Source organism: Pseudopodoces humilis, chromosome 7 (genome assembly GCF_049639895.1).
Source record: "Pseudopodoces humilis isolate 2021_Gansu_Grassland_sample_001 chromosome 7, ASM4963989v1, whole genome shotgun sequence".
NCBI classification, from domain to species: domain Eukaryota; kingdom Metazoa; phylum Chordata; class Aves; order Passeriformes; family Paridae; genus Pseudopodoces; species Pseudopodoces humilis.
This window is the reverse complement of record NC_142206.1, coordinates 2,119,557-2,228,702: the sequence shown is the minus strand read 5'-3', so window position 1 is coordinate 2,228,702 and position 109,146 is coordinate 2,119,557. Positions and strand designations below refer to the sequence as shown.

At 40.3% G+C, this 109,146-nt stretch overlaps 1 protein-coding gene across 5 annotated transcripts; it reads left to right on the top strand.

Moving 5' to 3' along the window:
- The first annotated feature begins 30,301 nt into the window (after positions 1-30,301).
- HIPK3 (homeodomain interacting protein kinase 3) lies at positions 30,302-98,380 on the top strand. Of its 5 annotated transcripts, none has more exons than XM_014259012.2 (16): positions 30,302-31,033; positions 47,139-48,234; positions 77,527-77,650; positions 80,762-80,881; positions 82,551-82,637; positions 83,509-83,693; positions 84,466-84,625; positions 85,007-85,130; positions 87,367-87,488; positions 87,641-87,765; positions 87,876-88,037; positions 88,925-89,218; positions 90,475-90,615; positions 92,039-92,274; positions 92,552-92,679; positions 94,323-98,380. In XM_014259012.2, the coding sequence occupies exons 2-16, from the start codon at positions 47,141-47,143 to the stop codon at positions 94,764-94,766; spliced, it is 3,546 nt and encodes a 1,181-aa protein (XP_014114487.2). In that variant the 5' UTR covers positions 30,302-31,033; positions 47,139-47,140; the 3' UTR covers positions 94,767-98,380. The 5 variants fall into 5 exon arrangements, with proteins under 5 accessions (XP_014114487.2, XP_014114486.2, XP_014114485.2 ...); XM_014259011.2 differs by lacking the exon at positions 30,302-31,033 and adding an exon at positions 32,065-32,155; XM_014259010.2 differs by lacking the exon at positions 30,302-31,033 and adding an exon at positions 32,599-32,766.
- Positions 98,381-109,146: the final 10,766 nt, after the last annotated feature.

The following is a 109,146-nucleotide window of genomic DNA, read 5'->3' as shown; positions in this document are numbered from 1 at the left end:
CTCCCCTTCAAGCGACTTAATTTTGTTTACAAAATGCTCACCAGGCTGTTGATGAGAAAAGGGCCCTGAGTCAGCCGCTGAAGGGAAACTGCTATATGGAAAAAAAATAAAAATAATAAAAATAAAAAATTGGATGAAGCTTGGCAGATACCAAGGTGATTTTGCTGCCTTCACAACAGCAGTGTGTTTTTAAAATTGTGTAATACAGAAATACATGAAGTAACTTGCCTTAAGTCCTGGCGTTTCCTTTCTGCCTCATCAGAAGTCTCTATCTAAAATCACAGAAATGTGTGGAAAGAGAACATAAGGAAAACAGAATATACAACCTTCTGAAGCTTCACCTGGGAAGAATAAAGGGAGCAGAGAGTGAAGAGTTACTGGGCTAATTGTGCAATAACATTTCTCAGAATTTTGATTCTTCAAAAGTGAAATACAAACATGTCTTGGCGGCTAAGCTGTCCTGTCCCTGGAGAACAGGGACTTGGTGATACGAGCCTAATTTATTTAAAATATTTGAGAAATAAATACAATTTCTTTTCAAAAACCCTGTGTGAAAAACAAGTTTCACTCTAGAATTTTTAAAAGTTTAATAGGAAGATAAAAAGGGACAATGTCCAGCACTGGGGTGTTTCTGACTATTGGCCAAAGAACACACCGGTAGATTTAGACAATATTATCTATATATTGTTATATTACTGAGGTACATGCATATTCACGTGTTTCATACATTAATCAAGCATTCTTGCAAGCGTTTTGATGTTTCAGGAACTCTTTTCTTTGGTTTTTACGCTCTGACTTATCTGCATGACGGCCCTGTGAGTTGGGTCAATACATTTTATTTCTTCTGGTGTTTCCATCCTGTTGTTTCACGCTCCTTGATAACGAGGTAACAAATTCTCTGGAGCTCTGGTTTGTGTCACTGTTACCACTTGGAGAGGTCGGTCAGCAGATGTGGGGGAAACAACATAATTGCCTTTCGCCGTCCCCTTAGTGACATAGGAGCACTTTAACATTTCATGTTTTGCTAAGGCCTATGATATAATGCATTCATCACACCACTATTTCTATAAGCTGTGTGGTGTAAAACTAATAGATTGTGTTACACAGATAAGCAGCCAAAAGGAGTTACAAATTGTACCATATCCAAATGCTTATGATCAATAAGAACGTGTAAAAGCTAATACATAAATGCAAAAGCAGATATTATATGGTCATTTTTAACACCCTGCAATTTTCCAATTCGTTCTTGTAATTTTTTCCATTTCCTACACAGGAACTAATTCCTTCAAAGTAATTGCTTGAAGCAATGCTGGTGAAACCTCTAATTAGAAAATACTTTGTTATTCCAGGGTTACAGAGTGTCAGCTGCCTCCCTGGCCTGGCTGAATTATTTTTTCTTTCTGGTTCTTCAAGTTTACATTTTGTTGTGAATGCCAGGGCTCCCAGCCTGAGGTAACTGGGGCAGCGAGGACAGGATGACAGGCCTGGCTGCTTGGAAGGGCTTCAATTTTCAAATGGTTTGTGATATCAAAGCAAGAGGACATTGTTAATACCTGCTGTGCTGTGGTGATTCATGTTTAGTTCAGTCATTGATGTGGAACTTCATGGCAAGCCTTGAATTAACGAGAAAACTATGGATTACACTGCTCTGGGAGGGAATGTGGTAGAAATAAAAAATCTGGAGCTGCTCAGGAATTGAAGACTACTGTACCTACAGATACTTGTGACTGGAAGAAAATGAGAACCTAAACAGATGTTGAACTTCAAAGGCTGCCAGGCCAAGATCTTGGCAAACTGTAAGCAAAGCTAATTTGAAAGGAAGCTACTTTCACAGAGTTGGGGCAGTGGTTATCAAACAGACCCGACATACCTGTCTTCCAAGGCATTTTGGCATCTTTTCTTTAAGGCTAGTTATGAAATCACAGCTTTTGTGCAACTATAACCACAAAAAACATTGTTTGCAACCTTATTCTCAGAAGGCTTCAGTCACAGATAAAACAATGTTAATTATGTCTGCTCAGTGCTGGAGAGAAAGTTTAAGGCCCTAAGATTTGAACTGCCCTGTTAATTTCTCTGTCAGTGCTGAATCTCAAGCTACCAGAGTGCAGAGGGTGCTGAAGATTGTCCTCCCCGCTGCGTCACCAGTGTCACCACACTGTTGGAGGGTGTGGGGCTGTCACCCCTCCTCTGAGATGGATTTCATACACAGGGTAAAGGTAAGGACCTGAAAACTGAGAGACCCCGTCTTGCTCTTGGTGTGGTGGGTCCTGGTGTTTCCTCAGCTGAGACTTCTGCAGTGCCTGGGTCTCTCAGAGAATCCATAATCATCACCCCTTTTGCATTTCTAAATTGACAACACCGTGGGGATTCTGTGAGCTAAAGAAGAGAAGGCAGTCTAAATTTATATTCCCATAGGTCATAATTAAGAATGAAACATCCTTCTGCCAAACTGGTGTTGCTCCCCATCTGACACCCTGTGAGCTGTGTCTCACTAATTGGGTGCATCGATGTCAAACAAGAGGGAGGAAGCAAAACTCAAAAAGACTTTGCTGAGTTTGTTTTCCTGGGCTCTGCACTGGTACTGCTGGGGTTTGTAGTCAAGAGGGAAGGAAGCATTTGGGGGGATTTGGGTGGAGAGGAGGAGAAGGCAGATTGAAATGAGTTTAGAAATTTAGTGTATAAGCAGAAAACAAAGGTGAATGGACCAGTGAATAGCTAGGGTGATGAGTAGAAAATACAGCAGACTACACAGTTGGAGAAATGTATTTCAATACTGTAATAAGATGTTAAAATTCTGGATTGAATTCTAGCCTCAACAGCAATTAATTTGCTTGAATTGCCTATCATTTAATGCTATTTATTACAGTGTTGCATAATTTATTTTTTGGAAGCAGCTCTTCAGTTTTCTAAGAAAAGTGTAAATAATCCTCATGTCAACTAAACAAGTTTGTTCCAAATCTTGTTCTGTTTTCAGTGCAGAATTCTTTCTACAGTGCAAGTAGTTGTTGCGTTTCTATAACTTGCTGTTGTGGATCATTATTGGTATTCATCAATGTTTATTTATATTGCCTTGTGGATTCTTTGGAAAATTTATCATAATGAAATCTAAATCTGAAGCTGATTTTTTCTCTCTGGTCAAAGCTGTATTTTAAGGATGAAACACTAAGCAGTGAATATAGTGCAGTAAATTGTTTAAGTCAACAACTGGGCACCCTCAGAGGCAAAGTTACACTTGTTTTGGTTTTTTTTTTTTCCCTTAAGATTTGTGGTCAGATATTTATAGATGTACCATTTATAGTGTACATACAGTGGGTCTAACATGTCCCAAATGCCTTGGGTGAATATCCTATGTGCAGTTCCCCAGTGTGGGCACAGTCAGTCCCACATGTCCAGCAGCCATTCCTCTGGCATTCCTGCCAGGCTGCAGCAGTGTCTGAAAATCACAGAGAGACTGATACCCACCAGCTCTGCCTGGGCAAAATTTCTAGGCAGAAAAAGAGTAGAAACCTAAAAAACCTCAAATTACACAGCGAAGTTTAAAAAAAACAACACACAAACAAAAAACCCCAAACCAGTAGCAACAAAAGAAAACCAACTGAAAAATGCTTTTCTGGATTAAAGTGGAGTCCAAACGAAGCCTTGCAGCTGGAGGGAGAAGGATGAGATAATGTATACAAATAACAGCACAGTTCACCGATTGCCATGTTCTCTTTTTTTTTTTTTTTGAGTGTTTGTAACCTAGGTATTTTTGAAGTCGTTGAGATGCGCCTGATGAGCACGTCCACATGAGTTCTTGTGGCTTGTCGCTGTCAGGCTGTGGCCACTCGGTGTCCCCAGCTCTGGGACTCACCCGGGAGGTGGCAGACAAACACCGCTGGGAGCGGAGTAGGGGACGAGCTGCACTGGCAGCAACCCAGCCGGGAAAATGGCACAGCACCAACACAGGGGGGTTTATGTCTGCACTTTTTCCTGCCACATTGCTGTTGGACATCACAAGTGTCTTTCTCAAGTGTCGAGTCACGGCTTGTAATGATGAATCATTTATAAAGTATTTTGCCTTATTTTAAGAAAAGGTCACGCACGTTTTGGGTGTAAGGGTTTTAATAGTTAATAAGGAGGGCAGAAAGTAGGAGCATATGGAAGGAAAATAGAGTCATCAAAGGATGACTGGAAATCAAAGAGGGAACTTGCCAGTAGGCAGCATAGAGATCATCTAACAAATAAAAGGGAGAACAAAATGAGGTGGGGCAGAACGTACTTACTTGTAATTGGTTTTATGCTTTTGCATACCAGTATTTAGCCTCAGGTGTTTTCTAGTGTATGCTTGCTTACTCTGGCTGCAAATACACAGACAAAGCCTTGTGAAAAACATAGTGGTGATTGCAATTATTTCTCACTTAAAGCCAATGATACAAAATTTATTGTTCATTGTGATTAGAGGATATAATACCGTAGTGCTTCCAAAAAATACTAGTGATTAACAATAAATAATTGACTATCTAAGCATAATGTTGCTTGCACTCAAATGCTTTCTACTTAGCTGAATAATCCAATCATCATAAGATGATGAGTAAGAGTGAGTTTAGAAGACATTAAATGCTGTTCATTTTCATAATATACTGGAGAATATGAACACAGAGCATCACAGGTTTCCACTGCAGGGTGTTTTGGGCAGAACTCTTGTTTTCTTAAACACGAGGTGTCTGCAGCTAGGAAGCTCACCCTACCGACATCAATCCTACCTATGCAAGAGCTGTGTTTGTGCAGCCTGGAGAAACAGGAAAGGTGGAACTGGCCACCCGGTCCACCTGTAGTGGGGGTGGGGAGGTTGCTATGCAACTTTAGTATTTGATGTTTTGCTTGAAAGCTCAGCTCCAGGAAACAAGGGTTTACATAAGAATCAATCAATCTTTCTTTCTTCTAAGTTAGTTTCCTTCTATTATGAAACAAAGCTTGTTTGTGTGATTCGAGTACATCACAAATTCACAGAAACCTAGAAACAATATAAAAGAAACCAATCTTCGGGATTGTTTCAATATCCCTATTTTAGGCAAACTTGATTTACAAATCCTGGAAATGCCGGTATAATGGAATAGTAACCACCCCCTCCTCTCATTCATGGTGTACAGGTTGATCCACGAAGTACCCCTTTCTTCAGCTCACCTTCAAAACCTATGGTGACTGTGCTGTGTGTCCCACCTTAAGCTACATTCCTGTCTCTACCGAGGCAATTTTTGTTATCAAAGCTAATTTTGAAGAAATGACTGATGTTCCTGACCTCTGTGTGAATCTCCTGTACTGCTGATGTCGTCTCGTCCAGACCTGCACGCTGCATGTGAAATCCCAGCCCCCTCCGATTTTACCCCTGTGTAAATTTACCTTGACAGATTGCATGTGCTTTGAATTAAGGGCTGTGTTTTCATATTTATCTCTAAAGCATCTGAGTACCATGGTGATCATACCAGACAAGCAGACAGATACACTTGTGCCTAATGGTGACTGCAGTGCTGGGGTCCTTTTCTGTAAGAAGATGAGATTTGTGTTAACAGAGCTGTCTTCTGTAGTTAAACCAGTGATTCCGAGTTTCCTTGTGTGCCATTTTTTAGTAAATTAATCAGGACACAAAGCTAAGGAGATGCTTTTATGTCCTCTTTATTAGCTAAGCTTATACTGCATTTGAACCTGTAATGATACCTCAGCCCAATTGCCACGGGCTATAGTAGAATTTGCTTTGTTGTTGTATTTCTGAAATAGTGTAACACTCCATGTTGAAATCTCATTTAAGAGAAATGTCTCAGCCTAAATATAAGAAAAAGCACCCTTCAGGTCAACTGTCTGAAAAGTATTGCCTCTTTCAGGCAACTCTAATTATATATTGATCATACTTAAATCTTGCATTACAGTTCATTTCATGTTACATTCGTGCATTTGTTATTTTTTTTTTCCTTGTGTTGTTTTGACAGTTTTTAAACAATAATACATGGGTGAGTGTTTACTCTGGAATGGCCATTTCATTTTATTAGCATACAGAGGGCAATGAGGCAGAAAAGGGAATGTCATGCTTATATATTAGTACTTGTTCCAAGTAGCATCTTTCCAAAGACTGGGGACAATTCTGGGGGAAATTACTCAAAATGTAGTGATCCTGCAGTGATTTAACATGAAAGAAATGAGGTGCCTTGGATTTTTATTATATTTGTTTGCTCCTTGACCAGAAATTATGTATCTTTTATTTCTCATCATTCAGGCTTTCTGTTGTCACTCTTGTTGCAGTCGTTTGTCTTGGTTTCGTTCCTTGGAGCAAAGAAGCTGCTGTGTATCAGAAGTATGCACACATTATATGAAAAACAGATTTTCAATGCAAATTTGCTTGGAAATGAATGAATCCCACAACTTTCCCTCTTTTTTTCCCCCTGTGATTCGTTAGAAATCATGAGCACAGAAGGATGTGTATATCCCAGCACAGTTTGGAAGTGCCATCCACTCAGACGCGACAGTAGGTTTGGGAACATTGTCAACACTAATTACCTTGTAAATCCAGGCGCTCATTGCAAGAACTGCAGCTTTCCCAGTTACAAGCATATTGGCAGGAGATTTGGAACAATTAAGCAGTAATTGTTCTCACAGAATGGAAGAAACGAGCCTCTGGGCTGTAGTTTGGATGCTGAAAGGACCAGGGCGCTTTCTCACAAAGCCTTACGCGGTATGGGAAGCTCTGGTCCCACCGTGGCTCCAACTCCCAAATTCTTCCAACTCCAAAATGCCTTCTACAGAGTCCGCTCCCGTTCCAGGGAAGAATCTGCCAGGACAGAGCCAGGGCGGTCCATGGGCTGTGTCAGTGCACTCTGACAAAGTTGCTGCTGATGTTTTTGTGCAGCTTCTGGAGCTCCCGTTGCTGTCTCCTCGCAGAAATGCTGCGTGTCTAAAGCTCAACAGGTCCCTAATTAGGGAGAACATTATCAATTTCTATGTGATAACTTTGCTACTATTAAGAAATTATTTTCAGGAGCCTCCTTTATGTCGTGATCCTCGAGATAAATAGATAAGTTATTCCTATTAATTCCTATTAATCCTATTAATTCCTATTCCTATCCTTAAGGATGCAGTGAAGGAATAACCGTGTGCTGCAGTGAGCAGGAATTCTCGGGATACAGAGCCGGGCTGGTGTCCGGTGAGATCAAACCAGCATCAGTGGTGTGCTATCATCGAGGGATGTCCGAGCGGCGGTGAAAAGCAATTTACTCCTTGGTTCAGCTAATGAAGACAATGTTTAGGAGGTATGATAAGCGAACTGATGACTGTGCTTGTGTGATAGACTGAAGGATGGCACCGCGATAGTACTTGGGAGTTATTTGCCCATCAAAGGATGTAATTGTTCAGAAGCAGAAAGACGGCAGGTTGGGCTGGTTGTGTGCAGTACTTCCAGGACCGAGGGCATTGTGTGTGTTATCTAGCTCGCTGTGCTTTTCTCCAGCCCTATCTCTGTCCTCACACTGCCTTTTGTTTCAGCCTTTGCTGTGTGACTCATCTTTAGAATACGCATTTGCTACAATTATCTGCTGGCTTTCGTAATGAATCCCACTCCTTCCTTTTGCCGCTCTTCCTTTCAGGCTTGCTTTGAGAATTCATGTTCGTAAATTCACGAGGTCTTTTTTTTTATTATTATTTTTTCTCACAGAAGGTACTAGTTACCAGCGTTAAAGAACCACGCCAAAACTATGTGCTAAATCATGACATATCTTTTATTTTCTGAACAAATTCAAGTCTGTAAGGAAAAGCACTGCTGTGTGCACCAGAAGAGGGAGAACACTGTGAGAAATGTTAATACCAAGCAATAATGAAGAAAAATGCCACTGTTTTAAATACAGTGGTAAATGACCCTTACAACTATGATAAATTTCAAACCCATATCTGCTCACATTTTCAAAGGCTTCAGAAGAATACTGTGGATTAAAAACTGTTAATGATTACTTTATCCCTCTCTTTTGTACTTAAAAGCAGGAGCAGCTGTCACCAGCACTCACAAAGAACCACTGCTATATGAAAAGAATTAACTGCTTAGATTAAATACATTTAAAGTGTCTCTACGGCTTTTTAAAATGCCTACATCTACGTGCACATATTAAATCGAGTAAACAGTTTCTCTTTCCCAGTAGAATTTCATTTGTTCTGAGTTTTGCCTTAAACTCCTCTTAAAAAGGAGGACACCCAGCACACGATGGTTACAACATAGACAAAGGCATTTATAAACACCAGACATAAGGTGTCTGGGTGAGAAGATAATTTCAGTCCTGCATCTGGAAGTTTTTCTTCTAAATCAATTTTAAATATTTCCTATTATTAAAATATATTTTAGCTAAGACTGGCCTTAGGAGCTATTTATATTTATATTTTATATATATCTTTATATTATATATCTTGCTTCTGTGTACGAAGAGCATTGGTTATACATTTTTCTCGTATCTTGTGTGCTTGACATGGGGTTATAGAACACAAACTGAATTGTTACCAAATGTAGGCTAAAAGCTACATTTAGGGTGACAGAGTGTGTTGTCTGAGAGCCATCTGACAGAGCTTGCTGGTAGCATTGCCATCTATTTCAGTAAAACATCCCAGTGACACAGAACAACAAATGACTGAGAAATTCCAGCAGTGTAAGAAAGAGGAATGAGAAACAGGCAAATATCTTGAGAGAAACTATTTTATCTTTATGTTATTCCTAATGATTACCTGAATATATAGGATTCAATTCAATTAATTTGTTTCATATTTTAGAAAGATTCTGAATAAACACAGTTTCCTGCTGTAAGCTGAGAATAAAAGGGTAAGTTAATACTTTAGGCACTTGTAAAATGACAAAATTCAGAGAAATATTTGTGTTCCTATTTTGTGATCATGTTTGAAACAATATTTAGAATGCAGTGTCAAAATGTATAAGAATTTAATCTGCCACAGACTAAAACAGATACCCAGATCTTGAGGGGGATAGAGTAAGAGAAGTGTAGTAGCCCTTTGTTTTCTCTTCTGACAGTTTTGTAAATAAAAAAATGTAAGATACAAAGCTAAAACCTTCAGTGTGTCAAATTTTAGACTTTAAATTTGTCTCCTTCAAATCCTAGGCGCCTTTGAATCAGCACTGAAATTCATTGTCATGTTTATCTCCTAGGAGTAATGAATGTTTAATTTGGAATGCCTTTTGAAAAATACTATAAAGATAAACAAAAACCAGACCTGGCTTCACCATTAGTAAAGGAAGAATAAGTCCAAACATGCCATCCAAAGAGTTTGTACTTTCCACGTTGCTATCTTGGATCTTTATTTCTTCTCTTCAGATTGTCCTTGTCTTTGGATTAAATTCTGATCCTAGAGAAGTTAGTTGTAAAGCTCACAAAGATCTTACTGTCTTACTCTAAAGAATCATCACTTGCTGGAATTTGCAAAGCTTCAGCTCCAAATGGGTTTACAGTATATTTGAGGTGGCCATCTCATTTCCAAGTGCAATGCTGTTTTCTGCACATCAGCTGTGTCAGATCCTGTAGACTGTTGCATTTGTCTCCTAATTGCAAGAATAATGTCTTGTCCCTAACAATTACTATAAAAATGTGAAGAGGTGCTGTAGTTCCAGAGCAAATTGCTTCCTTGACACCTATTGACCCTTCAAATCCTTTTAGGAACTGGCTATCTTTGAAAAAAAAAAAAAGAAAATCACAAAATCCTTATTGAATTTGCTCTCTGGCCTCCATCTTTCCTCTCTGCCTGTTTCCTGACCAGAAAAACAAAAAGGTATTAAAAAAAAAAAGCATTAAAAAGAGGGGAGTTCAGTCCAGACTGGTCTGGCAGCTCTAGGCTGTTTGAGTAGGGGAAAAGTAAACAGCTTTTATAAGAAAGATTACAATTGCTAAGAGTAAAAAGGTAAACCCAGAAGAAGACATATTAGCTTGTTTATTTGCTCACCTCTTAAACTTTCCCTACCAGCTTTTGAGAATCCTGTCACATCCAGCTCTGCTATTCATAAAGCATCTGTGCTGCTTTTTTCTGCTGTTTCTGCTACCAATGCTGTGCTCGCAGCTCATCAGTTCTCCTTTACTATAGGCTGGTTCCCCTACAAAGGCAGCATGTGAAACCCAGAGCAGGGTTTGTTACTGTAAAACATCACTGATCCAGTGGGTACTGAGCTGGAATGTTTTTCTTACAGGATCCAGGATCTTTCCTATAACATCTCAAGGAAATTATTTCTTTTTTTTCCTTTCGTTAAATTTTTTGTCTCTTTTTTCTTACAAAATATTTGATTTAATAAATTGAATTCAGACAGGATTTAAAAAAAAAAAAAAAAGAAAAAAGCAGAAGACATCTAATAAAAGATTCCAAACCAAATATTTTGGTCATTTCTCTGGAATAATTTGTGCCACTAACTGTGTCACATCACTGCACATCACTGGGATTTGTAGGTGTGTCATGGGTGACACAGTCTATTTCATATTCTCTTTGAAAATGGGAGGGTAGGGAGTAAACAGGCTCCTCCCAGACACTGCTGAAGTAGCTTTAGGACTGCAGAGTACGTGCCATGGTACTCATTAAGTTGTGCCCTGGTTTCCTCAAGTGTCCCAGTGTAGGAGTTGTTACTGAGGCAACACAGGGACTACTGTGCAACTCCCATAAAAACAAGTCACTGGGGTGGGTCAGGCTGCTACATGTACACACACAGGGCAGCATTAACATTTGCTTTTTTTTTTATTAAGTTAAGCAACTGAGAAAAGCAAATGGGGATGGAAATAGTAATTTAAACAATACTTGAAGGATTGTTCAATATCTTGATTTTATGTTGCTTTTCTGTGTTCAGCTTTGGGTAGGAGAGAGCAGAAATGCTGCTTGTTAGCTGACCTCAATCTTCACGAGACAGATGGGTGGTGGCTTTACCAAATGGCAGTCGTCTTCTCTGTCGAGTGTGATACTGAAGGTTGGGCAGAATCATTCCAGGTTGGACTGGGAAGAGTAATTTCTCCATTTGATACAGAGAACTTTCTCCATGGAGCCCCCAGTGTTTTGCCCATCGTAGCCACACGAATGTATGGAGTGACCCAGTGGAGGATCCAACCGTGCTGTTCCAAACAAGCGTGGTTGTGGTGGTCAGAGTGCTGTGCTGGAGTCACAGCTTCTCTGCTTGGCTGGAAATAGAAGGGAAGTAGGAACCTGTCCACTTAGCCCCAAATGGAAGAACAGACCCTAGAGCCAGGCAGTAAACACAGTTCTCTCATATTAAGTCACAAGTTGCATATAGTTGTTTGTCTAAACTTTTTGGCCTTTTGTGTCTATAGAGCAGATGTTAATGCACCTGAAAATAGCAAGTCTGAAATGTATTTATTCATCCTTGTTCCATATTTTAAAGCTCATATGTATATTTATATAAGTATGTATAAAAATATGTCTACAAATATGTCTGACAGGAGCCTTTCATGGTAATCCCTGACCCTCTCATTTGCATCATGCATAGCTGACTCCACGTATCTGCTGTGTTCTCCAGAGCCCATTCTGCACATAACATCCACCCTGCTTTTGCTGCTAGGGTGAGCACAGGCTCTTACTGGAATTACAAGGCACTGACAGGCTTCCTGCATATGCCATCTCCTGGAATAAAAGCCCTGGAATAAATATTCCCATCCTCCCCTGAAGCAGAATACGTGTAGATACTGTTCTATGGTGGCTCTTTGAAAGTCCTCTTGAAAATATTTGTCAAACTATAAAAGGCAGGCAAGCCTTACAAGCTGTTACCTAATATATGTGTACCTCCAGATGAGTTTTCTGTTCAAATCCTTCATTCTAGGACATCTTTAATTGTATTATCTAAATGTCCTGATAAGGGGAATCTCAGACAGGTAATGTGAGATCTTCTTGTAGTGGTGCTTGTTGGGTTAGTTAATTTCAAAATTGCTTGTTTTGGCAAGCTGCTCTATGTTGCCTAACTCTTGTTCTACGGGTGCCACAAACAGATCCCAGAAATGAAAGATTCCTTTGAAATGCACCCAGGGATTTGTTAGGAAGATTTAGAGGAGTTTTGGAATAGCTCAATTTGCTGTGGTGATGAAGTATTGGGGCATCTGTGAATTTAAGGCTGGCTTGACAGACCTGGGAGGAAACATGTTTTAGTGAGTTCTTTGACTGGTGTAAATACCTGTGGGGAAAAGTCTATCTTTTCCACCTGCTGCTGGGTTTCCTTGCCAGTTTAGTCAGGTAATTCATTTCAGACTGTAGCCAGATGATAAGATGACATAGAGGCACTGTGACTGCAAACCCATGTTTAATTATTTTTTTTTAAAAGGGGCTGAAGTGCTAGAAAGTGCTAGAAAGAGGAGAAATCACTCTGAACTACTGATGGTCTCAAGATTAATTAGGCTGAAAATTACTTTCATGATCCTAAGCACATGCTTAAAATACTGACACCAGAAGAGTGTCAGGATACTGACATGTGTTGGCAGCATCCATGTGTTTGAAAAGGTTAGGCAGAAACAAAATGTGCTGTACTCAAGAGAAAAAGAGTACAAATTAGGGCCTCATCTTAGTGGGGTGTCCAAGACAAGTCTCTGCATCTCCTGATTTTTTTCTGCATGGGTGGGTTGCCACATCCATTGATGTCTATGCACAGGTTTTATTGTACCAGCACGGAGGTACTGGGGAAAGATTAGCTCTGAAAAGCCAGTTTTTAAAATAATTGCTTTAGAGCAATTTTGAAAGATGTTTTTTCCTTTATTCAACCATGAAATGGAAGTGTCCTGCTGATGGCTCCAGCATATTTTTTAATTGAATAATTAGCATGGATAATAGTCATTCAACAGCATTTTTGTTGATAATCACTGGATTTACTAATCTCCCAGAAGGTGGGATGATTCAGAATATTTTAATGCCCCAAAAATAGAAGATAATTAAAACTCTACACACACAACTTGAAATAGAAATGAGTACAAATGGTGAAGAGAAATTAGAAAATGAGCTTGAGGGAAAAGGATGGTGGTGGTGGGGATAATAGTCCTAAGAACAGTCAGGACATTCATGAATTGGCATGTTTAGTATTTGGAGTTTTCCTTGCTGTGCCACCCTTTGCTCTCAGCAGTTCTGTGTATGGTGGGGCTCAGTGGGGACTCAGAGGTCACACATGTTCATAGGAGTGGGTGTTGCACCAGTCAGCTGCCAAAAATTGTACGTGCAGTAATCTCTGGTGAGCTGGTGAGGGTGATCTCTGGCCACGGTGAGGGTTTTGTGGGAAGGGTCAGCTCAAGCAGTCACTTACCATTCCCAAAGAAAATCCAGGGAAGGAAATGCCCACCCTGGCTGTGCTGCATCGTGCCTCTGTGGCATGGTGGGGACAGGATCTGGAGCCCCAGAGTGAACGTGCAGAGTGGCACAGTTTAGGTTAAGCTTTGGTGTAACAGGTTTCCGTGTGCTAACACCGCTGTGGGTGTAGCCCACTGCTCCTGCTCCGTGTATCGCTTACCCCATATCGCTTACAGTCACTTGACAGCAGAGGGGCTGCTGCGTGCTCTTGGAATTAATTCTCACAGGAATGAAGAGCTGACACAAAGCAGACCAGTTTTTCTCTTGCACGTGGAAGAGGTATTATTTTAACATTAGCTTTTCCTCCTCTGGGAGAGGTGGAGAAAACCCTGCAGTCACAAATCTGCCATTTACTTCACTAGATGGACACAGTCATGCTGAGGTGACTGGGCATGGGATGGAACCCAGATGGAAAAAGGAGTTACTAATCTTATTTCCAGTGTCCATAAAACAAAGCTATTAATTAACCTGTTTAATAAGTACTGTTTTTACAGAGGTACAGTGGATACTTGAGACTTCACTATTCACTTTAAAGAACGAGTGATCAAGTTCGTATTGGCACAAGCAGGGCAGGGCTGGATTTCTCTCCATTGTGCTTCTCTGCCAAATTCTGTCTATTAAAATGCATGAGTGTGTGTTTGAAACATCATTTTCCAGCTTTGAAAAAAAGATGCCGTCCAAAGGCAAACATTATTTCCTAACTTGGAGACGCCCTTTGGTTTGTGGCAAACATCTGTCATGAAATTGGGAATCTCTGGAGAGGCCTGGCCTGCTCCAACAGAAATTTTTACAGTCCCAAATACTGACACATGGGTGGAAGAGAGAAAGAACGTAGCAGTGGGCAGGGCATCCCAGTGTAACCTTGAATTGCTCTGACTCTTCCCAGGCTGTGATGCCTTCTGAGTGAAGACTCAACACAGACAATTGCTGCTCAAGGAACAGTGAAGACCAAAGCATCCTCCTGCCCCTAACCAGTTCCAGATTAGATAAGACAATGGATTTCATGGAGTAACCCTGATACAATAGAAGGATACTTACATTATTGGGCAGTGTGGCAAAGCAGCCTGCATGGGAGCTGTTTTGGTCATAAACCCACATCACTGTACCAGGACAGCTTGGCAGCCTCTCTGTGAGTCAGTTATGCTGTGCTCTGGAAGAACTTGGAGGAAAAATCAGGCTGTGGCTTTGGAATTGTGCTTGCCTCTAGCAAATAGCATTGTTTTCTGTTGTGTACCAGGACGCTGCTGCAGACAAATGAACACCAAAATAAAGCAGATTTGGAGCGTCCAAATTTTGGAGCTGCCAAGAGCATCGTGTACTCTGCACACAGCAAGTAAGCAAGGAAAGAATGTATTAATTTCTCCAGCTAGGTATGTTCACTTGGGCACAAATGTTGCCAGGAAGAGAACAGCCAAGAGGACCAAGATGATTTTAGTCCCCATTAAATCTCTACAAGACACAGAAAGGAGGAGCTGCAATGCCTTCTATTCAAGTGGCAGCTCTTAGGAGTCTCTCCTCATTTCGCTGTAGCTGGTTTGGTTTTGGTTTTTCTTTAAAATCCTGCTGTTCTTGAAAAATAAGTTCAGTTAACTGAGATTTTCTTGAGCAACTGTTTTAGAAAAGAAAACAAAGTAGTGAGCTTTAAAAACACAAAGACTGGAATTTAAACTAACCCAGTATTTATTATTATTTTGAGGTCTTTCAGATGTCTAGCTCTAGTTTATAGGTCTATATCATGCTTTCACACACATTATTGTACCAACTATCTCTGGGAGTGCAGGTCTTTGTCAAAGCACTACTTTTGCCCCAAAAACTCCATGTAGTACAGTATTTTACCACTGCAATACCGAGGAGGTTTGGGTTGGGGTTTCTCTGTGCATAATATTCATTAAATACTTAAGAAAGGTCTGATACTGCAAGATCAGAAGATTATGTGGGGAATTATTAGGCAGTGATTATTCACATAGCTAAAAATTGTTAATGTAAAAACATTTTTACAGTAATAAAATCGTATAGCCTAAATATTGTAAGTTATTTGATATATAGGGAGTTCTGAATTAAAACTGGGCTTTGTTAATAGAATACAGTTATTATCACTGTTGAGCCTTCCTACAATGTCTTCTGTAGATTTTCCCCCCTCCTGTCTTTTCCTTCTTTCAAAAGCCATAACCCCAGAATGGTTTTGAAACTGAATTTTAAATTTCAGGCTTGTATAAACTGAGTGCTAGAGCCATTTCAGAAACTTTGAATTCACTCTGGGCTGTTCTGTGCTCCAAAATTCCATTCATTTACTGCTTTGAAGTACAACTGGGATCAGAAAGCACATTGTCAATGTTAATAAAATCACGTTACCTCAACATTATCCATCCAGTTTGAAACAGAAGAGGGATGGTGCCTGTACTACTTCACATAATCAAAAGAATAGTTGTTGATTAGTAATTAAAATTTCCATTCCATAGATACAAAACAGTGGAAATTTCAAACATTTCCAAGATGCTTTTAATATACTTAGGGGTATTGTTTTTCCCTGTGCTGGTAGAATTGTTGGGAATTCAAATCTGTGCTGGTGTACCAGAGTTCACTTTTTGTTGGACTTACAAGACATCATTTTTTATGGATGACAATCTTACAATCTTTTCATCTTTTTTAGCTGGGTGTTACTGTTTTGGGCAGCTTGGGATTTAAGAAAACATTTTGTTTAAAGTGCATTGAATCTGTTTTCATTTTCAGAAGGCTGCTTGCCCCTCGTGTGGTTTATTTTAGTCTTGATTGGCTGAATGGTGTTGAATTGTCATCCACTTTCTGAACTGGCCTTACTACTCCAATGGCTCACCACTTGAGCACCCTGAAATTCTGAGTGAAGGTTTCATTAAAAGGTGATGCTGTCCTCTCATTTGCATATGCCAAACATTCTGCTTAATTGCTTGGGAGACAAAACTCTCCGTGTGCATCCCAAGAGTGAGCGTGGCCCAGTCTGCAAGGAAGGGAAAGGAAGTTGTGCCTTGGATTGTCTCATCTTCCAGCTCCGTCAGCACAGTGAGAGAGTAAGGTGGTGGGGATTTTCCTCTTCTCTTGTCCTCTGCTTGGAGAAAAATGTAGATTAACCTTTACATTTCTCTGGGAAATATGATACTAATCAGCATTTCCCTGTGGTTTGTTAAAGAGTCCATGATTTGAAAGAGAAGGAGGGTAGTGGGGACCCTCCCTGTTACTGTTGATGGGAACTTTGTGGTGATGCTGCTTTTTTTTTCTCAGTCTTTTTAATTTTTTTTTTTTCCTAGTGAATTATAACTTTGGTCAATATGCATTATTTCGTGCCACTAGCAAATCATTAGCATAGAAGAATGATAAATAGTTTATGCACATCAGGTACAACTTAAATTGCCTGGATTATCAAAAGAAAAGAGTGAGTACAAGTGGTGATGTGGCATCGGAGACTTTGCTTGCCAATAAATTTAGGTATCTCCTTCCACTTTCAAATATTAAAATTCAGACTAAGAAAAACAGTATTAAATGTTTTCTTTTATTTAGTTACCCTGGTTAACTTAGTGTTTTTCTCTAAGTTTATATATAAAGAAAAAAATCTATTTTAAAAGCTTTTTGAGAAGTCTTTGTCTTCCATCTGGCATGAAGAGCATTTCTGGAGGCGAGGGGAAAGAAACAGAGTACTGTCCGAGGTAAATTTGATAGTAGGAGATGGGATAAAACAAGAGGCACTTAGACTAATTTAATTAATGCCATGGTGGATTTAAGAATATGCTGTCCTCTACAAGCATAAACATAGATCAGTAGCTGAATTAAGGAAGCAGTATTAGACTGCACCTGTTGGGTTTCAAACTGAATTCAGACCTTGTTTCAGTATTGCAGTTGGGACTGGCAGTTGCTGAAGGGATTAAATTATTTAAAGCCTTCAGCTGGCTAGTGTAGGCTAGCAGTAGCTTATAAAACACTTAATCTATTTTTTTAATCTCTTCATATGTTTGCTTTACTTAGACAGTAAAACTATACATGATACACACCTGCCACATTCTGAAGCGTCTTTGTCAGATATTTTACATTTATCAATTAGAGCAGCCTTTAAACTGTAGCCATTTGGGCTTCCCTGACAATACACTTCTTGTTAGCCTGCACATTTTCTTCGGTGAACTCAAACCCAAACATGAAGTCTGCAGACATAAAGTCCTTTCCCCACAATTTATTCTAAAAAAGATGTTCCCTTCTAAAGGCAAATGCTGCTCTCCAAATAATTAATGCTTACTCTTACCTTTTGGGTTGTCATTTTTTTAAAAAAATAAACTAATTCCGAACAGTTTGGAGCTCTGGAGCTATTTTTTGCAGTGCATTAGTTAACTGCTTACAGGATAGTAGAGTAAAGCAGTTCAAAAATAGGCAATACTGTTTAGCTTGTTACGTGATATGTCTCTTGTTTCTAGAAAGCCAAGAGTAAGTAATGAGTAGGAACAGTATGGATTGGATGGAAAAGCCATTTGGATAGCTGTGCAACACAGGATTGATTAGGCAAATCCTCTTAGGTTTGATAAGCCATTGCTTAGACCTACAGTTTATTTTGTCATTGGTTGCTCCTATTAATGTCTTCTTTCTGTCAGAGTTTGTTACTCTGATTTCAGTTTTGCATTATACCTTTTTCTGTCAAAGTGACGTTCCACTTCCAACCTCGTAAGTGCAACTAACAACCTTCCAAACAATAAGCAGAGAAATGCCTGGAGTCAATTCAAATCAATGCTGGCATCCTCTTAAGAGTCTTTTAGATAATGAACTTTTTATATTGTTAATTTCTGTTAAGCAACTGGTGTATGACATCTTTTTAATTTGGCCTTCCATGTTAAGTTACAGGACAAGCAGGCATATGTGTCTGCTAATAAGGATGAGCAAATGCTAATTCATGGAGATGACATGGTTTCTGCAGTATGCTCTTCATAAAAAGCATATGCTTTTGATATTTCTGGGTAACCTTTAATTTTTTTTTCTTCTTTCTGACATTGCAAAACCATAATTTTATTTCTGTCAAAGGGGTTTTTCTAGTACCATCAGTACAGAATAATTTTGCTCCTAGATCTCTGCTAGGTTGGGATTTTTTTTGGATAATGTGTAGAATATACTTGAAAACTGTATGTTGAATTAATTTTGCTAATTAGTGTTCACACTCTGTCTCAAACTTTTTTTAAACTAGAGAATGTGCCATTCTTCAGAAATAAGAAAAGAAAAAAACAGAGGAGAAATAAAAATCCTTATTGGAAATAAAAAGTCTTAACCCCACCTCTGCCCAAGAGACAGTTCAGGACTACAGCAGGATGGCTCAGCCAGCTGGGTGGGGGGGAGATGTGCAAAAAGGCATGGGAAGAATTGGGTATTTCAGTGGGTGGTAATCAGAGTTTCATCAGCACTGGGATTTCACACTGTTAGACAATGCTTTGTACCTGTCAGGGCTCGTGGCTGCTGTGTGCATGGAGCACAAAATGTGGGAGAACTCTGTTTCCAGTACTCCTTGTTAGTCAGAATTTATTGCAAGTCTTTGTTCAGCTGTCACCTGAATATTGTTTCTTCTGTAAGAGGGTATTACATGTGAAATTCTGTTTCACCTTGAGTGACCTGGGAAACTTTTCACATATGATTCATCTGATGTGATCTATGAATTGGGTTAACCTCTGTCATGTCCCCAGACCAAACCAAAATAAATCTGAATTATAGCAGAAATTTAACTGTGAGAATACAATGCCCTTTAATAAAAAATGAATTGAGTATCACAGCTGCTTGTAAAACCTGCAGGAAAAGACAAACCAGAGCTCTGGCTGAAACAGAAAATCGGGGAATGCTGATATCTGAGCGGTACCTTTGCGTTGGCGTCTGTGAAAGATGAGAACTATTCCAGTTTGCTCCTGTCTGACAAAGCCCTCGAGGACATTCCAGCAGGGAATGGAATACAGTGTGTGCCCTGACACACCTCTGTGCTGGAGGCTCTGGTGGCACAGGCACAAAACCTCCGTTCCCAGAGTTGGAATTATGGTGCGGAACTTTTGCGTGTGTGGGAGGGAAGGCTCTGGAAGTGGACAAATAATCACACAGCCCAGGAGAGGCACGTCCTTAATATATGAGAAAAAATTAGTGACTTTTAAATTTAATATTGAATTTAATGTGAAATTTAATAATGTTAAATTTATGTAAAGTTTATAAAGTTTAATAGCATCTCATTCAAAGAAAACCAAAATTTTGCTGACGTTCCAGCTGATTTTGTGCTTTTTTACAGACCACTACAGAGCACTACAATTTCCCTTAGATGGAAGGTGAATTTCCTGGAAAGCTTTGTGATGGCAGGAAGAATAATCTGATTTTACCACCATTTCTCTGTGATTCTTTGACTGGTTTTCAGGCCTGCCGTGTTGCTGGGACCATTGGAGGCATGGAGTGACACCACAGCTACTGTGGACACATCCATGGGTGGTTTAGCTCTGCTCTGAAACAGCATCAGGGAGAGGAAATTCTGCAGGGGTGTCCCTGTGGGCCTCAGGTGACAAACTCTCAAGAGCTTTAAAAATAAGGGAGTGATTATCAGTGGAAGAGGAAACAGCTTAGCAACTTTTTAAAATAAATATTTTGATTTTGTTTTTTAAATCAAACCAGACAATTTTCAATAATTGCATATTTCCAGAGCCAGGATGGGATTACATTTGTAAGGTTTTCTTAAAGTATAGAATATTCAGTGGATTTTATTTTGATTAATGTCTAGATTAAGTTCAGCAGTTTTGCAGTATTAACTATTTATTTCTGGGAGATACTGATTATACCTGGCTCTCTACTAACACTGATTCAACCCAATTGGAAGAATTCATGAAATTGTAATAATTTTGTAGGTATCTGTAACAAGCAATGTCAACATGGTGCAATGTAATCAAAATGTGGCCTTTAAATAATGATTTTCTTTCAATGTACTTCAGCTCAATTCCTTCTGTGGGCTTTTCTACCTTTCTACACATGTCAAGGCAAACATTTTAGGTGATTTCACTTTGTTATTCACCTGTTATTCACCTTGTTTTACACACTCATTAGCACCAATTAAGCAAGAACAGTATATAGAGAAGGATTAAAATTATTTTAAGGTGTCTGGGCAAAAAAAACCCCCATAGATTTCTCATTCTGCTTGGTAGAAATGAATTATTTTTAGGCAGCATTAGTGATATTCCCTGCAAAAGGTTACTTTTAATGGTATAATACATGTTTTCTGGCACAGATAGAATAATTTTCTGAGCTAATATTGATTTAGGATTAGAGTGAAAAATAGATCTCACTTTCTCATGTTAAACTAATTCCAAATTAAGATTTAAATTAAAAGGTTAGAAGGAGGTCTCAAAAATAAATCACTCTGGAGACCTCACAACTTCATTATTGTTTGTCTAATAAACATCAAGCTTTAAAAATGATACTCTGGATAGAAACTAAATGAAAATTATGATTCAGAAAGGAGCTTTGCCAAAGATGTTTTAATGAGGAAGTTTGATTCCACAGTCACTTAGTGAGTGTAATAAGATACAAAAGGCAATGTAAAGTTGTTGTAAATAATGTAAATGCAGATGATATTAGAAATGACAGAACTGAGTCTCCTGGACCAGAGAGCATTTCTGAGGTTACTGTGGAAAATATGAGATTTCCTCACTGAAATGGAAGGGGGATAGCATAAATGCCCAGGTTGTTGCCATCAAGATACTCCACTGCTTATCAGAAATAAAGCCAGGAGATGCACATTTTTTTTTTTTAGGTACAAAGCTTAACTTAAGGGACATGAGATAACCAGCTCATTTTTAGGTGTGACTTAGTGCAAAAGCTACAGTGGTTAAATTAGTTTTAAGTGCCTTACACTAAGAAGTGCATTGTTAAAGAACTAGATAACTAGGCAATTTCCTATTGTGTTTTTAATTAAAGTTAATATTTTGTGCTTGGAAATGAAACACAAGGAAGTTAATTATTGAATTAAACTAGAGCTTTTCAGTATCATCTGCTGAGTGGAATGCTATTCTGCCTTAAAAGCCTCATATAAATGGCTAAAGCAATCTTTCACACATGTAACAGATACAACTATTTAATAAAATATGAATGAGAAGCTACTCATACCCTGCTGTGAAATAGTTATTAGTTTCTACTATAATACATGAATTTGCTTCTCCTGAAGAAATGCATTTAAATGGTAAAGAATGGTTGATGTCTGATCGTTACATTTCGTGTGTTAAACCAAAAATATTTATACTGCTTTTAAGTTCAGGAGATAAATAGCTGTCATCATGCCAGGCTATAAAAAGCTGATTCCCATGTCTTTATGATAGTATGTGATGATGGAACCACACTAACAATCCAGGTTTGTTTGGGATTTTTTTAAATACTTTTCTCATTAAATTGTCATCTCCAAGGTCTCACTTTTGAGGGGGACGAATATGTGTTTAAACAGTACTTGAAGAAATGGAAAATGAATAAAATCTTGATCCCACTCTTGCTACTGATGTGCTTTTTGATTATCTCAGTGGGACTTGCATTGTATTTATTGGGCTTTACACTACACACTCGTTTTTGTCTTTCAGGAGAACAAAAGTGTTGGCAGTCCTACAATAATGAATAAAACTGGCACTGGCAAGATTTCTTCCTGCAGGAAATGAGGACTCCTGAGGCAGGTGGGCAGCTGGTGCACTGATCTGAGGCTCCCTACAGTGCTGGCCAAGGTTGTCTCCTCTTTCCTTGTACGCTTCTCTTTTTCTCCCTGAATCCATCTGTTGTCTCTTGTCTGATACTGAGATAGCAAGCTCTGGAAGATTTCATTCAGAAGCCACCTTTGTGGTTTATAGTTATTATATTATGGACTCCTGACCATGAAATTATGGTCCATAATTTGTGTTACTTTGTTAATACTGCAGTGTCTATAGCTAATAAAATTAATCCTGATATTCTGTCTACTTTTCCTAAATGTTTATTAGTAGTTTAATATAAGGATTGTGAGATTTTGATTGATTTTGATGGAGTAGTTAAAACACACAAAGCATCAGGAGATATTTGGAACTTCAATTATTCCAGCATTGATCTTAAGAGCTGTATACATATGAAAATAAATAAAATAGTCAGTGTGCAAATTTTCTTCTTGGGTATTCAGTAATTTCTTCTTGGGTTTCTTCAAGAAATGACACGACTTCCAAGGTCTGGGATGCTCCTTCCCAAGACCTGTGCATGCCCTTTTCCTGTTCTGTAATCTCTGCTTAAACACAAGTCATAAACAAGTGAATAAAAAGAGATATAAAACTGGCTACAAAAAGTACTGCTCAAAAATAAACACCTTAAAACACAATCAATTAAATAAATGGTGTAGCTTCTCCTCTGCACAAAGGCTGCTTGAAAGGTCCATGCCTTTATGATGAAATAGTATTTAATAGGAGATTAAATAATGCTTTTTCCTCCTCTTTTTCATGCCTTAATTTTGAGATGTTTCAGTCTGTGCCCTAACATTTGCCCTTTTAGCCATTAACTTCAGCTGCTTCTTGGTTTTTTTGTGAAACATGAATGACAGGTTAATCATTTCCTCACAGGATGCACTTTTATCTCATTTTGAGAATTATCCAGAGTAAGAACTATCCTTTACAGTGCCCCACATTTATGTAATTAAATAATAAATTAAATTGATTAATAACGTGTATTTTGAATGAAAATATGTCTACTCTCAGATTCGTATTTTCTATTTTAAAATTATTTTATTACATTAATTTATACTTATTTATTTCTATTAATTATTATATTAAATGATACAATTAGATAATATTATATTATGTATTATGCATTATGTATTATGTATTATGTATTATGTATTATGCATTATGTATTATGTATTATACATTGAATATTGTATATTATATATTATATATCAATTATTGTAATATTATAATATATTATGTATATTATTATATTATTAAATAAAAAATTGAAATTATTTTATTACATTTATTACATATAGAAAAACAATGAAGCCTATACAGGTGCTTTTTGTCACTGAGGTAGAAACAGGATAAACTAATTTGCACATATTAAATTGTTTTTGTCAGGAAAACTGTACATAATTTCCTTTGTAAGACGTGGCACAAGAATGGAAGTACTTCAATCCCTGACAAATGTACTATTTATGTAACATGCAGCAGTTCATTATCTTTCTCTGAGCTATGCAGTTTGCATTTAAAAAAGAAAAATAAATCTGAAAATGATCTGGAGGTCCAGTGCATATATTAGAACTGTGGAAACTGTGGTTTTTAAATCACAAATATAGCATTGACAAAAACAACTTATTTATAGAAGTATCTCTGGTTTTCCTGAGATCTTCAGCTGAAGTAGCATCTGAGCCTGGAGCCGTGGGCCTTTTCTCCTGCCTTGTCCTGATGGCAATTCATCCATTCCTTGTGATCCCCTGCAAGAGAAAATCCAGAAAATCATTGCAGTGCTGCTGCCAAACTCTGAGGATGCCATGAGAATTTTTGCATGTATACATTGAACTAAATCTCACCAGGCTGAGTCTTTTTGGGGTACTGGTAGTGTTTTGAGCTCTGCAGTTTCTGTCTTTTCATTTTCTCACCTGCTGTGTCTCACTGCTGTTGATTCTGCTGTTGAGCATGACATGATGTTTATGACCATGGTTTTATTTATAGATACCTGTTTGCCATTTTGCTTTCCACTTCTGTCTCATGTTCTTTTCAACATCAGATCATAAACATGTCAGGCTGTGCTCCCTGTTTTTGTAGCAGAGAGTGGTAATTTTATCAAAATATGAGAAAGCCATAAAACCCAACTGATTTCCTACCTTCACACAAAATCTAATTAAAATGTCACATGGGTAAACACGATATTTTTGTGTATTTCACACCAAAACATTTCAAAATTGAATGTGTTTAATCAAGTGTCCAAGTCAGAAAACAACATGAGCTTTACGTCTAACTAAGAGGTGTTTTTAAAAAAAAAAAGTAAATAAAAATATTTATAAAGCTTTTACTATCATCAAAATGCTCATAAACTGAAAATGCTACAGATCAAAGCACCGGCAGCAGCACCAAGTGCACCTGCAGTTAGCTCAGTAGAAATGTTACCTGATCTTGTTCTGCATTGTCTGGGGAGAGATTGCTCAGAGGGTTTTTTTTGTTCCTGCCATGTGATACTTTCTGCCAAGTGTCTCCTTGCTAGCAGGGACACACTGGATTTCACTGGGTCAAAACAATCCAAAACTACTGCCCAACATCACCTTTTCCTTTGGAACCCACTTGGGTCGTTGCTGGTTTGGAACAGAAAAATAAAATAAAAAAAGTACAAGTTTTGTAACCTTTCTAAAAATTGTGTTAAACGTTTGCACCTCCGAATAAATGCATTTATATGAAAATACTTACTAAATAAAGGGGTTTTTTCTTTAAAATTGATCTGTTTTCATAACTTGTGTAATTAATGTGCCTTTTCTGTTCATTCTAGGAGGAGATCTAATCTGGTAATTTAAACGTTCAAAATATATTTTTAATTTTTCATTAAGGATATCACATGGGGAGGGGAGAAATAAGGAAATCTTCATTTAAAAGGGAGGAAAACGCATGGATGAGTTGCTGGTGTATGAAACTGTTCAGGGAGGGTGTATGTGGACATTTGCAAGCCACGTGCATGTGGACTTGGGTAAAACTGCTTCTCAGGAGGGATTTGTGCTGCAGACAGATTAGTGACAGGGCCTCACACCAGAGCAACAAAAAGGGTTTTTTGTGCAGTTTGGCTTTTGTTTTAGCTGCTGATAGCAAAACCCTGGCTCAGTCCTCAAGTGCTTTCACAGTGAGGTTGGAGAGACCCAGGTAACGAGGTCATCTTCCATTTAATTCTAAAATAGGCTTGGATGTGATTCAGTGCCTGCCAGAGTTGGAGCAGGCTCCTCTCCTGTGTGCTGCGGCTTGTGGGGGAGCCTGAGACACCCTGCTCTGCAATAAAACTTCTCTTTGGTGATGGGAAAATGATGATGAGCAGCAGTCAATTAATCAAATTATTCATTTTGGAATATGCTGCAAAAGCACAGCCCCAGAAACCTTTATGGATGGCAATAGTTTCCCTCCTAGTAAGCACCGAGTCACTGGAGTGATGCAGGATTATGTTTTAATTCTGTAATTCCACTGCCTGCTTGTGTTTAATGACATTTATTTGAAGGAATGATGCATTTTGAGAAGTGAGGTCAGCTGGAACATTTGTTGTGCTCAGAGAGAAGTCATTAGTCACCTGTAAAAATGAAATTATTGTAGTATTATGGACAGTACCCTATGGATATTCTTAAATGTAGGGTGCTTATTGATGCTTATTTCAAAACAACAGGAAAATATGGCAATATTTGCTATTAAAGATTTTTAAAATTAGCACATTATCTTTGGAATTTTAGTTTTAAATGTGCTCTTTATTTTAAAAAGTAATTTCTCTCCTCCATAGAAAAAGTGTTTCAAATTTTTTTTTAATGTAAATATTTTTCCAATGTTTGGACAGCATTAAATTGGGAGGGATTTATCTTATTTTTTGTTGTTTGTTTTGAATATTATCATTCTCAGTATATATCAGATTCTCTCTATTTTATGTTGTAGCAGTCAAATATTGTAAAATATTTTTGCCCTTGCCAAACACCTCAAAAATAGAAACATACTGTATCTTTGTACACATTTAACATTTGTTAACCCACACTTCCAATTCTTTTCCTGCTTGAGAGAGTGAGCATAAAAATGTAATTATTAAATACCCTTATGTGGAAGATACTCAAAGGCTGATGATTACATGAAAATAGCTGATTAGCAAGAAAATTTACACTGTCAAACTAGAAATGTACATTATTGGGATGCATTTCCTGCAGACAGGCCCTTTCCTTGTGGATCTCCTAAGGTACATGAGGGAGGAATAATCTACTTCTGTGGCTCTAAAAAAGGTGAAAAACCAGACTTAAAATGGAAATACAGTGTGAAAACTACAATACCACGATACCTTAGCATTTACATGACCCAGTAAAGATATTTCAACCACCCCACAAAATATTGCATTTAACTCTTTGTTAAAGAAATATGTTAATATGAAAAAGATCTTAGCAAAATTCAAAAGACAGCAATGAAGCATCTGTCAAATCTACACCTATTGTTGTAATATGAACACAGGCAGAGAAATAAGTAACTCACAGTGTCCCTGAGCAAAATCATCTGTGACAATTAGCAGGGTGCCATATTTTTAAATTACAGTTGTCCCAGTTAGCTGTTTCAACAATTATGGCACCGAAAAGGACAATAAGGTTGAACAGAAGCAGTTTGAAAAAATAAAAAGAGAGAGAGAGAGAAAAGTTCTCTAAAACCTAAATTGAACTAGTAGGTGTTTGTGTAATTTTAAGATAAATTCATTACATCTTTTTACTTTTGTTTTTTTTTCCTTTTACCTTGTACAGAAACATCACTTTTCCATTAAAGGTTGGACTCGATGATCTTGGAGGTCTTTTCCAATCTTAATGATTCTATAATGTAGTTATTCTTCCTTTCTGTGACGTGAAAAATTAGGTGATTAGTGTTTTAGTTTGGATGAGGAGTGCATTTCATCTCAGGTCAGACAGCTTTTATCCACATGACAACCAAAAAAGATTTTAGATTCCTTCTCACATTTTCCAAGAGTTACCATTTTAGTCACCCTGTCATTATCTTTAGATCCCAGACGAGTTTATTTCCTAAGAGCCACTGTTACCTGGCAGAATTTGAAACAGCAATGTCAGGATGGTGCAGGAGGTTTCTTGCAAGAAGAATGAATTGAAGAAGAATGCTTTAATCTGATTTTCTTCTTTGGAAGAGCCACAGTGGATGGCTCCTCATGCATCCCTTGGGAGATGCACAGGGACCTGTGGTGTTTTCATAAAATGAACACTGAACATTGAATTTGTAAATTAAACACCAAACAATAAACAAATTTCCCCCACCTCTGCTCCACTTTTTATTTTTTTTAAATCCTGCATTAAATCTGCAAAAAATAAGGTGGAAATAAAAGGTGAAATTTGTACAAATGACTCAGTGTAAAATGCATAGAGAAACCTGTGTGTTTTTTAATTGAGGAAACACAGTGCTTCTCAACTGACCTTCCAGTTGTTGCAAAAGGAGCAAAGTGTATGTTTGCTTTAAATTTGAAAGTAATTTTCCATTTACACCCAGCAACAGAAGGCTGGATTTGGGGTATATCTAGCAAATATATCTATGGGGAGGGGAGATGGGGAACTTTGAACTATGCTTATCTGAATATGATGGTAATCAATGGGAACTGTAAATTTAATTTTTTTTTATTTTAAAAGAGCACTTTTTATCAGTTTTACTCTGACCCCTTTACAGGAATTTGGATCTTGAAAAATTTTGATCCAAATGCAGAATATCAAATTACTTTTTTCTCATCATACAAGTCATATTTAAGTGACAGTAACATCGGTTTAAAAAATGCTTTAGATAAGGAATTGTGAGGAAAAGATAACACTAATTTTGTCCAATCTTATGTCTGTTTGGGAAGGATAAATACTGTAAGGATAAAATATTTCAGCCAACATGAAAAACAGTAAATATATAATTTCAAATATGTAAATGTAATTTCAAATCCTATCATTTGAATCCATTAATTAATTCCCTGCTTAACAAATTATTAAATATAGTGGGAAAAATCAAAGACTGTGGTCTGCAAGTTTAAAAAAAAGAAAAAAAAGAAAAATTTAAGTGGAACTTTTGCTTGTTCCACCTGTGAAGGCCTGGACACCTGCAGTGGTCACAACAACACATTGCCAACCAGCTTTTGGGTTGTTTGGATTTCATAATTTCTACCCAGGAAACTCAGCTGAAACTGCACAGCTTTCCCACCCAGGTGAAAAGGAAAAACCCTGCCTTCCTCTTTGTGCCAGCTCTGACGGTCCCTGAGTGTTTTCCTGACCCAAGAGAAGCCTTTTCTGCAGGCTGAGCTGAATCTGCTAAATGGGATTTTCAGTGGCAGCAGTGGAGAGCTATCAGAGGGAAATTGAAGAGGCCAGGGAAATTGGGAGAGGCCAGCTCTGTCGCTTTGCGCAGCGATGGACTGGGAGCGTGCCTCGCTCTTTCATGTGATTGCACCTGTTATTAGGGACTGAACACGAGGCCTCCTGGATGGAATTACAGCCCTGTGGTCTTGCCTTCTCCTCTCCTTATCTTTGTGGCTTTGCTCTAATGGCAGAGCCTCAATCAGGACTCAAGCTTGTTCAAAAATTAAGAGTCTAGCTGATACAAGCAACTCATAAGCTGATATGAACGACTCATACTGACCGTAAAAAGTGTTTTGCTGATACAGCTTATAGCAGTCTGATGAGTAAAACAAATTGTTCTAGCCAAAGCATTTTCAGTCTGCATCTACACTTGGGATTTTTGATAACAAAAATAGCACAAAGTGTCATTGGTAAGTGTTCTGCCAAAAGCTTCTAGCCTGTGTTTGTCCTCAGATCATTTCTTTGTGCTGCATAATAGATTACATCTGTTGGAAGTATCTTCTTCTAACTTCTGGGTTGTTTTTTTTCCCCCTCAGAGCACTCACAACTAACTAGCATTTATCCCCTGCAAAGGCTTCGAGACAAGGAGGAACAGGAGCCCATGGAGGTGTGTGTTTCAATGCTGAACTTCATAAATGAATCTAAATGACACTGGGCCTCCTTCCACTGAGTTACTTAAGTACTTTGAAACAAAACACTCCCCTCCAAACGGTATCAGGAGTCCACAGGACTTACAGGTGTAACAGGAGTTTCCACGTTAACCCCTCTGTTGCCTACCAGCACAAAGGTACCTGCCAAGAGAAAAATAGGACAGGGAAGAGTTTGCTGTTTTCCAGGTGACCAAAAAAAATAAATCATGTGAGGGTTTCTCAGACACACATAGAAGCTCTGATAGAAGAGGTCATCAGAGTGTTTAAAGCTGGCTGATACATCTAATGGATGATACATCTAATGTTGTTTTACTGTGCTTTGTGGACACTTAAAAACTATTTTGTGGCCAAAATAATTCTTAGGAGTCACTGACAGAGGAGGTTCATCATTTCAGCTCAGGCCAGTCCTCAATCCCAGGGCTAAGGAAACCTTCAATTGAAACAGCTCCCAAAGTAAGGAGCTTCTTGAGAGATCTTGTGAGGAAATAAGGACAAAGAATGGATCTGCAGAGGGGTGCTGCACTCCACAAAAGCAACTGAAGGAGTTTCAAAGAGATTTGAGAGTTTGATTACACGCTGGTGATACTCCCGTTGCAAGGTGAGTGGAAGTTTAGCTTGATCTAATTAGCAAAAGCTGGAACATGAGGACAGTGCTGGGATGTTTCAGGAGGTGCTGTCATTTAGCAAACGTGACCAACTCAAAACTCCAGTGAGAGAACAGTATGATAAGAGAGGTTAATGAGCCCAAAGACACCCTTTTTTTTCTAAATCTTAATTAAAATCTGTTTCTGAAAGCTGGCTAAAATTGTGCATGTGTATCCGTGGAACACTGGATTCATAAATTTGCCTGTTAGTAGAGGATTAGTATCATTCAAATGTACTTTGTACATTTGTACAAATGTATTTGGATTGTTTTGGTTATCAAACTGTAAGAAAGTGCATGAGGAACCACAAGAAATTCCCTGGAAATAGATCCTAAGAAACAGCTGGAAAAATTATGTTGAGACTCGTCAGTGGATGACAACTCGGGGCAATATACATCAATTTAAGTTTGCAGATGAAGCATATATTTAATGTACTTTTTTTTTTTTTTTGTGAAGCCATTTTAGAGTTTGTATGGTTAAGTAATCAACAATAATGTTTATCAACATTTACAGTCTATTTATATGTTAATAAAATGTGTAGAAATAACTCTGTAGGATGTTTTTTTTTTTTTAGGAGCTTGATTAATATTTCTAAAATTAGTAAGCAATAGATGTGATGAGCAGCTCTTGAGTGCTATAATTTACTACCATTGACACCCACCTATTTCTTCCCCAGCCCTAAATTAAATGGCTCATTACTTACAAGACTGAGAATTGGTGGCGTTGTGGTAGTAAATCCAATGTTAGGTTTTAGCACTTCTGTACAAGAAGTCTGGCTTCTCCAATTAATTAATTCAAATTCTGACTTCACTTCCTAACAATCTTTATTACAAGGATCAGTCCTAAATAAAGGTTAAAATCAAGCAGACACGTGTTGAAAATACTGGAACAAGTAGTGAGAAAAAATAGCAGAGTACGTGTAGTTGTGCAAGTAAATAAAGAAATTCTTTGTTATTTTTGGCAAGAGGTGGAGAAGCATGTGATGTCCAATTGTAGCTGTAGCCAAGGATTTATCTTGGGGCTAAATACTTTATAGGCAAACAGTAATTCCTTTTTCGCCCCACATCAGCTGAACACTATTTCGGGTCAAGAATGCTGCTTGCAGAAGTTGCCCAGTCCTACAACCAACCACGAATATTTAAGTGATGTATAATATTAGGGACGTGTTGTTACCGGGGGTGTATCCTGTTATTTTGTGAGGAGCTGAGCAAGGAAAAATGCTCAAGTGTAAGGCAGGATGCAAAGTTGTCAATACCTTTGCTCCGTCCTGTTATTTCTGTAGCTAGTGGTGTGTCCGATGGGCTCGGGCTAGCGTGGCAAGGACTGCTCGCCAGGGAAGGATGTCACACCGCATCTGGAAGGTTGGTGCTTCACAGCTGTTTTCAGGGCTGGCTGGGGAAGTCTCTTGTCCTTTAAGGCCAGAGCACTCATTTAAATGAATTGGGAGTTCACATGTTCATTGTCACCTTGTCATCCCCTAAGCTCCAGGTCAGGCCTCTCTCCCGGCACCAGTTTGCCCATCGTTATGTAGGTGATGTGTCTGTGAATGTTGCGGGAGTTGGCACTAACGAGGTGGGAAGCGCTCAGCGTTTGGGGTGTGGTGATCGGGATGCCCAGCACCGGGGGTTTATTTGGAGTTTTACAGGTGCTCCTCACTGAGCCCCCACAGTGCACGAGGTTGCCTTCCTCCAGGTAGCCGTGATGCTGGCAGAGAGGAGAGTTCGCGGTAAGAGCATCTCAAGTTCTCCTCCCGGGGGACCCTCAGCAGACCCTGAGGAGGCTCGGCCGCCGTGTCGCTGCCAGGGGCGGTGCTGCCCATCATCCGCCGGGGCCGGTGGGCGCGGGGCGAGCGGGAGCGGCGGAACGGGGCCGGGCGGGAGCGCGCTCGGAGCTGCGGAGCGCGGCGGGGCCGGGCGGGAGCGCGCTCGGAGCTGCGGAGCGCGGCGGGGCCGGGCGGGAGCGCGCTCGGAGCTGCGGAGCGCGGCGGGGCCGGGCGGGGGCGCTGCCGCCGGGCCGGGCGGAGCGGGCGGGAGCGCCCCGCAGGCTGCGCCCCGCGGGCTGGGCGGGGGCCGGGGAGCGCCGGAGCGGGGCTCGGCCGGCGCCCCCTCCGCAGCGCTCGGCGGGGCCGCGGCCGCCGCTCCGGGGCGATGGGCGGCGGCGGGCGCCGCTAGGCCGCCGCGGGCAGGGCGGAGGCGGGAGGAGGCGGAGGCGGAGGAGGCGGCGGGCGGGGGCGGGGTGGGGCCCTCCCCGGGGAGATGAGGCGGAGGCCCGGTCTGTCGGGCGGGCTGAGCCGGGGCTCTTCCCTCGCAGCCGCCAGGACAAGATGGCAGCGGCCGAGGCGGCGGCGGCAGCAGCAGCAGCGACAGCGGCGGGGCGGAGCGGCGGCGCCCGGCCGGAGCGCCCCCCCCCGGACCGCCCCCGGCCATCCCCGGGGCGGCGGCGGCAGCTCCAGCGCGGACGCCAGCGCGGCCCGACCCGTGAAGGTGAGCGGCCGGCAGCGAGCGGGGCCGGCCCCGGCGGGCGGAGAGCGGCGCTGGCTCCGCTCTGCGGCGTTCGCGCCCTGCCCGCGGGGGGCTCCGGGCCAGCCCCGACCCCCCTGCCCGGGGCAGCGCAGCAGGCCTGGCCGAGCGCGGCGGCGGAGGGCGGGCAGCGCCGCTTCCCCTTCCCGCCGCCCGCCCCGCCGCGTCCCCGAAGTTTCGCGTCCCCCGGCGCGGCCGTGCGCCCGCCCCGAGCCCCGCCGGCTGCCTGCTGCCGGGCGAGGCCGCCGCCGGCCGGCGGGGGAGGCGTGGCCGCCCCTCGGCCGCTGCCGGCGCTGCCCCGCCCCCCTCCGGGCGCGCCGCCTCCTCCTGCGCCTCGTATGGAGCGCCGGGGGGTCCCGGGGTGGCGCCCGGGCGCGGCCGCGGCTCCTCCCGCTCCGGCTCCTGCTCGGCCGCCGCCGCCGCGGTGGCTCCTGGCAGTCCCGGCGGGACGCGACCCTCGGCCCCGGAGCCCCGAGGAGAGACCCGCGCTGGGGGGGAAAGCTGGGGCGGCAAATGGTGCCCAGGGCCGGTATCACTAGCAGCAACTGGAAAGGAAGTGGACGCTTTAAAATTTGGTCAGTTCCCAGGAGCGAGCTCTGTGAAAGCAGAGGGGTTTGTTTGCCGGAGGCTTTCCCGTAATGGTTGCGGCAGGGATCGTGCGAGGTTTGTTCTGGATTCGTCGTGGTATCGGTTGTAAAGCTGGCAGGTGCGTTTACATGTGTTTAACGCTGTAGCAAATAGTGATGGGGTTATAAAAATTATTTTTATTTAAATCTAGCCCTCAATCGTCAGTGCTAGGTGCTTACACATATATAATAAAGAGCGTTCTTTTGAGGCTATACTTTGTTACTAACTGTTGCATCTGACTTAAAATGCCAGAAACTGCGATTGTTTCCTTTTTTGTTAACTTAGTTTTTCGGACTCCAGGGCTTGACTTGCTAGAAATTATGTGGCGCTGTGATGGTTTTGCGTCTTCCTGCTTGTGTATTTTGCTTTTTCCTGCTTGCGTATCGCCTTGTTTATTTCATTTATCTCAGTGACTTTAAATTGTGGGAAAATATGTTACTCTGAGAGACGATTACATTAGGTGAAGCTGCACTTGTTGATAACAATGCACGTTTCTGTGATCACTTATTTTCTACCCACTATACCTCCCATGACATCGTTCGCAAAAAGTTTAGGCTCTGATGTCACACCAAATGAGAAAGCTCGGATGGACTTCCTTTCTGCCATAATAATTCCATTGCTAGACTTTTCTACAAACTAAATTTAAAATCACGCACGGCGACCGCCTAACAAGCGCGGCAGCCAGCAGAGAGCTTAATTAAGCACCTGGAAAATAGGTCAATACTGTATTACGAATCGCCACGGTGAGATGGCAAATAAATAGAGCAAAGTGTTAAGGCGGACTTATCTGGGGAAAACTGATGCCGATGGAGCTCTGCCGGCTTTATCTGCGCTGCCGAGGACCTTTTATGGTAGCGGTGAAGGGGGTGTTTGTAACCCTACAAAACGGGGCTTGGACTTTTCACTCCCTCCCCTTCTTCCTGGGGGCTTCTCTTCTAGTTCCTCGCTCAGGGTGTGGCACCGCTCGTGCTTGTAAATTAATATTTTATTTATTTTTTTAAAAATTTTTTTTATCGGAGATAAATTGGGCTGGCCGTTCTAATTCCGGTTAGCGGTGGCGGTGGTGCGGCTCCCCGGGCTTGGGCATGGTTTGTAATTGGACGGATTCCATGAGCTGGAATAAAGTTTCATTGAAAAATTGCTCGGAAAGCTGCCCCTGCCCTGGGGTCTCTGCGGTACTTGTGATTTTTCTTTGTTTCGGGTTTTTTTTTTTTTTTTTTTTTTTTTTTTTTTTTTTGTGTTGGCGTGTTTCCTCCCTCCTCTCTTTCAAAACAACTACCTACAGAAACAGGGAAATGAGACCGGCTCCTGCTTAACAAGATAGCAGAGACAAAGACAGGGTGTGGGGAGGAAGGTTACAACTCATCTTTCACAACTTAACTGATAGAAATACTCGAATTTGCATGTGCTGCTTTTCTCCTCGCGTCCTCCAGTTTGTTGCAGTTGCTTCAAAAAAAAAAAATGCTGCTTTGGAGGTGATTTATTTTAGAAAGAGTCTGTCGGATTATTCTTCTGTTGAAGGGGATGCGAGGCTGAGCAGCACTTTCAGAGGCAGAGGGTTGCTTAGCTCACCAGCCCCTGGGTGGAACAGAATTAACTGTGCTTAATTCTTGTGAAAACCCCAATCCAAAGGTGTAGGAATGTCAGGCTGTGTTTTTTCCAAGCTCCTGTGTTTAGGTGTATATACCCCTCTTTGTACTATTTCAAGGGATTGCACACTTTCTGTTTTTAGAATGGTTTTCTTTTTACCTCTGTAGGTTCTCTTTCTTGTATTTTCCCTTTTGCCAGTGTGCTGATCATGGCAACAAAAGGCCCTTTTGACAAAGCGCGGTGCATTTTGAAACGGGAATTTTGTAGTTGGCTTTCTTGCATGTGATGGGGGGAGAAGAGCAGCGTTGGTAACGGGAACAGCACTGTCATTTGAGGCTGAACATGTATTTTGGAGGAATGTTAAATACAGAAGGAGAAGCTGCTTTTAGCGGAGCTAAATTTCGCTGTTGCAGTGTGGGGTGTCGTGGCATGCGAGTATACAGAATAGTTCCTGCAGGCAGTGTCGCTTTCTGCTCAGAACTTTGGGGAATAAAGCAGAGGTGACAGAGGCCTTCTTATATTTTTTTATTAAATGCCTTGGCTTTTCTGAATATATAAAATGGTTTTATCTGATCTGCAGAAGCATTACAGTTGAATTAGACTGCTCTGAGTAACAGAAGTACGAGTTGGGTAGAGCAAGCCTGATAATCACCTGGTGATCCTTGGTCTAGGGAAGAAGACATGTGGAAGCAGCGTGGTGGTGCTACCAACATTCCTCTGTCACCAGTTTCCTGCTGAATTTTGTGCAATAGTATCCACCTTTCAGACTTCAAAAGACCTTGCTTGTACCATGTTGTGTTTTCCAAGTTCCCAAGTCACTGAAATACTTCGTTTCTTGAGATTCCCTTCACTGACAATCAGAGGTTGAAAATAATGTATTACTTTTAATAGCTCTTGAAAGAAAAGCTCATTATTTTGAGTAAGTATAGGATGGGACTTCAGGTATTTGAAACTTTATTTCAGAGCCCTGGCTGGGCTAAGCACAACACGAAACACTGGGAAAGGACCCAGGAGCAGCACTGAGAACAGCAGAACTGAACGTGTTCCAGATGTGTGCAGTGCACCTGGAATGACCACGTAACTGTATTTAAATCAACCTAAAATAACTGATGCTATGATATGGGTTAGTAATGGGTTACCTTTTCTGACTTCTACAGGCAGTGAACACCCTCTGTTTAACCTGAAATAACCTATAATGAAGGATAAAACCTAGAAAATCCTGTTACCTGGTCTTGGCTTCCCCCGCTCCCCTTTTAGACACTGTTTTAATTTAGAGCCTCTATCCCTTCTACAGAATTTTAGAGAAGTTGTAGCTTTGTTTTACTTCACAGCTTTGAGTGACAGGTGAGCAGGGGAACAACATGTAACTGTGAAAGTGGATTTTAGTTGGTGACTTTGATAATGTAGTATTTCCTACAGGCTAGGTTCTTTCCCCCCAGTTCTTCAAATGTTTTATTTCAATATAGTGAATGTTGAAAAAGTTGGTGTGAGTCTTGGTTTTAGATGCAGTTTAGGGATAATATTTTAAAAGTTTTGTAGTATTTTTTTCATGGTATATCACTTTTTTTTTCCATATAGCATCTCAATACTCCATTTTTGAGCGTGGGTAGCATTCTGACAAAAGGGAGTTAATAGCAGTTGGGCTTGGAAAAAGAAGAGCCAAATAACTCAACAGTTTTTTAAGCAACTCAAGTAGTTTAGTTCTGTTTTTTTTTTTCTTATGCTGAGACTTGGAGTCAGTGTAATTTCAAAATACCTCTCCCAGTATTATTAACGTTACATATTTATTAGTTCCAGCATTATGTAAACTTTTTGTACAGTCTTCGTTATGTTTTTGGAAAATATTAGGAAATTATTCCTTTTTGTAAGTAAGGAATATAATAATTTTCCCCCCCTTTTATCCAGCTCTCTTATGTTCTGCAGTATTTAGGTGTAACAGGAGATTGCTGGGTTCAAGTTCCAAACCAGAACAATAAAATAAGACACAGTCAAACATCCAAAGACAAAACAGACATAAGAAATGTTTTCCTATCTTTTAAGGATGATCAAAGCTACAGCAACTCCCAATATTAAGAAAGTAATTGGATTCTTATGTACAGAAAACTCTGTTTGCATTGTTAGGAGGGGCACTCCCTTCATAAAAAGCTATCTTTAAAATCAGTAATCTTAAACTCATGCTTTCCACTCTTGCTGAAATAATGTAACAGTTCTAAAAATCTTTGGTGCTTTTTAAAGCATGTTATGAATTAAGTACAAATAACATTTTTTATATAAAAAGTTGGTTATTGTCAAATGCAAGTCTGCTTTTATCTCTGTGAGCATCACTTGCTGGATACATGTGGCACTGCAGCCACCACCCATTTCAAATAAGTGCTGGAAAATTTCTGGGCAAGAAAGCTCAGGTCCTGATACCTGTGCTGAGTCCCATGAATATCCTTAAAGGAGGAGGTTTTGGAGATGATTGGAGATGCCCATGGCCTCTTTCCCAGGCCTGTTGGATTTCATAATCCACTGGTTTGCTTGTCTTGTGCTCTCCTCTGTTCTGGAGGCTGAGCTGCTCTGGGTCACCATGCTCTGCTGTCCTGCAGCTGTTCCTTGTGTGACCAGGACACTGAACTTCCAAGGAACTTCAGTTGCTGGGTGAGGCAAGATTTTTATCACAAAGCTTGGCTTGGCTGTTTCTTGCCTCGGGGCAAGCAGCCACCACTACCTGAGAAAACCTGCTTTGGGTTATTTTAGGAGTTTTGCTTCAGTTTTGCTTGAGTCGGGATTGTAAATTGTGAGATGGGAGTGGATCCCCTCGCCTTGTGCTGACCTCATCTTGCAGTGGTGAGGTGAGATGGCAAAACTGGTCCCTGGGCAGCAAAAAGTGCCAGGAGAGCAACTTGAGCTGGGATTGCAATAACTGGTGCAGCTGTGCTTTGTGTGGGGCTGGAGTGTCCTCATTGCAGAGATGTTTGCTGCTTTTATTAGCCTGACCAGATCCCTCCAGGCCTGATCCCAGGGGTCTCTGGGTGTCAGCTGACATCTGAACCTCTCCCTGTTCCTGCAGGAATAGACTGAAACTCTGCCTGCAGAGAGGACCCAGGGCAGGCTCAGAGGTTGGATGAGGAACCTCACCTATATAGGCAAAAATGCAGAGAGAAAACTGCCTCAATACCAATAACAGAAACTTTAAAAGGGAGGAAAAGAAGTTTTTCATACTGATGATCTAAGCTCCCTTTGGAACACAAGAATAATCACTAGTATCAGGCATCCATAAAAAATATTTAGATGCACTTTTTTTTTTCCTAAAGCTTTATTAATTTACTTTTGCTAAAATAATTTACTTTTTCATATGTAAATAGAATAAACAATTCTTGTGTTTCCGCAGTCTCAACATTTTTACTACTTCTTGGTCCTTTGTCAGCATTTTAAAAGAAATGCTATGTTAACTTTTACCAAATTCCACAAGTTTAAGTAAAATGTATTAATTTTTTTTCCTCTTTCAGTTTTTTCCCTGTGCAGTTTTTTTCCCTGTGTTGGCCCAGTTGGTGGAACTTACCCAATTTCCAGGAGGAATTTTAGTTGTTTCTTGTAAGATGCCTTTCTGCCTTTTTGGCTGAAGGTGTTGATGTGCATTGTTGTCTTGTCAACATCTTCCTTCTTGTGTTTTTCCTAGAAACTTGGGTCATCTGCAACTTCTTACCCCTTTCCTTTTAATTCTTCCCCTTTTTTTTCTTTGTTTTTGACTATTGGACTTGGTTGCTTGTCTACAGTCTGTGTTCCAGTTGAGAAGTTTCTTCCACAACTTCTTTTTTGAAGATTTATGGAGATTGTATGTGGGTAGAAGAGGTACTCAGATAATCTTTTATTTTTCAGCATTTGAGTCTGTTAAACATGGGAATTTTGGTGTTTGAGATCTTGTAAAGCCCTTCAGAAGGAACCGGATTTGTTCCAAAGAGGAGAAAAAAACCTCTTTGTCTCCTCTTTCCTTTTAATACCAACTTATTTTGTGATTCATGAATTTAGTCAGGAGTCAGCCTAAGTGGAGTGGATTGCTTTCATGAGATACTACAGAGTGATTTCAGGAACTTTATGGCTTTTGTAGTGATGCTGTGGGCTGGCAGCTCTGAGCCCAGCAAGAGGACATGGTGGGAAGTTTTCCCAAGAAATACTTTGGGAGCTCTTTGTGACAAATGCTGTTTGAGACTAAATATGTTTTTAAAACTCTTGTCACAGAAGTGTCTAAATATTATTTTAAAAATTAAAATGAGAGCAGCTGTTAAAAGTTTATTTATGCTACAAGTGGAAGGATAATTAAAGATAGAAGGGAATACAACAGAGAGAAAATGTATGCACATTTATCAGTATTATTATATATGGTAGTGGGTCATATGCTGCATATAATCTTGCCTTTCTTTTCACATGTTTTCTGTGTAGTTAAATCAATAAGTTTCTTTGCATAGGGGAGGGGGAGAAATTTCTTGCCCTGGTAGCTTTGGGAAACATTATAATTATTACAGTTATTGATCATTAGGAGGCAGAAGACTGATCCCTCTGTGAGAGAGAATGGATTTCTAATACACTGATATTTACCTGCAGGAAATACTGCTTCCTCCACATCCTTAGAAAGCTGAAAGAAGTGGTAAACACCTTTTCCCTCTATTTTTTGTTCACTGTTCTACATATGCCAAGTCCAATTTATACAGCTATTTTCATGATGATGTTGCTTACAAGGAAGGAAAAACAGCTGTTATATAAAAGCAGAATATTCAAACCACTTTTAAATAGCAAATTTTTATTATGGGAAAAATACTGGGACTTCACTGAGGTTTTTTTTCTGTCTGTGAATGTATAAACACCTTCCAAACATTTGCTTACTGTGTGTATTTGTATTTACCTCAGTCTGTGTATGTTTGAAAGTTGCTACTGGATCTAGCTGGGGCAACTGACCTGAAAACTGCAGCAGAAAAAGATCAATCAAGATAAGTGTGTTGGATTAGATGCCTTAATTATTTTACAGTTAAGTCAGTTTTAAAACAAATAAAGGCTTAAGCTCTTATTTACCCTGACATTTTTGTTGCAGAGGAAGCTGAGTATGCTCTAGGTGTGCTGTCTTGACAACTCAGTAGCAACTTGATAATGACATTATTGTTTGGCTTCTTGGAAGAGAGACTGGTTTTTCCATGTATTTAGGCAAAGTTCTAACTCAAATATTACCACCAGATAGTTCTCAATGTGTAGGAAACAGTTTTATTCACCTCCTTGGTACAGGAGAGCCTGATTTGAAGATTTTTACATTGAATGTCAGACTCAATGAGCTCGACAGGTTTTTTGTGCTGCTGCAGACTGAATGTGCAGGTCCTGTGGGGAGAACAGGAATTTTGTGGTGTTGTTGGGTGTTTGTTTGTTTTATTTTACTTTTTTCTTGCTTGTTTGTTTTTTGTTGGGGGGTGCTTTGTTTGTTTTTGTCCAGGTGAAAATATTTTTAGGGAGAGGCAGAAAGATAATTTTGGGTGAGTTTCCTCCTCATTGAGCTCTATGTAAGTAGGACCCCTTTATGTGCATGCAGATGTGCTGCCAGATATTCTGTGAAGTGGCAACAAACATCTAGATGTGTTTTTTTACAGGAGCTGTGTTTGATATTGTCTAGTGCTATTTTAAAATGAAACTTCTTAATAAATTGCTTAGCTGGCTTGGTCCACTTCTACTCTAACAAAAGCCCAGCATTCTAAAAAACGCAAAAATGAGGAATTGCATAAAAATAAAATGACAGGAAATAAAAAAGGACTAAGAAGGATTTTTTTTTTTTTTTTAAATACAGTAGCATTTGAACACGTGGTAATCCAACGTGCAGTTTGAGCTAATTCTCTCTATCAAATTTTATTCCTGCTTTAGGGAAGGTGGCAAAATCTTTTGGAAATACTTAGGGCAATGGAAAAAGTGTCCTGCCTCTCTGCTTGTCTTGGTTCCTCCTGCCTGCATTGAAGGGTGACAGTGGCAGTAGTTTGAACAGATCCTTCAGTGCTACTATTGTGCAGAAGGTGTGAGCTCTCCTAAACCCCACTGTTAGGGACTTTTATTTGAGTGTGCCTGCTGTTTCCAGGTTCAAAAAGAATTAGTCTTCTAAAAGAAGAGATTAGGCTGGTGGAGCCCTGGCTGGCTGCAGTGTGCTGTTTATGTTGATGGTGGCACATTCTGATTTGGAGGGCATGTTCTCACTGGGGGCTGGTGGCCAATACTGCACTGCTTGTGCTTGCTGCTTCCCAGCTGCACAACAGCAGCATGCCCATAAGAAAAAGAAATGCTTCGAGTACTGTTTCATTTATCTTTTTAGCTATGATTGCAGTCATATTGGTATCACAAGATTTAGCTTTTGATATTCGTGGAAAATATGAATAAAGCAATTGTATTTTTGAGTACTGCTACTGGTGCTATGGCAGCGTTGAGTCATAGCAGTTCACTCTGATATTTTATGTAAAATATGTTTGTGCTCAGTGTATGGCGTCAGTTCTGTTTCCAAGGATCGAGACAATGGTGCAATTGAGACTGGTTTGTATCACGCTTAAAGCAACTGGTATTTTCAATTTCTGCTAGCAGTGCAGCATTTGTGGTGTCTGATTGAAATCCCCGCTGTAGCACAGACCTAAACCATCCTTGTAACATTTTTTTTTTTGGGGTGGTTAGTAACTAAGTTCTACAAGGGCAGAATTGGATCATTGTATCTTTTGCTTTCCACTGAAACTCTCTCAAGCTTGGAACCAACCTTTGGCCTTTCAGCCTCCACCAGGGCTGAGGTTTCACATTGGGCAAAGGCTGCGTTGGCTCAGCTGAATTCTCTTGGTGTATGATGGGCTAAAATCCCCGACCTTTGAAATGCATCTTTTAATCGAGAATGGCAATTTCTTTTGTCATTAAACTGCATCTCTGGTTGTTACCCCAGAATTGGTGTCGCTTTCTTTGGTGAGATATCATCAGCTGCATCTCCTGGTTCTCTGCAGGGCAGTGGGTGTGTGCCTGTGCAGTTTGTGTCCAGAATTGCCTCTGTTGTTGTGTGAGGAAATGATTTATGTAAGTTTTATAAATATAAATTATATTTGTTATATATCTATAATAAAAATATATAATATACAAGATATGTGTAATAGATACAATATATAACATACACGTTTATAATTTAAATATAAATTATATAAATATAATTACAAGTTATATAAATATATATATTATTAGTAATTTATATAAATATATATTTATTATATATTAACAAACAAATATAAATATTTCTAAGTTATCTGGAACACCTCAGTGCTTTCTCCTCTGTTGTGCTGTCTCCTTCCTGTGGGTCACAGATCTGCTCACAGCTCTGGTTTTGAGGTGGCCACAGGGTGGGACTCCCTGGGCTTGTATTTCTGAACGCTTCCCACTCTCTGTGGATATTGTTTTCCTTTATAAATTGCATGAAACCTCAATTGCCAGTGCTTTGTTATTAATTGTACAGCTGGAGTGAGGGAATTCCTTAGGGTGAACAAGTCATGGGGGTATCAAAGTACTTGCATCAGTACAGCTTGTTCAGCTACATATCCAAAATAATAACATAGAGGTGCTGCTACTACTGCTAATAAACTTTGATCTGTGCAGAAAGAGAGGGCAACTAATTCTGCTTTGTGTTTACTAAATAACTTGGGAAGTTGAGTGACACCTAATGTAAAAAGAACAATTGTTTTACCTGGAAAAAATGTCATTTAGGATCCTTAGAGCATTTCCAAAGCGATGTATAATGTAAACAAAACGTTTTGTGAGTGCCACTGCTCAAATTGTGCATTTTCTGGAAGTTACTGAGCGTTTAGAAATCTTCCCTCGATGCTCAGCTGCGCTGTGAGAGAAGGATGTGAGAGTTCTGGGACTGGTTTTTGCCCGTGGAGGCTTGAAAGAAGTTGGAAAACAAGTTTTCTTAGGTTACAATTTAACTCTGTTATTATTAGGTGGCTGCTGCTGGTTGGGCTTTGCCTACTGGGAATTTCCTACCCAGGAACAGACAGCATGGATTGCACTGCTGGGGACAGGTGGAAGGAGCTGTGCATTTTAATTTATTGAATTAAAATGACAAATTAAGGGAGCAGTGTAGCAATTTCTCCTGAGCTCCCCTGCAGTGGCTTTATTAACTAGTTCCTTTGCCACGCAGCCCCCTGACTCAGGCATGTGGAAATGTCACTGTATAGTTAATTATTGATGGTGGTCAGGCCTGGAACAGCCTGTGCTGCTCAGGGTTGTCGGAGTCTGCCAAATCCATCGTGTTCCAGAGTTTGCCTAGAACTGCCTGGGAAGGCTGGAGTTGTAATTTTGACAAGGAAAAGGCATTGTTGCACTTAGGTGAACATCAGTAAGATATCAGCCAGAGGTGCCTCATTTTGCTGAGACACATCTGTGTGTGGAAGTTTCTGTAGAGAGAAGCTTGGCTGGAGGGGACAAACTGAAGTGCCTCCTGTTCACTGGCAGCACTTTGTGAAAATATATTTGTTCATTTATTTAAAGGAATAAACAATGAATTTACTTGATTGAAATATGTTTGCTTCATTACTCTGTTCATACTTTTTTCAGAAGCACAGAATTCAGAGTCTTACTGAAGGTCAGGTGGGGAGTTAAGTATCCAGAGGCTGCCTGTGGTACTGGCACCTGGAAATTGCACTTTTCAGTTCTTCTCATGCTTCTGCTTACTCAGCTTTGGTTTGCATCCTGGAGGGGTCTTGTAGTGCACACATTTGTTTTTTATTTTAAATTAAATTTAGCTAGAAGATGTGCACCAGCTGGTTATGTGTGTTCAGGCTCAAGTAACCTCCCTGAAATGAGCACAGATGATTTTTCTTTCCTTTAGTTTAGCACTGGTTGTTTGGCTCTACACATCCCTCTCTTATTCTGCTGCTGGGCTTGCTAATGAAGGTGTGGTCTGAGCAGCTTCAGTTTGCATGAGGAAAGAGGAACAGTCTGATTAAGAAGTATACAGAAAGATGTGTGAACTCAGAGAAATGTTTTGTGTTGGGGGGAAAAGAAAGATCCACTCTTTGCTAGGTGAAAAAGTGCTGTGTATTACTTTCTTTTGCTGGGAGTCCTGGTTTAAAAAAAGGGCAACAAAAACCCTACAACACAATAACTCTTTATTCTTTCAGGTGTAGCTATCCATAGGATTGTATTGTAATCCAAGTACCTCAAAATAGTTAAAAAAAAAAAAGCTTCTGAACCCCACAAACAAATCAACCCAGCAAGAAAAACAGAACCAAAAAACCAAACCATTCCCAACCACAACAAAACCCACAACCCCCAAACAACAAAAAACCTTTTACAACACAGCAGTGCTTTTACAGTAGAGGGTGTTGTGGTATTTTCCCTTTCTCTTCAAGGTTTGTTGTGCAGCTCTGCTGCCTGTGGGGGGTTTATTTTCATCTGGGTTGGGGGGGAAATCAGTTCTGTTTATCAGCTTAGCTTCTCAAAGCAAAGGCCTCCAGCAGCTGGTTGTATTGGATAGTCTCATGCTGTTTTTGATGAATTTCATTGCATGTGTGTTGGGTAGAGTGTGCTTCTGTCTGAAATGCCTTCTGAGCACTGGGAGTGTGTGGCAGAGGTCTTTAGGAGTCTCAGGTGTGGGATGCTGCAGGGTTTTACATACCTGGGTCACAGGAACGCTTTATTCACTGGTTACGTGAAGATATTGCAGCTTCTCCAAATGACATTGGCATCTAGAAGTGGCAGGTTAGAGAAAGGCAAGCAAAATTGTGGCAGTGATGAAGAAGTGTTTAGGGGAAGGTAAGAAATGAGGTGATTGTACAAGTCCATTTTTATTTGTGTGGGGTAAAATTTTATTTTATTAGTTCAGTCTGTCATGATTGTATCCAAGGTTGTTCTTCCAGGGTGTGTTATCTCTTCTATTTAGTGCTTAATTTTCTTTTTTTTTTTTCCATTTTTTTTTGAGTTGCTAAAAATGTTCTTGTAATAACTCAGTAAACACTTCTTATCTGCAAACAGAGCTGTTACTGTGGTCGAGGTCCAGGGTCATGGAATTAGGCCTGTAAGAAACACACTGACCCCAAAATGTGATAGTTTTTCTTATCCAACCGAAATGAATGTTGGGACTGCATTCCTCCAGACCTTCTGGACTGGTTTGAACAGCATGACCTAAAATAGAATATTCTATTCTAATAGAATAGAAATATTCTATAGTAATATAGATTATTATTATATTTGTTATACAATAAAATAGATTATGATTATAAATCTAGAATTTACATTATATATATAATATAAATTATTATTGTATATTTATATATAATAATTTATTATATAATAATAAGATAATATTATTCTGTAATAGAAAGTTTACATGGTTTTAAATGGCAGTGGTCCTCACAGGCTCAGGTGAGGATTTGAGTGAGCTCTGGTTCTCTCTCATACTGGACTGTTGTCCTGTCTTCCATAAACATCATTAATTTCAGTGTAGCTTTTTCAAAGTAGTTATCATCATCTTCTAGTGCCCTCCACTTTGGTGACATGTTTACACAGGTAAATACATTCTCCAGAAGTTAAATGGGGCAGGATTTTTGCTGTCAGATCACGGCAGATCCAGGACAAATGGACCTGCTGGGGCTGCTGCAGCTCAGCCAGATTGTCACCTGTGGGCCAGCTGTCCCCATTCCCTCCTGCTTGGAAGTGCCCAGGACCTGTTCCTGCCCAGGGGCTTCGTGGTGTGGCTGTGCCTCAGGGCCATGCCCAGCATTTAGATTTGTCTGTGAGTCAGGAAAGTGATTCTGAAGCCCTCTGTCAGCAAACTGGGATAACACACTGCTGTGTCCTTCAGAAGTTTCTTTCCTTTTGAAGCGTAAATGTTTTTTGAGTTGGAAAATTTTACTTGTTTCATGCACATGTGTGTCAAAAAGTAAGGGGATTGTAATAAAAAAGCAAGCAGAGTATTTCTTAATGGGGACCTTGAAAAGGTTTTAAGAATAAAACCCCCAAGCAAAATATTATTTTGATATATTAGTCTCTTTGGCAGATGGGGTATTTGAGTCATCCCAGAACTGGAGGAATGGTAAGGTGCTGATAGAAGGTTTGGCTTGGCCTAAACTGCGGGTGCCACTGGAAGCTCCAGAGGGGCTTGGACATACATATTCACTGGGGCAGTCAGTGGGGGCTGATTTTTGGATATCTAAATAATATTATCAGGGTAAGTGATTTATTTAAATATAATAATGATAGAAAAGGTGGTAAGATCTCATAGTCAATAATAATGCTTATGCACCTTGTTATGAGGCACATTATTTAGGGGAGAAGTCAAGAGCTTGGGGAATTTTTTCTTGTGTTTTTAGGTTATAGTTAGTGTTAAATCCTTGGTGTGGAGCAGGAGGCCAGTGGCAGTCCCACCATGTTTGGTGGCAGGGGAGCCCAGCTGCTGGCTGTTTCCTGGCTGTCTCCAGCTTTCTACATCGTCTGGCTCTGAGAAAACAGCTTTGGGAAGGAGAGGGCTTTGAAGTTTTCTTCTGCAGCTGGGACAAAACCCATTAGAGGATTCTAAACTGAGGTGTTGGTATGATTATTTTAATTGCTCTTCAGATATCTAAATGTTCATTTGCATAAATCAAATCACAGCTTCAGAATAATTATGCTGTGCTTTTGGTTAGTTTTCATTTGATCAGAGTCACTGCAGTATCTAGCTCAAGTTTTATGTGACTCATCTGCAATTTAAGTACCTATTACCAGAATTTTCATGTGCTTCGTATGATTAAGTGATCTAATTAAGTTATTATTGGTATTGAATTTGTCTCTGGGAGCTGATCAGACTGATATAAACCATAACTTCCCTGAAACCTTGTAGCTACACCAGGGTCCATCCAGAACCTTTTTTCATAGTATTTGGCTTAACTACATGATAGACAAGTTTAGTTAGGGCTGGTGTTTGACAAGTCTGGAAGGGGACACTGGGTCGGTGCATGGAGGACACCTGGAAGGTAGACTCGGTGCCTTTACCCCCTTGATTCTGTCACTGACACACAGATTTCTGCAATGGGGTGGAACAGAGCTCAGGGAAAGCAGCTGCCTTTCGTCAATGGATTGGGTTACTGTACATCGTAAGTTACTGGAACGTTGTCGTTGTTTATGTGTACATACCCATGCCCCCTAAGTTATTTTGGGCTCCATCACATGGCTTGATCACTTTCATTTTCGTCCCAGTGAAATTCTTTGATCTGTGGCAGTTGTGACATTTGTCTGTTCTTGGAAGCCTAGTGGTGTTTACAATGAATAGGTTGGGTACTTTGTGTAACAGGTAGCGCTGACTCACAATTAAGAACTTCTGAGTTATTTTCATGGCATCGTTGCTAAACATTTGAATTGGTTTCTCAGTTGTGTTACTGAACACTGTGCTACTTTTGTGTGGAGAAATGGTGGGAGGTTTTAAATGAAAGTTGAGTTGAATAGCACAAAGGTAGGACCCCAGCTTGAAAAATGACATGTAGTGCTCTGCTGTAGCCTGTCTCAGCTAAAGCACTTAACTGCAGTAACCTGCTGCTGCTAAAGTCCTCGTGTGGGCACTGGTAAGGCCTTGTTCTGGCCACAAGAAGCTAAACAGAAAACAACTTTAGACCAGCTCATTTGGAGAACATAATTGTGTCCTGATTTTTCTTTTAGAAGTAGCGGCTGCTGGAAAGCTTGGAAATGCACACAATTTTCACGTGTTTTTTCTTTTTCTCTCCCCCTGTAGGTATGGCCTCACAAGTCTTGGTCTATCCACCATATGTTTATCAAACCCAGTCAAGTGCCTTTTGTAGTGTGAAGAAACTCAAACTAGAACCAAGCAGTTGTGTGTACCACGAAAGAACCTACCCGCAAATCTATGTGAACGGTAAAAACTTTGGAATTTCTCCCCACAGGGTTAGTACTTTCTTTCAGACTAAAAACCCATTTGATAGACCTCGAGGACAGAGCTTTTGGTTGCAGTCAAATGCTGTTGCTTTAAAAAATACTGCAGGTGCTACAAAAGCGTTGGCAGCGTGGGCGCAGCAACCTCAGCTGGAGGCCCCTCGGGCCGGGCCGCGGGGAAGCCGGTCGGATATCCTGGAAGGAGCCCAGCGATGTGGATTGAAGCGTAAGAGCGAGGAGCTGGATAATCAGAGCAGCACGATGCAGATCGTTGATGAGCTGTCCATCCTGCCTGCAATGCTGCAGACCAGCGTGGGCAACCCGGTGACTGTGGTGACCACGGCCGCGGCTTCCAAGCAGAGCGGTACCAGCGGGGATGGAGATTACCAGCTAGTGCAGCACGAGGTGTTGTGCTCGGTGAAAAACACCTACGAGGTTCTGGATTTCCTGGGACGAGGGACCTTTGGACAAGTAGTCAAGTGCTGGAAAAGGGGGACAAATGAGATTGTGGCAATCAAAATCTTGAAGAATCATCCATCGTACGTGCGCCAAGGGCAGATAGAAGTGAGCATCTTAGCGAGACTAAGCACTGAAAATGCTGATGAGTTTAACTTTGTGAGAGCCTATGAGTGCTTTCAGCATCGTAACCATACTTGTCTGGTTTTTGAGATGTTGGAACAGAATTTGTACGACTTCCTGAAACAAAACAAATTCAGCCCTCTGCAACTGAAAGTAATAAGGCCTATTCTGCAACAGGTGGCCACTGCACTGAAAAAACTAAAAAGTCTGGGTTTAATCCATGCTGACCTCAAACCAGAGAACATCATGTTGGTGGATCCCGTTCGGCAGCCTTACCGGGTCAAAGTCATAGACTTTGGGTCTGCCAGCCATGTATCAAAGACTATTTGTTCAACCTATTTACAATCTCGGTATTACAGGTAGGTGTCATTTATTTTGGTTTTTCACCTGTTAAGGAACGAGGTTTTAGCATTTCTTCAAGTTAAAGGCTTAAATAATTACTCCTCCAGGAAGGATAATTTGGAAAAGATAAAACCACCTAGGAATGTGAAAATTAAGTAGTTGGTTGCCATTTTGAACTTGCTCTGAATGTTTTTATAGTGCTGTCTTTTTCCTGGAAGGATGTTTTGTGTTGCTCTCCGAAGTCATCAATGTTGAGACCTCTGTTCAAAAAGAAAAGGAAAAAAAAAAAATCTTGCTTGTTTAGGATGTCTTTCCAGGCTTCCTAACATGATGGATTTTTTTTTTTTCCTCTAAGCAGCTGGACAGTGTTACTAGAAGTTTCTATATCCTGTTGCCAAAGATTATGTAAATGCCTCTGTTTTTCTCCAGCACTTGTAAATATTTTCCCTAGTTCTTAGAAACTCCATTCTGACTGAGTACCTTCAGCAGCTGTAGAGTTTAGTAAACTTCTGGATTTAGGGAGTAATAGGATGCTTAAATGTTTAGGGTGATACCAGAAGGGCATTTAAAGTGATTTTGGTATATGGTTGCATTCTACTTTTGCCTGAAAATGGATGTATGCTTTCAGTAGTTTTGTTTGGTTATTTTTTTAAAGCTTTTTTTGAGTAGTTACCCAATCTGCCTCACATTTGAGAATTAAAGATTTAGTCCTTTTGTTTTCCTTATAAGCTAAACTTGTCTTGATTGAAGATCTTTTTCAGTTCTGTTTTGCATCACTGGCAGTCGTTTGTGCTGTGTATTGCCCGTCTGCCGATTCAGTAAGAAGCTAGTAAAGTAGGACAATGAGTACTTTGAAGAAAATTTTAAATATTTTACAGCTGTTCATGCTAGAAATGAAAACTTGTGCAGTGCAATTCCAGGCTTGATGAAATCAGTGATTGGGGTTCATGCCAGAGGAATCTATTTTTTGACGGCAGCTTGTAAACAAGAATGCTTCATGTACAGTGCTCACATAAAATATTCTAATTCATCACCTGCATTCTGTATTACTTAATTGCAAACTGCAGCAGAGGATTTAAAAACTACACAGAGTTCATCAACAGAAAACTAAATTGGGAAACATTATGGATTGATGCATGCCCACATTATACAGAAATACAGACTAGAGGGAATAAAAAATTAAATAACTTAATTTTGGTGTTCATTTGGTGTTAATTTGGGAGTTCATTTTGGTGTAAAAGCTGTACACTACTTAAGATACTTAAGGTTTTGGGACTCTTAGTAGAAATCAGGCTTGCAAAGATGGCAGGAGTTCTGAAGAGGCTCTGGACAAGAGCAAAGGTCTTCAACTGGTCTGAACAGAATCATAATCCAGCAGATACTCAAGATGGATGGTCTGAGAATGTTTCCCTACCTGTTTTGGCTTTTCTATTTATTGAAGCAATTACAGATTATTATGAGCTATTGCCATTTTCCCCTTCTCTCTCCCCAAAAACTGACAGAGGGGAGGCTGTGGACAGCCAGGCTGGGTGGTCCTATTATAGTGCTTCAGCCTCAATTAACTACTTTCAGCAATTTTTTTTTTCTGTTTCAGATGGCTCAATAAACAATATATTGTTCTTTCTTAGTTGCCTACATAAAAGTATAGTAGCTGTAGTCTTGTTTTACTTGGCTTGATGTTGCTAGATACTTTTCTTCAGATTTCAGAACAGGAAAATCCTTGAGATACAATGCTACAGTTCAAAATATATTTCTCTTTTGTGATTTGGTGCTTGTATTGCACTCAAATGTGAGCAAGTGGGGTTCCCTGTGGATGTTTATTCAATAATATCATCCCCCAAGAATAAGATTTGTGGGTGCATATACTTGTCTTGCCTCAATGGTGTTGAGTGATACGGACCCATATGACACGTGCACCTAAAATTTCCTGCTTAGTAAGTTATGCTTAAGTGCTTTGTAAATATTCAGGCTTCAGTAGATCATATTCTTTGTTTTGTACAATTTCATAATCTTTCTATGAAGTAGCATCCAATCAGTAATATTTGAAAATCAAAAGGGCATAAGAAGAAAAATAGTTAGGGTCCATCTGCTTGAGGGGTTTTTTTATTAATATATAAATATTGGTTGAGATAATTTTGAAAAAAAAAACAACAAAACAACTATACTTTGAAATTATTTTCAACAAAAGGTTTTACTTTTGAACAGATTTTCAGCATGCTGGATTTCATCATGGATGGTGTAGCTCTTACCAGTTGGGTGATTTAAACTAACTTTGTGTTAGTGAAACTAATTGTGGTTGGCAGTTCCTCAAAATTTCTTTTTATTCCATTGCAAGCATCAGAATAGTGTAAATGATATCAGAAAATAGGGATTGGATTAAAAAGGTTTTTAAATAGATGATGCTGGGGAAGTTTCAGGAAAGGTCTTACAGAAGAATGAGAAAGGCCTTCAGGGAATATCTTGCATTGAGATGGCATTTTATTTTAAAAGAGATTGTGCTTTTTGTCAATCAAATAAGGGGCATTTATATATAAAGTACAACTGTAATTAAATGTATTTTTGTATTAGAAGAGCCTGGGAGTGACAGTGCAGGTTTGACCTGTTTGACTATGACATGTTGAAACAAGTTTTACAAAACTGAATATATTCCATTGCAAGCATCAGAATAGTGTAAATGATATCAGAAAATAGGGATTGGATTAAAAAGGTTTTTAAATAGATGATGCTGGGGAAGTTTCAGGAAAGGTCTTACAGAAGAATGAGAAAGGCCTTCAGGGAATATCTTGCATTGAGATGGCATTTTATTTTAAAAGAGATTGTGCTTTTTGTCAATCAAATAAGGGGCATTTATATATAAAGTACAACTGTAATTAAATGTATTTTTGTATTAGAAGAGCCTGGGAGTGACAGTGCAGGTTTGACCTGTTTGACTATGACATGTTGAAACAAGTTTTACAAAACTGAATAAAGAGAAAAGGTTGTTTGGTGGTGGTGGTGGGTTTTTTTGTTTGTTTGGATTTTTTTTTTTGGGGGGGGGTGTGTTGTTTGGGGGTTTTTTTTAGTTTTTTCCCCTCAGTCTGATCATTCCTTCTGTTTTTTTTTGTTCCTGGGACCATAGTGAACTAATGATCATGAGAATGGAGAATGCTATGAGGTCCAGTGTTAGGGTGTTTATTTTGAATTCTAGTGTCACTATTTTGCATCTGTAAGAGGAAGTGAGTAATGAGTTGGAAAAATGAGTAATAAGAGGATTAGGACTGAAGGAGGGGAACATCATGTAGCCAGGTGGATGGATAATGGGCTGACTTACCTTAGCCTATAGCAGAAGGAGAGGTGATCTGATGATGACTTTTGGAGATCTTAGGGTACTGTTATATGAGGAGAGGTCCCAAACAAGTAAGACTAACTCAATTTTAAAAGGATATGAGCAAGCAGAAAAATGGAGACAGACTGTATGGAGTGATAATGACTTGATGTTTTCCTGTTTCTGTTTCAGCTTTGTCAAGCTAAGAGAAAATAAGAAAATGGTTCAAAGAAGTATGAAAAATAGTTTTTGACATTTTCTTACCTTTTGGAAGCTCCTGTTTGTTATATTGCTAGAAATTGTTGAGTATGGGTATGAATAAATACCAGCCACGACACACTGTCTGAAATCACAGATGATTTTTTATTTGTTTTAAAGATCAGATGTTATTCTCAATGCTCTTTCCTTGAAAGGCAGTGTCTGTGCTTAGACGTTCTTTTTGTGCTGGTCTGGATTTTAATAGCTGTGGACTAGAGAGATGTGGTATTTGAAGCCCTTTTCTGCTTCTGGCCTCACACGTTAAGACTGCTGACCTTTTATGAGTGATCTAAGGAGGTAAATAACTAAGCAGTGTGTACATTTTCAGAAGAAAATACCCTTACGTCTGGTGTAGGTGATCAAGCCTTTGTCATTTATGGAAATGGTGTGAGAAGTGTGTTACTGTCCTTTTGGTCAGCTGTGCCCCAAATCTTGAAGAGGGGAGTGTTGAATCCCAAATGGAAAGCAGTGCAGGCTGTGGAGGAGGAGAATCAAAACATCTGTTTCTAAGTCTGGTCTCTTTAGCTCATCTGGTGAGGCAGAAAGTTTTCCCAGGGCATGGTGTTTCTCTCTGGAAGTTATTTTCCCTTTTTTCACCTCTTTCCTGAGGTGAATGCATTTAGGGGAGCGTGTATGAGAAGAGAGGCTTCAGAATGGCTCTGCAGTGAGCAGTAACCTCCAAGAGGAGTCGAGGGAAATGGTCAAGGTGGTGCTGCTGCCCATCTGCTTCAGGGAGTCAGGTTACTTTCCTTTCTGTTGCCATGGGTAGCAGTGGCCTTCTCAGTGTGTTGCATTCAGAGGTAACTCTTCAGGGAACTGCTGCTTAATTTTTATTTTTTATTTATTTTCTTTTTTCCAAGCAGAATCACCTTCTTACTGATTTAATTTGGGTTGTCTTCCTAGGGGGATTTTGGAAATGAGTCTTCAGTAAACCTTACCAAGCTCATCATTCATAAAATCCCTGTAATATTGTGGGTCTGACGGTAGCCACGTGCCATTCCTGCAGCACAGTCCCCAAAGGGAGTTGAACAGTGGCTCATCATGAGCCCATGGAGCTGCCTCCGTGGTTATTTCACCTCCTGTCTCCAAAGAAAACATCATCTTTGTGCTGTGTCAGATTATATTGCTGGTAGAGTGCAGCTGGAAGCTTGACTGAAAATGTGTTTTGAGGCTCAGCACTTGGTTTCCCAGCCAAAGGATGTTCCTTTTGGCATCCAGGGCTCTGCAGGCAAACTGCTGTTCAGCATAGCCAAATTCATTGGGAAAACAAAACAAGTGGGAAGCAACAGAGCTGATCTTCCAGATTAAACTGGGCACCAGCTGGACCCCTCAGGCTGGTGGGCAGCTGCAGAGATGTGGCAGAGTGGAAGGTGTCTGGTTAGTAAGAGATGCTCATAGCTCAGAAAGGCTTTTCCCCTGGTGACAGCAGTAAAATGTGATCCTGGGTATTCAGCAGTGCACTCACAAGGAAAAGCAAGTGATGTGAGTAGATGCCCTCGATGCAGTCACCCCATTCCAGAACTGGACAGTGATATTCCCCCTCTAGCTTTCCAGCTAAGGGTAGTTGCTAATCAACAGACTGGTTCCAGACAAAATGCCAAATGTCAATAGCGTTGCAGCGGAGCTCAGAGAGATGGAAACATTGCTGTTGGATGTGTTCCTGGTGGATGAGAGCAGGCTTTTCCTCCTCTCCTTCTCTTGCCCTCCTCTCCCATGAAGATCAGTGAGGACAGAGGAAAAGTGATAGTAATTGTGTTCTGTGGTCATTGTTTTCACTTGCCCAGTCAGTTCTGCTGCAGCTTAAAGATCCATTTGGTCTGATATGGGCTCTTCTGTTTTAAAGGGTTTTGGAAGAAGAATAAAGTAGTTGAGCTGTGTGTGGTTTAAATACTACCCATGGGCTGGGCTCAGTGAGGGCTCTGTGCGTGCTCTGAGGCTGTTGCAGCAGGACAGCTTTGTATTTATGACTTTTGCAGCTTTGTGCTAAGTTTCAGAATAAACCACCATCAGCTTATGCTGGTTTTTTTCCCCCCCTCAAATTTATGCAATTTTACTTGACTTCTTGTTCTCCTTTCTTACATGCATTCTTTTAAATTAGGGAAAAAAAAAATTCTCATGGCCATAAATTCCCAGATGTTTTCTCGCTGGCCTGTGTAACTTGGTTAGATGTGGTCCTTGTCACTCCAGGGACTCCTGTGAACACAGGGTGACAGTGACTCTCCCTGGAGTGGGTTTTGGAAGTTGTGTTTTCTCTCTGGAGGTTGGGGCTGTCAGCAGGATGCGTTGTTATGACTCAATTACACAATCATTGCATCCGAGTAACTCGACCATTTTCTTCCCCTAATATCAGATCAGCATACAACTTCTGTATGTTTAAAATAGCAATTACAAACCTGTATACAAACAAACATCTCTCTTAATACAGCTTTTCTATAAAGCAGTGAGCAGGGGGGGAAGTTGTACAAAGCTGACGTCTCAGGAAGAAACTGCCTTTTCAAGTTCACTCATTGCTGTCGCATACTTGAAGTTTCTAAATGAGCTTTATCTAGAGTGGGGTGTCTTGAGGCTTTTTCACAATGCCTAAAATTCTTGCTCAGTATTTATTAAATTTTGGGGTTGATATGTTTTACATGAGAAGCAAAGCTCTGCTCATCAATTGATTTTTCTGTCGGTTTGGGAAGCGCGGTGCGAGAACAAGCTAAAAATGCCTCTGTAAACAACTTACACTTCAACATGCTAGCAGATGTTATTCTATCACTTTGAACCGTGCATCACTGAAGTGTATTGGGATATCTTAAAATAGTCAGGGGTGGTGGCCAGAGATGGTAGACTTCTATAGATGGTGAGGTAGTTTTCGCTGCTGCAGTGAAATAAGCCAGAAGTACATGCTGCTGAGGTCGTTTGCTTGCTCAAGGTCAGCCTGTTCAAAGTCAGCTGCTCTGCTGTGAGCATGGTTACTGTCAGTGCTGTGTGTAAGAGAGTCCTGATAATGGAAGGAATTGCTGTTACAAGTGAATTGGGACACTTAACAATTTTTTTTCCCTCCTCTTTAAAGTCGCAGAGCTGCGGCTGCTGGTTTGTTTCCTTATCGGAGCAAACGGAACTTAACGTCAAGATAAGCTTTTGTGGCTTGTGTCTGTGAACAAATTGTTTTATAGATTTGGCAAGGCTTTATTTGTACCTTTTGCACACTGTTCATTAATTGTTTTATTGAATTCCCGTTTTTAACTTCTATTTCATGATTAATGGGACCTAACAAAAACCACTATTAGTATCATCCAAAAGCGGCAATCTTAGCTCATCATAACTTCATGTTTATGTAGCTATTTGATAATAGATGTATTTTTGATTCTCTCATTATTTTCCAGTCAACATAACATAGTCTCTAATACCTTATTATTCTCTGTTCATAGAAAGTAGAAAACAAGAGTACGTTTTTTGGTACGTTTTTGGCTTCATGTTTGGTAATTTTTTAATTCTGTAGAAAAGGCTGTCAGGGTTACTGTAATTTTGCAAGTTTTTAAAGTTTTTTTTTCCAATCCTCTCTGAAGATCCAGAGGAGACTCATGGGGATGGGAGTGGATGAAATGGCATCCAGCCTTCAAGTTGAGTTTTTTCCCTGAGCTAGACATTATCTGAGTAACATAACCTTGGATAACACATGAAGCATTTGAAGGTACCACGTACCTGCTAGAGATTCTAGAGATTTCAGCCCAGATTTCAAGTTAATCGTGATGGCTGGAGCAACAATGTAAATCAGAGTTCAGGTGAGGGTTCTCTTAGTCCTTTGGTTGCTTCAATTAAACAGAAGGGAAATTCTTTCATGATTTTCAAGACAAAAGAGCTCTCGGTTCATGCTATATTTCATTTTTGCTGAGGTTGAATGATAGACCCGTTTGCCACGGCTAAAGTTCTGGGAAGCAGCTTTTATTTTTCACACATTAAAATAGATCTAGTGAAATGTGATCCCCCCACCTTTTTTTTTTTTTTTTCACACTGATATTTAAGTCACAAAGATCTGTTCATCGTACATCTGTGCAGACGTGAGCGTGGCTCTATCAAGTATCTCAGCTGCAGAAAATATCAGCGGTGCTGATACCACCAAGATCAGTAGCTGCAGTGCTGTGTTTGTAAATATTGTGACAAATTGCTCCCACTGGGCCTCTTCTGCAAATCTGTCTGTGTATTGCTGCTGTAAGAGCAGGTGGTACCAGATCTGAATCAACGTGATGGGAATCCAAGCCTCTGCACCATCCCTTGTCTCGTCCTGACATCCTTGGCTTGAAGGGAGAGGTGTTTTGTGGTTTGTGCTCCTTCTGCACCCATGGCTTTCACCAGGAGTGAAGAGGATGGAGCACATTTGTTGACTGGAAAATCAAGCAGGTTGAGCGAGGGCAGATTGATATCATGTGGAGTCAGACCAAAACCAGCAATAAAATACTGGGGAATTAAAAACCAAAACACAAGAGAAGAAACCTTTTGTGAATTCAGGCACTGATTGGAAAGTGGTATGGTGTCTAGGATGAAAATAACTGTTGGGGATAGAACTAAGTAAAATTAAAGTTTGTATGACAATAAATTGCCTGAAATCTCTGGACTGTTAAATTTTATACTGTATGTCTGAAGGTCCTTGGTCCTACAGTGCTAGCTAATGTTTTAAAGGTTTTGGTTTTTTTTTTTTGTTTGGACTGGTAATAAAACAGCTTCCAGCAAGTGAAATGGGATTAGAGGGCTGGGAGAAACAAGCCAAAAGCATTTCACAGATAAGATTTTCAAGCAGTTGCATTTTGAGACTATGATGTTGCCTTAAGAACATTTCCCCCTTTGTAAATACCAAGGATATTTTGGTTGTCCCAGGACAGTGCAGCAGTCTCTCACAAAATATCATCTCTTTATGTGGTTCCTTTTTTTTCAGAATTGCACTGCTGCATTTCCATCAGTATTTTAATGCCTTCTAGGATGTTTTTTGAGAATTATAGGGTCTTAGCCTTGTAGTGAATCTTTAAATATTCAAAATGTTTAAACCACCCAGTACTCCATGATGAAATCTTTCACAAGAGTGCACTTTATTTTTTCAAGTGTGGTGCACAAAACCTTTTTTTTAATGTTGAATATTCAAAATTACTGTGAATTTAAAATGTATCTTAATTGCCCAAAATTGATTCCAATTGAAACAGATTTTACCATTATTTTTGTTACTTTCTCTCAGTAAAACTTATTTCCCTGATAACTTTCAATGTGCATTTCACAGCTTCTTTGAAAAACTGGAAGCATCACCTCACTTATGTACAAGGCTTTTATATGAAGCTTTTAATCTGCATATTATTGTTGTTTTATCATCTGGAAAACTGTTAGGGTGTGCTGTAGGTCATACATCAGTAGTAGCACTTGATACTTTCCAAAAAGATATGATGGCAAAAGCCATGTTCACACTAACAGTAATTGGATGTTGTTCTTGGTGCCTTTTTTTTTGAACCCTAGTTAATATTTAAATTTTTGAGCTCCTGATTTTCTCACTCTTTTCACAGCTTGCCATCTGGTCAAGATCTAGTTTGTTTAGTTTCTTTAATAGAAATTATACTGTATGTCTACACGTATTTTGTTGAGTGTTTTTGAAATCTTGAGGTATTCTTCAAGAATACAAAGAATACAAAGTGTCTCCTGAACCTCTTCTCCAGGCTAAACACCCACAGCTTTCTCAGCTGCTCCTCATAGGATTTATGTTCCAGATCCTTCACCAGCCACATTCCACTCTCTTGCTGGCTCAGCATTGAGATGCAGCTGGTTTTGGACACTTCACCTCTCTGGAAAAGTAGCTGGAAGTAGAGCAGAGGGCTGGAAAGTATAACCAGGAGGATATAATTTGTAGATTATATGGTATGGCTGCTGACTGCTTTGGTTTTCATATAGCCTTGAATTATTTCAACAATTTCCAGTAAGAAAGTATTCTTAAACTGAAAGCTTTGCTGTGCACACAGAGGAGCTGGGACAGCTCTGGAGCTGATTTCTCACAGTTCTGTGCATCTTCTGCACTAAAAGAAGTGAGGTGCTTAATTGATTCTCAAGTTTATTTCTGCTGGTTTTTAACTGGTCTTTTGGCCCTGCCATGAACTGGGAATTTTCTCTCACTGAGTTGACAGTGATCTGTTTATTTCTGACCAACACTGCTTACATCCCCAGTGTTGTCTTGCTTTATGTAATTTTCCTATTTGATGTATTGTTTAATATAGGCAGCAGTTGTTTAGCTGCTAAAAGCCTATAAAATAAAGTTAGGAAACCAACTGATATTTAACAGGGGAAAACCCCTGCAATCCTAGAGGGTATTACATAACAGGATAATTAGGAATTATCATTAGTGCCCCAGTACTCCACCCTGCCTTTGGAATGACTGTCCCACAGGGATGGTTGCTTGTGGAGTGGTGCTGTGTGCCATTTGGGATATTCAGTTTGTAGCCATGTAGTTGCCTTCCTGAAAGATCATCTTCAGGATTGCCTAAGACAAATTAGCACAAATTTTGTTCCACTTAATCTCTCTACACACCACTTCTTCTGAGGTTATGATTATTAAGCATTTACGTATATAAATATATAAACTTTCTTCATGTGTCTGTAGCATCATTATTAGACTGTGTACAAATACCATTAAACGGCTCCCCACTGAATCTGTTCTAACATAGAGGTATCTGATATAATTAAAAGGGAAACCCCTAAATTTAGTGTAATATTTAATTTACTAAATTGGATGGAGGTCATGCCCAATGTGGTTTCCTGTTCTGCAGGTATTTTTTAACATTTCAGCATTTTCATTCTGTGTATCCAGAGGACTGAGCTTTTGTGAGACACTCACCTGCAGGCTTGTATGAAATAATGAAATATTTCATTATTAAGGTGAAATAGCCCTTCAACCACTTTGTTAACCAATGGATATAGGTCACATTCCCCCAAGACACAGAATCTGGATCCACTGTTACTATTTCAAAGAAGGTGATGTTACATGAATGTGGAATGCCAAATGCATAACAGCAACCTCAGCCCTTCCCTCTCCTTTAATGACACAATGAGAATTCTAATAGAAGTTAATGACTTTATAATTAGTGCTGTTCTTTCTCCAGACACAGGAGACCTGCAATTTCCTGGTTTTAACATGGTCCTTGTTTTGGGTTTCCATGTATGAAATTGGATGTTACAGCTCATTTCTCCTTGCTGTTGTGCTTTGATTTTAGCTTTGCTTTTTAAGGTTAGAAAGATATTTTCAAACATTTTTCCCTTTTTTTTTTTTCTTCTTGTGGCTGTGCTTTAAGAGACGGTCTTTCCTTTGTGAGACAAACTGAACATTTTGTCAAGCATGTGATTTACATGCTTTGAGATAAAAGGCAGTACACAGGTTAGTGTGTTTCAGCAAATCAAAAAGTAGTGCAAGTTCTTCAATGGCAGTCATTGGAATGGATTAATTTTGCAGTTTTTAAAGTGACATTGCTTAATTCTTAATTTTTCTTCTGCATGTGACAGCGTCCATTTAGTTCCTCTTAAAGATTCTTTGTACATTTTGAGTTTTTCATGAAAGAATAGCTACAGATAAATTTCTCAAATTTCTCTGTGTATGTTCCACCTCTTAAATTCCCAGTGGTTGAGCTGTGAGGACAAGCAAAGGCATTGTTTTGAGAATGGACTGTGATCAGCTTGTTGGAGGGGGCATTTGGTGGCCTGCACTTGCACTTCTGAAATGGGTGGTGCACAAAACTCCTGCAATAAGAAATCTGATGTTTGCTGGATGGCTGTGATCTAGTGGGGATTTTTGGAAAAACTTCAGAGCTGACCTCTGAGCTTTTTTTGTCTGACTGATTAATGCGCATAAAGTGTGCCTTTGTCCCAGTACCACTGAACCTTCAAGCACTTCAACCCAAATCTGGCAGGAGATGAAAAGGTGCCAGAGGTATGAACAGCAGCTTCAGAGCAGTGAGGAGATTCAAACTTCTGTGGGGTGAAAAGGAAGAAGTTGGTAGTTGTCCTTGGTGTTTTGCAGTAGCTGTTTGGCAAGGCAGAGTGTGCATAGCTCTGGAATAACTCAATAATGTGTGTGTTGCCTTTGTATGCTATAGAAAACAAAACAGAGATTGAGGGTTGTTCATTGTTGTCTGGGAAGAGTACTAGTGCAAATTTGAAGAAACAGCAACAGTGAAGTATAGTTATGTCCAGTGTTTGTTGATGGGTTTGTTTACATTTGTGTGGCATGACAGCAGATTCTCTTCTTCAGCAGAATGTGGCACAAGTGCAAAAAGCTTCCTGACTTCTGGAGTGGAAATAGTTTCCTGATGTTGACTAAGAGCCTGGGTTCCTGGTTCTCGCTCCAGCTCATTGCTCAACGCTTGCTTCTCATGGCACTGCCACTGCAAGAGGAACAAAAAGCTCTGCAGGCAGGGCAGGGAACTGTATTTAAAACAAAACAAACAAGACAAAACAGCTGTACCCCCACAAATGCAAACCAAAACCCCTCCACCCAGCAACCAAACAAAAAGCCACAAACCCCCAAAAGCAAAAGGCATCCCCACCCAAAAAATGTGCTGGGAAATGGGAAGGGAGTGTGTGTTCAGAGATATCTGTAGCTGTACAGACCTGTACTTAAAGGATTGCTCTCTCAGAGCAGTGTATTACTGTATTTAATTTTTCTTCTGTAAGGTCCTTTGGTTAGGTTTTTAACCATCCCATGAAGAAATAAATACTTTATAATGTTTTGCTTGCTTTAAAACTAGTATGTTGTATCTTGTGCCAGACTTCTGTAGGTCTGGGCCTATCAGTAAATATCTGAAAAATTAAAATAAGCCCAGATTGTTCTAGAATATGCTTCGATGCTTGACATCTGAAATAGCGTAATGTGGGATTCTTCACATATTTCTACTAAGCACTGTCCTTTAACTGCGGTGGCTTGAGCAGGAGGGAAAAAGTACTTCATGCCTGTAAATTAACTTCAGTGGGAGTCATATTTACCTTGTTGATAAAGCATAATTGGTTCTGTGGCATTTTTCCATCACTTGGAAGCGTGTGGGTCTATCAGGAGTGGAGGTCAGCCCCGTTCTGCCTCCTGGGAAACACCCAAGGGTCAGCATCTCCCAGCTCAGCCTGGGGGCGCGGAACACACCTGGAGAGGGTGAGCTGGAACAGCTCCCTGCTGCTCCAGCGCCCTGGCTGCCTAATCTGTGTAATTATTTTGAGTATTTAAGTATCTGCAGTTAAGCAGCCAGGCTTTGCTGCCTTAATAACATCTTACGCAACGGGACCCTTCCCACGCTCCTGGCCGGCTCAAGGCGACGCAGCACGCTGGAATTTCAGGGTGCAGAAGATATGGGAGTGCAAAAGGGACTGTCTGCAATTAACAGTATTTTCTTTTGCAAGTCAAAATATATTTTTTTCTTCCTTAAATCTCTAGTACAACAGTTATTACATATTTTTAATTTTTTTAAATTTTTTTTTTTTTACATTGAGTGAACTCTTACGCATTCCTGGAGAACTGGTAGCTGAAATGGATTAATACCTTAGGTGCTAATTTATTATGTGGTTTAACACTTCATTTTTTCTCAAATTTAGCTTTTCATTTAAACTGGATTTTAAGAAAAATATTTTAGTTTTTGTGCTTCTCATTTATAATCACAAGTAAGTTTCCAATCTGTTTTTTTCTTTTTCATTAGCTATGGTCTTTTTTTCTTTATTGGACTCAAGTTTGGCATGTCTAAGAAAAATGCAAAAAATTTGTCCTGCTTTGAAACTTGATTTGTATAATTTGCATAATTGACAACTGCATGCTTAGGGATAATGTTTTTGATACATTTTAAAATAATAAAAAGAAGTGCTTGACACACATTTCTGTGATCAACAAACGTATCTCAAGTAGACCTAGATGTCATTACAATATAATTTAATTTTTAAAGGGGGAATCTTCCTATGCTCTGCTCAGTCTCATTATTTTTCCTGTATCAAACATAACCCATTCAGTAAAAGATGAGGATGAGGCAGAGAGCTGTCTCTAATAACTTTGTGAAGAATGTAAGCTCAAAGATGCTGTCAGTGTTCAGCCTCTGAGGTAGTTTTTTGTTGCTTATTTTTTTATTTTTATTTTTATTTATGACATACTACACTTCTGGCCTGGCATTGCACAGTGAAACTCCCTAGTCCAGTTCTGTTTTCTGAAATATATTCTGTATTTATTGTGTTACAAAGTCCTGATGAGGAGCTGCTGTGTGGTGCAACAGGCAATTTTATTGCATGAGTGACCAATGGTCATGAAATGTGATCACTGGCTGCTGATGTTGCTGAGGCAGACAAGAGCCCAGGAAAATAGGGTAAATTATGTTGGAAAGATGGGCTCAGGAAATTTTCCAAGCAGCCTTTTGGCAGTGCAGTAGGGTAGCGCTTTTTGCCAGTTCAGAATGAGGAAACTGTAACTTGCTTTTCTCCAGTCCTTCAGTGCAGCCAGCACATTGGCCTGGCCTGTCCCTAACAAACATGTTTTCTTTGGATTGTGTTCCTTGTGTACTTCAACTTTTTTTTTGGTTATTCCCCTTTGGCTCTTCCTAGGGGTGTTTTGGGGCCCTTGGTTAGGAAGGTCTGTGCTCTGTCTCCCACCCGGCATTATCAACATCAGGAAACAGAGAATGGTGTTGGGAGACAAGGAAGAAAGTTAGACTTCAAAATCCCCCAGTTTGGTACCAATTAGGTTTTTTTAAAAAATTGTTTTTGCTCCTGTTACTAAGCCTAACTTTAAAATAAATTCCCTTTATGTGCAATATTAACAAAGGATGATGCCGCTTTCAGAGTTTTTTTTTCCAGTTTTTTCTGATTTTAGTTAGATGCTACAAATGGAAATGAGATCAAAAAAAAAAACGAGGCTTCTGCTTGTATTGACATGGTTCTTGATGATTCCATGAAAGCAGAGAGGTCAGAAGTTTCTCTCTCTTTTTTATCTCTGTGTTACCATCGCAGAGAAACGCAAAGGTGAGTGGAGCAGGATGGGACACATTTTCCAGGGGCATTACCCTGAATACAGCTTTGTGCAGGGAAGGTTATCTTGAAGAAGGTTATTTCTGTTCTTTTCCTATCTAACATCTCTGTGTAAAACCTGTGTATTGCTAGTGCTAAGAAATGGGTGGAGAAAGCGAGAGTACATATCTGAGGGTTGCTTTTGATAAGAAAAATCTAAACATTCTCATGAGAAGCATTTGCTGAGAATGAGCAGAGCTGGATTTGCTTTCCCTAGAAAACATCTGAGAGTTGACTTCCAGGTGATAGTCAATTTTGAATTTTGACAGCATCAAAACTGAATCATCTTTAAAGTAAAAAAAAAAAAATCACTAAGGTTGAAAATCAGATGTTGGCTTCTTGGTAGGCTGCTAAATATATTTAGCCTTCCAACCTGTGACTGATGTATGGTCTAATTTCATTAGAACAGGTAATCCTGTGTCATGCATCTCTTGAATGTTCTTTGCAGCAGTTTTTTTTTTTTTAGAGCACTTTGGGAACAAATTCATGATGAGCTTGGTGTAATAGCTGCACACAGGATAAAGAAAATAGCTTATAGGTTTGTTCTGGAAATGATGACTTGACAGTAGCCTCTGGCAGTGGAATTTAGCTATCAATAGTGTGTTAATCCAGTTAAGTAGAGAGCCTTTCATAGGGAAATAAGAGTCATGTGTTCTAGCCAAATAATTACCTTTAAAGTAATCATGCAACTTGTAAACATTGCCTCGATATTTTTGTGATTTCTTTTTTTGACACAGTTATGACACAGCAATAACTTCTTATTGAAGCAGTGGCACATGCAGTGGCTTTGGATAGTATTTATTTCAGAACATTCTTATCTAAAGCTGTGTTGATACGTGTAGGACTGACTTCATCAGCTAGTTTTTGCCTGTTCCTGTTTACTGTTTAGAAAATTCCAAACATATGACAATTGTAATTAAGCTTGTGTTTATGCACCAGTTCTAAATCATAGCAAGCTTGCATTGAGACCCACAGGTGATTTGGAGAAGTTTGTGAATCCTCTGTTTTACCTGGTCAGGAGGTGTTCCCAGGGGTCAGTTTTCACCCTTAGAGATGCCCTGGACACAGTTCAGCTCCCATCCTCTTCCCCTTCCAGAGGCTGGCCCATGAAATCACCTAGAAGGAGGAAGAGCCAGTTAAATGCATGATGACTTCCTTCAGTTAACTCCTGGTGGAACTTTAATCTCTCAGTAGATTTTTAACATATTTTTCTTTTCCATGCTGAACAGCGAAACAAAAACCACTATGATTTCACTTGTCTCTCATTTCAGTGGGTGTGCTGGCACCAGTGGGGCATAAGAAATACACAACACAGTGAGGTATGTGCTTATTCTGTAGAAGGAAGCCTATTTTTGGTACTCCTCTTGAATTTGGTAGGCTTTTTTATTTTTCTTTTCCTGCTGATGAAACTATAATCACTGAAAATCAAACACCCTCTCCCCCAACCTTGGCAGATAAAGTCTGATGATGCTTGGTTGGTTGGTTGGTGTTCCTGGCACTTTACTGTGCTGCTTTGAGGTTGGAAAGGGGATGGAATCTAGTGAGTGGCAACCTGTCATCTGCCACAGTTCATATGAACTTAAAATTAAATCAGGGATATGCGTTTGACTCTGTTTTTGTCACATTTAAAATAATAAAATTGATTTAGAAACAGGTCTGGTATCTTTGAGAAGCCTTCCCGTCTAAAGTTTTATAAATCACTAGACCTGTTTACATCAGGTTTAACTGCTGCATCTCCACAAATGCATATTTATTGTGTAGTTACGGTTTTAAATTGCAAAAATGATCACTGCTGATTCTATGGAGCTGTAAGCACTTTGGGGAAAGCACTTAGGAATCAAAATGCACTTTATTGCTACATGATGGTTAATAAACCTTAAAGTGAATGCTGTAATACCACGTTGGCCATCCTGAGAGGACTTGAGAAGGTAGCAGAATGTAATGTTCTCTGTTTTGTAACAGGACCATCTTGCCTTTTATTTCCAGGGACGCTTGTTTGAGGTCGCTAAGGTAAAAGCCTGTTTCCTTGGTACCTCACCAAAGCAGCTTTGTGTCATTAGGTACTTACAGTACAAGGCTTGATAAGTCACTGACATACTTTTTGTAGACTTCAGTGATTTTCATCTTCAAATGCAAATTTATTTCTAAAATGCGTCTTTGGGGATTTTTTTTTGGATGTCTGCTGGGTTTTTTATGTCTGTCTCACTTGGTTATTTTTATTTATGTTTGTAAAAATCCGTAATATTAAATCACAGTACAAGCTGATTTGCCCTAAGGCCATTTGCAGCGTCAGAGACAGAAAATAATGACGAGTTTGTCTAGTTCTGGAATGACTAATGAAAATACCTGTATTTATCATTATGCTTTAATGGACTCTTCCTCATAAGTTTATGTTACCAAGGCTCTAAATCTCTTCTATTTTGATTTTGATGTAGATATGATCCTGGTCTTCTTTCCAGCTATTTATTCTCGAGAGGCTATCTCTGTATAAGGCTTCAAGTATTCCAGCATCTCAGCAATTTGTCTGATAATGGATAATTTTGCTGCTCCTTTCCCAGCATCATCATTAACGTATATGTTGTTTACAGAGCCGTGACAAGGCTGGTTGACAGCACCTCTTCCTGGGTAATTGTAAACAAATTTGTAAGTGGGATTACTGCCAAGGATTCATTTAGTGTATTGGCCTGCTTGTGGTGGTTTATGCTACCCTATTCATGGATAATATAATTTTTTATTCTTGTACAGTCAATGCTTTTTACTGCTGTCAATCTTAAAATTGCCATTTTGTGAGGAAGGCATTCAGGAAATCACGTTACACAAAGTCTCACTGAGCTGATGATAGTGATCCTGTGTGATTTCACCTATAAACTTTGGGCAGTTTCAGGAACCCAGAAGAGCAACTTGATGAATCTAGAAGAAAATCATAAAGATTTCCCCCATCAATTGAAGTGTGTGTGTAGGGACTGCTCAGAGTGCAGGCAGCAAAGTAGGACATTGCTGAAATGGAGCAGGAGGTGGCTGCTTTTGGGAGGTTTTTTTTTCCCCTTTCAATAAGACTTTTTTTCTTTTTCCTCCCAATTTTAGCATATGCAGATTACACTTATTTTTTGTAGGTTGACTTCTTCCTAAAAGTGAAAAGCACAATGTAAAATTGCCAGAAAACTTAATGGACTTGACTTGCAAGGAAATGCTAACTCTGTTAGCAAAGACATAGCAAGGCCAGTGCTGGGAGCCTTACTAAAAAGCAATGACATAATGCAGGGCTGGCCTTTGAAAGTTTGTCCTATCAATTTGTGGTGTGACAACATAACCTAAAAATAGTTCCTGGGACTAAAAAAAAGCAGTGCTTTGCTTTGAGGATTTATATTCTTTTTTTTTTCCCCTCCCATGGAAAATTCGTATATGCTGGAAACAAACTAATGTGGAACTCCACACGTATCCAAGGAAATTACAGATTACCTTTTTACTAGAGATTTGTCAGCTAGGCTTTAGTTTTCATCTTTTCCTGGATGTTCCTGGTAAATATTGCCACTCCACTCCAGTGCAGACTCATAATACCACAGCCTTTAGGGCAGTGTTCAGGATTTGGCCATCACATACAGAATAGCCCAACTTCACAGTTATTTTATTTTTGTGATTTTCGTGAGTTGTTGATGCTTTGAAGGAATTTTTAGTTGGCATTATCTCGGTTTTGTATTTTGATAGAAGTCATTTGAAAGTTGAACCCAGAATATCTCCCTGGCCTAGGATGGTACATAGATGGATTATGGGCTTTATGTAATATATATTTCTATTCTCTGGTCAGGACATATTTGAGAGTACTTCATAATCTTTACTGATATTATATTTATGCATGTTTAATAGTTCAGACAAAATGACAGTTGTGTTCTTGAAATAACTACTGCTGTTATTTTTTAAAGTCCAGGAAATGTCTATTGCCCCTCACGCTTTTCCAGCAGAGCCTTGTGAGCTCCTTGTGAACTTCTGTGTAATTCTTTCTCTGCACTCTGAGAAGTGCAGGCAGTGAAGATGATTTCCCTTTCCTTTTCTTCTTGGAGACAAAAGTTCTTCAGCCCCAGCTCAGGTCACTGAGCAGTCTGTGTGCTTCAGACCAATTTGAGCAGTAGCTCTTCTGTAAATGAGGGGAAAGTTCCCTGTCTATTTGATCCTTGTTGCTTCTGTAATTATTGTCAACAAGTGTGCCTTTTCCTAACATGAGTGTCTGGCTATATTGGGAACAGAATGAAGTTTTTAGCCATAACTAATGAGCTACTTGCAATTATTAGTGTCCTGGACCAGACTCAAAGGGTTCACTCAGATGAAAGGCTCCCATTATTATCCAGTTATTATCTAGATCTCATTTTTATCTTTTTTTCTTTCCTTTTTCTCTTTAAAACTGCTCTACCTGTTTTAAACTTCTGTGTGCTCACAGCAACATTTTAATGTTCAGTGTGATTAAAAAGACTTCCCAGTATAATCTGGTTGCTCTGATTTCTTCCTCTAGTGGTAGAAGGTCTGGGTTTTAGTATTAGATATCAGACAAGAACTGCTTTAAAAATATCACCATTTATATAGTGAGAAGGAAGAAATGGAAAAAAACCCTGCCCTTTGTTTTAATCTTTGGGTAGATGCATTTTTGAATGTAAATTTGCTTCAAAAATCTTTGCCAAGCAGGGCTTGCAGGAATGCTGGGGTTCTTTGCTGTAGTCACATTCCTGTCGTAGCATGTTGTCAGGGTCTGATGTGACATCAGTTCTGAATGTAATAGATACATAGTTAAGCAGTTTATTTTAGGATCCAAAACTCCTCTGAGAATAGACAGGCTCTCCTTTCAACAGGAAAGGACAAATAAACTAAAATGGAATAATAGGGAAGGAGAAATAGGAGAAAAAACTGAGAGGAAAAAGCATCTGAGGAGAAAAATAAGAGGGAAAAACCAGCTGGTGGGGTTCAAAGCTGGGATGAAACGTTTGGAGGGACCATTGCACCTGGATTCTTTCAGCAGGCTGATGATGGGATGTGCTGGAAGGCTGAGGTTCTAACAGTCAAGCCTACCAAAACAGACTTGTGTATTTTTCCTCATTAGCAGTCCATAGGTTAAATTCATCAGGGAAGGGGAAAAAACAACTTTTAAATGATTTCTTAGCTTTGTCAGAACATTACCAGGTGGTTTTGTGTCTTGCCCCAAAGCTGAGGTTTCCCCATGGATGTGTTAGTGGCATTGCTAAGCCATGGGTGAGGAGGAGACTTGTTCTGGTGGTGTCATATTTACACCACGGGTCTAATCATAGAAATTTGTGTGCTAGAAACTTGCCAAGTCAGCCAGAGCAGCATAAATTACTGCAGCAGCATTCAAATTCAAATTAAGGTTGTTAAGTGTTGGTTTGTGCCTTGTGTTGGGTGTATTTTTCTGCAGCGTTCTGTGGAAGTTACAGATTCCCACAGGACATTGAGCCAGACATGGAAGTGTTGGGTATGAATCCAGCAGAACATTTAGTACTTAGAAACATTTAAAAAATATTTTTATTCACCAAAAGGTCTCTACTAGTGTAACCTTGAGAAAGCAGATTTAATTTCATGTGTGTTAATTCATCTGCCCCAGTTGCTGCTCTGTAGGTTTTCTGCCATAACTTTTTTTTTTACTCTTTTTTCTAATTTTATTGTTTAATTTAGCAGCTGGCATAGGTACTAAGTGTTTATATAACACTTTATATAGGGGAGTATCCAAAATGAAATGGGTTCTGGTGTTCCACTTATTTAGTGAATCTCCAATGTGAAGCTGAGGCATCAATACACAACTTTTTGCATGGCACTATTGTTTAAGTTGTAAATGCTTTGAATATTTGAATTCTTAAGTGATCACATTGCTATTAATAGATAATTTTTTTTAAAAAATACTAGATTCTCCTACAAGTCTGTGTTTCTTGTCTTTCAAAATTAAACAGCTTTGACAAGCCTACCATCTCTATTTATCATGTTGCTATTATCAGTGTTGAATCTTGATTTGACAATGTTTTTTATAATCCAGTATCACTACATAAATTATCTGTAATGAAAATACTGATTTTTTTTTCTAAGATTATTTTTTTTAAATTTTTTTTTCCCTTCTAATTTTTGGTGAGCTTTCTATAATTTAAACAATGTAATTTGAAATCAAAATTTGCCAGTCTGAGCTGCAAAATTTCACCAGAACATTACTTTGCATCACCCAGATGAGCACATATCAGCAGTTTAAAAAATCCTTTGTACAATGGACAAGGATGTGAGCAGATTTTCTTAGTCTCTGCAATATCTGTGGGGTGTGTCCATCTCCAGTGCAATGTGCCTGCCTGGAGAATTGCTGTGCAACAGCTTTATGCTGGAAAATGATATCAAATAGTTCAGTAGTTTCATGGTTTGTTGAACTCTCGGGCTGAGCTGCAGATCTGCCAGGTGTCTTGTTGCTCTGTGTGGGAAGGCAAACATTTTTACAAGTTTTGCTGAGGAATGGAAGAAATTTTCCTTTGTGTCTTCAGGTTGGACTTTTCTTTGGTATTGTTTTGGGGAGATTTTTTTTTTGTTTTGTTTTGGGTTTTTTTTTAATAGTTGGCTAAAATAAAGTAATATGTTACGATTCACTTGATTTCTTGACATAACAGCAACGTCCTTGTGTTTTCTTTTTTTTAATTTATGTTTTTTTAATGTGAACTATATCAGTAATAGACATCCTCATGCTAATCAGTCATTTTAGAACATAATTCCTCTTTCCATTGCCTTCTGGGGGTATTTTTCCAGCAGGATCTGTCTGGTTGCTTCTGTAGCACCACTGTAGCTTTGTACCCTCAGTCCAATTGTAGGACTGTTGTCATCAAGGTTAAAACACAAAAAGCCTTTGCAGAAAACTGACTCACAAGACCTTGGCATTCTCGACAAGGATGCTACAAGCAAATCCTGCTGTGCTTTTTACTCTTCTGTACAACTCTCTACCTGTTCTTCAGCTGTTTGGGCACTGCAAGTCCATGTAGACCCTTATAATAGAGTCAGAAATTGTTCTTCCCACAGGATCAACAGTAACAAAGCGGGGAGGGAATTAAGTTCTAACATGTCTGAGCTGTGAGGCCTTGAAACATCCCACGCTGTGCTCTTCTCTTGTCCTCCTCCAGAGCTGGAAATCTGTGTTTGATCCTCTCCTTGGGTGGAGGTCAGCTCGTGGTTGCCAACAGCCCCAACTGCTTGGCCTTCTGCAGCTCCTTGTGCTTGCCTTGACTGCAGTCAGTATTCCAAACAAGATCATTTCAAGCCTGGTTTTCTTCAGAAATACTCTGGACAATTCAGCAGCTCACCTCAGGGCTTTGTTTTGTACAAAGCCACTGTACAAGATTTTTAATGTTTTCCTTTTCTGGGCAGAGGCGATGTCTGTGTGACCATCTCTTGCAAATTCTGAGCAGTGGATAAAGGATAAAACAGTGCAGGGTGGTCCCACAGTTAGGAGTAAATCCTACAGGCACATAAAGGGTATTTTCCAAATTCAGTTATTGGTAAGTAACCTCATTTGACACTTAAAATATTGACACTTTGCTATCCAAAATTTATTTTTATCAATAAAGCATCTGAAGAGTTTATATCTATACAGTTTTGTGCATTCTGTTGCTACATCAGTATCTACTTTGCTTAATTTTAATGTAATTCAAAAACTGCTTAACATATCAAGTGTATAAATAAATCACTTGGTAAGTCTTTTCAAGGAAAATCAAAATCATGAAAAGGCAGAAGCATAAACATCTGGTTTTAATAAAATCAACTCCTCCTTTCATGAGAGATAGTAGATAATTGGAAAAGAGCCTGCTGAAATCTCTTTTTTTATTATCCTCATCTGAATAAATCAAACAGGAATAACTAAATGATTATCTTCAGCATTTTTGATAAGTGGTTAGAGAAAGTATATCAGCTTAAAATTTGTGCTTGCTCTTTCAAAACAAAATTGTTCTACAGTATCAGGAAAAAGATCTAGGATAGTTTACTTGTGATTTTTTTATTATTTGAGGGAGTTACCTAGGATTTCATTTTTTGTCTCATTTAATTTCTTGTTGAATTTTCTTTTCCCCCTTCAGTTGTGAGCCATAAGTTCTAAAGAATTTTTTTTTTAAGGGATTCTTTTTCTAAGTAGCCACTTATGTGGGCCACTTTCGAGATAAGATTTTTAAATCCTTCTCTAGAGCAGATCAGGGTTCAAAGTTAAACTGGCAGCTGCATGGCAGTCTTGTACATATATATAAAATCACTGGGAAGCTCTGATGGGAAGTAGGTATTTTCTAGCTATTGAGCACACACAGTTATATTCATTTTATTAGACAAAAATGAGGTTTTATCGTTTTGGGAGTAGAAAAACTCATACTGTGGCCATAGGATTTTACAGGAGATACAGTGACTGATTTCTCTGTGTCTTCACTACCACTTCCCATGTAACCAAACTCTTTCAAAGGAGGAATGAAACTAGGAATGAGGGGGTAACTTCCCATATCAGCTTGAACATAATTATTCTCACTGTATTTTGAGGTGTGTGGTGACATAACCTTGAATTGCAGACCGTGGTGGGATTGAGTCTTTCCTGCTACCTCAAAGACAAATGTGCCCCTATCCAGCTTAGCTAACATTTCCTGAGTCTGTGTCTGAGCACTTATATTTTTGATTTCCAAGTCCTCTTGCATGGTTAGAGTTTAAAAAACAATACCCCCCCCATCAGAGTTTGCTATTTATGTACTTCCTAATGCCTAATCATAAAAGAGTTAAAAGAACCCTAGAGAACTACAAAAGCCAGGAGTGTGAATGTAAATGTAGAATTCAGTTTTTCATTATTGATTTGCAGCAGTGTTCCTTCCAAAGAATAGGGAGGAAGGCTCGTTGTCTGGATTTGTGTACCACACTTGAATTTTTAAGATCAAATGTATGTTAGCACATGACACTGCCAATCTGCATTCTGACATCTTGCTTAAAAGCAAGAGACTCAACTATAAAAGTGTTCTCAGGAAGTGCAGCTGAGTGATTTTTTTTATGTGTAACACAACTATTTTAAAGATGCCTATAAATTTTATTGATATAATTCTTAGTTTAACAAAATGACATTACAAGTAACAATTATTTCCATGAGGAAGATTGTAGAGACTAGAAGATTGTAGTTTGGATTTGCTTGGGTAACTCCTATATTTGTGTAAGAATAGTGATTTTGAGATGCACACATATTCTCAGATCAGCAGTCTGTGTGTTCTGGTCTTTAGGAGAAAATTTACTGTAGCACAAGGTTGCACTTCAGTGTCTTCCGATGCAATTTTCTTACAGCTCTACACAAGTGATGGCTGTTTTTGTTCTACATGCATTCAACCCTTACTGTATAATCTAGAACCCCTGTGGATATTTTCCTGTCTATTCATTCTTAAATACTTCTAATATTTTTTATTTCAACAGTGACCAGTGATTCTGAGAGCAATTGTAATTCTGGCTTTAAAAATCCACTTTTATATTTACATCAGTCTTTATCTCAAAGTGGGTGGGGGATTCCTTGGTCTTCTAGAGTGAGGCAGGACATTAGAAACACCTGTCTGTTTCTCTTCCCTTATTTATTATATAATTTGAGTAATGTTACTGATCATTCATTCTTCCTTGAAGCTTTATAGTTCTAACCAGGGTTTCTTCTTGTACCCAAATCTCTTCAAGTCTTTATTTATTTATTGTTCTTTTCTGCGTCTTTTCTATTTGATGTATCCTTTTTCAGATGGGGGTGACCAAAACTGAACCCAGAATTCAAAAGTGAGCACACACTATTCAAGGTGAGGGAATATCACTAGTTTTATATAAGACATAATATTTTTTTGTATGTCTTTGTCCTTTAAAAATAAATACTGATGTCCTGATTATTTTTGCTCCCAGTTGTAAAATATTTTTCTTGACTAATCTGTAAAGTAATCTAGATTTTTCATGGAAAAGTTGGTTAATTTATAACATAATTTCTTCTGGGTAATTAATTAATGAATACGGTACATTAATTTTCACTATGGTTTTCTATACACCATGTATGCTCTACTTCCTGTTGTTGTATTGATTTAATTGCATATTTGAAATTCCTTCCAAAGACCACCATGAATCCACTATAGGGCAAACTGATCTTTATATCCTTCATCATTTCCAGGTTTTGTCATTACATGGTTCCTTCCCATTTCATCCTTCAGATTACTGAAGTGTACTTGCCTGGGAGTTTTTTCTGGGTATTGCCACCTTGATTTTGCTCCCTCCAGCCAAGAGCCTTTCCCGTGTTCTTGCAGAACTTGAAGGAAGTTTTGCATTGCTCCACGTGGTAAAGTTGAAGAGAGGGAATTGTACATGAGAAAACTCATCAGAATGCCCATTGCCATCTCTCATTAATTCACTGCATCTGATCCTTCTCTTAGGCCTCCTTTCTTTGGGAGAAGAACTGCACATCTCACAACCCAAGTGTGGTTATTCCTCTCAGAAGGGAAATGCTTGCATTGTGCTCATGTTGGCAGCAGGGGGAAGGAGCTGTTCTCAGGCTGGTAATCTGTTTTACTTTAACTCTTGCAAATTGGATTCATTTACATGAGTTCTCCATACCAGGACTTTCACCAGCTCATTAAAAAAAAAACCAAAAAAAACAACAACAAAAAAAAAACAATTAACATCCCACCCTTTTGATGGCTTCCTTGCATAAGTATTTCTTATCATGGTGACATTGTGTTTGTCCAGAGTAGGTAATTATTGGGCACTGTCAGCACAGACAGAGGTAAATAGAGGTAATGAAGTTGGAGGGCAGGAAGGCTATTTCTATACTCCCCACTCTGGAGAGTGGTCAGTATATAAATCAGTGCTGTGATCAGCAGTCCATACACTGACCCTCCCACACTGCCAGGAAAACAGAAATAAAAATTTCTCATCTTTAGTCTCATTTCCTTGATCTCTCAGGGGTTATGTGCAGCATGGCTGTGTTATAGGACCTTCAGTGGGAATATATTTGATAAATTATTCTCGTATTTAACTGAATTTTTTGTGAAAGTACAGTTCTGGGAAGCTGCTTATTGTTTTGTGCTGTTCTTCAGTTGTTACTTTGTACAGTGACTGTTGGGTTTTGGCTTTTTCATGTAACTTCTGTTCTAAATTGGATTTCTAACCAATGGTTTCTAGGTAATGATCATCTGAAATGGTTGGCTTCTTACAGATTTTTTTTATGATTTTTTTTTTGTGGTGTGGGTAATTCTTGCTCTTCATTCTTTGTTCCCCCAATGTCAGGGTTGGAAGAAATTTTCTGTTACTATGCTGCAGTTTTGATTTTTTTTTTTACCAAGTTTTTGCTTAGGGTTTGTTTTTTGTTTTTATTTTAATCCTCCATCAAGGAACTATCTAATTTTTATTAAAATTGGTTTATTTTTTTGCTTTATTCCAAGCTGGCTAACATGCTGAAGCGAAACTATTTTATGAAATATTCTGGATTTTGAACAGTGAATGGAACAAATTGTGTGATTTCTTTCCTCATAAGCTTACAAAACTTACAGGGTAGCATATGTATTTATGGTCTGTGATGTAATAAATAGAAATGTGACTATCCATACAAACAGCTGAAGCAAATATTCACTTGTGTCTTTCATATTTTCACATCTTTCTAATTGCAAAGTCTAAGTTGTGCTGTTTTATGATGTTTTTAATTAAAGTGTAACTAACACTGATAAGAATTAAAATAGGTGCTTTCTCTCTAAAATCTTGCTTTTAATTAAAATACATTTAAGTAAGATTCAATGTTCTTAAGAAATTTAGAAAGTCCTGGTGTTTTCCTTGTTGATGTCTCGGTATGGGCTAGCAGGTGCTGTTTGCTGAGGTGACTGTGGTATCTTCTGGTGCACTGAGCATCCTGTGATCTGCAGGCAAAACCAAGCAGGACTTTGTGTGTGTGGTGCTGTTCTGAGAGAGAGAAGCACTAAGTTACACTGCTTTTTGAGTGTCTGGAGTTGCTACCACTCTCATGACTATGGCTGTAGTTAGGAAAGGGAATACCTTCCTTCTGAAGTGCATGGTGAAGTATTCCTTACAGGAGAAAGCTGTGGATCATCTTAAAAATAAAAATTGAAGAATGCTTCTCTCCACTTTAACACTTTTCTCTCCAGTTCTCCAGCCAGATTTTTAACAGGAAGATTAAAAGAAGGAGAAACAGAAGCAAGTGTTTTTGAGCATGGCATTAACAAACTTCCATTTAACAAAAATATTTGAGTTGGTTAAGACCACTCCAAACATAACCAAACTCGGTTACAGTTCTCATGAAACTTAATTCGCTGTGAGAAAGTTGCTCCATTTTAAGGACTAACACGAGATGTGGTAGGTGAAATTGAGCAGCAGCTCCTCATCTTCCTCTCCTCAAGCTGTCCTGAAAATGTTTTTTGTTCCCTGTGCTGCCAGGATGGTGCAGGGAGCTGTGTTCAGGAGCACATTTATTTCCTCTCCCTTCCTGGATGGTAGGTCTGGTGTTGGCAAGAGAGGAGCGCTTCTCCTCTCCTGAAATACGTCTCCTTTCCTTAGACTTACTTATTAGTGCTTTTCCTTGTGGAAAAACTAACAGATTACTGCATTTTGAAATGCAGCAAGCATTCCTTTCTTGTTGTTTCTTTTGGCATTGTTCCTACCCCCATCCTTCTTTTGTGACCCCGTCTCTCCGAGGGGACGCGCGACAGACCGACGGACTGCGGCTATTTTTGTACGGCGCACATATTAACCATTGAGTAAACCTAAGAGGTTTTCCAGAGCTTATTTTAGCAGGAGCATTTGTTAAAGCCCCTGTATCCATAGGCTGTGTGTATATCCATTAACTATTCAGGGCTGTAACATAATACAACAAAAGGAAGTGTATTTTAACAGAGATCTGTAACAACCATAGGCAGACTGGCACCCAGCCAGTGGGGGAAGGCAGACGTTTCTCGATGCTATTTCTGTCTTGTGGCATCCAGAGATATTGAATTGATTTCTTGGATAACAAAACTAGCTAAGACTTACTGCAGTGTCACGATCCTGCATTGCAAAAGTACGTATGTTTGATCCCCAGAAGTTTATTGTAGTCAAATCTTTGGAGGCAGCTGGAAAACTGAGCCTCTCCAGTTTCACTGCTGGTCTGACAAGATTTAGCCTTCGTAAAATCACATCCAAAATGGTTTGTGGCAAGGATGGGGAGAACTGAAGTGCTAGTGTGAATGGAAAATACATAATTATTTAACAGAATATCCTGTCCTATAGATTTTCTTATCCACAGAAATTGTTGGATTTTCCCTGTGGCAGAAGCCTGAGTGGCTTCAGTGGTCAGAGATGGGGCTGAGCATTGGGAGTCCTTTCCCTGGTGGTGAATGTGCATCCTTGGAGCTTGAAATATGTCCATGTTCAGATTCTACCAACTGCCCCTTGTGAAAATGGATGGAAGTGCTTTGGCTCTAGTTCTGCTCTACAGCTATAAGATAGCTTCTCTGTCCCAGTGTAGCATAAAACCAGGAATTTGTTCCCAGTCGAGTACCTGTCAGTAATTTAAGTATTTAGATGAAGGTAAATGTCAGAGGAGAATGAGATACGTAGGTATTTACTATGATCAGAGTCTGTTTTGTGTGTGGAATGTCAATAGATTAAGCCAGGATGGGCTGAAGCACAAGATATGTGAGCTTTTACCCAGGTGAGAAATCCCATGTTGCCTGGTCAGTTGGATACTCCTGTTCTGCCCAGCTGCAATGGGAATTACCCTCTTGGTTTTTTTTTTTTTGGTTTTTTACCCTTCCTACTGTTCTGTGACGTGCTAAGTAAACAACAGATTGTCTCCTTTAAAAGTAGATCCCTTTATAGTGTGATGCTTTAAATGATACTTTACATCTCTAGGTATATTTCCTTGTTAGAATGCAGATATGAATAAATTCTTTTTCCTTTTGTTAATAGCTTGAATGAGTTGGGAGGGAAGGTTTTAAAAGGACAAATCCAATGGAAATGGATATTTGTGAAATGCTTGAGTTCCATTCCACGTGAACAGAAATGTTAAAAGCCCCTTCAGCAGCTGTGTCAATACCAATTTTTCTGGTTCTTGAGTGCAGACATAAATTCAGATGGTATTGGTTAAATAATTCACATTTGTTTTAGGTGAAAAATAACATCTGCTCTGTTTAGCAACTGCAGTGCTTTCATTTAACTGATTTAAAAATTGATCACATTCAACTGATTTGAGTACATTAAGGGATTTGCAGTTGTGTAATTAAATAGATATTTTTAATTGCTTTAATTGTACTGTAAAGTTGAGAAGTGTGCAAGTGGATTTTCAGATAAAACTTCTAGTTGTTTTTTTTTTTTTGTTTTGAGATAAAAGACTAATGTATTTGGAATATAGTTAATGACATATGACATTGAGTGAATAACTCATTTGAGAAATACTGGAGGAAAGGCAAAAGTTCTGACTCTGGGACATTGTTTTCCAGGCATATCAGTTATTTTCATGTACATAGCAAACTTGTACTTTTAGGAAAAAAAAACCATCTTGGAGGTGCAAAATATCACCACAGGTTACCTAGATAAATAAAAATGCAATTTCTGATGCTATGATTTTCTTGAAATAAACATCAAAAACCAGATTTTTTTGTCTTGTTTTGTTTGTCATGTTGGATTGTTGAATGACCTTTCTTCCCCAAGGAGAAAAACTTCAGTAACCATGTTTAATTTGCAGAGCACCAGAGATCATACTGGGATTGCCGTTTTGTGAAGCCATAGACATGTGGTCGTTAGGGTGTGTGATTGCAGAGCTGTTTCTTGGATGGCCACTGTACCCAGGAGCACTGGAATATGACCAGGTAGTAGAATAAATTTCACAAGCATATGCACACTTTCTGCAACTTAAGGGTTTCAGATGTTTGAATGCAGAGTTTTAAATGCTAATCATAACCCCTATTGTGCAGCATTTCTGTAAGTCTGTTCAGTGCTTTTAATTTAACCTTATTGATTGTCCTAGAAACATAAATCTTGATTCTGAACCAGACTGTATATTGTGCTGCTTATTTTGAATGAAATTTCTATTTGTTACTCCTCCCTCCATCTTAGAAAGTAGTTTTTGGTACTGAAGCTGCTTTTCCTGATGGAAACCAAAGTTTGCAGCTACCATCATTGCATTATAATCTCTCTTTCATTTGCCATGAACAGGGTTGACTCTGGAATGTCTATTCAGATGTCAGGATTAATTGTGTTCTGAATACTTTGTGCTGCTTTCTGGAAACCCAACAAAGCTCGAGGATTTGAGAGCCTGTACTTCATGAGGAACGAGAATGAGCTGTCACAATCACACTGTAGATAGGCAGGGGTAAAGCTTGGAGCTCTTGAAGCTCTGCCTTTGCTTCGTTGGAGTTTTCAGCTACTGACACCATCAACATTAGTGAGCAAACTCAATAAAAAACCCACGTTGTTTCTAGTGAAAGATGTAGAATGTTTTTATTTTAAACACTTAGAAAATAACGTGGAATTTGGGAGGAATGCAATCAGCATCCTGACTATGCCCACCTGGTTTTTAACTTTGCAAATGAACCCATCTCTTGAAAACCCCAGAAGGAGCAGCCCTGGTTTCTTGCTAAGTTCTAATCTTTGATTCAGCATTTAGTTCAGAGGATGTTGAGGTTGTTCAGATCCTGCTCATGGAGTGGGCTTTTGGCTCCCTGCACTTACAGATCACACCTACTTTTCTGAAAACTTGTTTGTTAGAAGCATTTTCAGGGGATATATTGATTTTGTGTTGATGTTGGTAATGTTTCATATTTCAGTTTCCTTCATTTACACAAAACGCAGCGAAAGTTCATAATTATTATTTCACGTGGAAAGTGAGCTACAAAGTGCACGTGAGTTGATGCTTTGATGCATTTAGAAGACCTTTTTGCAGACTGTTGCTATTAAAATGGAAAATAAAAGAGGAAACATCTAACAACCCATCTAATTCACTATTCTTTTTAAGGATAGAGTGAAGGTATTTGGTTTTTTTGGAAAGAATCTATAATGCTCTCTCAAAAAATTCCAAGAACTCAGTAAATTTATTTACTTTTTACATATTATTGAAGTTTGCTGGAAGTCTCAGTTCCTAACTCATCTAGCAACTTGCCTGATCCTCATGTTGGAGCAGTCATGGTGGAAAAGGGGCTACAGCCTCCTCTGCACCAGCAGGAATTACCATGAACTCACTTTAACCAGGCTCATAACTGTACTCCAGCAGGTCTGAAAAACTTGCTTTGGAGAAACCAGATTCAGGGTTTTTCTCACTATCCATGAGTGCAGCAGGAGTAGGAGATAAGGGCTTCCAAGGGAATTCCTGTCCTCCTGCTACGTGGTGTGTGTCACTGAGAAAACAAACTGGCTTTGTGCTGCATTTCCCCCCTGTCCCCTGCTCTGTGGCAACCAACAGTGGCCCTTGAAAGGGGAGCTCTCAGTTCTTCCATTCATTTGTGGTTAGAAGCAGTAACAGCTGTATTTCTCACTGGAGAACAGCCCTGTCTTCTGAGCTTTAATGCTCATTAGAAACGGGCACAGGTGCTGAACTGCTGCATTTTTAAATGAATGCACTGTCTTTCCCCCTCTACTTTTTAAGACTGTTTGTTTTCTGAGGACATTATAAATGATCTAGAAACATTTCTGGTCAGAGTAGGATTCTCCTTCTCCCCGCGGTAGGGAATTATGGAGGATACTAAACCAGAAGTTGGCAGCATTGTGTTTAGTTCCTCCCCACTTGGGTCTGTCACTTTTCAGCATGTTCCTTTTATTCTCTACTCCCCATCACTTTTTCTCCTCTCAGGTGCTGCCAGCTCTCAAGTCCTTTCTCTTTCATTGACTTTATCTTCTCATCTTTCAATTTCTGATTTGGTGTAGTTGGCCAGTCTCTCCTTTTGATTTTTCCCTTTCTTCTCTCTTACTCCTTGGCTGCTCCTCCTTTTCCTTGGCTGGCTCAGGCCAGCAGTCCCTCTGTGGTGTGGGACCCTGCCCTTCAGAAGTTCAACCCTGGCTGCTGGAAAATGTACCCTCTCCATCCTGACCTGCAACAAGCTTGGTTTTCAATTATTTCCAATTATTGTTCCAATTCCAAAGTAGTTTTTAATTTTGAAAGCAATACTGCTCCTGGGATAACTGCCCCCTTGTAGAGTGAGTTAACATTGTATGCACAGTAGTTAAAACACATCATGTTTCAGCAGATTTCTGTTGAAGCCTTCAAAATTAACTTTTCTAGGTAATCGATCACCAACTATGATAGGTAGTACAAAATGCATAGTAAATCATCTTCTAAAATAATGCATCTTGATCATTGCAGAGCAAAGTTTCATGCATAAAGCCACTTCATTCCAATCACACTCAGTAGATTTTTCTTGGACAACAGCACTGTCTTTTGCTGCCTGCAGCTTGTACAGGCACTCCCTTTCCACATGGAATGTTTCCTTGAAATTCAGGTGTGTCAGATGTGTAAAAGACTGATACACTGGAAACAGCAAACAGGAAGGATTTTTATTAAGTTACATAATGAGAACATACAAAAAAAAATTAAAAACCATCAGAGTTCTGTAAGCAAATGAAGCACTCCTACTGATTTTCCTATCCAGAATTAAAAAAATACATTTAGAATTTGAGTGGGTTGAGGAGGTAACAGCAGCCACTCTCCCCAGCTCCTCGTTGCTGTGACCCAACCTAAAAAGCTTGCTTATATAGGTCACTTGAGAGGTTTGTTTGTGTGTGGCTTTCTCTAGAGATGGAGACAGCAGTACCATGTGCTCAGGGTTAGGTTTCTCCCCTCTGTAAGGTGTAGCTGTCAAACTGTGGTACTCTGAGCATGGTTCATTTTATAATTTTTTAAATGAAATTACAAGTCTTTAACTGTGTGAGGATCACATTGTGAAAACAAGAGGTAAATTATTTTCCCTGTTCTGTTTTTTTCCCCTCAGATTCGTTACATTTCACAGACTCAAGGTTTGCCAGGAGAGCAGTTGTTAAGCATGGGAACGAAAACTGCAAGATTTTTCTGTAGAGAAACGGATGCACCATATTCTAGTTGGAGATTAAAGGTAAACAGTGTAATGTGGTAGAAAACAGCACAACATTTTGTGAGCAGAGAAGCCAGGATTCACTACGAGACTGTTGTCTCTCTGGTGCATCTCCTGTGGTTTTTACCAGTTCCTGCTCTTTATCCCTTCCATTTTTCCTGTTCCCCAAGGTGCAGCTGCCAGGCTGTGCTGTGGCCAGTGTGTGGCTGCCAGGTGGGGAATTCAAATTAAGCCTAAATGTACTAAATGAGTGGATTTGTTCTGTTTTGTTCTCTTTCTTGCTTGGTTGCTGCTTTTCGCGTCATGTCAGGAATTTGTCTCTGAGGCCCACAGTGCTCTATCAACATTTGTCCTGAACTGGCTTCAGGATCAGAAGTTCTTAGGAGAAAAAGGAGATTAAGAAGTAACATGGCTGTGTACAGCTCACTTCTTTTAGATCTGCTGCTGAAACAGCCTTTGTTGGCTGAAAGCTGCAATACAGTGAGTGCAGACAAAGTTAAAACAAAATGTACTTTTTATGTTCTGCACACCTTGATTTCCCTAAGCAACATGATTGCACTCGGGCCACTAGCAGAGCTTTTGCTTGCTACACAAATAATTTACCTTTTAAAAATTGTGTTGTTTCATGGCCCAACTTCCCTGGGTTTACAGAGGTCTCAGGAAGCATTTTGGGGTTGACAGAAGATCTCTGCAGCACCAAGCAGCTGCCCAGCTCCCAGCACGAGTTGCATAAGTCCCTACAGTAAGTTGGTAAATCCCCAGCAGCACTGGGCAGGGGCTGCACTGGGGTTATGTAAGATTTCTCCAATTACACCAGCCTGGCTAATCCCACACTCTGCTTTCTCAAGCATTTGGTCTCTAGGTGACACTTTACATCTGGCTTCTCCGTGTTGGAGCGAGTTCTTGGTGCAAACAGCCCTCCCCAGTTCCTGGAGCTCTTTGTTACCTTGCAGAGGTTAATTAGGAGTTTTGATATGGACTGTTGCTCGTTACTTGCAGTTTTTGTCAATAGTTCATTCTGGGAGCTTTTCTGTAATCTGTGTGTTGAAAGCTTTTTCCCTAAAGTACCCACCTTTGTCTCTTGCAGCACCAGCCTACTGCTGCTGTCTGTGTTGATGAGGGAAAATTGGTGACAGAAAGTACTATACCAATTAATAAACAGTTCACTCAAGGGTGTTTTTATTTCATACTTAAGTCTTTAAAATATTAACACCACTTGTTGTGTATGTGGAGGAATAAAAGTATAAAAAAAAGACAAAGAAGTCAAAGGGATACTGCCTGGTATTTGTTTTATTTCTTTCACAGCGATGTGATGTTGCTGCTGCTTGGGGTTTAAGGTCTGAGTTTGAGGAAATTGGTAAAATACAATCATAGAAAAGCTGTGATACATAAAAATATCAGAGTTTAATTAAACTGCTCTATGCTAGGCTTTCAGCACTTCCTGTGTGATTCATAGGCTATTGTTTCAGTCCAATACTGTGATATGTCAGATGTAAAATATTGTAGTTACTGTCTTTTGATTTAGAGAACGAAAGTAGCCAGTAAAGCAGCATACAATTATATAACTGATATTATTTGGGAAAAAAATAACTGTTTTTAGGTCAATAAATACATCAAGTTACTTTATGGTTATAGATGACCTTTACTGACAGATTCTAAACTCAGCTTTCCTTTTCTTTTTATTTTTGAGACATTGGAAGAACACGAGGCAGAAACAGGTATGAAGTCTAAAGAGGCCAGAAAGTATATTTTCAACAGTTTGGATGATATAGTGCACGTGAGTATTAAACCCTTCTTCCTCTGCAGAAGGAATGTGTGGGAATGACTGGTGATTTGAAAACATTTTACTGGTTTTGAAAGGAATGCCTTTTAGAATATTATTTATCATGTCTCAGTCATATTCATTCTTCTCTGCTGCTCTGAGGAAAATGTCTGCCTGTGTCAGCCCTTTGAGCTTTTAGTAGAGATCTTCATTTTCCATTGCTTGTGTTAAAAAGTGGAATTTGTCCTTGTGGTGGGGGAACCCTTGAATTTTGTGTAAAATGTATACTTTCTCTTCTACCTTATCTGCCACTGTGGCAAAGAATAAACAAAAAATGCATATGGAACCTGCTCTGTTTATTGCATGGTTTCAAGTATCATTCTGTTATCTTAACAATATAATTCTAAGTACAGTTTTTTTTAAATTTTGTTTTTAAAAACATAACTGTTTCTTCACTTTTCTTTAGCTTTATACCTCTCTAGTCAATAAGAAAAGGCAATTTTTTGTTGCTTTTCATATCCTGAAAAAAAGGATCAAATCTTGTTGCAAGGTTGGCATTAATACATGCTTGAAATCGTTTTCTGAAGATCAACTCTGTAGTTTGAGTTAGGCCATGATCTTTATTCCAAAACTTACTTCTTAAATTCCAAGTCCCAGATTGCAATAAAGCCTACAGCAGTTTTTAACTGGGGAGGTTGCAAGGGGGGAATAATGTGCATGCCTAAAAAAAACACCAATTCCAAGCCAGCTGTTTTGGGATAAGACAAATCCACCGTACCCCATGTGATAAAAATGCTGAATATCAATATTTTATAGCAGAAAACAATACCAGAAAGAGTTAAACTAATATGCATATCTTCTGTCTGCCTGTTTTGTTGGATGCCAGGTGAACATGGTGATGGATTTGGAAGGAAGTGACCTGTTGGCAGAGAAGGCAGATAGGAGGGAATTTGTCAGTCTGTTGAAGAAAATGTTGCTTATCGATGCTGATTTAAGAATCACTCCAGCTGAGACCCTGAACCATTCTTTTGTTACCATGAAGCACCTCCTCGATTTTCCTCATAGCAACCAGTATGTAACATAGAAATCTCTGTTGTTGCAATTCGTTTGGATAAAAAGTGTTGTTTCTCCTGCTGTCAGAGAGAAAAAAAACAACTCTTTCATCATTTTTGCAGTGTCTTAGAAAATTCCTTCAAGTGCTTGCAGTATTAGATGCATCTAGTGGGTCAAGGAAACTGATTGAATAACTTTGTTTTTCTCAGAAAGTAACAGAGCAATGGATTTCCAAGTTGTTTTTATGCTTGATTGTTACAATTCCAGCACTGCGGAAACTTGGGCGTGATTTTTGGAAGTACGAGGAGCCCTAGTTCCTGTCAGTCATTGGGGGCTGGGGTAGGCATTTCCTCTTGAGGTTAACATCTCAGATACTTCCTTTCATCTGTTGATTCATGTGGAGTATACTGAAAGTTTTCTTGCAGTTCTGGAGTTGTGTATTTCACCACGGATTTCCTAAAGTTGCAAGCATTTCACTGAAAAAACAAGCTTTATCCATCTATTTGATTTCCTGTCTTTCCTGATTGTACACAGCTGTTAGAAAATGGTGTTAGATGCAAGGAGAAGGAAATAGCAGTATTTTTATTGAATTTAAAATATGCATCACAGAGGCTTGATGTGACCATAGTAACAGCAGTGTTTCTGTTTTTCTACCTGTGTGGATGATCCCATTCTTGTGAAACTGGGAAATAGGGGGTTTGAATTTTTCCTTTTATTTTGGGGTATCATTTTTTTTACCTTTAACAACATGAAATGATGATTAAAGCAACTTATTTTCTGATTCTGATAGGGTGAAGTCCTGCTTTCATATCATGGATATTTGCAAATGCCGATCAAACCTGTATGATTTAAGCAATTGCAATAAGACATCACTTATGAGATCAGTTGCCTCAGGCAGTGCAGCCAGCCTGACTGCAAGCTTTACCAAAATTGGTCCAGTAAGAAGTCAGGTAAAAGAAATTATTCATGTTTTTCTTGGTTTGGTTTTCTTTTGTTTTGTTTTAACTGTAAGTTCAGTTAATGTAGCTTTTCTACTTAATTTAATAATTGAAAAGATGACATCTGTTAAGTGGCAAAACCTTCTGTCTTTCACTCTCTTTTTTTCCTAATGTTTTCTTAAACAAATCATTTAGAATATGTTTCAAATTAAGTTACAAGCTGGGATTGCCAGTGCTGTATTCTGGTGCCCTCCAGTGGCCCAAAATGGATTTGAAATGTTCATTTTCAGAAGTTGTTTTAGTTACTTACTGTATAAAGTAGTGGGACAAGTGCATGAGAGATGTAGATTCGCAGTCATAATAACGTTGCCTGTGTTGAATCTGTTCCCATAGGCATTAACTGCATCTGCCCACTCAGTTCTGCACCAAGGGATTCCACTGCAGGCAGGAACTGCTCAGTTTGGTTGCAGTGATGTTTTCCAGCAAGCATTGATTATATGTCCTCCAGCTATTCAAGGTATATTTATCTGTAATTGTCACAGTTCCTAAAATATGAGTGTTACTGGCTGGCTGTTAGCAATATTTGAGTTTTCTGTTATTATCCACTTAAGGTTTATATTTAAACCAACTGAATTATGTCATTAAAAATCAGTGTGTGAGTCAGATGCAGATACATTTCACCTTTCTGAAAGAAACAGCAAATCAGCACCTGCAGAAAATGATATAAGCAATCCAGAGCCCATCTTCATATGCTCATGTACACATATAAATTTATGTCTTGGCTAAAATAGGAGAAAAAAGTGTGAAAGGAGAAGCAATGAGGAGGGAGTTGTGAAATAAAATTTGAGAGGGAACAGGAAAGATGAAGGGAGTATCAGTGTCTTATCATAATAATAATCATTTATGGAAATGGGAAGGTGGTTTATATTGTTTGCTTATTAACTTAGCTTGATTATAGTCTTTGTTCCAAAGATGTAATTTATTTGTCTTGGTGATGTTCAGCTTCATGTTGAGATTAGGTCTTGAAGTAATGGAATTTATAGGGAGTAGTTTTTTTTTTAAGAATGACCTTAGTTTTCCCTCTGCATTTTAAAGTTTGAGAAATCACACTAGATGCATTCTGAAATGAAACAAACCAAAAATATTCAACCTAAACTTAAACCCCAGGAAGTCTTAATCTCTACAGATAAAGACAGATACAGCAGACTTTATCAGTAATGTTATTTGTGGCAGCTGCAACTACCTTGGGTTCCAGAAACTCAGGAAAGGTCTGAGTATCGACCAGGGAGTGTCATGTAAAGCTGCCTCACACAGTTAGTTACTTAAATTGTATATGTTCTTTACACAATGACATGCTCCATAATAAAAAAACCAACCCTATTGTTTTCATTATTCCCAGATGAATAAAGTGATTTATAGAAAAGGAAACTGTACAGGCAGACACTTTATCTGTGATTTGTGTACTGTATTCTTAATATGATGATAACTTTCCAAATTTAAATTCTGCTACAGCTGAAGTGAAGGGGATATATTGTTTTCATCACATAGGTGATGAGTTGCTGGCACAGATGAAAAGGGGATATTAATGGTATCTGGCATTGCTTCAAAGTTTCCCAGCTTGGCTGCTCTGTGGAATATCTGGAGTGCTAAAACTCTCTACTTCTGTCAGAGCTAAGATGTTGCTCTTCTAGATGGCTGTGGGGAAAAAAAAGCAGTCAAATGCATTTCAAAATGAAAAGCATTGAAGTGCATGGTTATAACTCAGTGTTGTGTTATGACATGAGAGGATTACATCAGATGAAAACTTTCTTTCATCCTGTACTGTAAAGATTAAAAAAAAGACTCAACCAAAACACTTACAAACTTTAGTGTAGTAATTCTTTAGCAGTTACCCACTGCTTAATTTTCAGTAAAGCACGAGGCATGAAGTGCAGTTAGAAGATGTGTTCAGGGATATTTTTTCCTAGCCAGTATTATCTCCAAGCTTGGCTGTTCTCTTGCAATATCTCTTAAGAATTTCTCTTTCATTATAGTTTGACATTACTATGTAAAAAAATGTCATTGTAGTAAACATTGCAGCATTGCTATGTGTGTATTAGTTTCCTGTGCCAATAATGAAATTATACAGGGCATGAGTTGCATCTTTTTTGTATCATGCTCTTGTGAGCAGTGCTACAGTTTGCATTATTTTGGTGAAGAGAGGAATAGGATTATGGATTCTATTGAAAATATTCAATGAGGGACACAAGATTTTACAGAGGGACATTATACATGTGGCATTGCCAGCTAAAAAAAGCTGAGAGGAATGAGTTTCAACCTGCTGGAAGTACAGAACATGAGGTGTGCAGGAGTCCATTCTGAGAAGCTTTGAAATTCACTTCTGCTTACTTTTGCCTGCTTCCTTTCAAATTCTTTGAATGTAGTTTGTGATAAAGAGTAAATGCTTAGCTCTGCAGAACTTTGTGCCAAAGTTGTTCCTTTTCCCAGTAGTCAAACTGTTTCCAACTAGTAGCTATTGGCAGTTCTTTCTGAAAGCTACAGCTCAAATATTTGTGCAGATAAGTTACGGCACAAAAGTCTTCTAAGTGTTAATTTGTTTGGCTGGAAAGTCTAAATTATGGAATTAGATCATAAACACATTTATGAAAATGGTGAAATGTTTTAAAATTGCCCTCTGTGTTTGCTCAGAAAATACATGTAAGACTGCTATTTGCCTAAAGCTTGGTTGTTTGTTTTTTTTTTTTTCCTGGCAGGAATTCCTACAAACCACAGCAAACCCACCAGTTTCTCCCTGAGGGTGGATAATGCAGTTCCACTGGTGACCCAAGCCCACGCAATTCAGCCACTACAGATTCGAGCAGGAATCCTTTCTCAGGTTGGCCTACTTGAAAGCAAAACTCTTACTTATTTAGTTGGTAAATGTTTTTAAATGCAGAGTTCTGTCACAGTCCCCCTCCTGGTCTGTGCTGAACTCCATGTCACTTCAGTGAGCTGCTTGTCCCTAAATCCTGCTGTGCTTCCCGACAGGCGTGGTCGAACCAGGCGCAGCAGATCCTGGTTCCTGCATGGCAGCAGGTAGCTCCAGTGGCAGCTCCAGCCACATCTCTGGCCTCTGATCCTGTGGCTGGCCCACAGAGGCTTGGAGACTGGGGGTGAGTCCTCTTGCTTTTGTGCCACACCTCGGTGCCTGGGCTCTGGAGCAAGGGCTAGGGGTGCTGGTGCCAACGACCCACAGTATAAACCTGCCTTTCCTTTTCCTCAGGAAGATGATTACCCAGGGCACCCACTACAGCTCAGTGATACCACAGCCTCTTCTAACACATCAGTTAACCTTGTCTGCCCCTCAGCCAATTAGTGTGGGCATTGCACACGTTGTCTGGCCTCAGCCTGCGGCTACCAAGAGGAACAAACTGTGCCACAACAGGTCGGTAGAATATTTCTTAGAACATTGAAAGGCAATGCACCTGGCCTTGCTGTTTGGTGGGCAAGGGAACAACTTGTAAAAGTGACCTTTGTTGGACACAATTCCTCTTAGAATTAACTTCTCCTCAAGTTTTCAATGTTATTTTGGTAGTAGACGAGATGGGACAATACTTGCAATACTGATTAGTTTTAATTCTTTTTGATTAGTATGTGCTTATCATGGTAGAATGCTGTCTTTACAGGCTTTGGGAAGGTATAAGAATATCTGAGGTAGCTCTAATGAGATATTCCTAAGTTTACATGAGGGAAGATATATCAGGTTTTGACAACTGAAAATAAAGAGAGCTTGTATAACAGGCTTTCTGTCTATAACTATCGTTCACTGATAGCCAAAAATACTTCAGCTGCTTGCTGAAGAAAATATGCCCCAGTGCCATGTAAAGTAGTGGCAAAGGTGTGGGATGCTCCAAAAGGAGCAAAGTATGGCTTATGTGGGCACTGTCAGTAGTCCTGTGTTAAGCAAAGGGTTCATCTGGAGGCTACCAGCTTTTGTTCTCAGGGAGAATCTTAGCAGGAAATCTGGCTGAATTTTGTTTGTTTGTTTTTCACCAGAATGGACTTTTCATTTGCTTTTACCTTTATAAGAGGGTGAAATTCTCAGTGTACTGTATTCAGTGTTGATGTCTTTGATATTACATACATGGTATCTTTTTTGTTAATGTCTGAAACCATCCATGCCAAATATGTTTGCCTGTGTTTACTGCTCTGTGTTTTTCTAAGTTGATGGCTTAGCCTACATTGCCTGCTTTGGTTTTGTTGAAAACAGCACAGTTTCCAGGTCTTTTGGCAGAGATTCACTAAACCCCAAACCATGCCTTCCCTTCTCAGGAGCAACATCCTACAAAACACCAACATCCAAAATTCAGCCTTCATGTCTCCAAAGATCCTCAACCTGAAGGCTGTCAAGAGAATAAGTTGTATAGAAGCACAGGACAATCTCAACTCGGAGGGACGGGAGGGCGGCTGCTGCGAGGCCTCGGTCAGGCTGGCCCCTGACCCCTGTGTCCCCAGCAGCCCACGGCAAGCCCTGTTCCTGGCGTCCCCCAGCCCCGCCGTCAGCGTCATCACCATCAGCAGCGACACCGACGAGGACGGCGCGCCGCGGACGCACTCGCTGAGGGAGTGAGCCTCTGCCTTTGTTGTTGTTAAGCTTGGTTTAAATGCAGCTGTCTTAGCACTCAGGCCTTCAGTTTTAGCTTTCACATTTTCCAGGTTCTGTACTGGATTAGTAACTCTGAGCTTCATAGAAAGTCTCAGCAAGCTCTCCTCACACCTCAGGCAGATACAACAATCCTTCTCCAGCCCCACAGCCAAGGACAGGCCCAAAAAGCACAAGCACCAGCGAATTGAGGAGAGCAATCTGGGAGGATGGGACTGCATCACCTGCAGCTGCAATTGGGCAATTAACCCCAATGTGGAAATGGAGCAGAACCTATCAAAGTGTGAAACTCCTGAGCCAGGGCCCATCTTGGGTCCATCTTGGGTGGATCCTCAGCCAGGCTCTTGCCCTGCCCAAGCTGCATCCTTTGAAGGCCTTTTAACAAATTCCCACTTTATTCCTTTAACTCTGTCCAGCCTCTGTTCCAGGCAGCCTCTCTAGGCATCAGCACAGCTAATGAATCTGAGTTTAAAAAGGACAAACATTGTGCTCCTAATCAAATTTCAGCAGGAAGTAAACTCTGTAGGACTCTTATTGTTGAAAGGGAACAACACTGTCAAAAATCTACCTCATTGATCTGTGTGCCTTTTCAAACCACAGGTTTTTTAGGTTCTTTATTTCATAATGTCATGCCCTATTTATTTTTTGATGAGCAATATTCTTGAGTGTATACTCAATGTTACCATCCTAACAGTAGCATCCAGTAGATAATATTACATACCTGTGGGTGTGTAATACTTCTCTAACAGTGGGAAAAAGTGAACCTTTAGGTGCAAAAGGAGGTGCTGGGTATTGTCCCCCAGTTGAGTTTTCTTTCACAGAGCCATCACAGAAACATGCAAAGCTTAAAAGTTTAATGTTTGTTTGACTTCATCCTTACTTGTAATAATTCTGAATTGGAGGAATTTCTGTTTTAAATCTAAGCTTTGTCAAAGGTTTCAAGGCTCTGAAGTGCTGTAGTAAAACACTTTAATTTTCTTGTTTTAGTATTGATTCAGCAAAAAAAGTATTCATTTAGTAGGTTTCAAAAATTCCTTGTTTAGTGTAGAATTTTAAAAGAACACCGAAAAGGTTAAAAACCTGCTTTGGATGTAAAAGAAGCAATGAATTGGGTGTTAATTTACATTTAAGGGGCCTTTTCTAATAATGGACCCTTTTTTATTCCACAGTTGCACCTAAGTGAGTGATGAATGGTGTTTTTCTGTGTTTCTGTGTGCAGGTGTAAAGGGAGCCTGGAGTGTGAAGCCTGCCAGAACACGCTGAACATCGACCGCGTGTGCTCCCTCAGCAGCCCCGACAGCACGCTCAGCACCAGCTCCTCAGAGCAGTCCAGCCCTTCTCCTTGCAAGAGATCCAACAGGTGAAAACTCAGCCTCCTTTCAGCAAAAAGAAAGGTCTTAGTATGCAGCAGGCCCAGTTCATACTAAAAAATGCACAAGTTTTGTTGTGCTGCCAGCCGGTGAGGGTAAATGATCTGTTTAAAAATTAATTTACTGGCCTGCAGTTGCACAGCGTAGACTGCTCTGTTCTCACTCCTAACAGATCTGTCTTGCTGCACTGGAAGCTTTTAGAATACTGAATGAGTGGTGTTCACACAGGAAATACAAACGTGTTGCATGCAACTTCCTTTGGAATAAAAATCTTCTAGAGTTGCAAGATTAAATAAGGCAAAGTAGTACGTGACAGATTTGGTCACCACTTTTTTTTTTTTTTTAATTTTTGCAGCCTTTGATTTTTCCCATTTTGTATCTTGTAGTCTTTAATGACATTGATGCCTTTTTTCTTCTACCAAAAATAAGGCTCACTTAGGTGAGCACTGTTCATGTGAACAGTTTTTAAATGTTTTTATCTTCGCTGCCTCATGTCTTGCTTGAGCCTTCAGCAGTTTCATTGTGCAAAATGACTTCTAATTAAGGTCCTAAAGAAAAAAGTTTGTTTAAAATAATTGAAGATTCTATCAGAGCATGTATTAACAAGGAAGTGGAAGTCTGAGTCTCTTATTGGTTGGTAGTTAGCATTGTCAGTCCTTTAATATTCTTTAATATCAAACCATTCAAAAATTCAGATAAGTTTTTATAAAGACACGCTCGATTTTATGGTATTTTCTTTGACTTGTAAGGAGCTGACCTGTAATTTAATTCCCCTTGGTAATTCAACTTTATGTCAATAGCACAGGAGTGTGTTGGATTCTGGTTTCAGTAGCATTCTACTTATATTAAGTCATATAATTAGCAACTTGAATCAAAAGTTAATAATACAGAAGCACAATTAATTACTCAGTAGTTGTCACATTATCACTATTCGTTACTTGAAAAAACTACTCAGAATTACCTGATTCTGTTGGTTAAATCTTCAGACTTCTGTGCTGGCCCTCATAGTACTAAAGTATTTTTTACAAAAAAGTCAACTTCCATAGGTGGTTTTATTTGCATTGTCCTGTTTTAAACAACATGCAATAAGAACATGTAACGTGAGCTGTAAAATCACTAAATTACTTGATCATATGTTTAGGCATTCATGAATTCACTGCTGTTTCTTGTATGTTTTAAGTCAGGCATATATTCCATCAATTTTTAATATAAAGAAGTTATCTCTCTTCTCCGAGACTTGCAATTTATGAGTAGGATGAATTTGAATATATCTACTTGTCTAATTACAGGGCATCATTTTTATCCACCTTTTGAGTAATTTCACTTTTATAAATTTAATACGTTAATTTAAGAAAATGTACCTGTTTTGTGAAAATCTCTTTGCTTCATTGCAATACTTTTATTTTCGGACAGCATGTCAGATGACGAACAGGAAAGTGGGTGTGATACAGTGGATGGTTCCCCAAGCTCAGACTCCTCAGGACACGACAGCCCCTTTGTGGAAAATGGCTTTGTAGACAATAACAATAAAAATAAGGAAGCAAGAGCCTCAGTTAACCCTGAAACCAAATCAACTGTTTGCACAGTAGTGGTACCACCCATGAGACTTGAAAACAGGTTACATCTTGAGGAACAGATGGCAAATACAGGTAAGTCAGTTCAGGTGTTTTTCTATGCTAATACATAAGAAGTTTCAGTATTCATTCAATATATTTATTCAATATATACATGAAAGTTTTGACCTACTCATACAACTGCTAATCTGTAGTAACCACTTCTAAACACTGCTAGGGTTTGACTTTAATTGGTGTATGGTGTTGTTATTATTTCTCCCTGCATGCTTAAGCAAATGAAACCTTGTCTAACTTTTGCCAGAAGAGAATATTGAAAACAAAAGCATAACATTGTTTATTTCTGTCTTGGAAGATGCTACGTGCCAGCCACTGAGAAAGGGTCGGTCTGTCCTGGGAAGAATAAACCAGTCTTCTGCGGTAGGAAACCGTCAGCAGAAACTGACGTCAGCATTCCATCAGCAACATGGAAACTTCAGTCAGGTATGTGCAGTTGCATCCTACAAGCTCCAGACATGGATTTGGAGAAGTTGAGTTCCAAACTGAATGCTCACAGTTTCAGTTGCTGTCTGTGGCAGCTGCAGGTTTTCAGCAGCTTGATTAAAGAAGCGTTCAAATCTTGGAGAACGGATTTCGACTTACTGGGCAAGTCATAAGTAAATTTCATTTTGGTTCATTTTCTTAAAACAGTTGACTATTTTGAAAAATAACAGAAAAGCCACACTGGGAAAATTGTCAGTGCTTGCACAATATCAAAGCACGAGACAAAAAGAAAAATGTGTTAGCATTTATTTTTCCTACATCCAAATGCTAAAACACTCATAGTGTGCAGTTAAAATCTGCAGCTGTATCTCAGTGTTGTTCTGTCAGTAGTGTGCATGAAAATCTTTTAGTTTGAGTATCCAGAGGTGAGACAGAGCTTAGCAAACCCAACTATTTCTTACCTTTGCTGCCAGGTAACGAAGCTGGAGGGGAGATGAGACTGTGATTGTAGTTCCCATCCGATGCTAGAAGATACCTAAAGCTAATTTAAAAGTTACTTTTATCACTGCCAAACAACACAGTAAACGTGTCTGCTGTAGCTGAGAACTGAAGTCGACACATGACATCAAGCTAAAGCCCCTTTTAATTAATTATCTTGGAGCTGGAGCTGCATTGAGCTTTTGGTTAGATAGCTGGAGGTACATTAATGTGAGAGCAGTACCTGTTTGTCTAAGCCTTTCAGAGAAACTGTGAATATTGTAAGTTAAATGCTAAATGAAAGCATGCTATATGTAGATAAGAGGATTTAGCAATAATGACTTGAATAGTTCAGATTGAAAGAAACATTTGGGTGGGTGACACAGTCTCCCCTTCTGCATGATTATGCAAAAGGATTGGTTTAATTAATTCTAAGAAAACCTTAATATGATCAGCATGGTATTAATTTTTAATCTCTACAATGTCTGCAGCTCCTCAGCCTCTTGGCAGAAAGTGCAGAACGTTATTTTCATTGCAAAAATTTATGCTGATCCTTCCTTCTTTGGTAGATGCCCTATGTAGTTTGAAGTCTGCATCATTTAATGGCAGTAATTGATTTCTAGTCTTTTCTCTTTGTAACTATTAATGATTGCCACATCTTCCTGTGATCATAGACCTAGACTTCTGTTTGCTTAGTTGTCTCAGATATTTTCAATCCGTTTATTATTTTTTCTGCTCTCCTCTAAAATTTCTCTCCTATTTGTCCTCTTTGTGCCTCATTATGGTGCCCAAACTGAATGCAGCACTTCCAATTGATGCCAAGCCAGTGCTGAGTAGAGTGGAATAAGCACCTTGCTCATGTGATACATGGTATTTCTGTTAAAACAGCCCAGCATGGCATTTTATCCTTTTTTATTTTTTTTTTTTCCGCCCTTTGCAAGAGCATTAAAATAACTTGTGTTCCGTTTTCCATCTCTTATTGTCTGTGCTGCTGCCTAAATAGCTACTATATCTTTTTTTTGTTCCGTGGAAGCATTTAATAATTCCTGTCTCTATAATCCTCCTGATTTTAAGTTGACTAGTTTTAGTGCATCTTCCTCCATTTTTCCCTGCTCCCTTCGCTCCGGCGGTCGCTAAGCCCTGCCCGTTTCTGTCTGTGTGGCCAGGTCCAGCACTTCCAGGAGTGGAACGGCAACTTCGCCCCGCGGAGAGGGCAGCAGCAGCAGCAGCCTTTCCTGCCCGCTACCGTGGCCGGCCCCGCGTTCTCGCTGCCCCAGGGCAGCCCCAGCCACCTGGGCGGGCAGCCCGCCATCCTCCCGTTCGCGTCTCCGGCGCCGCTGGGCACCGCCGCGCCCGTCGCGCATCTCCTGGCCTCGCCCTGCGCCTCCAGAGCCCTGCTCCAGCACCCGACCTACAGCCTGAGCCACCCCGGCGGGATGGTGCACCAGCTGCCCGTGGGCATCAACCCCCGCCTGCTGCCTTCCCCCACGCTGCACCAGACTCAGTACAAGCCCATCTTCCCGCCCCACTCGTACATCGCGGCCTCGCCCGCCGCCTACGCGGGCTTCCCGCTCAGCCCCACTAAACTCAGCCAGTACCCCTTCATGTGAGAGCTCGACGGAGCAGAAGCTTGGTTTAAGAAGAAACATGGTATTTATTACGTATTAGCCATGGCACAACAGGAAAATTATTTTTTTGAATCATGTAGACTTGGGTGCAATTTAAACAACTCTTGAGCTTTAAAAAAAAAAACAAACAAAACAAACTCACTTTTAATGTGTTTTGCACATTTGGTATAACTTGTCTTTGGTCATGTTATCTTCTTATATAGTAACTTTAGACAGGTGACTTATGGGAGCAGAAATCTGGTTTTGCTCCTGCTATTTTTTATAAAATTGCCTTCTAACTAGTGCAAGACACGTCTACATTTGGGAAGCCATTCAGTGTACAGAACTAGAGCAACAGATGCACATGTGTCAGCAGTACAGTGTAGAGGTAACTTGTTTGTGTTGCGTATCTTGGTGTTTTAAATGTTGAGTCACTTATCTAAAAGTTGAGCTGTTGTTCTTCACATTGCATGTGTCTTTTGCATGGGCAAAGAAAAGGCCTAAACATTGCTCTTAAATGTTGTTGTCCTAATAATCTCAGCTGCATTGTAAACTGTTCCCACACATAGTGCCTTAAATATTTGAGGTTGTTAATGTTATTACTTATATATAAATGTTGAGGACTGCAGCACTTAAAAATTCAGATCTGCTGATTTTTTGATAGCGTAACGCTCATTTTGGGTTTTGTGTGGTATTATTTTAGTATTGGGTGTATTTTCCTGATTGAGAAGGCAGCATGTTTTGCTGTAGCTGAATTTTGCTGTCTCTTTTTTTCCCCCCTCAGAATGATCTAGCTTCAAGACAGGACTTTAGTAGTGCTTAAGGAAAGTTGATTCAGTAGCTATTGAGTAGTGACACACAAGACAGTATTTCATACTGGTAAATGGAACTGCAATACAACCTAAGTAGTTTTATTTTAAAAGTGTTTGTCTAATTGGATATAATAAAATGTTTAGAGGTGAGGTTAGGCATGACTGACTAGATAATGAAAGGAGAAGCCAAGTGCTCATTGATCCATGATGTGGTTTCATCTTAGCTTGAGCAAACCGTGCAGTATTTAATAACTAGTAGCAGAATATTTACTGTTGAAGCTTGAAAAAGATGTGAGTTCTTTGTGTGCAATCTTTCATTTATGCATGGGAGAGATTTTAGTCTTTTTACATGAATAGTATTTGTTTTAGCCTGTTGTGGGTGTTTGCTTATTTAATACATTCCGTCAGGGACGTAAATTACATGCTTTTCGCATAATTTTATTTTATTTTTTTTTTCCTCCTTAGGAAGTGTGTCTTTTAGTTTTTTTTTTTTTTTTTGTTTTGTTCAAATGAAGTTGCTTTTGCAGCACCAAAGACTTAATCATCCATTTCCTATAAAAGGTAGCTACTTTTTCATAGACCTCAAGTATACTGTAGTGTAGAGATGGGATTTAACAGAAGGTATTAAGCTGAGGCCGTGTTTTAGCTTATGGGCAAGTAATAAATTGTATCATTTATCTTGAATGTATCATAGATAAGCTGCTATATAATGATTGCCACTTCAGATAGCTGTGAAATTAGGTGATTAACTAGTTCTTTCTTAGCCTTCTAATTTCTGTACAAGTCTAATGACATGAAATAGAAGCTGGGTTTTGGGTTTGGTTTATTAATTATATATTTTTTTTTTTTAGTTTTTATTTTGTTTTCATGTTTGAAGTGTCGTAACTACTATACTGTAAATGATGGAAGATGATTGCGTATGTTTTTTTGGGGTGTGTTATTTGCATCAGTATTTTATCTCCATTAACTTTGAGCTCATCACTGCATATAAGTGGATGTATTAATGTAACTTAATTTTTTTTATGTTTTCATATTGGCATTGTGTAGACACTTAAGAAGCTGCATCTTGCAGGCTTGACTTAACTTTTTTTTAAAACAAAATCTGGAATACAATCCTTGCAATGTTGACTGGAATAAGAGTGCAAAGCATTTGAGTTTAACTCTGTCAATAAGCTAATAACTGGTAATCATTTTCTTTACTCCACTAACACAAGCAGTGTTTTATTTAATGAATGTCTGAATGAAATAAATGTGCCTACATTTGATTTATTTTTTAAGTAATAACTAAAATACAACAGTATTAGATCATTTAAAAAAGAAAAAAAAAAAAGAAAAAAAAAAGAAAATACCAGCAGTACGTTTTTAATCACACTGAAAATTAAGAAACCTAACTTTTCCCAAAAGTGTCGATGTTTTTAGTAATCAACTCTATGCATTTTGTACAAGTGTGTGTGTATATAAAGTATACATTAGCAACTAGGAGTATCCTGATGAATTTGAAATCTTACCAACACGTGTGTAAAGCCTAAACACAGGGAGTTAAATTGGATGTTCCACATTCACCACTTCAAACTCGTGCTGTGTGGTCCAGCAGGCATATTTCTCTTCCCTCCCTTTTCTTTATTTTTGGTGCTCACTCCATTGCAGGCAATGGACACACCAAGAACCACCAATGCAAACGGAGCACATCGATTTTTGTATCGTGGTAACAACAACAACAACAACAAAATACAGCTTGGTTTTGGTTTTTTGTTTTTTTTTTTCCTGGGGCCACGGGGATCATCATGGGTCTGATGCATTTTCTGTACTTTCTTTTTACTGTGCTTAAGGTTTGGAGCTGATGTGCTTGTTCAATTGACACGGTTCTCTGTGTATCACCACAGCCCTGCGCAGGAAAAGGTTGCTGTAAATGCGCCCCAAATTAGATTTGCTGCTCTTTCTGTGTGTTGTAATCTTAGAAAATGTCTGCATTTCAAAGGGTGAAATATTTGGGATCCCTCCACAGCTTAAATTCAACACACCAGGTGACTTTCCCCCTTCCTCCCACTTTGAGAGAATGGACTCTTGTCACTGCAAGTGTCTGGGGCCCATCTCCAGAAAAAAAAAGCTCTCAGGGCGAGGGCCTTTTCTGTGAAAAAAGTCATCCTCTGAGAAGCATTTTTACACAATACCGTTCTAATGCCTTTTTTAAATAAAACACTGCATGACTATGGAATTGCATATCTGCATATTACTTTGATTTGCAAGGTTTTATATGAATTTCTTGTGTTCGGTTTTTAACTTCAGGGTGTTTTATTGGTCAAATATGCTACTGTATTAACTCTTTTTTTTTTGGGTTTTAATTTTTAATTTTTTTTTGTTTTTACTGCTAATTAACGTGGTTTGTGTTAAGTAAAAGTTAAATCACACTGCAAGCTGTAGGAAGACTTGTTCTAGAAACACCCAGTGATAGAGACTTGATTAATGAGGTTGAACTGTTACTGTTTAACAATTTGTAGACTTGTGGCTTTTTTTTTTTTTTTTTGCTTTGGATTTCTCTGCTACACTAGTTCGCCATGTAGCAATTGCACTGTGCAATATTACAATATGAGGACTGGGAAAATTTTTTATGGATGTAATGTCTCTTACAGTTTGCGATAGTATTTCTTTCTAGTTCTCAGTGATTTAAATGTGACCAAGCCTTCTGTACTTTGTCACAAAAAGCGGGTTTTCCAGGTGACTATTTTGGTGAGTGTCAAAATAAGAATTTATGGTGTATTACTGTCAAGATTCACTTTGAATTAAAATATATATTGCAGCAGATGACTTTTGCTGGCTTTTATTTTTATTTTTTATTTTATATTTTTACATGAAGGCAAAGATGATGAGGACTCACTGAGAGGGCTCTGAAATTCCGACGTAATCATTCAACAGAGCTTCTTTCTGAAATTTTAAATTTTATTAGCTTTCAAGGCTTGCTTCAGAGGGTCTTGAAAAACCATCTTTGGTGCAGCCACACCTTGGAGGCTCTTTGTTCTGGATGTCCCACTTTTACAACCTTAGAGGAAGGTGATGTGGCCCAGATAGCAGCAGACACCTCGCTGCTGCTGCTGGGGTTGGTGCCAAGCTGGTGGCTCCTGCTGCCCGGCCAGCAGGAAGGTGCTGCTGCTGCCACAGATGGCCCCACGTGGTCCATGGCTCCAGATGGCCACCTGGTAGGGACCAGGCGTCCGTGGAAGGCGCATTTGGCGGGGCTGTTGTCAGCCAAACGTGCTCACTCGGCCGTGGGATTGCGGTGCTTGCTGAAACTGCTGGCTGGGTGGTTTCTGTGCCTGCCTCTGCAATCAAGGGTCAGCCAGAAATGAAATGTAAAAGGCTCAAGTGTCAGTGCAGTATATTTTTTGATACCAAAATATTTCAGAGTTGACAGCAAGCATTAATTTACCTAAATACCAGGCACTGCTGATGTGGATCTGTCCCAGTGCTCACTCCTCAGTGCAATTGGTCACAGGTTCTGCAAAGCTCTTCCTGCAGCTCTGTGCCTCAGGTGATGTGTGAACACCTCTGCCCAAATTCTGCAGACTCCTGTCACTTTGAAAGCTGCTTCCTTTCCCTTCTTTACAGCTAGCCTCGTGTGTTGTTGATTTTTAAATGCGTGTTGGTATCTAGATCCCGCTTTTCCCATAGCAGATGGGGCCACTGGCGTTGGTGCATTTCACACTCACACTTCTGGCAACACCTGACAAGGAAAGGCAGCCAGAGCCTTTCAAAGCAAATACTGTGAAGTGCTTTCTGTTCTTGCTTTCTGTCAGCAAGGATGTCCAACTACCCCCCATGTTCTTCCCCATCCTGTGGAAGGAATGAACCAGGACAGGCTGACATGCGTAAGTCGTCTTCCTCTTTAACTGTCTTTAGGATGACAAACCCTGGTTTAAAATTCGCTATTTTCCCTGCCACTAAATGCAAAGGACAGGTTTGTAGTGCAGAGTGGAAGTTCTGGGAGGGTTGTGAGTAGTGCTGCTCTGCACTAGAGAGCTGTAACTTCCCTCCAGGCCCGGAATATTCAGCAGGTGGTGTCTGGAGCAGTGCCGAGCTCTGGGAACACCAGGGCAAGGCTGCAGCCCCTCCTGCCTCTCCCCACACTCTGCCCTGCTGTGCAGGAAGGCTTATTAAGTCAATGGGTAAGGTTTGACGGTGATTAATGTTAATTATATCTTCCTGCCTTTCACCTGGAGGAAGGAAGTTGCATTTTCTCTCTCAGGAGGGGTGGCTTTGGGCTCCAAGAGAGCTCAGATAATTCTACCTGCCCTTGTCCTGGGGAACAGCAATGAGTATCTTTGTTAGAACCATAAAGCTTTCTTCTGAGAGGCTGAAATACACATTTGAATGGATTCTTCTCCTTAGACCCTGAAATGGCAGGTTAGGAGCAGCTACACCTGGCTGGCAGAGATGCCTGGAGGCTGAACTCCACTCTGTGGTTGTATTTGGGGAGTGAGAAATTCATGAAAAGGAAAAATGTTTCAAAGAGAGACCATGGCCTGCAACCAGCTTCACAGAGAAGTCACTGCCTGGCCACAGTCACTTCTCATCTGTGGATGAGATCCTTGTCTTATGGGTTCCCCCATAAAAAGAGGCAAGACTTAATGCATGCAGTAGCAAGCAAGGCAATTTTGGATCTGGAAAGAGAAAAAAACCAAAACAAACCACCAACCCAAACAGGATTAGAAAAATTAAGTTTAGGAAGTAGCTAACTACAGTTTTGTGGTAAAACCCCAGTGATTTTTTTTTTTTCAGTAGCTGTAAAAGATCCATTTCTCATTCTGGAAAATACACATTTTTAAAATTTTTTGAAATACCAACTAAATCTTAAACCTGTATTTTATACATAATACATGTAATGTATTATGCATTATGTAATGTACACAACACACTGTAATAGAAAATTAAGAGAAAACCATAATGCTTAAGAGCTAGACTGAAAAAAGTGCTGTCAAAATCAGCTTGATGATGGCTCTATCACAAAGCCAAGTTAGGACAAAACCTAGGAAAATGATGAGAGGTTTGTGCAGGGCTCCCTGAAAGTGCCAGCAGAGGGCCCTGCACTAAACGTGCTGGCCCTGGATTAAGCAGAGTGATGAGCAAGCTCCATTTCACTATAATAATCATAAACTGCCATCTTTGCTCTGGATAATCGCTAGCAGTCATCGAGGGGAAGCTAATTCTGCACGGAATGAATTAATGATTTGGGGGAAAAGTAAAACGCCGGAAATGGGACAGCATAATTGTGTTGGTGACGCCGGGAGTGTGCTGAAGCAGTGAGATAAATCTGTAATTATGGGTTGTCAGGGCTTTGGATGCTGCCAGCGGCTGGGTACCAGGGTGTCAAGCTGTGGCTGGCCCATGCTGAGGTTTGCTCCACCTCAAACCTGACTGCTAAGAATTTCTCAGCACGACAGCTTCCAGCAGAGCAGAATTGCTGGGAGGCTGAGGTAAGCTTCGCTGCAGCCTTTGAGGGTCAGCTCTCGGGGTCCTGGAGCGTGTGGTGCCCCAAAACCACTTTGGCACTCCCTCCTCCTCCTCTCACCATCACTGCCTGTTGCCCGCAGGCATGGTCTGGAACTAAAAGAATTCGTGGATGCAGCTCAGGAAAGAGACGATACCAAAATAAAGAATTCACGCTGCCTCTGCTGCAAATAGGACTTGCAGAAAACACTAAATGGACTGGCCGGTGCTGGGTGTGACCGGACCGAGGCAGCGGCTGGGGCTCACCCCTGGGCTGTCCGCAGCGCATTTCGTGCGCTTTGTGCTGAGCTCCCGGTGTATCTTAAAGCAAAACACAGAGGAACCTCTGCCTCGGAGCTTCCCTTTGGGTCTGGATGTCGGAGCCCCATCCCAGGCGGGGAGGGGGTGATGGAGCGAGCCCAGGAGAGGGGATCCCGGAGAAAACCTCTCCCGTGTGTGCGCAGCGGGTGCCGGAGGCAGCGGCCACTTCGGTCACCTGCAATACACTCGCGTTTCTTTATTCCCAGAAATGCTGCCAGCGCTGATCGGCCGGGCTTGGGCTGCTCTGCCAAGAGGCGGTGCTGGCCGGTGCCTGGCATAACGAGGGACATCTCTGGAGATGTCCCGGCCCGGCGACTCCCAGCTCGGGACATCAGCTGGCGAGGAACTCTTCCCCCAGTGCGCAGAGAGGGACTTTGAGCCTCGCCAGGTCGCAGCACGGCTGCACCCAGAGGTAGCGCCGGGCACAAGCAATTGTTGGAAAGGAGAGGGAGGTGACAGCTCCCCCGAGAGCCGCTGTGGGCACGGCGGGCGGGGACCGAGCCCACGGCCCCGGCGGAGCTCGGGGGGCGGCGGAGGGGTCCCCGCGGCCCCGGCAGCGCCGCCCCCGCTCCCGCCTCCCCGCGCTCGGAGGGCGGGGGGCGGGGCCGGCGCTGGCGGCGCCGAGAGCCTTTTGTGGCTGGAGCTCCGTTCCGCGGCGCTCCCCGCACCGGGGCCCGGGGGGCCGCGCCGCCGCCGCCGCCGCCGCCGCCGAGCCTCCCCCGCCCCGCGGCGAGCGGGCAGAGCCCCGGGCGGCATGCGGGGCCCCCGCTCCGCCCCCTCCGCCGGCGCCCGCCCGCCGGGCCGCCGCTCCAGAGCCCGGCCGGCGATGGGCAGCGCTGCCCGCTGAGCGCGGCGGGGCCGTGCGAGGCGCGGGGGTGCGGCGGGCGGGCGGGCGGAGCGGGGCGAGCCCCGCGGGCCCCGGGGCGGCGCCGGGCCCGCCGCCCCCGCGCAGCGCCCGGCCCGCGGGCGGCGGAACGGGCCCGGCCGCCGCCGTCCTGCTGCTCGCCCTCATCGTGGCCGTCCTGCCGAGCGCCCGCGCCGAGCCGGGTAAGCAGCAGCACAGCAGCCCAGCACAGCATCAGCAGCATCGCGGGTGCGGGAGGAGCGCGGGGCCGGGGCCGGAGCCGCCCTGCGCTCCGCGGGGCTGCCTCACCTGCTGCGGTGCCGCTCCCGCAGAGACGCGGGGAGAGCGCGCCCGGTGCCCGGCACCGCCGGGAGCGGCGAACAGCCGGGCGCTTCTCTTTGTCTGCCGCATCCTTTCTTACTGCTGGCGGAACACAGGCTTCTCTGTGCGCGGGGGATGCTCGGGTTTTGTGCCTTTCCCCGAGACAGCCACCCGCGGGCTGCCTGCCTGGCGCATTTCCTATGGGACGGGATAGTTGGATTAGGTCTCGTTCCTTGCAGAGAAAGGGACGGGCAGAGGCTTTTGTTAAACCGGAGGATCAATTCCAGTGATTCTGTGTGTGTGTGTGTGGTGGGGAGGAGGGGAAGATAAGGAGGGGTTAGGAGAGGGCAAGCTCTGATCTGAGATCTGAGCGCTTCATCTCAAATGCGGCTGAAAAGCTCCGAGAATTTCTGGGTTATATTTTTCCTATTTCCCTGGACTTTTCGAGTCGGGCAGTGTCCTGTGCTCTCCAGACTTCTCCCAGCGGTGGATATACTCGGTGACCTCAATGCAGAAATGGTTCCTGTTGCTGGCAGTTATTGTATGTGCCAGATAGAGATGCCAAATATAATTCTGAGGCTATGCTAAAAGAGGCTAAAATTGATATAGGGCTAGATTATTCCTGTGGATTTAAGAAAGGACTAGGGACGTGAGTCCATGTTTTGGAGCTGTTAACGTGTATGTTCAGTAATTGTGTCCGACTGATGTCAGTTTTACAGCCATAAAATAATAATGTTTATCATCTGCAGGTTGTAGGTTGGTGGAACAGTGCCTCTTACTGCATTTCTTGTGCTGGGCATGTAAATACCATGGTCTGATTTTCCTGTGTAAGACAAATGGACCCATGATCAGAGGAATGGCTCATTTTTTTTACCTTTGCTTGTCAAGTCAGTCTGGATTTCTCAGGAACTCGTGCACCACAGCTGGGTTATGTGTTCCTTCACTTGGAGGTAGCCAGGCTCTCAGAGCCCAGTTGCCAAAGCTGAGGTATTTCTGACAATGCAACAAGACACCTCTTGGTGTTCCAGGGTGAGATTCAAGAGCAGGATGAAAAGAGTTAATATTCTGTTTCTTCCTTTGTGGTCGGCACGGATTTATGGCACAGCCATGATCTCATTTGTAAGTGAGGAAATCCAATAGAGTTAAAAACCATATTTGTAGGTATCTCATAGCCAACAGCTTGGAAAAGAGAAAAAGAGGTGAGAAGCAGCAACAGCACCAAGCCAAAGTACATAATCACGGTGTACACAGCCCACACAGTGGAAAATACTGTCACTGATAAGCTTTGCCTGGGAATTTTGGATTATTGGGCAGTTACAGGAAGATACTAAACATAATTTGTTGTACTTGATAGCTTTAAGCTTTACAGCTGAAATTGCAAATAAAACTTTACTACTCCTGTGCTGTGCTGATCACTGGATATGATTGCTGAGGTGCATAAATTGGATGTCAATTAACCTTAAAAGCTCTGCCTCCCAGAGGCGTAGAGCACTTGCAATGCTGCCTCCCATTGAAACCAGGAGCAAAACGTGGCAGAGCCAAATTTTCAATCAAGAACGTAATTTGTGTCTAAGAATGTTTATAAAGAGCAGTCTAGGCCTGGATTTCTTTGAAGCAAATGTGCTTTTACTCATTTTGGTGACTACTACAGCAATGTGTATGATTAAGAGAGCTGATCTGCTGCCACAGAGTCCAAGTGGGGATACAGGATGCAGTAAACAGCACTTGTCATGCACCATTTTTACTACAGCTTCCTCCACTGGGCAATATTTGCCTCTCTGGCTAAATTAGATCTGTACAGATGCACACACTCATGGATAAATGCTCCAGTCTTCTTTTGAGTTTGTGTGCAACACCTGGCATCGCGGTTTGTGAAGACAAAGCGGGGAACCAGGAGCGTGGAGGGAGAAACCTGTTTTACTCTGGTGCTGCTGCTTCAGAAGACAGCTCAAAATTTTCCTGATCCCTGAGGTCAACCATTTTTCCTTAGATTTCAACAAAAATTCAACTCAAAGGGCAACAATCTCCTTGAAAAGAGATCCTGGCAGCAGGAGCATTGGGTTTCCAGCTGTTGGGAGCAGGGGGTTTGGTTATCTCTGTGTTAGGGGTTCAGAGCCAGAACTCAGTGCTGGTCAGTGCCCTGGGACACTTTCACCATGGACTACAGAGTGATCAGGTTTCAAACATCAGATAAGAAGCTTTATTTGTCATTTTACAAGTATTTTATGCTCCTTTAGCTGGCTATGTGCCATACTGCCCAGTGACATGCCGAGCTAATAATTAAATTTCCACAGTGTGTCACCCCCGGGATCACTGCTTGAGTTCATGTTGAAAACAAAGTTACATTGCCCACCATAATCAAGATTACAGGAAAAAAAAAGAAAAAGTAAAGCAGCAGGAATCAAAGGTGGGAATGTGAGGGTTTGGGTTGACTCCTGCCATGCTCCAGCCAGGGAGAACTGGCTCAGAGGTGGGAATTGTGGGTGAAGGGGAGAGACACAGTTTTGGAAGGCAGCTGTTGAAAGCTGATCTGGTGTTGGTGGAGCCAGTCAGTGCCTCTGCCACTATTGTTTGAGTAGAGCAGAGGGAAAGGCACATATTGCTCATGGTTATGTTGCTCATGAGATTAATCAGCTGATCAGAGGGGCTGTAGTGGGGGACCTGCCGACATAAAGTTTTTGGAAACAATAAAATATCCCCTTTACGTTTTGAATCATCCTTTATGCTTGCTCGTGTAGCCAGTTTGAATGATAAACCTGTCAGGGAAAGGTCCGTTTCTCCCTGTGTTGGCTGAACACCAGCACAGTGAGATCTCACCTTAATTAACAATGATTTCACAAACAATAAGGACACCTCCAGCGCCGTGGCTGCTTCTCGCAGCTGGAGCTTTGATTGAACAACTCGGAGAGTGCTCCGTGCCAGCTGCTGAATTGCCAGCTCCAGCTCCCACGGACTCCCTGAGCCGCCTGAGCCCTGTCTTGGTGCCTCTCAGCTCCTGAGACTCCCCAAAAAGCAGCGGATTTGGGGCGCCTGGAAGCGCAGGGGTCGGCGTTCTCACCGCCATGAGAGCTGCTGCAGGGGCACGAGTCCTGCCCTACATCCAGCCCTGCCTTATGGAAAGGGATGAGGACATAGGAAGAGGCACCCTCTGTCTCCTGTGGTTGTTCTCCATGGTTATCAGCCCAGCATTTTGGAAGATCAATAGTTTCAGATTGGTCTTGTTGCTCTTTCGATGTTCTGATCACCCCACCGGAGCAAAATGCGTGCAGACATCTCAGTCACCCTGGGAAGGAACAGCAAAAAGTCCCATTTCTGCCTCATTTTAGTCAAATCAAATCAGGGATCCCAGGGCTGCAAGAATGGGCTACCAGGAGCAGGCAGAAGGTGCTTCTTTGGCAGGATTTGAGGTTTTTGATGGATATGCTTGGCACAGATCCTCCAGCTGCGAGTTACCTTCTTCCACTGCATGCCTGGAACTGAGATGATAATAATTAATTAGCTGATATATAATTATATATCAGTAATTAGTAAATAACCTGGGGTTTAGTATTCACACAGATAGAGAATGCTCTAAATTCATCTACACTGAAACCACTCCAGTGAAGCTGTTCTTTGTTAAGACAAGCAAGTAGCTCAGAGGAGGTTGAAGGGTATCCATGTTTTTTCCTGTAGGGAATTTCTGACTGGCTGTTTAAGGTAAAAGAACTTTTAAATCTTATTTCCTGACATGTTCACCCACCCAGTAGTGTACTGCACCCTCCTAGTGTTCTGTTTTTTTCAATCTTTCACACTTGCTCGAGGTCAGGCCGATGAACAAGAGAAAGGGGACTGTGAGTAATTTTCTGTTTATGGTATTTTCTCTGGCATGTGGGAAAGGTTGTTTCTGCTGCAGTAAATACTGCTAATGTTTGCAGATGAATTTAGGCTTCAGTGTCCAAACATGTCAACATTTCATTAAAAAAGAAATGAGCATTTTGGTGGTTATTTACTGTTCTCGCTCCCTTCTGCACTTCCTGAACTGCAAAACCAGCAAGGTGGGATAGCACTGAGGGGCTCAGGACAGGGCATTTCTCAGCTCAAACAGCACACAGACAATCTCCCAGTGAGGGTGTTTAATTAGAAATTAATAGATATTAATTAGATATTAATATAGAATAGATAATTAATTATACACGATATATGATCATATATTATTATGTCATATTATATAATGTATAATTGATATGAATAATATATTTAAATGATGATTACTTCTAAGAGGCACATACAGCACGTATAGCAAAATGTTACCATATTTCACATCTAGAAATATGTGAAATACAGAATCAGTCCCCATGTGAGTCTATTAAAACAAATAGAATATGCACATATTTCTACTCCATCTGGAGGTTAAATCACAAGAAATACCTTCCTGCATTTTGGGAGCAGGAGGAAAGAAGGAAGGAAATGAAAGAACATTCAAAGTTGAAATCAACAAAACCCCAGACTGATAAGACAGTGCCCATTTCTGTGTTTTCTCCACCATTCATTGCTGTAGAAGTGAAACTGTCGACAACACCTTGTCTGTCATTTTAACACCTGTTAGCAACCTTTTTAGGGAAGTACTCCAGCTGATTCCTACTGAGTTTGAGTGGGAAGAATACGTGGGAGAAATTAGAGCAGAATCTGTGTAAGAGTGTAAACACACAGCGTAAGTCTGGGCCTCCAATTTTCAGGTGTTGTCAGCAGGGGAGCAGCTGTAGCTCTTCTTTTGAAATTTCTCCTGAATCACCCTCACATTTTCCTGAATTATTAGCTGATATATCTAAAATTAGTCCTGAATTATTAGCTGATATATCTAAAATTATTCCTGAATTATTAGCTGATATATATAAAATATATTTTATATTTTTCCTGAATCACCCTGCATTTTCCTGGCTGTGGCTGGAGAGCCTCTGTGTGGACTGCAGAGATTTTGGTTGCTCTCTAGGAAAGTCTTTGTGCCTGGGATGCCCACTGGGGTGTGCTTCCCTCAGTGCTCCTGCAGATGGGTGGTGATAAAACCTTCCTGGAAGGAGCTGATATATAAATTGCAACCCATCTGTATCCCAGGTAATAAAAAAAGCAGCAGAACTATCCTGCACCACTCTGCTGCCTAGTGATGATCTCACTGCAGTGTCTTCAGCTGAAAAGGTGTGAGAAGTCTTTAAACAAATTGGTGCCTTGCCTTTGAGAGGCGAGGATTTTGTAGATTAAACCTGGGATAATTCCTAGATTGATATATATATATATATATTGAATACAAGATTGATACATACATGCATGTCATTCACGTGGCTAAGAGACTGATTTTTAAGTGTTACTAAGACAAGAAAAAGGCTAAGCATTTAAATGCATGGAAATTAAATTGAAAATTAAAATGTCAAAAATTTAATTTTTGAAATTAAAATGTCAAAAAAAACCCCTCCAGATTCCAAAGGAATGGGAAACAAAGATGTATTGGTTTTCTGTGGTATTTCTTAAACAATGAAATAACTGACACCAGCAAAATATTTTGGCAACCAATGTAAAAATGGTAAGAAAAGAGCTGAAATATGGAAGTTTATCTGAGGAAGCAGTTTCTTACCAGATAGTTGTTCTTTGTTTTGAAAATAATGAAAATGATTTAGCATATTTGATGTTCTCTGTCACTCAAGTTCTGAAAAACTGATTTAAAAGAAGCCATTACAGGCTTGATGAGTTCTTCCTTTGTGTAGTTTTCCTTTAATCTGATGAGTAGCTTTGGCAGATGAATGTGTCAGTAGTGAAAAATTGGATTTTTATAGGGGTCATGGCTAATCAGGACAGTTTTCTGTCATTCTCTTCGATGAGAGCTGTAATTTTTAGGGGTAGTTTTCAACAATTAAAACTGATGGTTTTGGTTTTATTTAACATATTCTGGTCTGGCCATCCACGATACTGTAACTTTTAAAGTACTTCTGTGGTCTTATCTGAATGTTTTTAAGACTGCTACAGGCTTGATTGTTGTAGCTGCCCAGTTTGTCTGAATTTCCTGGTGCTCACCAGATCTGAAAGTCTCAAACCCTGATGTGTGGTTTTGTTTGTTTATTCGGTTGGTTTTGTTGGGGTTTTTTTTAAATTTTTGTTTTGTTTTTTTTTTCTCTGAATGTATCTGCTGAATTAGATACACATAAAAGTAGAGCTGGAAAAAAACCAACCTGTCTGCTGTTGGCTGTCAGTCCATAAACAGAAAAAAGCTCTCACAGTGGATACCACAGGGATGTTTTCAAAGCTGCAGCCTCCTGAATTTATCAGTATATTGCCCTATGCAAGGTTTGGTATCTAAAATGTGTTGCTGCTTAAAAACAAGTGTTTGAGTTTATTGGGCTATTAGAACTTGACCTCTAAATTGTCTACAGGCAGTGATCTCTTGCTAAATAAATAAGTGGGAGTGTGGATTAGACATTTTATGAGGTGCTCTTTGTGGCTGTCCTGCTATTAAAAAAAAGCATCATTTTCTATGTGTACCTTTCTTTAGGCTGCTGAAACACCTATTATAGGATTATGAACTCCTACCACATAATTAACATGAAGTTACTGAGTTATTTTCAAAAGGAGTTTCACC

Coding starts and splice junctions, on each gene's coding strand:
- HIPK3 (XM_014259012.2), top strand. CDS start 47,141: ATGGCCTCACAAGTCTTGGTCTATCCACCATATGTTTATCAAACCCAG. Junction 87,489..87,640: donor GAGCAGGAATCCTTTCTCAG/GTTGGCCTACTT, acceptor GCTTCCCGACAG/GCGTGGTCGAACCAGGCGCA. Junction 90,616..92,038: donor CCTTGCAAGAGATCCAACAG/GTGAAAACTCAG, acceptor ATTTTCGGACAG/CATGTCAGATGACGAACAGG.